Genomic DNA, 140,904 nt, shown 5'->3' with positions numbered 1-140,904 from the left:
CAGAATGTTGGCCACGAGCTGATTATGTTTAGAAGTGTCCCTAAGACCATGTGGGTTTCTGGGAGTCTCTCACAAGAACAGTGAGCATTATGTGCTCGTTAAAGCTTAGGCACCAGACAAGTGACTTCAGCCAGACTGTAACTAGGAAGGGGAAGAGAATTACTTAGCCAGTAGGGAAAAGGACAATGATAAAGGGCTGAGAAGAGGGCGGAGCTAGATATGCACGTTAACAAGGATGGGGCCATGTTAGCTTTTTTGATCCAGAGGTTTGGTTTAACCCATTCTGAAGATAGAGACCACATGCAAGCCAGTCCAACTTCGGATTGCAAACGCCTGCAAGGTATGGGGGAGTGCAGAGCCAGGGCTTGTCATCTGGGTTTATTAGCATGAACATTTTATTACTATGCAAATCATTATGCAGCACACTGTATTACTATGCACGTCAGTATGCAAATTTTTATTACTATGGAAATTGTGTGGCAAATTTTATTATGGTGAAAATTAACATGCACATTTTTATTAGTATGCAAATTGGAATATGAAAGGATAAAACGAGGCCAAATCTTTTGGTCCTCCAATAGTTTTAGTCGGTCCTTATTTCTCTGAATTCTTCTTTTGAGGAAACCCTGAGTCAGAGCCAGACTCGGCCAATTTTTTACTAGGAAGCTTTTGAAAGATGCAAATAACTGTTGAAGTGTAAATTGTTACTCACCTGAGGAAACGTACCTCGCACTGCCTCCTTCCCCCGAGTCCTGGCAAGTCCGGGCACATGGCTCTTCACCTTGTTCTATCAGCCAGATAAGGGCAGGTTTGGTAGCTGCAGGACCTGGCACTGGAGAAGAATGAACATCAGAAAAAACTCATTTCAAATATAAAGAATTTAGTATTTTGTAGGGGACTAAATAAACAAATAAACTCTTCCCCTGAACCCTTCCTGGGTTTTTGACTAAACACTTTTTTGTGGTGAGAAGTGTCTGCTTTCTGCACAAACTGTTGTTTAGGTGAAAAACTGAATGTCCAAAACCAAATATTTCCATTCTGAAGTGCTGCCGCAGTACCCATGCTCCCATCCTCCTCCATGGACTGGGCTCCCTAGCTGGACTTTTGTCTCCCACTACACAGCACGGCAACGTGACCACTCTGGTGCACCACCGCCCCTCAACAAGACAGGAGACCACTGTGCATCATGGGAGATGTAGTCCAATCAGGGACCCCAGCCTATAGAATAAAATGGAGCATGAGGCACTTGAACTACAACTCCCAAGGCACTGGAGCATCATTTTCTGAATAGAAATATTTTGGGGGGTTGATTTTCTGTGGGGAAAACCCCATGAAATATTTTGACAAAAACTATTCTTCATTTTCATCTAAATGTTCTGCAGGAAAAAAAGACGAGAACACTTTCCAATCAGCTAATTTGGACATTTTAAGGGAATTTGCTGGCAGCAGAAATTATTTTTGTAACCATGAGACTGATGCCCTCAGATTGCTCCCAAAGTGGATAGCTTATAGGCAGGACGTGCTTTCCCCCTCTCTGTCCTGGAGAAAGAGCAGTTTGGTTTTCCTACCAGTTTAGTCCTTGGACTTTTTCTTATGGGGCTACTTACAACTTGTGGAATTAAGCTCTGGTCCAGTAAAGCTCTCCAAGATCATGTTTCATTGTAAGCACATGAGTGATCCCACTGAAGTCAGTGGGATTAGTCCTATCATATCCTCACAGCACTTTGCTGGATCAGGGCCTTACTGCCTGCTGTGACGGAGTTTCTGATCTAGACCCAAAGCCACTGGGAACAGGACTAGGGCACACCAATAATTCGTTTCACACGAAATGGTAACTGATGTGAAATCAACACCATTTCTTCACCGAAGGTGACATGGATAGCTGATCAATACTGAATGCTAATGAGGACCCCAACAGACAGGAGACATATAGAGCACAGTGTGTACATAGGGGCTGGAATTATGGGTGCCGGGGGTGTTCCTGCACCCCCTGGTGTGCAGGCGTGGCTCTAGGGATTTTGCCGCCCCAAGCACGGCAGGCATGCTGCCTTCGGCAGCTTGCCTGTGGAGGGTCCTCTGGTCCCATGGCTTCACGCCTGCGGGAGGCCCTCCGAAGCCGCGGGACCAGCGAACCCTCCGCAGGCATGCCTGCAGGAGGTCCACCAAAGCCGCAGGACCAGCGGACCCTCTGCAGGCAAGCCGCCAAAGGCAACCTGCCTGACGCCCTTCCTGTTTCCCGTGAGACAGAAATTCCAGTCATTCACCTGGTGCCAGTCATCATTCAGAGATGGTTTGTTGAGCAAGTGTCTAAGAATTACTGCTTCAAAAGGAAGCTACCCGTTTTCTGAGCTGACGGGTCTCACTTTCCTAAAGCTCGATGGACAGAGATCTCTTATCTATTAGAAAGTGTATTTTAGCAGCAACCTGGTTTCAGTGTTTAAGACTTTAATCAATCAACACATAATAACAATGCTTATAAACGCAAGAAGAAGCAAGGGGCAGTGAATGAGGGTTAATCTTGGGGCTGGTATATAATATTTTGCTTCTCCTGATTACCTGTGTGGGATTTTAAATATTCCTGTATTATAAAACATGTGCAGTTAGTTGCCCTTAACAATGGAACTTGTAATCTCTCAAACTATTACTCCATGTTATACCCTGTAATGAAGCAGATTTTAAGTCAATATTAGTGTATAAATTAGCTTTTCTTATATGCTTAGTTAAATGTGAAGAAATACATAATAGTTATTTGCAACTGGAGGATACTGTCAATAGAGATATTGCAGCTATTGCTATATTGTGGGAGCACATGAGGAATCTGTGGACTTGTCTACACACAGTTTTTGTACTGGTTTGAAACTGGTTTAGTTACAGTGGTGCAACCCTCCACTCCACTGTGGACCACCACAAATCAATGGAACGTGGAAATAACCATGAACTGAATCTGAGTGAGAGTTGGCAAAGAAAAATTATCCTTACCCAGGGAGATCAAAGTCTCATAGTTGTCCCTCATCACGTCTCTGTAGAGCTCCTTCTGCCATTCCACTAGCTCCTCCCACTCCTCCTTGCAGAAATAGATGGCAACATCGTCAAACGTGATCAGGGCCTGAAATGACAAATAAACCGTGATCAGCAAGGTTTGCTTCAGTCACAGCCTGACAGCGGCAGCCCTGGGTCCCGGCAGGGTAGGGGAACCTTTTCCTGTGTGTAACTCACACTGATAACACAAACTCCAGCTGGTGCATCCCAGGGGAATCCCACACTTGCAGCTCTCCCTTGTCCCCACAGGGCTCTGACGGAAGGAAATCAGTCTCCAAAGGGATGCTGGGAGGGTGAGTAGCAGCTTTGCCATTCTCAAAGTGGAGACTCCCCAACGAGGCAGCACTAGCTGCCACCACCCCTCTCGAAATGAGGGACACGTGCCTGTCAGGATGAGGGACAACGCCCTGTGAAATGAGGGACGTCCATTTTTTTACTGTGCACTCCCAGGAGTGCACATTTCCTGCTTCTCCACAGCCCCATGGCCAATGAGCCTTTAAAAGCCTTCCTGCCCTGCCAGCTCCACCTCCCTCTCCCCACCAAACACACCTGCTCTCTCCCATAAGCCACATCCTCCTTCCCTCTCCAACACTCCTCCACGCCTGTTCCCCCCAATGACCCCTCTGAATCAGTGTCTACCCCACCCGAGCAGCTCCCCTCCAACTGTAGATCCTCCTGAGCCTGCGGGCCTTCTCCCCTGCCCCACATGCCTGCTAGGACTGAGGACTTACAACTTACAGCTGTGCTCTGGGCAGCGAATGAGCACAGCGGAGCCACAGCAGGGTGGCCTGATAGGCTTTCTGACTTCTTTGGCCAGCTCTTAGGCCCAAGAGCAGATCTCTAGCTGCTCGATGAGGCACATGCCTGCAGCTGTGGTCTTGCCGCTGCCTGCCCTGCTCCCAGCCTTGAGCCCAGCCTGGCTCTTGCCTTGTTCCTGTCCTACCCAGTTCATTCCACCCCTGCTCCTCTGCTCAGTTCCTGGCTCTGACTTCTGCACTATTCCTGGCCACTGACTCCAGTCCTGACCACAAGGCCTGACTGCCCAGGCCCCGGTCCATGACAATGCCTCAACCACCTTCATGTGGATGCTAGAGGGACTGGAGGCTCGCGCTCTCCTCTGAAGTAGGATCAGCCCCCACCCTGCACGGCAAGGCCCCGTGGCTCTGCATTCAGAGCCCATGGCTGGGTGGGCAGTGAGAGCTGTGGCTCCACAAAACCTGCCTACAAGCGGGGTGATAAGAGGGCCTCTTCCCTCCCCCGCTTCCCACCCCCCCCCCCCAAAGTCCCTAGTTGATCAGCAATGAGGGACTGCATGCTGGCAATGTTACAAATCAGGCCGGATGCGGGTGTCTAGTATGAGGCTCACTACAGGCATAACTGGATGAAATGCTCTGGCTGTGTCATACAGGCAGTCAGAGTAGCTGGCTTAATAGTCCCTTCTGGCGTCGGTGTCTATGAACCAACAACACGCAGGTATAAGAAAGGGCTCAGAGAACAAGCCCTTGTTTGTGCTAAGCGCCGCAGACTGGAATTCCAGCGTTTCCCTGCATGCACTGCAGATGCCTTTGCTGGGTTAAGTGCAGCTGCACTGAAGGGTGGAGGGATTACGTGGAGCAGCTTGGCAGAGCTGTCCCTGTGACATGAGGGGATGTGCCCATGTGCCTTGAGCGATCCAGGCCTCATTTCAGTGCTGAATTTGGAAAGTTGTGTCCATAAACATGCACCAGGGCGTCGTCTTGCCATAGGGACTGCCAGCAGTCCGCTAGTGGGCTGCTGGGGCTGAGTGAGACCAATGCCTCAGGGGGGTGAAAGGGGTGGCAGGTCTGGGGTAGGCTCAGTGTTTGAATGTACGGCAGGTGCAGATAGTTCCTGTTTGCTACACCTGACTAAACCCAAGTTTTACGTGAGCAAAGAGGTGTTAGATTCTGTCCTGCAGTGCTCATGTGTGTGCTCTGGTCCCAGGGGTTCTGTAGCATCTATGTGGGTAGCGTGCTAGTATGTGTTACTGGCATGTTGGGGCATTGCTCAGAGGGCAGGGTTAAAGTTGCACTGTGGGAGTGGCATGTAATTTATCCCTTCGTGCTCTGTCTTTCAGAAGTTTACGTTTAGCCACTCTTCGCGTTCAGGGCATAAGGCACCAATGACCAACCTTAATTCTGCATTAACCAAGTTTTGGGGCATTTGATTTCCTTCTTTTTTTTAAAATAATTTCTCAGCACCCATGTGTTCCTCAGACCAACTTTCATCCTCCATGGCTCTAGCTCCTTGGCAAGAATTACCTCGAGCTGCATGTTCATCCCTTCACATCTCTTGTATCAGCTCTCCCGTCTGCCTGGCCATCTCAGCCTGGTTCTCCCTCCTCCACTTCGAGAGGCAGATGTCAGCATGGACTCTGCAGGCTGAGGATCTGGGGAGAGTCAGTGGTGATCTTTTTGAAGGGGAGAGGGGGGCAGACCTGGGGAGCGTGTACCAGCTGGAGGCAGGGAATGGCAGGAGAATGGAGATGTAGAGTCCCTACCGCAAATCTGGGCCTAGTGTGTGGAGAAGAGGCTGTACTCCAGGAGGCTCGGAGGTGTGAAGTGGCCCATTCATCTCAATGTGATGCTCTCAGCTGAATGAGAACACCCATGGATGTGAATACAGCCTGAAACAATAACTCTGAGAAGAGTGAACCGCTCCATTCATCTCAGGCCTTGTCTACACTGGCAAGTTTCTGCGCAGTAACTCCCGAGGTTACACACTGCCAAGCCACTAGTGCACAGAAACTGCGCAGCTGTAGTGCTCTAAAAATCCCACCCCGACGAGAGGCATACAGCTTTCTGCGCCGGGGCTACAGCATCGGTGCCAGTGTAGACACCCTGGTCAATTACAGTGCTGTGAGTGGCCCCCAGGAGGTGTCCCACAATGCCTGTTCTCACCTCTCCAGTCATCGGTTTGAACTCTTCTGCCCTGCCCTCAGGTGACCAACCATCAAGCCCTACCCCATACATTCCTTTGCAGATTTGCAAGTCCCCTTCCTATTTGCTCGGTGACATGTGCAGTGGTCTCAGCACATCTTCCCAGGTGGCCATGCCTGCTTCATGCACCAGGCGATCCCCTGGAGCAATGCTGAGCATCCGGGGAAAGGAGGCTGTCCAGTCCCAGCTGTGCTCCAGCCATAGGAATTATGATACCTACCGACAGATTTCACAATGCATGACAGAAAGGGGCTATGACCGGGATACGTTGTGCCCCACCCACCCCGCCAACACACTCTTATCAACCTCCTGGCTTCAGTCTATATCTGCGGCATTCCACTCCTCCCTCCTCACAGTCCAGCACTGCGGATTCCCACTACCCACTGCACTCAACACGCATCCCTCTGCAGCTTGGCCCTGCTAAAGTACAGCACCCGCTGCATTTTACTTCAAATGAGAAGGTTGGGTATGATCCCTGGACATACATACATCTGTAGCTGTCCTGGGACCCCTCCTCCTCCTCTTGAGACCTTCCATCCCCCATCCCCCTCCCTGCTGATGAATTTTTTCACGTGACTCTCCCCTCCAGTTGTTGTCTTTTATTAAAAGAATTGTGTTGGTTTGAAAGCAATCTTTAGTCTAGTCAGTGAAAGCAAAAAGAGCACTGCAAAGCAGCATACAATTATGTTAAGCCCCCTTCTTGCGTTATGTGCACCAATCAGCTCCTAGCATTACAAGCACTGCAATCCCGAGCATAGTAATAAATATTAATGGCTTTCAGCTTCAAATTCCTGCCTCAAGCCATCCCTGATCCTTATGGCCCTGCGCCGTGCCCCTCTAATAGCCCTGGTATAAGCATAGGACTATTGTCATCGGCCAGGTCCAGCTTCCCATATAGGCATCTCCAGCGGGCTTTTAAACAGCCAAACGCACACTCAACAGTCTTTCTGCACTTGCTCAGCCTGTTGTTGAACCACTCCTTGCTGCTGTCAAGCTGCCCCGCATATGGCTTCATAAGCTTCATAAGCCACAGTATTAAGGGGTAGGTGGAGTCTCCCAGGATCACAAAGGGCATTTTGATTCCCCTTCGGTGATCTTCTGGTTCAGGGTCCCTGCTTGCAACTTCTTGAACAGTCAGTGTTCTGAGAGATGCGCGTGTCATGCACCTTTCCAAATCAGCCTGCGTTAATGTCCATGAAACACCCATAGTGATCCACAAGCACCTGGAGAACCATTGAGAAATGCCCCGTGCGATTAATGTACTCAGTGGCTAGGTTGTCTAGTGCCAGAATTGGAATGTGTGTGCCAGCTATTGCCCTTCCAGTCAGGGAAGCCCATTTGTGCAAAGCCATCCATAAGATACAAATGTTGCCCAGAGTCCTGGTCTTTCGGAGCAGGATGCAATTAATGGCCCTGCACACTTCCATCAACTCGACTTTCCCACTCTGAACTCATTAGTGACCAATCAGTAGCAGTCTGGAGTAGCCAGCTTCCACAGTGCAATCGCCACGTGCTTCAACAACAGGGCAGCGCTCATTCTCGTGTCCTTGCGCCGCAGGGCTGGGGCGAGCTCCTCACACAGTCCCATGAACGTGGCTTTCCTCATCCGAAAGTTCTGCAGCCACTGCTCGTCATCCCAGACGTGCATCACAATGTGATCCCGTCACTCGGTGTTTGTTTCCCAATTCCAAAAGCCGTGTTCCACTTTGGTCAGCATCTCGTGAATGCCACGAGCAATCTAGTGTCATAGCTATTCCATGTGGAGAGATCAATGTCGCACTCCTCTTGCCTTTGTAGTTTAAGGAAAAATTCCACTGCCACTCGTGACATGTTGGTCAGAGCAAGCAGCACACTGGTCAGCAGTTCGGGATCCAGTCCTGCAGCCTGAAAGGGGCAGGGCGCGCAGTACACAAACCATTGAAATATGGCCCCAAATGCAGATGGAAGCACAGGGATTGCTGGGATGTAAAGTGATGCATCACAGGGCATGGGGACAGGACCCAGGATGTCCCACGACCTCCACCTTCCCACAAGTCTTAGCGGCAGAAGAGGAAGAGGTGCTCTGTGGGATAGCTGCCCAGAGTGCACCGCTCCGAATACCACTGCAAGTGCCACAAGTGTGAACACGCTATTGTTCAGGCAGCTGTCAGTGTGAACACACAACAGCGGTTTCCCTTCAGCGCTCTCTGAGCGGTACTGTAACTGCCAGAGCTGTAACTTTGCCAGTGTAGACGTGCCCTCAGTGGCTGTCCCCTCCCCCTTTCCTTAGGCATTTACTGTCTGCTTACACATGAAGTGGGAGGGGGGGTAAGGAGAGGCCTACTGCCCCCGTTTGTTCCCCCCACACACACCCTCCGAGTAGCAGGACCTCCCTAGACCTTGGCTCTCACACAGGGAGGGCAGTGGGGAGTTCACGGTTATCATGACCCCCCTTCCTTTCCCAATTCTGTGAGGACCAGCCCCCTATGAACCGGGACAATGGACACTGCCTTAAGAGATGGGGCTGTGACTGGGAGGCATAAACCAGAACTTTTGATCTCTGAGCAAAATTTCTAAAAGGAGCCCCTCCAGAATGCAGGCAGAGAGCAAGACTCACGCACAGGACACAGGGCTTGTCTACACTTAGACGCTACAGCAGCGCCACTGTACACGTCGGTGGAGATGCTACCCATGCCGACACGAGGGCTGAGAGGTGGTAGCTAGAATTCTGTCTGCATGGGGACTTAGGTCGGCTTAGCTACAGCAAGCAGGGGTGTGGATTACTCACACCCCCGAGTGCCAGGCCACAGTCTCTGAAAATGGCCAAGGGAAGGGCGCGAATTCCCAGCATGCGGGTGCAGCTCAGATTGAGCAAACACACCGTGTCATCCCGAGCCACCAAGTTACCGTGACAACAGACTGCCTGGAAATCCTCTTGCATCCTGTCTGCATGTGTGAGTGACTCTGTCTTTTCAGTCGGATACACGGCAACCCGGAGTTAAAAACTTTACCTCTGGTAATGTTTTCAGCAGTGCTTCCTGGCAGAGGCAGCGGGGCTGTGCACTAGAGGAGGAACTGAGCAAGGGGGGTCAGTGGGGAGAGGATCAAAGCCATAGTCTGAGCCCCAGACATGTGCACAGAAAAGGAGTTAGAACGAGAAATCTGTAAAATGCTCATTGTAAGGGGGCTCTATCCCCTTGCTCAGATAGCCTCAAATGCAGCATTAATGCTGCCCCGCAGCCCCACGGGGCACAGCGCATTTAGACGATCCAAGGCAATATCTGGAGTCTGGAACCTGAAGCGTGGCTCGACCTTGCCTGGAACAGAACTGGCATTCAGCTGTACTGGTAGCTGTGTTAGAAAGGCAGGCCTGTTTGTACAGCACCTAGCACAGAGGGCTCCTGGTCCATGACAGAGGCTCCCAGGCACTCCCACAATATAGATAATAAATAACATGGAAGAAATGTAAGCTCAGTACTAAGCCCACTCAGATAGGACAACGTGAACCAAATGTCAGAGTTTGTAGAAAAAGGGTTCTCAGGGGAGAGGACTTTGTTGAATTCTGGTTCCAGGTTTAGAATTCACTCCTTAATAGAATTGCTTTAGTGAAGGAGTAAAGATGTGGATTTGTGTCTAGCACTGCTAAGCGACTGAAATCACTTTACAGCTATGGAAGAAGGATTTCTTGAATGTCTTCTATGTTCCCATCGCCTTCTGAACCAGGAAAGGGAATATAGGCAGTGGGTGAATCGCCAGATTGGGGAGGCAGCCCCCAGCCCCACCCCTTCTGCCCCAGAGGCCCCCTACACCTCCTGTCCTCCCTCCCCTGCCGAACCCAGAGATCCTGCACCATTGCCACTGGTACCCAAGCCCCCTGGAGCACCAGCCAGGCAGTGTGGCCCCAGCCTAGGCTACGGGGGAAGAGCTGAAAGCAGGGGGGAGACTGGGTCGGGGCATGGGGAGGGGTCACACCTGGCCGTTTGGGGAGGCTCAGCCTCCCCTAGACTGTGATACTCACCACCTGTGAAAGGGAAGATGAATAAAAGAGCCCTGGCCAATCAGAGCAATTAGATTGTTTTAGAGCTAGAGCAGAAGGGTAGCCTCATGGTCAAGGACTCAAGAGACTGTTCCACTGCCTGTCTGCTACAGACTGTGTGACATTGGGCAAGTCGCGTAAGGCTGGTCCACACTGAAAACCTGTATCTGCCTAGCTATGGTGCTCAGGGGTGTGAAAAATCTGTAGCGCTTCAGTGTAGACACTCCCTACTTTGACAGGAGGGTTTCTCCCATTGGTGAAGGTCATTCACCTTCCCGAGAGGCGACAGCTAGGTGGATGGATGAATTCTTCCATCAGCCTAGTGCTGTCTACACTGGGGGTTAGTTGGCTGAATTATGTGGCTCAGGGGGTGGCTTTTTCACACCCCTGAGCGATGTAGCTGGGTCAGCCTAACTTTTTAGTGTACAGCAGGCCAAACTGCAGGTGTGCACAGTGCTAGGTCGACAGAGGAATTATTCCATCAACCTAGCTACCGCCTCTCAGGGGATGGATCAATCCCCACAACAGGAGAACCCTCCCTTGCTACAGTGAGTGTCTACACTTTAGCTGTACAGCGGTGCAGCTGCAGCTGTGCCACTGTAGCATTTTATGTGTAGACATAGTCTTAGGCTGTGTCTACACTTAGAGTTTTTGCACTGCAGGTTTCACTGGTGATAGGGACCTGGTGAAAGTAAGGGGCTGGTTTGTGTACTCACTCAATTCCTCAGCCGTCTCAGTGTTTACACTACCAGCACTTCCATCGCGGATGAGAGCAGCGCTGTAGGGCGGCTATCCCACAGTGCAGCTCTCTCGATAGGTCTTGTGGGAAGGAGGGTGGGGGGTGAGCAGAAGGCATTCTGGGTCCCTGCTCAGTTCCCCGTGCTGCTCTGCTTCATGTCTCAGGAGCCCCATTACTTCCATTACTTCCTTGTTTCTTCCGTGGAATTTTTTTAAAAATCTCCTGCTGTCTGGCTGCTTTCCCAGCCACATCTACAAACAAAGGGAAAGAGACCTTCAAACTTCCCGGGGCTTACAGGGGTCGGGGTGGACGTCCATGCATCAGAGCAGTGGAGACGCTGGCCAGAGTGGTCGCTTTTGGAACCGTGGGACATCCTCCAGAAGCCAAAAGGTGTTTACACTGCTAGAACGTGCCTTCACTTTCACAGCAGCGCAAAAAGAACAGTGGTAAGAGCTGTATGCTTCCCGTGAAGGTGGTTTTCTTTTTGTGGTGAAACTTCTGAGTTTCACCACAAAAAGTCATTAACAAGTGTAGACGCACCCGTGGTTTTAGTGAAAAAATAAAGGAGGGGGGGACTTTTTGCATTTTAAAGTGTAGACATAGCCTCAGTCTTTCTCTGCCTTTGTTCCCGTGCCCCCTTCATATAACAGCACTTCCCTTACAACATCTTTATGTGATAGGATGGACTTATTAAAGATTCTGAGGTGCTCAGATACCATGATAATGGCAGCCATGTAAGATAAGATAGACTCCATTAGTGATGAACCTTCCATTTTGAAAGTTTGGGGATATTCTGCATGTCTTTATCTTTCTGCATTTCTGGGATACTAGAGATTCATTTCTCCCCCTCAACCTGGAAATAGTAACGTAAATTATTCTTTCCATCGTTTCCAGTGTCGGCTACTTGCCTCGTATTATTTTTACCCAGAAAAGGTCTGTTCCTTTGAATACCACTGCTGGTTCCAGGTCTTTGTTTCCAATTATTTCTACATAGTGCAAACCAGTGTTTTTATTCTGACTCTGATCAGACACAATACAAAGACTTTAGCACGAAAAGTGTTTCATTAAATATGTTGATTGAAGTCAAAACTCATCAAGCCCCCACTTAGGCTCCTCTGTGTCCCTCCTTAAAGCCTAATTTTGTCATGATACCAACAGATCACTATAGTCTGGCTGTGGATAGGCATGTGGCAGGCTGTGAGATTTGCATTTCTGCTAAATTCTGTTAGCTTTAGTTTTCTCTCATCCTCCCAGTTTGTCTGTTTTGTCTACCTGTTGTGGCCTATCTGACAGTCGAATTGTGGGCTCTCTGTGGAATGTTCTCTGTCTGTACAACACCCAGCACAGCAGGTCCAAGATCTGTGACTGGGTTCCGAGGCGCTCCTGTGCTACAGTTAATAATCTTTACCATTATCACTGGTTTTGATCACGTTACAACATTTGAGAACCACGAGCTATGCTAGAATTTTCACTGTATCTTCTACCCACAAGCATAGAGCCCATGAGATGCAGTGATGGAGTCCTACCTGAACAGAGCCATCTGCAGCCTTTTCCCTTCCTGATTCTCCTCTGCCAAAGGGCTTGTTTCTCAGCTGTAGCTCGCCAGCCGGTGCGGAATCCAGGTCTCTTCCTGCCTGTGACAAGTGCCCCCCACCTGTTGAGCTGGGACTGCCTGCCCCTCGCTCAGCTTGCAGGAAAACACAAACAGAAGTTAAATGACTAGGTGAGAAGCATTTCTGTGCAGCACTGGAACAAACCATTAAACTCGTTTGCCTACGTCCGTTCCTTGACTGTAAACTATCTTAATTTACAGAAAAGGAACAGGAATTTCACAGGTACAAAATGTAAGAGAATAAGATGGGCTGCTCAAAGACCCTGTGCTAGTGGATATGGCAGCAGCTTTAACCAATATAAAGAGCAAACAGCCAAGTGCCATGTGCAGCAATGGGAGATCCTGAAGGGAACTGCAGGGGGGAGATCTAAGGGAAGAGGGGAATCCTGAGTGGGTGGGGGAGGGGGCAGCTAGGGATTCTGAACGGATGGGAAGCAATGGGAGAAGGCCTGGAGGAGGGGAGACATGCTGAGGCCCTGCATCCAGCAGTGCCCAAGCCACAAAGGGGATTGCAGGGGGTAGCTTCACCTGTGCACAGACAAGCCCCTCAAGTGATACTGCGGTGGGCTCCTCCGAATCTGCAAGCAGCAAGAGCCAACAGGTGGGAGCAGGGCCCAGCCCCATGGGATCGGAGCCACAGCTGCGCAGTGAATGCAGGTGGGCTGGGTTCCCTCCCCCTGAACAATTTCACCAGCCACTTATGCCCCTAACTAATCAGCTACATATGGTCGAAGTATGATGCAAACATTAACTGACTTATCGCTGCAAGACAATTATCCATCAGGTATTATTCTCCCCTTTGGGGACAGATGGGGAAACTGAGGCAGGCAAAGAGTGGCTTGTCCAGGCCACACAGGGAGCTGGTATTGCATCTCCAGGCTCCCTGGGCCCATCCCTCCCTGCTGTCTCAACAGGGACCTGTTCGCTGACGTTGGGGCAGGTACATCCCCTCCTGCAGGGGATCTGGGCTAGCCTCGCATGCCTGCATTTTCAGCAACAGAGCTGCTATTAGGGCCCAATGAGCACCTGGACTGCCTGGTGGGCCTGGCTCCAGTCCAGGGGACTTCCAATCCCATCCCATCCCATCCCCTGACAACTTCCGTTCCTTCCCTCCCTCCCTCCCTCCCAATCCCATCCCCTGACAACTTCCTTTCCTTCCCTCCCTCCCTCACCATCCCATCCCATCCCATCCCCTGACCTGCTGACTCCGGGGGACTTCCCTCTCTCCCATCCACTAACGTCCTGGCTCCGGGGGACTTCCCTCTCTCCCATCCACTAACGTCCTGGCTCCGGGGGACTTCCCTCCCATCCCCTCCCCGGGCCAGGAGGGGCACCCCCACCCCCACTGCTAAGCAACCCTAACCAAACGTTGTACACAAATCCCCCAGGCAGGTATCGAACCTGCCGCAGGGGCTCCGGGAGCTCGGGGCGGGGCGCGGGGCTGGCCGGCTCGCTGCCTGCCCATTGTGCACAGGCTGAGGGCGCAGGGCGCAGCCTGCCGCGAAGGTGCTAGTCAGCCTGGCTGCAGCAGGCTCTGGGCAGCGGAGCACAGCCACAGCCTGCAAACAGGAGACCTCTCTGCAGACCCGGGCTTACCTCCCGCTGCCTCCATCCCTCCAGGGCAGCTCGGAGACACGGTGGACAGGCCACAATTTTGCAAAGCTCAACAAAATGTCTGCTGGATGAGCCGGCGGTAACCCTTTGGCTGCCAGCACGGGCTGCAGCGAGCAGACACAGCTGCAGAGCCCTATCGGCACCTTGTGGCGCTTTGGAAAAGTGTTGGGAAGCTATTCAGCCAAGCCACAGCTCTGGCCCTTGGCTTTGTCTTTTCATTTACCTGGGACATTGGCCAGCAGCACCTGGGATGTTATTACTTAAGGCCAAGGCTGACCCATGTGCTTAACTTAACACGGATGAGTGGGCCCCCAGTTTGAAGTTGAGCGGCTGTGCCGGAGTTTTCAGCAGGAGGGTTTAAAGCTGGACGCTGGAGAGGTGATCGCTGAGGGTTTTATAAGCAAACACCATTTGTAGTTTCGTTTTTACAGCCCAGAGGGGTGCTCAGTTCACCTGCATGCACTAAAATGACTAGTGGAGCTTGTATTTGTTCATTTGGATTCAATCATATAAAAGAGGGCTAGAAACCAGCCCTGGGCCCCCTGACAATTAAATACACGTCCCTATCAGACAGCACCCTGCTGCACCAACCACAGCATGTGGAATCATCCCCGCCAATCAGTGTAGCAGCAAAATCATCCCTCATTTCACTGTGCCCTGACCTCACTCCTTCAGCTCTCCTCAGAAATTACATCCCATGCGGAGGAGAAAGGGAGTTTGTAAACTATGGTCCTGACTTTTGCACCAGGCTGGTCGTGGTTTAGGGCTGGCCAGACTGATCAAGCAATGGGGAGAGGGCAGGACTATCAAAATGTTATAATTTGTTTTTAAGGTGACGGGACCATCATGATCACCTAGTCGGACCTTCTATATAACAAAGGCCAGAGAATTTAACTCTGTGATTTCTGCATCGAAAGGCCATAACGTCTGGTTGAGATTGACTATCTTTCTCAGAATATATGGTCTATCTCTAAATAAAGACTTCGTGTGATGAGAACCCACACGTCCCAAGGTAAATGGTTCCAATGGTGAATTACTTGCCTTGTTAAAAATCTGCAGTTTGAACTTGCTTAGGTTCAACTTCTAACTATTGGACCCTGTTACGGATTTGTCTGCTAAATTAAAGAACCTTCTGACAGAAATCTTCTCCTTAGGTACTGCAAGCATTGCAATGCGATGCCATGTTCAGATGGTTTCCACTAAATACTTTTCCAAGTCCCTCATTTCTAAGATATCGTTTCTCATGCTGTAAATATGACCTACGTTCTTTGTCTTTAGATGTATGACTTTCCATTTGGGTGTGTTAACTTGCATGTGGTTTGACTGAACCCTGTTGAATCAGTGTGCAGTGAATGCACAGCTTGTTCTGAGTGAGATTTGCGCTTTCTACACTGGGGTAGAGACTTTACGTGAAGCTTTAAGTGTGGTAACTGAGAACAGTCAAAGACAAGGTTATGAGTTTGTTATTTTCTGTTTGCTTATTTTGGGAAAGGGAAGCAGGAAGAGAAAAAGCAGAAAGATGAGCGAGAGTGACATAGTTGCCAAGTTAGCGCTGTACAGACTACAGCGGCAGAAAAGAGAAACTGTGAACATCTGTTGAGAATGAAAGAACTAGAAATCATAGAATCATAGAATATCAGGGTTGGAAGGGACCTCAGGAGGTATCTAGTCCAACCCCCTGCTCAAAGTAGGACCAATTCCCAACTAAATCATCACAGCCAGGGCTTTGTCAAGCCTGACATTAAAAATCTCTAAGGAAGGAGATTCCACCACTTCCCTAGGTAACCCATTTCATTGCTTCCCCACTCTCTGAGTGAAAAAGTTTTTCCTAATATCCAACCTAAACCTCCCCCACTGCAACTTGATACTGTTACTCCTTGTTCTGTCATCTGCTACCACTGAGAACAGTCTAGATCCATCCTCTTTGGAACCCCCTTTCAGGTAGTTGAAAGCAGCTATCAAATCCCGCCTCATTCTTCTCTTTTGTAGACTAAACAACCCCAGTTCCCTCAGCCTCTCCTCATAAGTCATGTGCTCCAGCCCCCTAATTATTTTTGTTTCCCTCCGCTGGACTCTTCCCAATTTTTCCACATCCTTCTTGTAATGTGGGGCCCAAAACTGGACACAGTACTCCAGATGAGGCCTCACCAATGTCGAATAGAGGGGAATGATCACATCCCTTGATCTGCTGGCAATGCCCCTACTTATACAGCCCAAAATATCATTAGCCTTCTTGGCAACAAGGGCACGCTGATGACTCATACCCAGCTTCTCGTCCACTGTAGCCACTGGGTCTTTTTCTGCAGAACTGCTTCCTAGCCATTCAGTCCCTAGTCTGTAACAGTGAATGGGATTCTTCTGTCCTAAGTGCAGGACTCTGCACTTGTCCTTGTTGAACCTCATCAGGTTTCTTTTGGCCCAGTCCTCTAATTTGTCTAGGTCCCTCTGTATCCTATCCCTACCCCCCAGCGTATCTACCGCTCCTCCAAGTTTAGTATCAGAGGCCCAGAAGCAAGCTGAGGAGTTAGCACAGCAGCAGGTCCTAGAGCTGCAAGCCACAGAAGCTGAGGAAAAGGAAAAAGAGCAGAGACACCAATTGGACTTGCTAGAAAAGCAGAACCAGAACCCTCCCACCCCACTGATTTCCACCTCTCCAAAAACCCACAGATGGGGACAACTGTGTCCTGCATAGAAAGAGACAGACGATATCACAGAATATAGAATAGAGTCCCCACCCTGATTGCAAAGTTAACTGTAAAGCTCTGAATATAGCCAAAGAAATGCTAATTCAGGATGCTATAGATTACTGTACATTTAAAAAAACCAACATTTTGAAACAATTTCAGATTACCCCTGAAACATAGAGGGTGAAATGTAGAAATCTTTAAAGGGATGCTGGTATGAGTAATGGGAAATATGTAAACAGGATGAAAGATCTAATGGGAAAATGGGTGAGCAGAAAAGGTGTTTACAGTTTTGAATAAATGTTTGACCTTGTTGCTCAGGAGCATTTTCTAAGCATATGTAAAGATGATGTGAAATCGTGACTATGGGATAAATATGTGAGAACTATGGATGAGATGGCATCTCTAGGTGATGCCTTTGAGCACACCCAGGTATCTATTGAGTGTAAACCACAGAAAGAGGGGTTTAATCCTGGTGGGAAGCAGGGTTCCCATTTTACCCCTGGGGAAAAATGAGAGTGGCTGGGAGTCTGGGCACTCACCTCCCCAAAACCATTCCTCTAATCTCCATTCCAAACCTTCTGTAAAAACAGAAGAGCTTCAAAAGGTGCTATCACTGTAATTCCACTGATCACCTGAGGAATAAATGCCCTGTGCTGGGAGGAAGCAAATAGCCCATGTTAATACTGCTGTTCTCGGCACAGAAGCCTCTCAGGTGCCTGACACTTATACTGGTTTTGTGGGATTAGCAGCTGCAGAACCAGATACGGCGCACATAAAGTTTAAGATGAATGGCAGGGAATACTTAGCATGGGGAGATAGAGGTGCAGAGTGTAATTCAAGAAGGTGACATACCACCAGGACAAAGGGCAGAGCTTTTATTAGTAGGAAATTTCAGGATTTTTGTGCCTTTGGACAAAATGCACATAGAAACTGATGGTTTAGAAAGTGAAGTAAAAGTGGGAGTGGTGGACAACTCCCCATTAACGTGCTTATTGGAAATGATTTTTTCCATGTAGCTCAGGCTATTAAAGTATTCTCTGCAGCAAGGAGGAGTGTTGTGCTGGGATCCCAGACGTGCTGGCAGGGGCAAGAAGGGGTAAGATGGTGGTGCACTCATAGAGGAGTTGGCATGATGTGTAAGGAAGGTGGGTACTGCCTCACTCCACTCACTGGTCACGGTGGTGAAGGATGAGGAGAGGCATGTCTCATTGCCCGTGCAGCTTGCTTGGTAAAATGTTATTAATGCAATATATTAAACTTTGAGCATGGGCCAGATGTGCCACTTCAGCTGAGCTCTATTCGGCACTAGACCAAGAATGGGCGTGCAGCAAAACTGGCTTCATACTCCTGCAGAGTGAATGAAAGAAGCAAGCAGAGCTGGTTGAGAAATGCAGACCAGCTCTGTAAACAAATCCCCTTCAGCTCCAGTGGCCAATGGTCTGACCAGCTGGGAAACTACCTCAGCTGTGACCTCTTTAAGGCATATGGCTTGAGAGGAACTGCCCAGAGATCAAACCGCTCAGAAAGGGGTTGTGTATCCGGGCAGCTTCCCTGTCTCATCTCCCTCTTTAGCTGCTAGTAATTTCGTAACAAAGAGCCTTTATACTGTGTCTAGGTGCATCTCTCTGTACTAGGGACGGGAAAGTAGATTTTTGGAGAGAGAGGAAATGTCCCCACCAGCTGTTGAAATCAGGAACAAACATCCGCCTTGTTCAGAGAAGCACTCTAGAGGTGATCTCGGCAATTACAGACCGGTAAGTCTAACGTCAGTACCGGGCAAATTGGTTGAAACAATAGTTAAGAATAAAATTGTCAGACACATAGGAGAACATAAATTGTTGGGCAAAATCAACATGGTTTCCGTAAAGGGAAATCATGTCTCACTAATCTATTAGAGTTCTTTGAAGGGGTCAACAAACATGTGGACAAGGGGGATCCAGTGGACGGAGTGGACTTAGATTTCCAGAAAGCCTTTGACAAGGTCCCTCACCAAAGGCTCTTACATAAATTAAGCTGTCATGAGATAAAAGGGGAGATCCCTTCATGGATTGAGAACTGGTTAAAAGACAGGGAACAAAGGATAGGAATTAATGGTAAATTCTCAGAATGGAGAGGGGTAACTAGTGGTGTTCCCCAAGGGTCAGTCCTAGGACCAATCCTATTCAACTTATTCAAAAATGATCTGGAGAAAGGGGTTAACAGTGAGGTGGCAAAGTTTGCAGATGAGAGAATATTTAAATAAAGATGATACAAAGAGTTAAAAGCGTCAGTTGTTGGTCATTGGGGGCAACATACAGAGTATAGGGGGATGCTGGTATTTGGGAATTGGTTAGCACATAACATATACAGTCTGTAAGGTCCCCCAATGTGGGGTGTATGGTGGGTGGGATCAGGAAGCAGTAGGGAAGCAGTGAAGGTACATCGCTCATATAGTGGGTTATAGGCAGTCATGGGTATAAGTAAGCGGGCTGGGTAATGGGGACAGGATGACCCTCACATGGTGCAATCTAGTTCGGTGGCTTTAGGGCTTAGGGGATATGGTTCGGTAGGGGGGGTTTATAGGCCTCCTCCCCCCCGTGGGTGCACAGAGCCACGCCGGCTCACTCTTGGTATTGGCGGTGGCCGGTGATGTGCTCTGTGTAAATGTCTCTAGACCACCGGATAGTGTCCGAGACCATCAAACGTCTCATGAGCCGTGCATAGCGACGGCCCACCCCAGAGGCCCTAAGAACTCGTTCATTACAGGGGTCCCAGGCACCCAGCGCCCCGACGATCAGGGCGTCGGTGTAAGCCCGCAGGATCTCAGCCAAGGGGGCATATTTTTCAAGTTTGCGGGCTCGGGCTTCGCGGAGGGCCAGGGTCCTGTTCTCAAACGGGATCGTCACATCGACAAGGATGATCTTTTTCCGTTCCTCGTCTGTGACGACGATGTCTGGGCGCAGCAGGCTGTCGGTGTCGGGGATGGTGCGGTTGACTGCAATATCACCCAGGTGTGGGGCAATGGCCTTCACCAGCCGGTCCTGGACAGCATTGTGGCGCAGCTGCCAGGCTCTGGCGTGGGGTTTGCAGCTGCACAGCACGTGGGGCAAGGTCTCCAGGGCGTATCCGCACTTCCTGCAGCGCTTGTCTCGGTTCCCGTGGTGGACGGCTCCGTTGAGCGGGACGCAGTTCAGGCGGGCGCGGTGTATGAACCGCCAGTCGGCGAAACGGGTGAAGCTGCCCGCAGGGAGGAAGTGATTGCTGGAGTCCCATTTGCTGGTCACCTCAAAGGCCTTGCCCTGGTCAGGTTTTTTCCTCAGGGTGTCCACGTAGAGCGCGTGGACAGCGGCCTTCAGTGATTTCTCCAGCACGCCCCTGGCTCCAGGGCTGATGATGGTGTTGCCCTCCGTCTCGATTCGCGGCACCAGGACTCCCAGCTCCTGCCGTTCCTCGCTCCATACCCAGCGGCAGCCCAGTCGTTTTCCCAGCCGGCGCATGGCGTTTCGGGCACAGGACCACAGCGAGGCGATGTCGCCCCCATCCCGGGCGAATTCGCCATCCAGGGAGCCGCTCAGGAAAGTGGCTACATCCGGGCCGGATGGAGGCCTGCCAATTCGCTTCTCGATGATGGTGCGTAGGGCGGCCGCTGCGACGTTCTTTACCGTGGCGTCCGGGCACGTCAGGAGGCGGAAGGCGTGCGTGACGACCGCAATGTCGCAGAGGTCACCCATGCGGGGGACGTTGGCACCGCCGTGCCTGTGAGCAATGTATATGAGCTCATTGCTGGCTCTCTGGGGCAGGAACAGCCACTGCTTAACCAGCTGCCGGATGGTGTTGTCTGCCCTGTTGAGGGGCACCTTTGCCACGGCGGAGCCTCTCAGGACGAAGGCGATGCGGGGGATCAGGAAAGTGTTGAGGGCGTTGATCTTCTGCCACGGCGCCAGCAGGGATGCGTCGATCTTGGCAGCGTCCTGTAGGATCTCCCGGATGGTGTCCTCAGGGGTCTGCCGGACACGGACACCAGTCGGCGTGCCGAGGTGTTGGTACGCCTGCCCTTCTGCCAGGGGAACGACGGACTCGCCCTGGATCTGGAACTCCGTCGTCTGCACCGAGTCTCTCTTGCTCCCGTCGACGTGGAGGGATGCACACTTCTTGGCGTTAAAGCGGAGATCTGTCCAGTCAGCGGCTCTCCCAATGGTATTGAGCATGTTCTGGAGCCTCTCGGGGTCATCCACGATCAGGACCAGGTCATCCGCATAGGCCAAGATGCTCACCCTTTCGCCGTGCAGGTCGAAGCCATCAGCGTGGTCTGAGATCGCCCGCAGGAGAGGCTCCATGGCCAGGTTGAAGATGATCGGGCTGAGGGGGCAGCCCTGTTTCACGCCGCTGTGGATCGGGATCTCGGCGGTTTCTCCTTCTACCGAGCGGATGGTGGTGCTGCAGTCCTCGTAGAGTTCCCGGATCAGGCGTAGAAAGGTCTCCGGCATCCCGAACTCCCGTAGCGTGCTGAAGATGTGGTGGTGGGGGATGGACCCGAAGGCGTTGGATAAGTCAAGCCACACTATCGCGCACTGCTTCCGTGCCCTCTTGGTCATCTGGAGAATGGTCTGGAGCAGGAAGTTGTGCTCGTAGCACCCCTCCGACGGCATGAAGCCCTTCTGGGCTGGACTGATGGCTCCCCCGGCCGTTGCCCACTCCGTGATCCTGGCTGCCAGGCAGCTGGCGTACAGTTTGTACATCGTGGAACAGAGGGAGATGGGTCTCCAGTTGCTGGGGTCGTCTCGTTCGCCCTTTTTGTGAATTAGGACAGTCATAGCCTTCTTCCAGGAGGTGGGAGACCTGCCGAAGTGCCGGCACAAGTTAAAAATGCCGGTGAGCACGAGGCAGCCAGGGTCTCGTTTCCTGAGCAGGCTGTAGGGGATGCCGTCCTTTCCGGGCGCGGTGTTCTTTGTTCTGGAAAGCCTGGCTGTCACTTCTTTGGGCGTGAAGTCGGCCTCTAGGTCGCCTGTATTGGTGATGTGGGGCAGGGGGCGGAGGCACTCCGGGCGCTGCGCGTTGTTTCTGGGTTTGCCCCCAAACACTCCAAGGAAGTAGCTGTAGAGGTGCTCGGGCGGGATCGTGCAGTAAGACGGGGGGCCATCGAGGACCTCTCTTACAGCCTTGAGGCGGTTCATTCTGTATAGCCTCTGGATTTTGGAGGCTGCTGCTGGGTCGTAACGACGGTTGGTGTTCCTTCTTCTAGTTCCTCTGGAGGTGGTGGCCTGGTTCGTGATGATACTAAACTGCTCACGATAGTTAAGACCAAAGCAGACTGTGAAGAACTTCAAAAAGATCTCACATAACAAAGTGATTGGGCAACAAAATGGCAAATGAAATTTAATGTGGATAAACGCAAAGTAATGCACATTGGAAAAAATAACCACAACTATACATACAATATGATGAGGGCTAATTTAGCTACAACTAATCAAGAAAGAGATCTTGGACTCATCGTGGATAGTCAGGGCCGTTCTTACCCATATACAAAGTACGCAGCTGTGTAGGTGCCCTGCGCAGCTGCGTGCTGCTCCAACCTCTACTCCAGCTCTTCCCTAGGGCCCCCACCCCGCCACTTCCTTGCCCCAGCCCTGCCTCTTCCCGCCCCTGCCCTGCCCAGCCCCATCCCCACTCCCCTGAGGACTCTGCAGCAGGGCCGGAGCTGCACTCACTGGCAGCGGGAGTGCAACAACCCAGCCCCAGCCGCGCTGCTGGTGAGTGCGGGGGGGTGGTTCCCCCCATCCCCCAAGCCAGCTCAGCACCCGCCCACACAGAGGCCTGGAGTCCGCTCCCCCCCTGCAGAGGCCTGGGTCCCCTTCCCCCACAGGGGGGCTGTGTAGGGCCCCAGCTAGGGACGGCCCTGTGGATAGTTCTCTGAAGACGTCTACGCAGTGTGCAGCGGCAGTGAAAAAAGCCAACAGGATGTTGGGATCATTAAAAAAGGGATATAAAATCATAGAATCTTAGATTTTAAGGTTAGAAGGGACCATTATGATTGTCTAGTCTGACTGCCTGCACAGTGCAGGGCACAGAATCTCACCCACCCACTCCTGTATCAAACCCCTGACCTATGTCTGAGTTATTGAAGTATCAGAGGGGTAGCCGTGTTAGTCTGGTTCTGTAAAAGCAGCAAAGAATCCTGTGGCACCTTATAGACTAACAGACATTTTGGAGAATGAGCTTTCGTGGGTGAATACCCACTTTGTCAGATGCATGAGTTATTGAAGTCCTCAAATCATGGTTTAAAGACTTCAAGGTGCAGAGAATCCTCCAGCAAGTGACCCGTGCCCCATGCTGCAGAGGAAGAAATAAGAGAAAATATCTTATTGCCCTTATAGAAACCCATAGTACACCCACATCCTAAATACTGTGTACAGATGTGGTCTCCTCATCTCAAAAGAGATATACTGGCATTAGAAAAGGTTCAGTGAAGGGCAACTAAAATGATTAGGGGGTTGGAATGGGTCCCATATGAGGAGAGATTAAAGAGACTAGGACTTTTCAGCTTGGAAAAGAGGAGACTAAGGGGGGATATGATAGAGGTATATAAAATCATGAGTGGTGGGGAGAAAGTGAACAAGGAAAAGTTATTTACTTGTTCCCATAATATAAGAACTAGGGAACACCACATGAAATTAATGGGCAGCAGGTTTAAATAAAAGGAAGTTCGTGTTCACACAACGCATAATCAACTTGTGGAACTCCTTGCCTGAGGAGGTCGTGAAGGCTAGGACTGTAACAGGGTTTAAGAGAGAACTGGATAAATTCATGGAGATTAAGTCCATTAATGGCTATAAGACAGGATGGATAAGGAATGGTGTCCCTAGCCTCTGTTTGTCAGAGGATGGAGATGGATGGCAGGAGAGAGATCACTTGATCATTGCCTGTTAGGTTCACTCCCTCTGGGGCACCTGGCATTGGCCACTGGCGGCAGACAGGATACAGGGCTAGATGGACCTTTGGTCTGACCCATTCTGGCCATGCTCATGTTCTTATGAGGGGAAAGGCTGGTACGGGCTCTGCTCAGGTAGGACTTTGTCACAGAATTTGGCTTTTTCCTTTGAACTATTAGGACTGTAGGGGGTTCAGGACACCTGGTTTTGTGGCTCTTGCCCCAGAGTTTCACCTGGCATTGCAGGCTCAGGGAAAGCCCCACACTTCCCAGCACACTGTTAGCGCCACCTCTGGACCTGGAGCCACTACTAGGTGCTGCAATGGAGGAGCTAGAGTCTTTTCTCCCCCATCACAGGAGTTGGGAGGAGGAGGTGTAAGGTAGACGAGTCCCTGGTGCTTGCTTGCCGTAGCTTAAGAGCACCGGCCCGTGGGAGTAGTAGAATCCACTCAAGAAGAGAAACCGCCCAGAAATTCACCAGCCCACCCTAGCGAGGGACCTGAGACCCCAACCCCTACTACCCTGCCTCCCAGAACTCTGCCAGTGCACCCCAACCCCCCGGCTTTCCCACCCTGCCAGTGCTCCCCTGCACCCACAGCTCAGATAATGCAGCCCAGCCCAGTCCAGGCACAAAGCCTGCACACAGGAGCTCTCTTGGGCAGGGGCTGTCTCTGCTATGCCATGCCAGCTGCAGTCAAGGTTGCATCACAACTTCTGTCTGAAGATCTACATTTTTAAGTCCTCTAAAACTGACATGCTTAGTCAGATTGCTTTGAAATTTGCTGTGCTTCGGGATGGTGCAGGGTAGGGTTAATGAGCCAAATTTGAGGTCATTTGAGGTAGGGGTTGTGGAGATATAAGCTTGAAATAACTAACCATTTTTCAAAAAGCTTCCTGGCTGTGGGATTTTCTTTTTTTATTTTTGCATGGAGCTCCAACTACTGCTGCGATGCAAGTGAGAAGGGGTTCAATCCAAGGTAGTGCAGAGCACCCGTTAAATGCTTGCAGATCCACACTGAGACTGGTATTCGAGCATGTGATCACTTCTTCGCTTGCGTAGCTGTGCAGTCTGGGAGGATCACAGTACACATGCGCTAATAAAGGGCAAAGAATGAGGGTTTCTAGGCCAGTGGTTCTCAAATGGGGTCCTTAGAGACTGCACAGGAGGTGTGCAAAATATTACAAGTAGAGACAACACATGGGGGGGGCCCTGAGGTCATGTGGACCCCAAATTTCTGCCTTTCATTGATGGAGGAACGTTCAGGGGCCAAGCAGCCACTCTCAACCCCTGACTTCACTTCAGCGGGCCACCCAGCCTGTCTGGCTTGGAGGTGCAACCAAAAATTGCAGTCACTGCAGACGAGAGCTCTCCCCTGCCATCAGAAGGGGTTGCTTGACCGCCAATGACTCCATGACCCAGCAGCAGCTAGCCAAGGAGACACACCACTGCTCTGCCTATCAGCTCTTCAGGGAGCAGAGCCAGGTGGAAGGTAGAAATCTGTGGGGAGGGGCCAGTGACCCCATATACCCCCCCCCATGCATCACCTCTGGATAGACTCTGCAGTAAGAAGCAGGCACACTCATTTCACTGATATCTGCGAATACTTTTAACGCATTACTAACAGGATGTTTCTATGAATTACACGGATATTTTTGTCAGTCAGTTTCTTAGTTGAAGGGTCCATGATTGACAGTGTGTTTGAAAAGGAGTCCGTCAACAAAGCAGTTCGAGAACTTCTATTCTAGGTCCCCATGTGATGCTTGCCTGGATACTCAGAGGGAATGTTCTGAGGCCAGTGCCCCTGTGACTAGCCTGCCACTGATGTTTTCTAGTCTGAACCTTTTTACACTTGTGTAATAGAGATTTAATAAGTCCTGTTGCTTGCTACAAGTTTTCTGTTTGTTTTTTATCTTATTGAGAGGTTTGCTGTGGACACAGCAGACTAGTCGGCAGCTGATCCAACTTAAATTGTTATGTCAGGTGAGGAGAAGCTGTGGCCAGAAGACTGGGGGGACTGAGTTGCGGGGGACAGAGAGAGGATTGCACCTGCAGAGGGGCTGGGAAATGAGGATTGGTAGTAGTAAACCCTGGATTTACTGTTTGAGAAATTCTGTATTTTACCAGCCCCTGAGGGAGAGGAGGGGCTAGTTCCTGATCTTGGGGCAGATTAATGTGGTGTTTCCAAAGATTCGGTGTGAAGGCTTGGACCTGACAGCACAGGTACCTTGACATGACCATTGAGGGAAGAGAAATATGGGTACTGCCAGGGTTGCTACAGCATGTGACTTCTGGGCAAATCTTGGATCACATGGTAGCAGAAGTTTACAGGAGAGCAAGATGTTCACCATGGCATGGGGACTACTGACCCCAGGCTGCTTTGGGTGGTGAGAGATGGTCTGCATTGGCATTGTGTCTTGCCTACCCTGCAGCATCTCACCGCTGACCTAAAAGGAAACTGTGGTGAGTCACTCAGGTGGACATAACTTGAGTGTTATTCCTGTGGTACGCCTCATACAATACAATGTATGAGAGCAGTTTGGTCCCCCTTAGAGATGTGTGTCCAGGAGCTCTTACCAACAACAGCTCTTTTCCTGTTTAGAAAATAAAGCAAGAAAACAAAATTTCAGTGGCAAAGAACTATGTTAACATAGAATTAAGTTTGCTCGGCAGTAGGTTGTTCCCTTGCAGAATGCTGAGTTAAGCAAAACTCAGACTTCTGAGAACCAGGAAATGCACAGTTAAGGTTGCCCATGAAACCTTAACAGCAATGCTCCAATACAGCTCATTAACACACACACACACACACACACACACACACACACACCTTCCCTCTGCTAACCGCACAGTTGCTGAAACGTACAGGCTGTTCAGCTCCTTTTACAGCACATTCACTCTCACGCCACAGGATTCCATCAAATGTTACTAATGGACAAAAAGAAGAGGGGAATAAACGTTGCCAACACTACATCTTGTTCCCCTGGAGCTTGCAGTAGCCAATGAGAATTATTTGCATGCACTCCAGGTGCAGTTAGTGTGTTAGGTGTACCTGTGCTAATGGTGCAGGCAGTAGTTGGGCCTGTCTGATAAAGGTGTGTTTGTAATCTGAGGACGTGTGTGGATTACTCTGAGGTGTGTGACAGAGCTGTGATTATCAGGTGAGGGGATCTATATGTTGTACCCTCTAATGTGTCAGAGCAAAGGGAAGAGGTGTATGTGTGCCTTCAGGCTCCAGTATGCACCATGGCAGTGCAGAATTGTGTACATTATATAATATGACCAGGGCACAGGAGTTATTATCAAAGGTATTGGCAATGTGACCTGGATTATAAAACCAGTCAAATCATTTATTATCTGCCTGCAGTCCAGCTAAAGCGAGGGTAGTTGGTATCAGGTATAACTACCAAATGGTGGAGGTAGTGGTTAGATCTGCTACTCCTGGGGGAATTTTGTGCTATGACACCTGTACAGAATGCATGTCTCCCACAGATATCTTTACTTCCCCACAGAAAAATGAGTTTCTAACAGGGAAGCTGTGAGAACAGTCATGCACCACTCCCTAACTATGCAGATACATTGTTTCAGGCACCTAGAGCAGCTGGTGGAGAGGTAAATCACTTCAGGGCTAGGGACACTCCAGGCAGTAGTTCCTACCCTGAATTAGGATCAGCCGCTAGTCCCAGCTGGGCTAGAGGCAGGAGAGAACATGACTTCCTCATCCCCTACAAGGAGTTGCTGGGGCTGTCAGACCCAGCCCTAGAAACCTCCCCTGCTTCCTGCCCCCATTGCTCCTCAGCAGGGGGCCGGGGGAGAAGGGAAGGCTTCAGGGTGATCTCCCACCTTTGTGAAGCCAGTGGCCTCTGCTCCAGTACCAGAGGACTCAGACCCATGCCTCTGGAGGGCTGTGGCAGCCATTAGTTGTGGGCTGTCTGGAGCACCCTCAGGAAGATTAAGTTCTTTCAGTCCATGGTCCTGGCAGCATGTCTCTCTCCTGACCCAGGTCACTCCTTATCACAGAGATTTCTGCAGCCGTATTTCTCCATGCAGGAAACTTTTTACCATTTACTCTGACAATGGTTGGCTTACTGCCTGGCTGTGCCATGACAACCTTTACAAGTCCTGTATGATAGTGGCAACTTCTGAGGTGCCTCTGCTTGGGGTAGCAGCATTTCCATGAGTTGCCTGCTCCCACTCAGCACAGGGCATTTATTCCTCAGGGGTTCAATGTAATTACAGTGATAGCACCTCCTGGCCTTTTCTACTTTTACAGGAGATTTGAGATGAGGACTGAACTTAGGGAGGTGAATGTCCAGCCTCCCATCCACCCTCCTCCTTCCCAGGGGAAGGACAGGGATCTTGCTTCCCACCAAATTTTAACCCTTCTGCCTGTGATTTATTCTTGCTAGGTACTTGGGATTGCTCAAAAATTTATCTGCAAGAGTAGCAAGTTCTTAGACTGTCTACCTTTTTAAGCCCATAAACACTGTTTCACAGCACTGGACATATTCAGGAACTGTTCCTGGGTGACCAAATCAAACATTCCTTCAAAGCTTATACTAACTTTTCCCCAACCCACTAATCCAGTAGCTCTCTCATTTGGTTCACATAAGCCACATTAAGAGAGGGGCTGGGTTAAGTAAAGCTTAAAATTTTACTCAGTAAATTTCAGGTGTAATCTGAAACTGTTTCAAAACCAAGTCCTTAAAATTTACCATAATTGGAAGTATCACCAATTAGCATCTTACTGAAGATGATGTCCAGAGCTCTCCCACTCAACTTTGCAACCAGAGTAGCCGTCTTTTGATCGTCAGGAATTGCATCGAGCATACACAGTCTTTCAACAGTGATGAAATATGGCCCTAGATTTGCTATATGCTGGACACAACCACTCCCACTTGTAGATTTTTTGAGTGGTGGAGCCCCCTGGTAGGAGGTTGTCTCCTCCACTCCATTATGGCCAATTCATGCTTCATTTCTTTGTCTTTTAGTTCCAGGGCTCTCTCATGGTCAGCTTTCTGCCTGGCTGCTTCTTCATCAATTTCCATCTGTTTTAATTCCATTTGTCTCTTATGCAGTCATTTTCTTCTGCTTGAACCTGTGGAGCTTCAATGTTTTGGTAACTTCACTTTCACTCATTTTGCTGTTTTTCCTGTCCCTGCTTCTCTTGCCTGGAGTCAGCAAACAGGAAAATAAACCAGTAAGTAACCACTTTGTTCTCTAGCCAACACCCTTGTTGGTGTCACTAGGCATAAATCTAGGTAGCTCAGGAGGGTGGATGATCACGAGTGTCGATGAAGCCCTCCTGCTCAGGCCTCAATGAACCAATGTTCCTCCACGTTAAACACTTTGTGTAACCTAGTGTACTAATAGCTGCAAAAATGTAGTGTTAGCAGTTTTCAGTTGTAACAGCCAGTTCTCTGCTGTATACATTGAAGCTAGGCTAAAGCACGCTCAAGGCCGTTTCAAGATACAGTATACATGTCTCAGCAGCGGAGAGGGGGGAGACAAAAGATTGAGTGAGAAAAGATACTGCAGCTGGATGGGAAAGGATAGGGGAGTGAGAGATCAGCTAGTCAGCAAGAAAAAAAATTCTCAGAAAGCAACTGGGATATAAAAGGAGGAAGCCGCTTGTGTAGGGGTGCTGGATCTGAGGCATGCTAAGTCTCCCAGAACCGCTTTGAGATCTCAAACCAACTTTGCTTGCTACTCCACCCTGGTGTGTTCATTAGCGCTAAGCACTCCGGGCACGAACCACTGTTGCTTGCCTCGGGCACCCTCTGTGCCTGCAACACCCTTAGAATTCACTTAATCACGGCCAGTGTCTAAGGGCAATAAGCTGTGTACGTTATCCTGCTTGACTATGTCGCTAGCTGACAGAATACAAACTTAAACAACTATCACACAGACCTCTATCATTCCCAGAGCTTTCGGCTCATCTCTGCAGCTGCCCAGCCCAGTCATACTCCCTACTTCCATCTGGCTTCTCACTCAGGAGGACAGAGCCAATGCACACAAGATGAGAGTTTGTTGATGAATCTGATATACTCCAGTACTGTAATTCCAGCAGCAGTCTACCAGACAGGTTAAACTAATCAGGCCTTTGGAGAATTTACAAAGGGGAATCCAGAAAGTTTATAAATTGGGATTCTTCAGAAAAAAGTACAGGGGACTGAGAGCCAGGATTTCCACTGACTTGCTGTGTAACCTTGGGCAAGGTCACATCTTTCCCCTCCTCTGGTCCAGGGGCAGCAAAGTGTGACTGAGGTGGGGAAGGGGGGTACCTGTGTCACAATTTGCTATGAGTGTGATAGAGCATAACCCCCAGAGCATAGGATTAGCAAATTCAGAGGGTGCAAATCTTTTGGATGATTAAATGTGCTGTCACAATTTGTTGCCACTGTGAAGTCTCCACTGTAAAAAAAAAAAAAAAAAAAAAAAAAAAAAAAAAAAAGGAAAACTACAGAGAGGTATTTTTCAAAACAAAACCTTTCATATTGTAACAAGATACATAAAGAATGTTTTAGTTCTCATTTCAACTGTTTTTTTAAAAACAAGCATCTAGACATATAGATATGTCTATGAACGCTTTTACTGAAGTGTACAGAAACATTACACTTCACTATTTATATTTCGGTTGTGTTATTTGAACCAAGATACTCCTCTTAACAAAACTATACAATGTACATTTTAGTTAAATATCCGATCTATGCACACCAGTTGCAGCTGTACTTGCTTCTCAGTCAGGTTCTCTTCATTGGTTCCCTCTGGAAGGTAGGGTACATACCCGACTCTTACAAGAGTCACCCTGGACCTTTAATAAAGTAATAGATGAGAAAATGAAATCTTAAAACAATGGTACAGATCATTTCAATTAACTGGTAAAAAAATTTACAATATGTTCAAGGAATATTTTTTTTACTCAAGATATGACTATTAGCAGTGGTGGAAATACCTGCTATTGTGGAATTAGCAGCAAAATCTTGATCGTTAGGCAGGTTATGATGTTGGGTCAATATACAACTGGCTACAAGTTTTGTTCTTATTCTGCAAATCTTCTCCTTATTTATCTGCTCCAACATATGGTGTTTTCGATACCGTTGTGTGTTTCTTACCATCATTATTTTATTTTGCAAGTCACATAATTGCAGTATAAGCTGTAGCCCTCCACACTCTTTGAGGGGAAAGGTAGACAAATGCTGGTTACATTGTGATCAAAAAACTGTAAATAGAAATCTTGATTTATTCACATCAGTTAGTCCAATTAACTGGTTTGCAAATACTTATTGGTGGTCATATTTTAAATTATTTAAATTATTTGGAGCCTCAGTCTATGTATCTCCAATTTTTGGTTTACTGCTGGTGGATGTAATACTATTCAAATTGATTTCACAGCTTTATCAATAGCAACCATTCACTCCTGCCACATTTAACGCTACTTAAAATGACTTTATTCCACTCTTATACTATGGGCTCACCAAGTATATGTAACAGTTATTACCTGATTCTTCCATTTCAGAAAATTGCTATTTTTCTTGTAAATGTAGTTCCAGCCTTGTGTGGTTTCTACAGTACTGATGTCTTTATGCTGTAAATATGTTTCTGCAAACTAACCACTTCTAATTAGAAAAAATCATAATCATGCATCATTAACAATCAATATTGAATATCTGGCATTGAATACCTTTAGGATTACTTGTCCACAGTTGTGCCCACCACTTTGTCTCTTCTGTTCCACTATTTTGGTTTTCCAGTTCCTTGGTAGAGGACAGACCTGAAATTTGAAAGGACTGTACCATAGCTGACTGTATAAGAGGGTTTTGCTTTTTCTGACGATTTCTGTACGTTTTGTAACCTTTTTGTTTTCTACTCGCAAAACTCAATGCATTCACTTGCTTTCATATAATTGTATCAGTCTTCAAACTAGCGTTTTATTTCTTAAGCGGCAGTTCTCGGAAGTGCAAGACTTACATTAATACATGACAATGGAATTAAAATTATTAAAAGACTCAATAAATATCACTGGTACACAGGTGTATTTGAATCATATATAATACATTAAGTACAGCCAATCCCAAAGTATAACAATGGAAAACATCGTACCATAATAACCCAAGGATTTGGTGCATTGAAAGAAAGTAATAATAAATCACTTTGCAGAGTGGAACTCTGCAATCATTAAAAAAAGAATTAAAAATGCAGTTAGTTATATTTGCCTGTGAAGCAAAGCTGTCAGTGTGGCTTACTTTGTATTTCCCAATTTCAGGGAATGTTTACTACTGCTCATTCCTCGACATAAGAAACAGTAAAAACAATGCTAAGCCTGTGCTTAACTGCCTTTCTGAAAGCGGGATGTGCCCATGTTGGGCATGAAAGCTTGTTAACATTTACCTTCTCTAGTTTCATTCGTCTTGCTCTGCCTGACAGAATGCTAGTGGCAACTACTGATAAGATGGCTTCTACCTGTTGACACTCAAGCAAGTTGTTAATTTGGCACACAGAACACAATGTAATGTGTAACAAAAAAAGGCATGGAAGGGATCCTTACTGTTACAAAAAACCTAAGTAAGTCCATTTACAAACCTTGTGCTTTTAAGACCTCACAAGTTCTGTTGTACTTTAAAAACTGACTAAGCAGTGCATGTACTGATGTTGATGTCATGGCCCCACTGAACTGTATATCAGAACTAATGTGGCCCTATACATGTCATGGATTGTATCTAGTCAGGTATACACACCTCAAATTACTTCTAAGTACAGGTTTGGCAGCAGTAATTACAGTGAGATGCAGTAATTAGAGGTTTGTATTCACGATTCCAAGCTATGTGGAGTTAAACATGTCTTAGCACATTCATCTGATGGTTTGATTATCAATAATCGGTATTTCCATGTAGCATCACATTAAGTGGCCTACCTTTCCACTTGTTTTCTTGAACACACATCAATAGCCTACAACAGGTGTCGAAAGAATAGTTAACATTTCAAAAACCATCCAAGGAATCAATCCAGTCACCTTCCATGTTTACAGCTATTTCAATTTACCTCAGCACCCAGCCAACTTCCTAGCATCAGGTCACAAAATACAGTCTCATACAAGCCATTTTTTCTTAGTTTGGCCTCCAGTCTCTGTGTAACCTTGTGGGTCAGTACAAATCTTACTAGAAAAAAAATGCATATTACATGCATGGTAACAATTTCTTTTTCCTCTGTTTGACTATCATGAATGCTGCCATTCATAAATGGAAGTAGGTTAACAAATGGTTTGAAAATAAATGTGTGGTAAGCAATACCTTTGAGAAACTATTCTTTGCCTTCACCATCCTCCATAAGCATGTCATCAACATTCCTTGGATCACAGCTTGCAACTTCTGCCACTAGACACTTTTCCTCTGTGTCTGTGACCTCCACCTTGATCACTTGGCTGTTGTGAGGCACATCACCTCCCATTTCTCCAATCTTCTGAGGAAACATCTCACTGTTACCCACAGCAGTTTCCATTTCCATGTTTTCCTGTGATCTCTTTTCAGGGCCTAACATTGGGGGCACTTTAAGTAGTTTTAGGTGGGAGATGCTGTACATAGATCCTAAAAGTTTCCCTGAGATGGTTTCCAGTTTAACTCTTGCCCTCAACCGTGGTAACTTTGTATGGTCCATGGTCAGTAGGTTGCAGCAGCTCCCCCTTTCTTGTTTTCCTTCTCGCATTCAGTAACATGACACTGTCCCCAACCTCCAAGGGGAGTTTTCCATGTCTACATGTCTTAGTTTTGGCAAACCGTGTTTGTGGTTATTCCCTAAGAGTCAGTTCTATGTCAGCATCATTCAGGAGTGAAAGTAACTTACAGGATTACTGGTATTGCCGGAGTCCTGAGGGGGGCGTGGCCTCATCCAGAAGAGGCGTGGCCTCTCAAGATTTAAAGGCCCCAGGGGAACCAGCTGTGGCTGGGAGACCCAGAACCTTTAAATCAACCAGGGACTCAGCTGCAGAGGTGGCTGGAAACCCCCCAGGGCCGAGGCTCTGGCCACTAGGGGAAACCCTGAGCTTTGCGGGGCTGAGGCAGGGATTTAAAGGGCCCAGAGCTCCTGCCACTGAGGGAGGTCTGGAGCCCTTTAAATCCTGGCCCCAGCCCGGCCACCAGAGCCATGGCTGGGATTTAAAGGGCTCTGGGCTGCCCGCAGCAGTAGGGAACTCTGAGCCCTTTCAATCCCTGCCGTGGAAGTCAATGCGGTCCAGTACGGCATACTGGCTCTTGCTGGTACACCATACTGGACTGTACCGGCTTATTCACCTCTGGCATCATTTCTACATTTCAGATGTGTGCTGCACTCCTTGTAGTATTCTTCACTGAGCTCGTCAAAATCTGTTGGCTTGGAAAACAAATGGAGAAGGAGTTTTGTTTGTAAAATGAACAGTCACAGAACAACATGTGCACCCAAAAGCTGATGGTTCTTAAAGACACTGACTGTGAAATTGTCTGAAACTTGGTCTGTGAATGTTGCTTCAAAGCCACACAGTAGTCGAAGGGTGACATTCTCGTTGTCATGTTTGGTTTTGATTGCAAAGAAAATAAAATGTCACCAAGAAATTCATCCCAATTACTCCCAGTGTCAACCAGCTTCTGCAATGCTCTGCAACAAATGGTAATGGATTTGTGGGGGGAGGGGAAAGGACTGTTACTAATGCCTGGCCTACACTACACGTTTATACTGATTTTAGCAGCATTAAACCAATTTAATGCTGCACCCGTCCACACGAGGCCCTTTATATCGATATAAAGGGCTCTTTAAACTGGTTTCTGTACTCCTCCCCGACAAGAGGAGTAGCGCTGAAATTGGTATTACCATATCGGATGAGGGTTAGTGTGGCTGCAAATCGACGGTATTGGCCTCCGGGTGGTATCCCACAGTGCACCATTGTGACCGCTCTGGACAGCAATCTGAACTCTGATGCACTGGCCAGGTAAACAGGAAAAGCCCCACGAACTTTTGAATTTCATTTCCTGTTTGCCCAGCGTAGAGCTCTGATCAGCACGGGTGGCCATGCAGTCCCAAATCCAAAAAGAGCTCCAGCATGGACCGTGCGGGAGATACTGGATCTGATTGCTGTATAGGGAGGCAAATCTGTTCTATCAGAGCTCTGTTCCAGAAGAGGAAATGCCAAAGCGTTTGAAAAAAAAAAAAAAAATCTCCAGACAGAGGCCACAGCAGGAACTTAGCACAGTGCTGCGTGACAAGCATAATGGAAAGCCAAAGAATCAAATGGACACTCATGGAGGGAGGGAGTGGGTACTGAGGACTCCAGCTATCCCACAGTCTCCAAAAAGCATTTGCATTATTGACTGAGCTCCTAATGCCTGTAGGGTCAAACACATTGTCCAGGGTGGTTCAGGGTATGCTCGTCAATTTACCCCCCTCCCCCCCGTGAAAGAAAAGGAAAAAAATTGTTTGACTTTTAATATGTTACCCTATGTCTACTGCATGCTGCTGGTAGACGTGATGCTGCAGCACTGAACAGCAGCACCCTCTCCCCTCCCTGGTGGCAGATGATACAATATGACTGCTATCCATAATCATCATCAGCCTGTGAGTGCGCCTGGCTGGCCTCAGGTGAGGTTGGCCGGGGGTGCCTGGGTAAAAATAGGAATGACTCCCGGTCATTCCCAGTAGATGGTACAGAACGTCTTCATCATAGCAATTGGGGGCTGAGCTCCATCAGCCCACTCCTTTCATGTCTAAAGAAGAGATTCTGTACTGCCTGGACTATCATACCAGTGGGATGCTGGGCTCCTCTCCCCCCTACCATTTAATGTCCTGCCTGGACTATCATAGCAGCTGGAGGCTGCCTCCCCCTCATTTTCATCTCACTAAAAAGTCAGTGCTTCTTATTCCTGCATTCTTTATTACTTCATCACACAAATGTGGGGACACTGCAACAGTAGCCCAGGAGGGTTGGGGGAGCAGGGAAGCAACGGGTGGGGTTGTTGCAGGGGCAACCCCTAGAATGGCATGCAGCTCATCATTTCTGTGGGATCTGACATAGAGCAGCTGTGCTTTCTAGTACACTGGTTCTCTAGCACACTTGCCCCATATTCTAGACAGGACTGACTATTTTTAGATAGAGCATAAAGGAGGGAATGACCCCCTGGGTCATTCCCATTTTTGTCTTTGCGCCCCTGGCCAACCTCAGCCAGGAGCACCCATGAGAGCAGCAGACAGTACAGAACAACTGATAACTGTCTCTGCTACCTTGCAAAGGCAAATGAATGCTGCTGTGTAGTGCTGCAGTCAGGGCTGGCTCCAGGCCCCAGCACACCAAGTGCGTGCTTGGGGCAGCATGCCACAGGGGGCGCTCTGCTGGTTGCCAGGAGGGCGGCAGGCGGCTCCGCTGGACCTCCCGCAGGCATGCCTGCGGAGGGTCCGCTAGTCTCGCAGCTCCGGTGGAGCATCTGCAGGCATGCCTGCGGGAGGTCCACCGAAGCTGCGGGACCAGCGAGCGGCAGAGTGCTCCCTGCAGCGTGCTGCCGTGCTTGGGGCAGCGAAATGGCTAGAGCCGGCCCTGGCTGCAGTACCGCCTCTGTCAGCAGCATCCAGTACACATACAGTGACAAAAGGCAAAACAGGCTCCATGGTTGCCATGCTATGGCGTCTGCCAGACCAATCCAGGGAAAAAGGGCACAAAATGATTGAAAGCAACGGCAGACAAGGAGGAAGGAATGAGTGACGACATTTACTCAGAATCACCCGCGACTCTTTTTGCATCATGCATTGGGATCTCAACCCAGAATTCCAATGGGCAGGGGAGCCTATGAGATAGCTACCCACAGTGCAATTGTCATAGTATAATTCCCCACTCTGAACCTTAGCGTCCAAAAGATGTGGTACCAGCATGAATTCCTCTAAGCTCAATTACCAGCCTAGTACTTGTAGCGCTGCCACCAACCAGGAATTCCAGTGCCTGGTACACTCTGGTCCCCCCAAAACCTTGCCCGGGGACCCCCAAGACCCAGTCCCTCTGGATCTTAACACAAGGAAAGTAAACCCTTTCCCTCACTGTTGCCTCTCCCAGGCTTCCCCTCCCTGGGTTACCCTGGAAGATCCCTGTGATTCAGACTCCTTGAATCTTAAAACAGAGAGGAAAATTTACCTTCCCCTCTTCCCAGACTCTCCCTGAGAGAGAAAGTAATCCTAACAGAGAAATTTACCTCTCTCCCCCTTCCCTCCTTTCTCCCCACCAATTCCCTGGTGAATCCAGACCCAGTCCCCTGGGGTCTCACCAGAATAAAAAAACAATCAGGTTCTCAAACAAGAAAAGCTTTTAATTAAAGAAAAACAGTAAAAATTATCTTTGTAAATTTAAGATGGAATGTGTTACAGGGTCTTTCAGCTATAGACACTGGGAATACCCTCCCAGCCTAAGTATACAAGTACAAATTAAAATCCTTTCAGCAAAATACAAATTTGAACTCCTTCCAGCCAAATACACATGTGCAAATAAAGAAAACATACATAAACCTAACTCGCCTTGTCTGCCTAGTACTCACTATTCTGGACATATAAGAGACTGTATCAGAGAGATTGGAGAGAAACCTGGTTGCACGTCTGGCCCCTCTGAGCCCCCAGAGTGAACCACCATCAAAAACTAACAGCACACACAAAAACTTCCCTCCCTCAAGATCTGAAAGTATGCTGTCCCCTGATTGGTCCTCTGGTCAGGTGACAGCCAGGCTCACTGGACTTGTTAACCCTTTACAGTCAAAAGAGACATGAAGTACTCCTGTTCTATTAACCCTTAACTATCTGTTTATGATAGCAATGCTCTGGAAATCGATGCTAGCCTTGGTACATGGACACACCGCCGAATTAATGTGCTTAGTGTGGCCACATGCACTCAAGTTTATACAGTCTGTTTTACAAAACCGGTTTATGTAAAATCGGAATAATCCTGTAGCATAGATATACCCTAAGAAATTCTACAGAATCCAAAAGATGTAAGGAGGCGGCCATCCTTGTGCACTGGTATGATTCCTTTTTCTTGAAATGCAAGAAAAGTGGATTTGCAATATACTAAAATAACTTTGAAGATTTTGAAGTAATTTGCAGCTTCTGTTATAGTACATTCTCCTTGCTATTAATACTGCAGTTTTCCCAGCCTTAAAATTATCTTTTGATGGATTTGTTTGTGTTTTCAGTCAATCCATTGGTTGTGGGTGGTATGGGCTGATGCTTTGTTGTATTCTCAATTTTTTGAGAAGCTCCAGGTTACATTGAAAGAAAATAAAAGTTTTACCCACCACACCGGTTCAAAGGAAAGACCAAAGAATAAAATGTTATAGCAACCCTGATGGGTGACCAGCAGTAATCTTTGCCAGAGTTGAGTGGAAGTTCATAGAACCTGGTCAGCAAAAAGGCCCATAAAGAAAAACTCACAAGGGTAATGAAGCCCATGTTCACTGTCTGCTATCTGCGATTGTCTTCACCCACACATTCAGAGTCAAAAAAACAACCTCAGAAATAAGTATTTACCTCATTAGTGAATTCTGACCCACAATGTCAGTATACGATGTGGACATCCAAATTGTATTATAATTCTGTACGTTGTGTGTGCCACCACAGATGCCAACTTATTTATATCGTGGGGTTATAGATGTGTGTTCATTATAGTTTTGGCCTTCAAAACATAATGGTACAAGAATTAGATCAGTTCCTCAGGATAGGTGCATCAGCTATTGCCGATATAATGAGGGATGCATCCCCATGCTCTGGGTGTCCCTAAACCTCTGACTATCAGATTTGGGAGTGGCCAATGGGGTGGTTCACTCAGTGATTGCTTTTCTGTTCATTCCTTCCAAAACACCTGGCACTGGCCACTCTCAGAAGGACAGACTAGTGGTCTGTCAAACATACAGCTAAGGATAGAGGTAAAGGAGTGATTTTATGCTAAGGGGTTAGGAAGCTCAGATGACCTGGTTGGCACCTGACCAGAAGGACCAATAAGGAAAGAAGATACTTTCAAATTGGGGAGGGGGGTGTTGTTTGTGTTCTTTGTTTTTGCTTCCTCTGGATAGAGACACAGACCAAGCAGGTAACCCAGCTCCCACTGAAATGATAAATCTAAGATTACAGAAATTGTAAGGAATGTGTTAGATTATCTTTTGTTTTAGCTTGTGAATTTTCACTGTGTTAAGAGGGAGGTTTATTCCTGTTTTTGCAACTAAAGTGGAGCCTAGAGGGGAATCTTCTGTGTTTTAAATCTTATTACCCTGTAAAATTACCTTCCATCCTGATTTTACAGAGGTGCTTCTTTTACTTTTTTCTTTATTATAAAGTTCTTTTAAGAAGCTGATTGGTTTTTAGTGTCTTAAAACCCCCTCAAGAGTCTGGTCTATGCTCACTTTGTTAGCCTATTGGTTGGTAGATTATTCAAGCCTCCTCAGGAAAGGAGGTGAAGGGATTTGGGGGGGATACTTTGGGGAAATAGGCACTGCATTTGAGTGTGGTTATAGGGGAGGGGGTAGTAATGACAATTGAAAAGTTTGTCTATCAGGCAGTGAGGACTTCAGGGAGATGCATTCTCTGCTTGCTGTGTGGAGGCCTAGGTACAGGGGAGGGGGAGGGAGAGGGAGGGAGCTGGGTTGTGGGGGTGGGGAACACACTGAATGTGTCATGTGGGGAGGTGAAGTGCACCTGTTTTGGATGAGGGCATAGCTGGTTCAGTCTGTAAATTGCAGAACATGGTATGTACAACTGCCTAAATCAGTGGTCCCCAAATTTTACCTTGGGCTCTTCTTTACTACTCTGTGCCCCCCTCCAGAGCTGGGAGCAGGAAACACTGATGGGGTAAAAGGGAGCCAAGGCTGGGGACCAGGTTGGGAGCAGAGCCTTGGCCAGGGTCAGAGGCTGGCAGCTCAGGGGTTGGGCCAGGGCTAGGAGCAAAGCTGGATGATGCTTCCTTCCTTCCTGCCTGCTGTCAAGGCTGGCCCGGGCTCCAGATGCACTTCCCCTGAACATTCCTCTGTGCCCCCTAGGGGGATGCACCCCACAGTTTAGGGACCTCTGGCCTAAATATTAAGAAACCTGGGAAATTCAGTGGCAACCAATGTTAATGCCAAGTGAAGGTTGCTTGTGGTATGGTGTCCCTTTGCAGAATGCAGAGCAAAACTCAAACTTCTGAAAGCCAAGAAATGCAGAGTTAAGGTGGCCTGTGCAGCCTTAAACTTTGCCTGCTTTCAGCTATGCCCCATTAATACACACACTTTACACTCAGCCCCACAGTTGCTGAAATGTGCAAGCTGTTAACCTCCTTTTACAACCAGAGTGGCTCACACTGCAGAAAGATAGGGCCCTGCACATGAAGAATGCCTATCCAATAGGCATGCTAAGAGGCTGCTTGCTGGATTGAGTCCACTGTGGTGGTGGTGTCCATACCCACCTTACAATTTATCCTAGGGTGAGAGCACTTTAGTTTCCTGGGATATGGGAAAGCAGGTTCAGTTCCTCCCAACCCTCTCTGCCACAGGGGGTCTCCCACTTTGCAGGAGAATGCTCTGACCATTGGGCTATGGGATATTCTGATGTAGGGGGATCCCTCAATCTCTCCTGAGGAAGCTACTCCACTGTGGATAAATAATGAGTGATTCATAGAACTGGAAGGGACCTCAGGAGGTTGTCTAGTCCCATCCCCTACATTCATGGCAGAACTAAGTATTATCTAGGCCAGGGGTAGGCAACCTATGGCACGGGTGCCGAAGGTGGCACGAACTGACTTTCAGTGGCACTCACGCTGCCCAGGTCCTGGCCACCAGTTCAGGGGCTCTGCATTTTAATTTAATTTTAAATGAAGCTTCTTAAACATTTTAAAAAGCCTTTTTTACTTTACATACAATAATTTAGTTATATATTCTAGACTTATAGAAAGACCTTCTAAAAACGTTAGAATGTATTTCTGGCACACCAAACCTTAAACTAGAGTGAATAAATGAAGATTCGGTGCACTACTTCCAAAAGGTTGCTGACCCCTGATCTAGGCCATTCCTGACAGGTATTTGTCTAACCTGCTCTTAAAGTCTCCAGTGGTGGAGATTCCACAGCCTCTCTAGGCAATTTATTCCAGTGCATAAGAAAAGCTTCCTAACTGTCAGGGTGATTAATGTCCAACCTAAACTGCCCTTACTGCAGTCTTAAGTCTATTGCTTCTTGTCCTATCCTCAGAAGTTAGGAAGAACAATTTTTCCTCCCTCCTCTTTGTAATGGCCTTTTATGTCCTTGAAAAGGTATATCCCCTCTCACTCTTCTTCTCCAGAAGAAACAAACCCAAGTTTTTCAATCTTCCCTTAGATCGTGTTTTCTAGACCTTTAAAAATTTGTTGCTCTTTTCTGGACTTTCTCCAAAGTGTGGTGCCCAGAACTGGACACATCACTCCAGCTGAGATCTAATAAGCACAGAGTAGAGCAAAAGAATTACTTCTCATGTATTTAGGGTGACCAGATGTCCCAATTCTATAGGGACAGTCCTGATTTGAGTAGTTGAAGTCCCCCATCACCACCAAGTCCTGTGCTTTGGTGGATTTTGTTAGTTTTTAAAAAAGCCTCATCCACCTTTTCTCTTAGGTGGTCTGTAGTAGATCCCTACCCTTTTTTTAACCCCCTTTTATCCTTACCCAAAGACTTCAAAGAAGTCTGTCTCCTATTTCCATCTCAGCCCCAGTCCAAGTTTGTACGTTAATATACAAGGCAACACTGCCTCCTTTTTTCCCCTGTCTGTCCTTCCTGAGGAAGTTGTACCCTTCTATACCAGTATTCTAGTCATGCATATTATCCCACCAAGTCTGTGATGCAAAGTATGTGTTTATTTACTACCATTTCAAGTTCTTCCTGCTCATTCACCTCAGGGCCACCCAGAGGATTCAGGGGGCCTGGGGCAAAGCAATTTCAGGGTCCCCTTCCATAAAAGGGTTGCAATATTATAGAAGGCCATTCTCATGGGGGCCCCTGTAGGCCCCAGGGTCTGGGGCAAATTGCCCCACTTGCCTCCTCCCCCACCAGCAGCCCTGTATTCCCCATACTTCTCACATAAAATACAGACATCTAAGATATGATTTGATTCCCCTCCCCATCTTGTCTCCCCTTTATCCCTGCTGTAACAGCCCATGCACCCCCCAAATTCTGACCCTTCTCCCAGTTCTCCATGTTTTTGACTTACCTGTAGGTTTGATCATCTGCCCCTTCAAACCTAGTTTAGCTAGTCTGTATCCAAATATGCTCTTCCTCTTCCTCAATTGGTGGGCTCCATCTCTGCTTAGCAGTCCTTCTTCCTGGAACAGCATCCCATGGTCAAGGAAGCCAAAGCCCTCCTAGCAACACCATCCTCACAACCAGTCATTCACCTCCAGGATGTATCTGTCTCTGCTTGGGCCCCTACCCTTGAACAGAAGGATCAAAGAGACCACCACCTGCACTCCCAACTCTTTCACCCTTACTCCCATAAACTTGTGTTTGTAATGGGGTCAGGACTCACCACCACTGGCACCTCCTGCTGGTTGCTCCAGGAATTAGCTCATTAGCCATGGAGCACCCTCTGCACATTGTGTCTTGCCCATTGTCTGTTCTGCTAGTATACCTGCATTGTTCCCTACTCAGCAGCATCCACCTCAGAGCACTGCCCGCCAGCAGCACCCACTACTCCTTTCTCACCCCCCTTCTGGGGTGTGTGATGGTTTAACAGCAGTCCTTCAGCTTGCACCTGCCTCAGTGGCCAACCCCAAAGTCTAGCCTTTCACCTCAGGGGCAAGTTGCAGTCAGTCTCAGCCACACTCCTCCATGGCCAGATGCAGTGCAAGGGAAGAATGGGGGGAGAGATCCAGGCCCACCCACTACTCTGGGTCCTGACCCAGGCACCCTCTAGCAGTAGGATCTCTGTCCTCCTCTCCCCTCTTGTCCATATGTCTTCCCTGAGCCACTTCCCCTTTGGCCCCTTTCACCTTCTAATCAGGGACCACAGCCTGGCAAGTAACAGGACAGAGTTCTCCTCTGCTCCCCCAAGCCTGCCCAGCACTGCTCTGTCCAAGGAACCACCACCTTGCCTCAGGCACCCATCCTTTTCCCTTACTGGTCAGGGAGACACTCACTTGCCTAGTTTAGCCTAAGCAGCTTTTATAGAGGGTCCAGTCTGGCACCTGATTGGCTGCCTCTTTCTTGGCCCTGATTGGCTCTCCACGGGCCTTTGCTGATTGGCTGCTGGTCTGCACAGTCTTTCTGGCCTGTTCCAGCCCTTTTTCTCATGGAGTGGGGCAGCCACCCCATTACAGTGCTATAAAATAAAAATGTAGAAATAAAAATGCCAGATTAGAAGTCATAGGAAATGCTATACTAGAAACACAGATGGCATTGCTAAAGCTACTAGCAACTATTTACTTAGAAATATTTTCAGTGATTATTTGCTATTAAAATGTTAATTAAATAGCACAATGAGATCCATCTGCACTATGTTAACAAAGGTCAATGATGAAATGCTAAAAGTAATGAGTAATCATTTTTTTAAATTAAACAAGAAGGAGCAAAGAGTATATTTCAAATGGATTACAAGGAAGGGAGTGCAGTTGAAGGAATGGCAGCAGCAGATACGCAAGGCAAATATCTGAGCTGCTAGGAGACTTTCTGCAGACATATACACTGATATGGGATTCTTCTACATACTCAGAATGTGTGACATGGTTTTTGGAGATGTATGTAGAATATTTCATTGAATCAAGCCTCCTGCAGCCCCTCAGTAGATTACGTCAGAGAGGAGCTGCCTGGCTAGGCATTGGGATGCCTGTGAGAACACAGCCTTGGGAAGCTGAGTTGTCCTGTTCTGTGAGAGGGGAAATAAAAAAGCCTCTGACTCTGCCCCCACCCTATTTTTGCATACACTGCAGGTGGCTCACCCCTCCCTGGGCTGGGGCTTTGCTCTCTGGCTGCGCCTCCTCAACGCAGTTCTTTATCCTGGCTCCTACCCCTTGTTCCTGATTTTGCATCTCAGCCCCTATTCCTTCCCCTGCCACCAGCTGTTTGATCCCCCTGCACAGTCAGTTTCTGCCCCCTGCACATGACCTCTCCGATTTGCCCCCTTTGACTCTCTTTTAGCCCCTGTGAACAGCAGGCAGCAGATTTTAATCCCAGGTGAGGGCAGAGCGAGGGCACTGGCTTCAGCAGCTGTTACTGGGCATGCTCAGTCCTCCCAGTACAGCGAATGCAGTTAGGTAGCATCCACACAGGTGGGTGATGCTTCTTTAACGGGATAATGGTGGAACCAAAGTAGAAACAATTTCTATGCCCTGATGTTGCCAAATAACGGTCACCATGGACCCATCCATCCCAGAAGTGGCTACATCGCAGCATTGGATGAAGTAACCTCTCATGGAGACCGTTTGTCGTGGGGGTTGGGATACTCCCGGTGAAATCGGTGGTGGGGACGTGTGGGGTTAATACAGTAGTTATGGTGATGCCGGGACAGCAGACAGTAAGGACCCAGTCCCACGCTGAGCAGCCCCCTCCTGCATCCCTTTCAGGCCCTGTTGGTGGCAGGGAATGGACACCCCATGCCCACCGAAGAGGCCGCTTCCCACCCTACGAGGTGGGCGAGGTCATTTCTTTCAGTGGCCCAACCTCTGCTGGCGAAAGAGACACGCTGGTCCAATAAAACTATCCCCTCCCCACCTTGTCTCGCTAGTATCCTGGGACCCACACGGCTACAGCGCCCAGGGGCCATTTCCCATCCGACCAAGGGCAACTTCCCGCAGCTAAAGTGGGTGGGAAAATATCCCAGACGTGAGGCTAATTGAAAACTGACCGTCAGCGAGGAAATGGGGGGCTGGGTGAGGGGCCCCCCAGAGGGCCCCCGAGATGGGAGAAAGGGGGACTCTACAGGGCGCTGATAAAGGATCGTACGGGCCCGCCGGGGACATTAGCCCTGGCCCAGGGCTGGGCCCCGTTAGCCGGGCAGGGCAGCGCCCCGGCTCCCTGGCACGGCGGGGAGCTGGAGGTTTCTCGGCCACAGCAGCTCCAGTCCCCGCGAGTCACAGCCCCCTGCGAGGGGCCCGCCGGGGGCAGGGCCAGGCCGGGAGGCACCGCCCCTTCCTGTCCCCTTTGTGTTTGCGCTTCGCAGCGGGGCCATGGCCGGGGCCGGCAGCGCAGCGCGGGGCCTGCTGCAGCCCTGCAGCCCGCGGGGCAGCGCGGTGGGGCCGGGGGCAGCGCGGGGCGGGCGGGGACACGCGTGGGGCGGACACGCTCCTGCCGGGCCCGGCTGCCGGGTTCGCCCCCTGCCCGGGGGGGTCCCCGAGCTCCCGGGGCCGGAACGGAGCTGCGGGGGGCGAGTGTCCCGGGCGTGGCGGAGCGGCCCCTGCTGCGGGGCCGGGAGGTGCAGGGGGGGCCCGGAGCCTGGCTCCGCCGCGGAGCTCGGAGCCCGGCTGGGCCCCGGGAGCGAGGGGGTGGGGGTGTCTGGGGGTCAGAGCCGGGGCTCTGGGGTGGGAGAGATGGCGGGGGCCGGGGCTGTTTGGATCATGTCAGTGTGGGGGGGCTCAGAGCTGGGGATTGGGAGATATTTGGTTGGGGCCTAGGGAGGGGGGTGTCCATGTTTAGATCCAGCACATGGGCAGGGTTGGGGGAGGCAGCTGGGGAAGTGGGGGGGCGGGAATGTCTGAAGTTAATTGTTAGGGATGTGGGTGTGGCCGTGCGGATGTTCACCAAGGGGTCCTGCGTTTTCTCTATCAAACCTGCCCCCTTTTTCACCAGCCCCTCTTGGATGTTGCTTGCTGTGGTTGAACTAGCCCTGGAGAAAAAAAAGGTCTAAGTGCATCCCAGGGCATCCTCAGGGCAGGCTGGGCTTTGAAGTGCAGTTGTGAGGCCATTTGTAGCAGGCTGTAACCCTCTCCCCTGCTTCTCCTAGGAGGCACCAGAAGAGTCTCTGGCCCCTCTGCGGAAAGAGAGAGAAGTAGACAAAGCCGAGGAGGAGCAGCAAAGTGAGGAGCTGCTGGTAGGTGCCCCCTGCCCCTCAGGTTTGCCTGGGATCAGAGTGCCCTGAGCGATGAGGTGAATGCAGGGCCCAGCCTGCCAGGAAACCATCCCCACTGGAGTCCAAGGAGCATGCAGGGTCAGACAGGTGGGTAATGTGATGTCCTTAGGATGCAAGAGGCTGCTGTGCAGGAGAGGGTCAGACTGCGTGTTAACCTAGTAACCCTGCCCACGGGCTGTCTGGATATTACAGTGACCGGGGTTCCTTTATAGCGGTATGGGGAGATGGGGAGGAAGGAGATGAAATGTGGGCTGCAGAGATGGAGAGTGTAGCCCAGGGCAATTTGATGAAGTTTTGGGGAGAAAAGCCTCTTCTGTTAGCGATGTACAGCTCACCTCTGCCCTGATTCCTCCACCCTTCCTGGCCTAAATGAACTTCCCATCACCCACTGCAGGAGATCCTGTGTTCTGGTAAACAATTCCTCCATCTGCAGGAGGCACGTTTATGGTTCTCCCTTGTCGCTGATCTGCCCTTTCCCTGTGATTGCAGAAACAGACGGAAGTCGAGAGGCAGAAGATCATCTGGGAGTGGAAGGAGCTGCAGGAGTTTCTGGAGGAGCAGGAGCAGCGGTTGCTGTCCCAGCTGGAAGAGCTAGAGAGAGCCATTGTCCAGAGAAGGGATGAGGGCCTCTGCAAACTTTCTGGGGAGATTTCAGTGCTCCGTGAGAGAAGAGGAGAGAAAGGACAGCAGCCACTGAGCCAATATTTGCAGGTCAGGCCGTGTTATTGCAATGAAAATATACAGTGTTTCTGTAGGAGTGTCTTAGCCCTAGACCCCAGAGCACTTTGCAAAGGGAGGGGTCAGGGCAAGGTCCCTATTTTACAATGGGGAAAGTGGGGCACGGGGAGAAGGTTAAGGTCTGACCAAGGTCACACAGTAAATGCCTTGTACATATCTAACTGCATTTGGGCTTGAGTGTGACATCTCCTCCCCACCATGCCGAGGTCCTCCTGAGCCTAAAGCCCCACATCACCCCAGGTGAATGGGTTTAAGGGGTAGGGTGCTTGTGGGACTCTCAGCACTAGTGGGAATTTCACTTTCCAGGCAGATGCATATATTCTTGCTTGTAAAGTGCATGGGCAGAAACTTTCCCCAATGACGACGTCCCAGCAGGGATCCCTGTGAGGGTGGCAGCTGCTCTCTGGACATGATTTTGAGTGTCTGAAATTCTCCAAACACCCAAGACTCCAATGGTGCCTGCCCTGCAGAGCGGGGGTTCTCCCCAGCCTGGGACACCCCACCTGACTGCATCTCCTTTCTCTCCCTCTCAGGGTGCTGGAAGCACTGAGAGCAGGTAAGTCCCTGGCTCCTTTCACTCCTCCTTCTGCTCAGCTGTGCTTGAGAACTGCACTAAAGATGGAGCTTTCCCCTGCAGTGTTAGTGCCTGTGATCACATCTCCCCTAGTGGCTGCCTCACCAAGGGATAGAGTCTGTGACTATCTGACAGCTAATGAGGTCACCCCACGCTGTCAGACATATGGGCCAGACTCTGCCTGTCTGATGTATTTATGTGGCCACATCACATACTCACGCTGTGTTGAAACTCAGCTTTCAATTTTATAGTGAATTTCTAATCTTCATGGTTGCAAAGAAACCCTCCCATATGCAAACAGAGACGCTGTTGTCTGTCTGATTTAGCAATGGCCTGAAGCTGGGACTGAGATGGCTGTGAACTCCCCCCGTCCTCCGTTAATCTCATTGGCGTGTCAGCTGAAATGATGCCACTTTAATGTCAACATTAAATATTCCACGGCCGATCGCTCTAGCAAGTGGAATGGGGAGGGGGTGGGAGTGAAACCCTTGAGGGGTGGGAAGAAGGAGTTTCTGTAGGAAGGACAGAACAGAGGGGAGATACGAGGACAAATGGAGAAATAGAGAAAGGAAGGGAAATAGAGTAGAAATGCATGAGCCCTAGCCGGGGTGGGAGGGGGCTGTGTTCCCACGGAGTGATACTTACTGTGACAATAAAGGACTTAACAAATAGTAGTAACTCAAAAGTGTATTTCCTATAGAAAGGGCAGACTCTCGCCTTGACCTTGGTACGTGGGTGTCCCACTGAGAGCAGTAGGTGTCCTGCCATGAATGGAGCAGTGTACATAGTCCTAAATTGATACCCTGGCCCGCTGGCCGCAACAGGAAGTGGAATACGGCCATCGTCACCATTTAAGTTGGACACCCCAGGGTTACTGCTTCTGTTGAAGGGCTTAGGGCTCTTGGCATTAAAGGGCCCAGGCTCACTCCCTGCTGAAGATCGGGCCTCTGGGGCCTCAGTGAGCATGAAAGACGCCCACTGTTTAGTCCATGTCTCCTCCCTTTCCCCATAATCCCAGTGCCCATCGTTACCGGAATAACCCGCTGTGGGAGGTGCCTCAGCTCCCCAGACGAGGAAGGTGTCCCAGAGAAAGCTCCACCCTGTATCCATTCCTCCTCATGTCCTGTCTCTCTGGGCCCATGGAGAGCACAGGGCTGAGGGCAGGTGACTCACCAAAACTGTGATCATCTTAGGCTACAAAGCTCAGATCCAGGTTTCTGGAGTTTGGGGGCTTCTGGGGCTGGGGCCCATTTCTCACCCCTCCTGCTTTCCTTAGCAGGGAGGACGGGAAGTTTCAGAAGCCAGAGCTGGGGTTTATGGTGCTGGAGAAGAGACTCTGCAATTTCTCTCTGAAAAGTGCCGTCCTGCAAGAGGTGCTGCTGGGATTCAAAGGTGAATTGGAGTCTGGGGTGGCGTCTCCTCTAGTTAGATTGGCTCGCCCTGGAGAGAAGTCGGGGATCTAGTGATGTTACTGACCCTGAGCTCCATTTCACAGCCCAGCTCAGCGAGTCGCCCTTCCCCATGGGAGCACCCCTGTGGGGCTGGCTCTGTCTGCAGCTGTCTGTGTCACCATCTCAGAGTTAACAGCAGTTACCTTAATACCCACTAGGAACAACCCCACGAATGCCAGGGCCTGAATTCTCACCTCTTCCGTCCTCTCCTTCCTCTAGAGACGCTGCGACTGGAGCTGGGGAGCGACACAGGTACGTTTCTGTCTCTGGTGGGCTAAGCAGAGATTTCAGACCAATCACTATGTTATTGCACCAGGAAACTGTTGAATAGTGTGAGCCCTGTGACTGCCCCATTTACTCCTCCTGTGGCTTCTGATGGGGATTCAAAGTAAATCCTGATCTCGGGTGTGTTTCCTCCTGGGGAGAGGAACAATACCCTGAATGATGTGAAATAGGGTGAGACAAGGATGAAATATCCAGACACTGAAGAGTCTGACAGCTTCAATGGGTGACTGAGCATGGCCACAGGGGGGTAGCCGAGTCTCAGGTGTCAGGAAGGGGTGGAGCCCAGCTGTGTCCTGAATAGAAACTGACTGTGCGTGAGAAATGGGGCTGGTACCCTATGCACAGACTGGGTGTGAAGGGGAAGAGAGCCCTAGATTGCATATGGGATCATTTTGAATGAGAAGGGAGCTGCTATTGTGCATCTCAGTGTTTCTCTCATTTTCCCCATTTGGTCCAATCTCTTGCGTTCACTGTGAAAGTAAGAATAAAACGTGTATCAAGGCTGAGCTTATATAACTTGGGTGTGTGTGTCACGAGGCTGACAGAGAATAGTTGACCTTGAAGTTGAAAAGTGACAGGAAGTGGGAGAATGAGACTTTCTTTGCTTTAGATCATAACAAAATGGATAATACACCTCTACCTCTGTATAACGCTGTCCTTGGGAGCCAAAAAATCTTACCGCGTTATAAGTGAAACCATGTTATATTGAACTTGCTTTGATCCACCGGAGTGTGCAACCCCGCCTCCCGGATCACTGCTTTACCGCGTTATATCCAAATTCGTGTTATATCGGGTAGCGTTATATCGAGGTAACGGTGTATCTCAAAGGTCCATCTTATTGCCTGTCGCGAGCCACTTGGGGTTGTGAACCAGTGCTTGAGAAACAATAGGCTAGATCATTCATTATCTTATATCCCTATTGACTGTGAATCAGAAGAGGGTATTACTGCGTATGTGGGCGTACTGTGAATGAGCAGTTGGCTGCTATACAAAATATGGACTGAGTCAAAGGGCAATGAATTCCCATAAAACCGCCATTTCAAAAATCTTTTCCTTATTTTAGAATCCCAGCTGTGAAATCAGGAGACTTGCACCTGTGCCCAGTGGCCCTTTCTCTGCTGTGTCTGTGTCACAGCCAGAGAGACTGAAACCCAGCCAGGGGTTAGCAGAGATGAGGATGAAGCACAAAGATTGGATCCAAAATTTCACACTTGTAGGATAGTGAAGGCCTCCATGAATAGACAGTAACCAGGTCGCCCCGCCAGAGGGAGGGGAGAGAGAAACTCAGGAGAAGTAAGTGGAGAGAGAGGCCACAAGTGCCCAGACCTACTCATACCCAGTTCCTGTCTCCGCACTGGACAGATTTTGTCCAGTCGCTGCCTCTGCCTAGATCCCACCCTGCCGGGGAAATGTGCTGCCCTCGGGAACCAAGTCAGGTGTTAAAGGGTCTCAGTGAGTTTAGCCGTGGTGGGAAGGGATGCAATAAACTGACTGAGTGTTTTCCCCTTAGGAGAGCCTAGAACATTTATCTGCAGGGAAAGAGCCTGGGGGATGTGCTGTGAAATTATCTAAACCCTGTTCTGAAATCTCTCCTATCCCCCTTCTCACCCTGGCAGGCTGCAGAACAACATCCACGTTTCACTCCAGATGGGCCCAGCCTCCCAGGGGACGAGGAAGGGAAATGGATGCTGTGGAGCTGGCTCAGGTAGGGATTATGAGAGAGTTGCTCATAAGTTCCCTCTGGACTGTGAGGGGCAGTAAACACATAGGAGATGGGAACAACAAGGAACAACTTCTTCAGATGCGAGGTTTTTTACCCACAAAAGCTTATGCCCAAATAAATCTGTTAGTGTTTAAGGTGCCACCGGACGCAGTGTTTTTGTGGATACGGACTAACACAGCTACCTCCTGATACAGGAGATGGGAGCTTCTAGGGAGTTTAGTTTGGAGGTGGGAGGGGGCAGGAAATCCACAGGGTGGAGAAAAGGAGGAGGACAGGCTGTGACAAACCTGCTGGGACTTGTTTAACCTGAGGCTCAGGTTCTAGGAACAGACTCATGGGGGTTGAGGGAGGAAATTGGCCTATTTACGGAACAGAAAACACCCACCTGGATGGGGCTGGGGAAGTTACCAGACTGCCAGTGCTGAAGCTGGAACCTACTAACCCAGTGGCTCCTATGAGATATGAAGGGGGCACCCACCAGTGGGGCATAGGGCATATGCCCCCTCCCCTCACATCCAGCTGCTGGCAGTGAGGAGGGTATTTGGATTCCTGCCAGAGGGCTCTATCTCCTGTATCAGCCTCTGTCTAGCAGGGGTGAGAGACGTGAGAATATCCTGCCCCCCCCCCCCCCCCCCATTTCCTGTGAGGGATGAGGGACTCTTTCTCCTCTCACCCTGATGCCTCCTGAGCAGGGTGCAGGTGGGACTCTGCTTGCTGCTTCCCAGAGCTTCCATTTGATTGGTCCTGCTTCCCCATGACTAGTGGGTTGCGACTCGGGTAGCAGGTGCTGAGTGGGGGATTCTTGTTTTTTTAGGGGCTGTTGACCTTTGAGGAGGTGGCTGTGTATTTCACCAGGGAAGAGTGGGCTCTGCTGGACCCTGCTCAGAGAGACCTCTACTGGGATGTCATGCAGGAGAACTATGAGAAGGTGACCACTCTGGGTAAGGATTTCTGTCCCTTGGTTATTAGAAGGGGAGATGAAGAGTAAAGTTCAGGTCATCTCCATAATGCAACCTTGACTCTGCCCTGTTTCAGCAACACTTGACATGCCAGTGACACACACGTTAGGTCTCTACCTTGCTGCTAGAGAACACTTTGGGAGCAGAGCTCAGGAGCTGTAAAGCACAAAGTCTAACATCTTCTGTTTGATAAGGCAAAACTCGGGTGTAGGTTTGGCATAAAGAACAGAAGCTGCCTACACCTCGGGCCGACATTCAAACCCTGAGCCCGCTCCACTCAAACCATCTCCAACTTGCAAAACGTTCCTCCCTCTTTCCTCCCCCCCGCTCCTGATGATTCCTTCTGAGACATTGCCTTCACGTACCCCTGACTGAGCCCTGGAGACAACTGACTTGTACGTCACCAGAGTTCTGACAGTCCTCATGGCAAGAAAACACCCTTGTGCACGTTTGCTGACACAGCCTGCAACACAGCACTGAAATGAGGCAAACGGTCCTTCAAGGTTCACTTGCACCTCTCTTCATATCACAGTCACAGCTCTGCAAAGCTGCTTCAACTAATTCCTCCACCATCCAATTACAGCTACAGCTGACTCAGTGCACGCGGTTGCAGTGCATGCAGATGAGTGCTGGTATTCCAGTCTGTGGAACACAACACAAACAATGGCGTGTTCTTTTAGTCCTTCCTCGTAGCTATTATAGATTCATAAATTAAAAGGCCAGAAGTTAGGTCATGTGCTTAGACCTCCTGTGCAACAGTTACTGCTGTATTGGCCACAGCATGTCCCCTAGAGACAGCTAAATACTGTGACAGCTGGAAAACATAATCCCAACTATACATACAAAATGGTAGAGTCTAAATTAGCTGTTACCACTCAAAAAAGATCTTGGAGTCACTGTGGATATTCTCTGAAAACATCCACTCAGTGTGCAGCGGCAGTTAAAAAAGCAAACAGTTTTGGGAATCATTAAGAAAGGGATAGATAAGAAGACAGAAAATGTCATATTGCCTCTATATAAATCCATGGTATGCCCACATCTTGAATACTGCGTGCAGATGTGGTCGCCCCATCTCAAAAAAGATGTATTGGAATTGGAAAAGGTTCAGAAAAGGGCAACAAAAATGATTAGGGGTATGGAACAGCTTCCATATGAGGAGATATTAGTAAGACTAGGACTTGTCAGCTTGGAAAAGAGATGACTAAGGGGAGATATGATTGAGGTCTATAAAACCATGATTGATGTGGAGAAAGTAAATGGGGAAGTGTTGTTTACTCCTTCTCATTACACAAGAACTAGGGGCCACCAAATGAAATTAATAAATAGTAGGTTTAAAACAAACAAAAGGAAGTATGTTTTCATACAATGCACAGTCAACGTGTGGAACTCTTTGTCAGAGGATGTTGTGAAGACCAAGACTACAACAAGGTTCAAAAAAGAACTAGATAGCCATTGAGGGACCTATCCTCCATGAACTATTAGCCAGGATGGGCAGGGATGGTGTCCCTAGCTTCTGTTTGCCAAAAGCTGGGAATGGATGACAGGGGGTGATCCCCTGATGATTACCTGCTCTGTTCATTACCTCTGAGGCACCTGGCATTAGCCACTGTCAGAAGACGGGATACTGGACTAGATGGATCTTTGGTCTGACCCAATATGGCCGTTCTTATGACAAGAAGTTCTCTGTGGTTAAGAGTCTGAGTCTTCCTACGAATGTGCTTTTCAGTCTCTTCGATTCATCAGTTTGGCTCATATTGATCTGACATTCCAAATTCTACAGTTAACATTTTCAATACTGCTTCCCCAGAGAGGCAGTGGAGGCCATGTACTAGCTGAGATAAATGCCAAGTGACTGAGATCAGTCGGGGGACAAATAGAAGGACAGTTTCAGCCGAGGTGTGTGCATAATGTTGTAAGAATACGGGGATTTTGTAAAAAGGTTCTTTTTTGGGATTGGGTGGGAGGTGGAGGGACTGGAAGGGAATCTCAGGAACTCCATGCTCAAATAACACCAAATTTAAACCACTATCCATGCCCTGCATACCCATAGCAAATGTCAAAACAGTCCGAGCATGCACCTGGATCTCAGGGCATTTAAATTAGTCAACTTTTAAACAGTTTTTAATGTGGGAGTCAGCTGGGCCATTCCACTGATAGAAGACAGTGTGAGGTTCCTATTCTTAGGAGAAGGGAGAGCAGGGAGCAGCGGAGGGGATAAATTGATAGGGTTCTGGTGACACTGCAGTACCACACAGCAGGGAGGGCTGAGGGCAGTGGGAGGAAGGGGAGTGGGTGTCCTACTGAGTGACAGAGATAGCTATACCTCTGTCCCCTTCCCAGGATCTCTAAGTGGCCCCCCACAGCAAGTTGTCAGCCTCATGCCTTTCCATCTCATGGAATGGATTTCTGCAGTTCTCTTTCTCCTTGACTGGGCCCTGGGCTACCATACCTGGCACACCAGCTGTGCTTATCCCACAGATCAGGCTGAGTGCAGACATCTTTGGGAGCCTGAGATCAGTGGTGTACAGTGACAAATGCTCCTTTGGTATGCCCAAGGCTGTTTTATTTTGCAGTAGGAACTAGCTGAGGTAACCTCAGCACCATTAGTAATTATCGTTGAGAACTCATGGAAAACAGATTGAGGTCCCAGAGAACGGGTGAAGGGCAAACATTGTTCCCCTTGTTAAAGATACCGAAAGAGGCTGTCTCTACACTGCACTTTTGGCAGTAATACATTTGTTGATCAGGTGTTTGAAAAAAACACCCCCAACCGACCAAAGAATTACTGACGAAAAGCACCAGGGCGGACAGCACTTTGTCTGTGAGAGACGCTCTCCTGCTGACAGCTGCTGCCACTTGTTGAGGTTGGTTTTATTTTCCAGCAGGAGAACTCTCTCCTGCTGGCAAAAAGCCTGCTACACAGGAGACCTTACAGCAGCACAGCCGGTTGAAAGATCATACTCCATCTTAATCTGCAGCAAGGGCTATTTAGGTTTGCCACTAGGGCAAAACTGGTAACTACAAGGGTAGTTAAGCTCTGAAACAAGATTCCAAGGGAGATTGCGGAATCCCCATCATTGGAAATTTTTCAGGACAGCTTAGACTAGTGGTTCTCAACCTATTTACTATTGTGGGCTGCATGTTATATGGGCTGCATCCACACGATATGTATACTACCTCTACGGCCCTGCGGATGTCACATGGGCTGCAGCTGTGTGCTGATGGGGCCACAAATGGCCCGGGAACTGCAGGTTGAGAACCGCTGGCTTAAACAAATACCTATCAGGGATGGTCTAGGTGTACTTGGTCCTGCCTCAGTGCACGGGCTGGATTCAGTGACTCTTGAAGTCCCTTTCTGCCCTGCGTTTCTGTGGTTCTGTCACTTTATAACCTTCACTATACACTGGGGGATTTTCATACTCCTTTCCATTACGCCTGACTCACTATAGTCCCTAATTCCTCAGCAAGTGCTTTCCTGATATCCAACACCCTGACATACTGCCCTCAGTGATGTCCCCTTAACTGCTCTGAGCTCCACCAGCCCCCGTTTCCCTGTTACTGTCTCATTATCCTTGGGTCTCTCTGTTGGTAGGAAGCAGTTCCAAGCTAATTTCCCTTTGGCTTTCCATGATGTGGAGTTACTTTCCCTGGGTTTTAGGAGCCCCTTTGAACAGGAGTGTCTGGCCATGTGTCAGCAGAGCGGTGGAGAATTAATCCCCTTATAGGCAGAGTGTCTGGCACCTTACCTGGAGAGCTAGCTCCAGAATTTCAGTGCTTTAAAATGAGCAGAGGTTTAAAAAAAGGCCATGCTCTTTGTGAGACATGTCCCATGAATTCATCTGATCTCACTTGTTTTCCTTCATCTGAGCAGGGTTACCAGTTTCCCAACCTGAGGTGATGTCCCAGCTGGAACGAGGGGAAGAGCTGTGGGTCTCAGATCTCCAGAGCTCTGAGGAAGGAGAGATCCTGAGAAGAACCTTCCCAGGTGAGGAATCATTAGTCCAACAACTCAAATACTGTCTGTGCCTGAAGAAAACATCTGGGATTCCCTACCAAGCCCTTGAGAGCTCACTGAGCCCAGATTGTCCCCCAGCAGGTGTTATATCCTCAGGGCAGATGTCACTGATGGCTTCCTTCCCATCCTGAGCAACACGTAGCAATAGCTCCCTTCATTACCTCTCTTCATCCTGAGCTTTGGGATGGGATGTGGAGATAGAATTGATCCCTTCCTCTTTACCCTCTGGAGAAGAATTTGGAGAAATTCATTTCCTGATATATCCCTCTTTTCTCCAGCACTTCCCCTTGGTTTCCTCTTCCCATTTTCGTTCCTGCTTCTGAGGTTTCTCTCTGTGTCGCAGGAGATGGTGGGATGGTGAGTGAGAACAGGGAGCACAATCCACAGCAGGAGGATGCTGAGCATGTGGAACCACACTGGGAAGTACCACAAAGAACGAAGGGGGACATGTCCAGGAGTCATAAGGAGAGGCAGCAGAGAATCCAGCCAGTGCAGAAAATGATTAAATCCATCAATTGTGAGGAAAATCACAAGGACCTCCGGGAAACCACAGTGCAGCAGAGAATCCTCATGGGAGAGAGGAAACACACTTGCCCTGAGTGTGGGAGAAACTTCAGTAGACGCTCACACCTTATTCACCATGAGCGAATCCACACAGGAGAGAGACCCTATGAATGCTGTGAGTGTGGGAAAAACTTCACTCGGCGCTCAGACCTTATTAGACACCAGAAAACCCACACAGACGAGAGCCCCTATGAATGTTGTGAGTGCGGGAAAGCCTTCATTTACTGCTCAGACCTGAGGAGACATCAGAGGATCCACAGGAGGCAGAGACCATATGAATGCTGTGAGTGTGGGAAAAGCTTCCATCAGGGGTCACACCTTATTTATCCTCAGAGAATCCACCAGGGAGATAAACACCATAAAATCCTTGTCTAGGGCTTGCAAAACATACAATTGTTTCTTTAATATTTTTGATACTTCCCAGACGTGCCCTTAAAGGCTGTTAGTGCCATTTACATGATTGTGGTCTCAGCTTCCCCATGTGAGTTGTCCGGTTCTGCTTTTTGCAGCTAGCCCTTCTTTGGGGGGATCCCCAAAGCCCCGTTCTGCCAGCTGCTTTACTCTGAGTCACAGGAGTGTGAGTCCCTCTGACTAGGGATATGCGTCAGGCCCAGGTGAGGGGACACGAATATCCTCAGTTAGCTGCATTGTGGTAAAATCTACCTGGGCCTTGTCTCCATTGGCATTTTTTGCAGTTAGCCAGCTCGAGTGAACTATCCAGATGGAAAATCACAACTCTGTTTTCTGCGCTGATATGACCCAAGTACAATAGTCTGGGCAGGTAGCACTTTTCCCTCGACCTGACCTAGCCTCCACTTTTCCTAGCCTAGACAAACCATTATCATGATACTAAAACTTTTGTAAATAACACAACTCAATAATAATGAGACAGCACTGAGTGTGAAGCAGGTTTCAGTGGATCAGAGGAGAATGCAACAGGAAAATGTGTGGTTCTCATTCTGAGTCATCAGATGTAACCTGCTCTAGAATCTCGTTCTACCTGAAATGGAAAATGTCTTATACCGCCATAAGATGTAGATTTTTCTCTCTCCTGAAGGCTGTTTGGTCACACAACTGGCAAAATGTAGTTAGGATTTATTGTGGACTTTGAGTCAAATTACTATTTGCTTCAATAGTCATTTCTTCCTTTACTTTTGCTTCTCCCTCACCCCTCCGAGATTTCATGGGGAAAGTTCAGTGCAGCTCAGTCAGCTGGAGAGAATACTCCCAGTTCTGGGATAAGCTACCAAGGAAACAGGAGTGGTTTTAAATCACCAGTTGAGATGGTGGACATCTGCACATTCCGCACTCTGCAACTAACTGGACATAATCACAGCGTTGTTCAGTTATTTAGGTCAGTATTATCTCAGATAACCCAGGGAGAGAGTTCCACATTAAGTGACTTTGAACTACGCAAAATGCCCATGTATTTGGTTCCCAAAACAGTTGTAATCAAGGCAATACTGGAGGTTACCAGATACTAGCTGAGACAACTGCCAAGTGACTAAGGTCAGTCGGGGGATAATAAGCAGCATAGTTTCAGCCTAGATGTGTTTAAAAGGTTGTAAAACGAGGGTTTTATAAAAAGATCCTTTTGAGGGGGGAGACCTAGGGGAAAATCTAGGGAACTCCTTACTCAAATAACCCCAAATTAGAACCACTAACTATGCCCTGCATGCCCATAGAGAGTAGCAAATGTCAAGACAATCTGAGCACGCATGTGGATTTCAGAGCAGTTAGATCAGTCAGTGTCTAAACAGAAAGTCGTGCTGACCCATAAGAGGATCAGAGCTGGTGCTCTGCTGTAATCTCTTCCCAAACGCATGGAGCATGTGGGAGTCAGCTGGGCCCATCCAGTGATAAAAGACAGTGTGAGGATCCTATCGGGTCACAAAAGTTGGGAGGTATTGCCAACGCAGAGGAGAACCGGAATATCATACAAGAAGATCTGGATCACCTTGTACACTGGAATAATAGAATTGGGATGATATTTAATATGGCAAAGTGCAAGATCATGTATTTAGGGACTAACAACAAGAATTTTTACTATAAGCTGGGGACTTATCAGTTGCAAGTGACAGTGGAGGAGAAAGAGCTGGGTGTATTGTTTATTCACAGGATGACTGTGAGCCGTCAATTTGATGCAGCTGTGAAAAAAGCTAATGCAGTCCTAGGATCTGTCAGGCAAGGTATTTCCAGTAGAGACAGGGAAGTGTTAGTACCATTATACAAGGCAGTGTTAAGACCTCATCTGCAGTACTGTGTGCAATTCTGATCTCTCATTTAAGAAAGATGAAATCAAACTGAAATAGGTGCAGAGAAGGGCTACTAGGATGATCTGAGAAATGGAAAACTGACCTTATGAGAGGAGACTCAAAGAGTTTGGCTTGTTTAGTCTAATCAATAGAAGACTGAGAGGAGATATGATTACTCTGTATAAATACATCGGAGAGGGATGAATACCAGGGAAGGAGAGGAGTTAAGTTAAGTGCCAATGTGGACCCCAGAACAAATGGATATAAACTGTCCACCAGGAAGTTTAGGCTTGATATTAAGTGAACGTTTCTAACCATCAGAGAAGTGAAGTTCTGGAGCAGCCGCCAAAGAGGAGCAGTGGGGTCAAAAACTCAAACTGGCTTCAAGACTGACCTTGATAAGTTTATGGAGGGGATGGTATGACAGGGCTGCCTAGAAGGCATGTGGCCCATCAGTGACTGCCAGTAGCAAAAATCCCCAATGGCTGGAGACAGGCTCTGAGTTACTACAGAGAATTCTCTCCCAGGTATCTTCCTGGTGGATCTTGCGCACATGCTCAGGGTCTAACTGATCACCATATTTGTGGTAGGGAAGGAATTTTGTCCTGGGTCAGATTGGCAGAGACTTTGTGGGGAGTTTCACTTCCTTCGCGGCATGGGTCACGTGCAGGTTTAAACTAGTGTAAATGATGAATTATTTGTAACATTCCATCTTTAAACCACGTTGTGAGGACTTCAGTGGCTCAGCCAGAGCTCAGGGGTCTAGTACAGGAGTGGGTAGTGGAGGTTCTGTGGCCTGCGATGCGCAGGGGGTCAGGGTAGATGATCACGATGGTCCCTTCTGACTTCAGTAAGCGTATCTGAGTAAGACTAGACATTACAATTTTAAACCCAACCAGTGATCCATAAGTGACTTGTCACAAGATGTCAGAACATATTAGTATTAGAGCTGAGTGAGTTGAATATTTATTTAATTTTCTTTCTTGATATAGGAATTAGAAATATCTGACAGGAGCACTGTAAGTTAGGCAACTGAAAACTCTGGTGTGTTTGCAGATAAGTAGCCTCTGGAATCATGGTTAAAGTTCTTCCCCCCAGCCCTCCCAAATGTGAAATGGTGCCCCTGTGGGAAGGCACAGATTTTTGTTGTGTCTTCTTCTCCCCCGCCCCCACCCCACGTGGTCCTGTTGGCCTGAATAGAGCCACCTCGCAAATATAGAAGTTGAACTACGCTTATTGTTTCCGCAGTTCTCTCTCTCCTCGGCTGGGCCTTGGGCTACCATACCCTGCGTACCAGCTGTGGTTACCCCGCAGGCCAGGCTGGGTGGCGACACCACTGGGAGCCTGGGATCAGTGCTGTACAGACACAAACACTCCTTTGATGTGCAGAAGGCTTTTATTTTTCCAAAGGGGAAAAAGGATTTTAAAATAGCAAACAGTCTTCACGCCTCTGTGTCCCCCGGTGGTCAGCGAGGTAGGTCTGAGGCCTTCAGACATCCCAGCGGGGTCGTTTTCTCTTGTCTCTTCCCCCAAACAGTCACCAGAACAACCGTGCCCCTCACAAGAGAGAGTCCCTTTTTTAACTGCTCCAGTCCATTTGATTTTCTGGTCCTGTTCGTCTAAGCCATGTCTGTACAATCGCTGGAGCTGGGAAGTAGAATACCCAAAGCTAATTGTTCAGACATTGTCTCTTAACAGTCCTTAAGGGTTTGCCAAGGTGTGGCTCCTGTTGAGCCAGTCTTCTTCCCTTTCTGCTTCTTTTCCTGCCAGCCCCCTATTGAAGTAAACCAAAGTGTTCATGCCGTAAATATCCCAGTATCCAGGAAAACACATAACACACCGTTATTACAGATATCAGAGGGGTAGCCGTGTTAGTCTGGACCTGTAAAAGCGGCAAAGAATCCTGTGGCACCTTATAGACTAACAGACGTTTTGGAGCATGAGCTTTCGTGGGTGAATATCATTCACTGTGAATGGCTTGCCAACTACAGAACCAGTTTCTCCTCCCTTGGTTTTCACACCTCAACTGCTGGAACAGGGCCTCATCCTCCCTGATTGAACTAACCTCATTATCTCTAGCTTGCTTGCATATATATACCTGCCCCTGGAAATTTCCACTACATGCATCTGACGAAGTGGGTATTCACCCACGAAAGCTCATGCTCCAAAACGTCTGTTAGTCTAGAAGGTGCCACAGGATTCTTTCCTCTGTTATTACAGAGCCACTCCAGCTCCACCCCAAGGGGCTGGGGGAACTAGGACTAAGGGCTTGTCTACTGTGAATGTTACAGTAGCAGAGGCACAATGCTGCAGCTGCGCCGTAGTAGCACTTCAGCATAGACATGAACCCGAGGGACAGGAGAGATTCTCCCCTCGCCATAGTCAATCCACCTCCCCAAGTGGTGCTAGCTGGGGGTTGCTGGAAGAGTTCTCCCATTGGCCTAGCACGGTCTGCACTGGGGGTTAGGTCAGCTTAATTGTGTCACTCCGTTGCATGGATTTTTTCACCCCTAAAGAGTGATGGGTGAGCTGAACTTATGAGTGGCCTAAAGGTCTCCAGGTAAGTGGGGAGGGTGGGGTTAGTGAGCAGGAGGGAGAGGTGGTTTGTGGATCCTAGAGCCTGTTGTGAGAGAATCTCTGCCCAGTCCCCATTGGTGGAGAGCCTGCACTCCATTCTGATCACAGTCCTCTTTCAGTTCACATATTTCCAAATATTACAATTCTCATTCTTCTCTCTCCGCTGTTCAGGGCCTCCCTCCCTTTCATCCTCTTCCCTTCAAACTCTGACCCCAGCCTCTGTTCCTGAGTCCTCACAACGTGACTCCTTCCCTGGCATTAATGTGCATTTGCTTGGTGACATCGTTGGTTGGTAATGAAACTTCTGGGGGAGAGTCCTGCTCCCCTGTCCCTATCTGCAGCAGCCACAGTCTCTCTTCTCTGCAGGCTCCTTGGATCTCTGAGTCGGTCCCTGCTGAGATCCCATGGTCTTATTCTTACTTTCCCAGAGGAATTAGTTTGTTGCTACTAGTTTTAATCCTATCTAATTCCCCACCCTCATCCTAGGTACTTAAGGAACTAGCTGAGGCAATCTCAGCATCATTAGCAGGTATCGTTGAGAACTCGCGGAGGACAAGTGAGGTCCCAGAGGACTGCTGAAGGGCAAACGTTGTTCCCCTTGTTCAAGATCGGTACTAAGGAGACCTGGGGAGTTATAGACCAGTCAGCCCAACTTGTCTACCTGGGACATGTTATTACACAATCAGTTTGTAAGCACCTGGGGGTTGATTGCGTTATAAGGAATAGTCAGTATGGATTTGTCCAGAACAAATCATACCAAACCAACCTGATTTCCTACTTTGGCAGAGAGATTGGCCTAGGGTATTACAGAGAAGCAGCAGATTTGGTGTATCATCATTTTAGTACATCCTTTGACACAGTCCCACATGCCATTCTCATAAGGAAACTATGGAAATGGGGTCTAGCTGAAATTATTATAAAGTGAGCGCACAAAACTGGTTGAAAGATCATACTCAATCTTAATCTGCAGCAGGGGCAATTTAGGTTAGATATTAGGGAAAACCTTGTAAGTGCAAGGATAGTTAAGCTCCAGAATACACTTCCAAAGGAGGTTGCGGAATCCCCATCATTGGAAGTTTTAAAGAACAGCTTAAACAAATACCTCTCAGGGATTGTCTAAGTGTACTTGCTTGTGTGCATGGGCTGGATTAAATGATCTTCCAGTCCTACATTTCTGTGGTTCTATCATTCTGTAATTTTCTCCACATACTGGGGGATTTTCAGACTTATTCCATTATACCTGACTCACTATATTCCCTAACTCAGCGTGTGCGCTCCTGATATCCAACATTCCTGACATACCACATACGGTCATATCCCCTCTCCTTCCTATTCCTTACTGTGCTGAGCCCCACCAGCCCCAGTTTCCCTGTTACTGTCTCATTATCCTTGGGTCTCTTTTGGTAGGAATCAGTTCCAAGGTGATTTCCCCCTGGCTTTCTGTGATGTGGAGTTACTTTCCCTGGGTTTTAGGAGCCCCTTTGTGCAGGAGTGTCTGGCCATGTGCCAGCAGAGTGGTGGAGAATTAATACCCTTATAGGCAGAGTGTCTGGCACTTTGCCCGGAGAATCTAGCTCCAGAATTTCAGTGCTTTAAAATGAGCAGGGGTTTAAAAAAAGGCCATATTCTTCGTGACTCATGTCCCATGAATTCATCTGGTCTCACTTGTTTTCTTTCATCTGAGCAGGGTTACCAGTTTCTAAGCCTGAGGTGATGTCCCAGCTGCAACGAGGGGAAGAGCTGTGGGTCTCAGAGCTCCAGGGCTCTGAGGAAGGAGAGATCCTGAGAGGAACCTTCCCAGGTGAGGAGTCATTAGTCCAACAACTCAAATACTGTCTGTGCCTGAAGAAAACAGCTGGGATTCCCTACCAAGCCCCTGAGAGCGGTTTGAGTTCTGGATTGTCCCTCAGCAGGTTTCAGCTCCTCGGGGCAGATATCACTTATGGCTTCCTTCCAATCCTGAGCAATACATTTCAATAGCTCCCTTCCTTAACCTCTCTTTATCCTGAGCTTTGGGATGGGATGTGGAGACAGAGTTGATCCCCTCCTCTCTCTCTTATGGAGAAGAATTTGGGGAAATGCATTTCCTGATATTTTCTCCCATCTCTCCAGCACTTCCCCTTGGCTTCCTCTTCCCATTTTCGTTCCTGCTTCTGAGGTTTCTCTCTGTGTCGCAGGAGATGGTGGGATGGTGAGTAAGAACAGGGAACTCAGTCCACAGCAGGAAGAGGCTGAGCATGTGGAACCGCACTGGGAAGTATCACAGAAAACGAAAGGGGATGTGTCCAGGAGTCATGAGGAGAGGCAGCAGGGAAACCAGCCAGCGGAGGAAATGGGAAAATCTATCAAGTGTGAGGAAGATCACAAGGACCTCCAGGAAACCACAGCGCAGCAGAGAAACTTCATGGGAGAGAGGAAACACACTTGCCCTGAGTGTGGGAGAAACTTCAGTAGACGCTCACACCTTATTCACCATGAGCGAATCCACACAGGAGAGAGACCCTATGAATGCTGTGAGTGCGGGAAAAACTTCACTCGGCGCTCAGACCTTATTAGACACCAGAAAACCCACACAGACGAGAGCCCCTATGAATGTTGTGAGTGCGGGAAAGCCTTCATTTACTGCTCAGACCTGAGGAGACATCAGAGGATCCACAGGAGACAGAGACCATATGAATGCTGTGAGTGTGGGAAAAGCTTCCATCGGGGTCGCACCTTATTTACCATCGGAGAATCCACCAGGGAGAGAAACACCATAAAATCCTTGTCTAGGGCTAGCAAAACATACATTTTGTTTTTTTAATATTTTTGGTACTTCCCACATGTGGCCTTTAAGGCTGTTAGTGCCATTTACATGATTGTGGTCTCAGCTCCCCCATGTGAGTTGTCCGGTTCTGCTTTTTGCAGCTAGCCCTTCTTTGGGGGGACCCCAAAGCCCCGTTGTGCCAGTGCTTTGCTTTGAGTCGCGAGAGTGTGAGTCCCTCTTACTAGGGATATGCGTCAGACCCAGGTGAGGGGACACGAATGTCCTCAGTTAGCTGCATTGTGGTAAAATCTACCTGGGCCTTGTCTCCATTGGCATTTTTTGCAGTTAGCCAGCTCGAGTGAACTATCCAGATGGAAAATCACAACTCTGTTTTCTGCGCTGACATGACCCAAGTACAATAGTTCGTGGATATCAGAGCAGTTAGATTAGTCACCTTTTACACGGAAAGTCGTGCTGAACCGTAATAGTGTCAGAACTGGTGGTCAGCTGTAATCACTTCCCAAACACATGGAGCGTGTGGGAGTCAACCTGGCCCATCCGGTGATAGAAGACAGTGTGAGGTTGCTATTCTTAGGGTACCTCTATGCTAATCGATCTATTGGAGATCAATTTATTGCGTCTAGTAGACGCAATGAAGTCGATCCCCGATCGCTCTGCTGTAGACTCTGGAACTCCACTGCCATGAGAGGCGGAAGCAGAGTCGACAGCAGAGTGGCAGTGGTTGACTTGCCACTGTCCTCACGGCCAGGTAAATCAACCTAAGATATGCCGACTTCAGGTACACTATTCACGAAGTTGCGTATCTTAGGTCGACACCCCACCCCCTGCCCCCCAGTGTAAAGCAGGCTTTAGAAGAAGGGGGAGCAGTGGGTGGCTAAATTGATGGGGTGCTGGTGACCCGGCAGTACCATACAGCAGGGAGGGCTGAGGGCAGTGGGAGGAAGGGGAGTGAGTGTCTCAGTGAGTGACAGGACTAGCTGTATCTCATGGTATGTCTACACTACGGGATTATTCTGATTTTACAGAAACCAGCATTTGGAAACAGCTTATATAAAGTTGAGGGCACGCGGCCACACTAAGTACATTAATTCGGTGGTGTGCGTCCATGTACCGAGGCTAGCATCGATTTCTGGAGCGTTGCACTGTGGGTAGCTATCCCATAGCTATCCCATAGTTCCCGCAGTCTCCCCCGTCCATTGGAATTCTGGGTTGAGATCCCAATGCATGATGGGGCAAAAACAGCGTTGCTGGTGATTCTGGGTAAATGTCGTCACTCATTTCTTCCTCTGTGCAAGCAACGGCAGACAATCATTTTGCGCCCTTTTTGCCTGGATTGCCCTGGCAGACGCCATAGCATGGCAACCATGGAGCCTGTTTTGCCTTTTGTCACTGTCACCGTATGTGTACTGGATGCTACTGACAGATGCTACACAGCAGCATTCATTTGCCTTTGCAAGGTAGCAGAGACTGTTACCAGTCCTATTGTACCATCTGCTGCTGTCATGGGTGCTCCTGGCCAGCCTCGCTGAGGTCGGCCGGAGGCACATGGACAAAAATGGGAATGACTCCCCAGGTCATTCTCTTCTTTACATTTTGTCTAAAAGTAGAGTCAATCCTGCCTAGAATATGGGGCAAGTCTACTAAAGAACCAGAGAGCACAGCCGCTCCGGGTCAGAGTCCCAGACATCCCGCAGAAATGATGAGCTGCATGCCATTCTGGGGAGGGGGGAGGGGAGTGCCCTTGCAACAACCCCACCCCTTGCTTCCCTCCTCCCCCACCCCTCTTGGGCTACCGTGGCAGTGCCCACCCATTTGTGTGATGAAGTAATAAAGAATGCAGGAATAAGAAACACTGACTTTTTTTAGTGAGATAAAATGAGTGGGAGGCGGCCTCCAGCTGCTATGATAGTCCAGGCAGGACTGAATCTCCAGGAGACAAAGCTTAAAGAAGGGAATGACCGAGAGTCATTCCCATTTTTGCCCAGGCGCCCCCGGCCGACCTCACTGAGGCCAGCCAGGAGCACTCACAGGAGGATGATGATGACAGTTATCAGTCCTATTGTACTGTCTGCCATCAGGGAGGGGCTGCTGCTGTTTAGCGCTGCAGCAGCATCCAGTAGACATACGGTGACATTGAAAAGACGAGAAATGATTTTTTTCCCTTTTCTTTCACGTGGGGAAGGTGGGTAAATTGACGACATATACCCTGAAACACTTGCGACAATGTTTTGAACTCTTCAGGCATTGGGAGCTCAGCCAAGAATGCAAATGCTTTTCCGAGACTGCAGGAACTGTGGGATAGCTCGAGTCCTCAGTCCCCGCTCCCTCCTTCCATCAGCGTCCGTTTGATTCTTTGGCTTTCCATTACGCTTGTCACACAGCACTGTGCTGAGTCCCTGCTGTGGCCTCTGTCTATCATAGCCTGGAGGTTTTTTTCAAATGCTTTGGCATTTTGTCTTCTGGAACGGAGCTCTGATAGAACAGATTTGTCTGTCCATACAGTGATCAGATCCAGTATCTCCCATACGGTTCATGCTGGAGCTCTTTTTGGATTTGGCACTGCATGGTCACCTGTGCTGATCGGTGCTCCACACTGGGCAAACAGGAAATGAAATTCAAAAGTTTGTGGGGCTTTTCCTGTCTACCTGGCCAGTGCATCCGAGTTCAGATTGCTATCCAGAGCGGTCACAATGTTGCACTGTGGGATAGTGCCCAGAGGCCAATACTGTCGAATTGCAGCCGCGCTAACCCTAATCCGACATGGCAGTTTCGATTTCAGTGCTACTCCCCTCGTCGGGGAGGAGTACAGATATCGGTATTAAGAGCCCTTTATATCGATATAAAGGGCTTCGTTGTGTGGATGGGTGCAGGGTTAATTCGGTTTAATGCTGCTACATTCGGTATAAACGCATAGTGTAGACCAGGCCTCTGTCCCCTTCCCAGTATGTCTGAGCCTCCTGCCCCGCCCCTCCCCCCACACACACCAGGTGTCAGCCTCATGCCTTTCCATCTCTTGGAGTGGATCTCTGCTATTCTCCCTCTCCTTGACCAGGCCCTGGGCTACCATACCCTGTGTACCAGCCGTGGTTACCCCGCAGGCCAGGCTGGGTGGCGACACCACTGGGAGCCTGGGATCAGTGCTGTATAGACACAAACACTCCTTTGATGTGCAGAAGACTGTTTTATTTTTCCAAAGGGGAAAAAGGATTTTAAAATAGGAAACAGTCTTCACGCCTCTGTGTCCCCCGGTGGTCAGCGAGGTAGGTCTGAGGCCTTCAGATATCCAGCGGGGTCGTTTTCTCTTGTCTCTTCCCCCAAACAGTCACCAGAACAACCGTGCCCCTCACAAGAGAGAGTCCCTTTTTTAACTGCTCCAGTCCATTTGATTTTCTGGTCCTGTTCGTCTAAGCCATGTCTGTACAATCGCTGGAGCTGGGAAGTAGAATACCCAAAGCTAATCATTCAGACATTGTCTCTTAACAGTCCTTAAGGGTTTGCCAAGGTGTGGCTCCTGTTGAGCCAGTCTTCTTCCCTTTCTGCTTCTTTTCCTGCCAGCCCCCTATTGAAGTAAACCAAAGTGTTCATGCAGTAAATATCCCAGTATCCAGGACAACACATAACACACCATTATTACAGAGCCACTCCAGCTCCACCCCAGGGGGCTTGGGGAACTAGGACTAAGGGCTTGTCTACTGTGAATGCTACAGTAGCAGAGGCACAGTGCTGCAGCTGTGCCGTAGTAGCACTTCAGTGTAGATATGAACCAGAGGGACAGGAGAGATTCTCCCCTCGCCATAGTCAATCCACCTCCCCAAGTGGTGCTAGCTAGGGGTTGCTGGAAGAATTTTCCCATTGGCCTAGCATGGTCTGCACTGGGGGTTAGGTCAGCTTAATTGTGTCACTCCGTTGCATGGATTTTTTCACCCCTAAAGAGTGATGGGTGAGCTGAACTTATGAGTGGCCTAAAGGTCTCCAGGTAAGTGGGGAGGGTGGGGTTAGTGAGCAGGAGGAAGGGGTGGTTTGGGGATCCTAGAGCCTGTTGTGAGAGAATCCCTGCCCAGTCCCCATTGGTGGAGAGCCTGCACTCCATTCTGATCACAGTCCTCTTTCAGTTCACATATTTCCAAATATTACAATTCTCATTCTTCTCTCTCCGCTGTTCAGGGCCTCCCTCCCTTCCACCCTCTTCCCTTCAAACTCTGACCCCAGCCTCTGTTCCTGAGTCCTCCCTCACAAGGTGACTCCTTCCCTGGCATTAATGTGCATTTGCTTGGTGACATCGTTGGTTGGTAATGAAACTTCTGGGGAAGAGTCCTGCTCCCCTGTCCCTATCTGCAGCAGCCACAGTCTCTCTTCTCTGCAGGCTCCTTGGATCTCTGAGTCGGTCCCTGCTGAGATCCCATGGTCTTATTCTTACTTTCCCAGAGGAATTAGTTTGTTGCTACTAGTTATAATCCTATCTAATTCCCCACCCTCATCCTAGGTACTTAAGGAACTAGCTGAGGAAATCTCAGCATCATTAGCAAGTATCGTTGAGAACTTGTGGAGGACAAGTGAGGTCCCAGAGGACTGCTGAAGGGCAAACGTTGTTCCCCTTGTTCAAGATCGGTACTAAGGAGACCTGGGGAGTTATAGACCAGTCAGCCCAACTTGTCTACCTGGGACATGTTATTACACAATCAGTTTGTAAGCACCTGGGGGGTGATTGCATTATAAGGAATAGTCAGTATGGATTTGTCCAGAACAAATCATACCAAATCAACCTGATTTCCTACTTTGACAGGGAGATTGGCCTGTGGCAGGGCTAGTCCATAGGTGGACCACAGGCCAAATCCAGACTCTTTTTAATGGAGCCTGAAATCTTTTTATTTTCTTATAACAAGGGACTGTCTAGAGATTTAATTTTTTTATCATATGATTAATCATGATTAATTTTTGTAATCGCGATTAATCGCACTGTAAAACAATAATAGAATACCATTTATGTACATGTTTTTGGATGATTTCTATATTTTCAAATATATTTCAGTTATAACAATACAAAGTGTACAGTGCTTACTTTATATTTTTTATTACAAATATTTGCACTGTAAAAAAGAATTGTTGTGCAATCTCTTTAGAATGAAAGTTAAACGTACAAATTTAGAATTATGTACAAAAAAAAACCTGCACTCCAAAATAAAACAATATAAAACTTTTAGAGCCTACAAGTCCATGCAGCCCTCCCACTTGCTCAGCCAATCGCGAAGGGAAACAAGTTTGTTCACATTTACAGGAGATAATGCTGACCACTTCTTATTTACAATGTCACCTGCAAGTGAGAACAGACATTTGCATGGCACTGTTGTAGCCGGTGTCACGAGGCATTTATGTGCCAGATGCGCTAAATATTCCATATGTCCCTTCATGCTTCGACCACCATTCCAGAGGACATGTGTCCATGCTGATGATGGATTTTGCTCGAAAGAAGTAGGACTGAATGGATGTGTAAGCTCTAAAATTTTTTATTGTTTTGTTTTTTAATACAATTATGTGACAAAAAAAACCTGCATTTGTAAGTTGCACTCTTATGATAAAGAGATTGCACTACAGTACTTGCATGAGGTGAATTGAAAAATACTCTTTATTTTACTTACATTTTTACAGTGCAAATATTTATAATATAAATAATATAAAGAGAGCCGTGTACACTTTGTATTCTGTGTTCTAATTGAAATCAATATATTTGAAAATTAGAAAAATACTGAAAATTATTTAATACATTTCAGTTGATAGTCTATTGTTTCAGTGTGATTAAAACTGCAGTTATTCACGAAATTTTTTTAATTGTGATTAATTTTTTTTTTAGTTAGTCATGTGAGTTAACTGCAATTAATCGACAGCCCTACTTATTATCATTGGGTTGTTTTTTTTTAACTGTTTTCTTTCAAGTCTGGATCTTGACTATCCCTTGACCAAGATATTTGGACCTTAACAAAAATTAACTAACTACACTGGCTTAAGGTATTACAGAGAACCTGCAGCTTTGCAATATCTTCATGTTAGTATATCCCAGGGGTCATCAACCTATGGCACGTGTGACAAAGATGGCACGCGAGCCAATTTTTAATGGCACGCGGCTGCCTGCTGGGACTCCACGTGTCATTAAAAATCCTGTCAATGTGGCAAGCTGCAGGGTCCGCGGTCCTGGGCCGGAACGCCGGCCTGAGTGCAGCAAGCCACCGGCCCCTCCCCCGCCTTCCCCCCCTTCCCCTAGAGCCCTGCTGCCACATGCGCAGCGCTCTGGGGGCTGGGACTGTGTGCTCCCGCAGGGCAGCATTTGGCTCCACGGGAAGGGAAAGACGCTCCCCACTCATCCGGAGCCCTGCTGCCACACGCACAGCACTCTGAGGGGAGGGTCCGGGCGGGGGTGCACACACACATGGCGGCACGGCTCCGGATGAGTGGAGAGCCTCATGGTAAGGGAGTTGAGGCTGGGGCCGGGGGGGTGTTAGGTAAGGGGTGGGGGCAGTCAAGTGACAGGGAGCAGAGTGGTTTGGATGGGGGTGTGGGATCCCTGGGGGTGGTTAGGGGTCGGGGTCTCTGGAGGGTGCGGTCAGGGAGCACGGGGGGTTGATGGGGCATGGGAGTACTGGGGTCTGTTTGGGGGGTGGATGGGGGTCAGGGCAGTCAGGGGACAGGGAGTAAGGAGGGTCCTGGGGGAGCAGTTAGGGTGGGGGGGCTCTCTGGAGGGGGTGGTCAGGAGACAAGGAGCTGGGGAGGTTGGATGAGTCAGGAGTTCTGGGGGGGGGCTGTCAGGAGGCAGGGGTGTGGAAAGGGGTTGGGGCAGGCAGGGAGCCAGGGGCGGGGGCTATATGAGACCAGAGTTCTGGGGGTCCTGTCAGGGGGTGGGGAGCGGTTAGATAGGGAGTCCAGGGGGTTCTGTCTGGTTGCGGGGGTGTGGATAAGGGTTTGGGCAGTCAGGGGACAGGTAGGGGGTAGGGTCCTAGAGGGGCAGTCAGGGGAAAAGGGGCAGGGAGGCTTAGATAGGGGGTGAGGTCCCAGGACGGAGTAGTCGGGACAAGGAGCAGGGGGGTTGGGGGTTCAGGGGGGGCAGTCACCCAGCCCTCTGCCCTGAGCTCTGCCCCCCCAACACTCTCCAGGCCCCTACCCTTAGCCCTGTACCACCCGGCCCTCTGTTCACTCCTTCACCCCTGCCCCCATGACCCCAGCCCTGACTCTGGCACCCCCACACATACCCAGCCCCCCTACCCTGACACCTGCACCCCTCACATGCCCCCTGCCCTGACTCTTGCACCCCCCACATCCCATGCACCCCGCGCATCCCCACCCCACCCTGAGCACCAAATGAGAGCCCCTGCACCCCTACTCACATTCCCACCTGCACCCCTCACACCAAATGGGAGCTGCCCAGGTAAGTGCCCCACACCCAAACCTGCCCCAACCCTGAACCCTCTCCTTCATTCTAGCTCCTGGCCAGACCCTTCACCCCTAGCCCTGTGCTTGGTCCACTCTCACCCTCAGTTCAGTGCAGAGAGAGGAAGAGAATGGACCAGAACCAGGGAGAAGGTAGGTACCCACTATGTGGGCAGGGATGGACCCCAGACCGGCAGCAGGCTGAGCGGGTCCTTCAGCCAGGATCCCGGCTGGAGGATGGAACCCCTGAGCGGCAGTGGGCTGAGCCACTCAGCCCACTGCTGGTCTGGGTTCCCAGCCACCAGCCCCACACAGCCTGCTGCCAGTCTGGGGTTCTGGCTGCCAGACCCTTCCCAGCTGGGGTGCTGGCCGCAGGCCCCGCTCAGCCCACTGCCGGCCTAAGTGAACGGAACCCCAGACCAGCAGCAGGCTGCGCGGGCCGGTGGTATAAGATCAGCATTTTAATTTAATTTTAAATGAAGCTTCTTAAATATTTTGAAAACCTTGTTTATTTTACAATAGAACGCTAGTTTAGTTATATAATATATAGACTTATAGAGAGAGACCTTCTAAAAAACGTTACAATGTATTACTGGCACACGAGACCTTAATAGAGTGAATAAATGAAGACTTGGCACAGCACTTCTGAAAGGTTGCTGACCCCTGGTATATCCTTTGACATGGTCCCACGTGCCATTCTGATAGGGAAACTAGCGAAATGAGGTCTAGATGAAATTATTATAAAATGAGCATACAGAACTGGTTGAAGGATCATAATCTGCAGCAAAGGTGATTTAGGTTAGATATTAGGAAAAAACTCAAGGGTAGTTACACTCTGGAATAGGATTCCAAGGCAGGCTGTGGAATCCCCATCATTGGAAGTTTTTAAGAACAGCTTAGACAAATACCTATCAGGGACGGGTTCTAGATGTACTTGGTCTTACCTCATTGCATGGGCTGGATTAAATGACCTCTTGAAGTCCCTCCTATCCCCACATTTCTGCGGCTCTGTCACTCTATAACCATCTCCATACACTGGGGGATTTTCATACTCCTTTCCATTACACCTGACTCGCTATATTCCCTAACTCAGCATGTGCTCTCCTGATATCCAACACACTGACATACCACATGCGGTGATATCCCCTCTCCTTCCTATTCCTTACTGTGCTGAGACCCATCAGCCTGTTTCCCTGACTGTCTCATTATCCTTGGGTCTCTCTGTTGGTTGGAAGCAGTTCCAAGATGACTTCCCCTTGGCTTTCTGTGATGTGGAGTTACTTTCCCTGGGTTTTAGGAACCCCTTTGAGCAGGAGTGTCTGGTCGTGTGTGTGCCAGCAGAGCGGTTATTCCTCTTATAGGCAGAGTGTCTGGCATCTTAGAGCACCTGGAGAGCTAGCCACAGAATTTTGGTGTTTTAAAATGAGCAGTGGTTTAAAAAAAAGGGCCATGTTCTCTGTGGTAAGTGTCCCATGAATTCACCTGATCTCTTTTGATTCTTTCCTCTGAGCAGGGTTACCAGTTTCCAAGCCTGAGGTGATGTCCCAGCTGGAACGAGGGGAAGAGCTGTGGGTCTCAGATCTCCAGGGCTCTGAGGAAAAAGAGATCCTGAGAGGAACCTGTCCCGGTGAGGAGTCATCAGAGGAACCCAGATACTGTCTGTGCCTGAAGAAAACAGCTGGGATTCCCTACCAAGCCCTTGAGAGCAGTTTGAGTTCTGGATTGTCCCCCAGCAGGTGTCTGCTCCTCGGGGCAGATATCACTCATGGCTTCCTTCCCATCCTAAGCGACTCCAGGCCAAAGCTCCCTTCCTAACCTCCCTTCATCCTGAGCGATGGGATGGGATGTGGAGACAGAGTTGATCCCGTCCTCTCTCCCTTATGGGGAAGAGCTTGGGGGAATTAATTTCCTTATATTTCCTTCAACTCTCCAGCACTTACTCTGGTTTCCTCTCCTCTTTTAGTTCAGGTTCTCTTCCTACACGCTCTAGAGTATCCCCTTTACCCTTCCATGGGCTCAGGGCATAACCTGGTTAATTTAAATCGTCTTCCCCTCCCCCCCCCAGCATAATCTTCCTCAGGTTTGCGGGGTCTTTTACCAGTGAAAGAGCCCTACACAGTAATACCCTTAACTTCTGTTTATTAACAGTTACCTAAGCAGAACACGCACACTAAGCATTCAATTCTCACCACTCCCCATAATCAGACAAACTTTTCTTGGTGGCCAACCAGGATCAGGTTGTCTGCGGGTCCACCAGCTTCTGCATGATGGAGTTGGCTGGATGTTGAGGTCTGGCAGCTCTGATCTTGGGCGGTACCCTGGAGTCAGTGTCCAAGAAATTCCTTTTGGACTCCAGTTATTATAGTGAAACTTGAGTCCTGCTTAGCTGTACTGTCACCAGCCATTGTAAATGAAAGTCCTACAAAGCAGTATTTTTCACCCATCCCAGCCCATAACGAAACCACTCTTTACCCAATCAAACCCCACCACTTGAGCTTATTTAAATCTTGCAAAGTTAGTGATGCATCAGGCAAAAATGATCAAAGAACCAGACCGAGACCAGGCAGATAAACAATAGAGAAGCAGGGACCATGAAGGCAAAACAATAAAGAAGTATAGATTTCACAACCACATCTGTTAGGTGATTCCTTGTCAGACAGAATGCTGTCAAAGTTTTCTTTATCTGGTGATGGTGCTATTATGACAGGAACCTCCTAAAATAGCCAGATATTGCACTGTTCTGATATAATTTAGAGGGAATGTGAGGATGTGACATCCTGCTTTTTACCTTATGGCTGCTGCTGTCCTAATATGGCTGCAGAAAAAGGCCTCAGACCTTACAGTTTCTCTCTGTGTCTCAGGAGATGGTGGGATGGTGAGTGAGAACGGGGAGCACAGTCCACAGCAGGAAGATGCTGAGCATGTGGAACCACCCTGGGAAGTATCACAAAGAACGAAGGGGGACATGTCCAGGAGTCATGAGAGGCAGCAGGGAAACCAGCCAGCGGAGAAAATGGGCAAATCCATCAATTGTGAGGAAGATCACAAGGACCTCCAGGAAACCACAGCGCAGCAGAGAATCCTCATGGGAGAGAGGAAACACATATGCCCTGAGTGCGGGAGAAACTTCAGTAAACGCTCACACCTTATTCATCATGAGCGAATCCACACAGGAGAGAGACCCTATGAATGCTGTGAGTGTGGGAAAAACTTCACTCGGCGCTCAGACCTTATTAGACACCAGAAAACCCACACAGACGAGAGCCCCTATGAATGTTGTGAGTGCGGGAAAGCCTTCATTTACTGCTCAGACCTGAGGAGACACCAGAGGATCCATACAGGACAGAGACCCTATGAATGCTGTGAGTGTGGGAAAAGCTTCCATCGGGGTCACACCTTATTTATCATCAGAGAATCCACCAGGGTGATAAACACCATAAAATCCTTGTCTAGGGCTTGCAAAACATATAATTTTCTTTAATATTAATGGTAATTCCCACATGTGGCCTGTAAGGCTGTTAGTGCCATTTACTTCATTGTGATCTCAGCTCCCCCAGGTGAGTTGTGCAGTTTTGTTTTTTGCAGCTAGTACCTCTTCTTTGATACCTGGAAGGAGACTGGAACATACTGTTAAACATTCTCTTTGTAAGCACCTGGAGGATAAAAGCTGTATAAGAATAGTCAGTATGGATTTGTCCAGAACAAATCATGCCAAACCAATCTTATTTCTGACTTTGACAGGGAGATTGGCCTAGGGTATTACAGAGAAGCAGCAGTTTTTCTGTATCTTCATTTTAGTACATCCTTTGACACAGTCCCACATGCCCTTCTCATAGGGAAATGGGGTCTAGCTGAAATTATTATAAAGTGAGCGCACAAAACTGGTTGAAAGATCATACTCAATCTTAATCTGCAGCAGGGGCAATTTAGGTTAGATATTAGGGGAAACCTTGTAAGTGGAAGGGTAGTTAAGCTCCAGAATACACTTCCAAAGGAGGTTGTGGAATCCCCATCATTGGAAGATTTTAAGAACAGTTTAGACAAATACCTCTTGGTGATTTCCCAGGTGGTTCTGTGCATGGTTCTGTGCATGGGCTTGGATTCTGTGCATGGGCTGCATAAATGATCTTCCAGTCCTACATTGCTGTGGTTCTATCATTCTGTAATTTTCTCCATACACTGGGGGATTTTCATACTTTTTTCCATTACACCTGACTCACTATATTCCCTAACTCCTCAGCATGTGCTCTCCTGATGTCCAACACCCCTGACATACCACATGCGGTCATATCCCGTCTCCTTCCTAGTCCTTACTGTGCTGAGCCCCACCAACCCATTTTCCTAACTGTCTCATTATCCTTGGGTCTCTTTTGGTAGGAATCAGTTCCAAGGTGATTTCCCCTTGGCTTTCTGTGATGTGGAGTTACTTTCCCTGGGTTTTAGGAATCCCTTTGAACAGTGGTTTCTGGTCGTGTTTGTGCCAGCGGAGCTGTTATTCCCCTTATAGGCATAGTGTCTGGCACCTTAGAGTACCTGGAGAGCTAGCGACAGAATTTTGGTGCTTTAAAATGAGCAGTGGTTAAAAAAGGGCCATGTTCTTTGTGACAAATGTCCCATGAATTCACCTGATCTCCTTTGATTCTTTCCTCTGAGCAGGGTTACCAGTTTCCAAGCCTGAGGTGATGTCCCAGCTGGAACGAGGAGAAGAGCTGTGGATCTCAGATCTCCAGGGTTCTGAGGAAAGAGAGATCCTGAGAGGAACCTTCCCAGGTGAGGAGTCATTAGTCCAACAACTCAAATACTGTCTGTGCCTGAAGAAAACAGCTGGAATTTCCTACCAAGCCCTTGAGCAGTTTTTGTGTTCTGGATTGTCCCCCAGCAGGTGTCCGCTCCTCGGAGCAGATATCGCTCATGGCTTCCTTCCCATCCTAAGCGACTCCAGGCCAAAGCTCCCTTCAGCTTTGGGATGGGATGTGGAGACAGAGTTGATCCCCTCCTCTCTCCCTTACGGGGAAGAATTTGAGAAAATTCATTTCCTGATATTTTCTCCCATCTCTTCAGCACTTACCCTTGGTTTCCTCTTCCCATATTCGTTCCTGCTTCTGAAGTTTCTCTCTGTGTCGCAGGAGATGGTGGGGTGCTGAGTGAGAACAGGGAGCGCAATCCACAGCAGGAAGATGCTGAGCATGTGGAACCGCACTGGGAAGTATCACGAAGAACGAAGGGGGACGTGTCCAGGAGTCATGAGGAGAGGCAGCAGGGAAACCAGCCAGCGGAGAAAATGGGCAAATCCATCAATTGTGAGGAAAAACACAAGGACCTCCAAGAAACCACAGTGCAGCAGAGAATCCTCATGGGAGAGAGGAAACACATATGCCCTGAGTGTGGGAAAAACTTCAGAAGTCGCTCACACCTTATTAACCATGAGCGAATCCACACAGGAGAGAGACCCTATGAATGCTGTGAGTGTGGGAAAAACTTTATTCGACGCTCACACCTTATTAGACACCAGAGGATCCACACCGGTGAGCGACCCTATGAATGTTGTGAGTGTGGGAAAACCTTCCTTTACCGCTCAGACCTTGGGAGACATCAGAGGATCCACACAGGACAGAGACCTTATGAATGCTGTGAGTGCGGGAAAAGCTTCCATCAGGGGTCACACCTTATTTATCATCGAAGAATCCACCAGGGAGATAAACACCATAAAATCCTTGTCTAGGGCTGGCAAAACATACATTTGTTTCTTTAATATTTTTGCTAATTCCCACACGTGGCTTTTAAGGCTGTGAGTGCCATTTACATGATTCTGGTCTCAACTCCCCCATGTGAGTTGTCCGGTTCTGCTTTTTGCAGCTAGCCCTTCTTTGGGGGGATCCCCAAAGCCCTGTTCTGCCATCTGCTTTTCTCTATGAGTCATGGGAGTGTGAGTCCCTTTTACTAGGAATATGCGTCAGCCCCAGATGGGGAGACACGAATGTCCTCAGTTAGTTGCATTGTGGTAAAATCTACCTGGGCTTTCTCTCATTGGCATTTTTTGCAGTTAGCTAGCTCGAGTGAACTATCCAGATGGAAAATCACAACTCTGTTTTCTGCGCTGACATGACCCAAGTACAATAGTCTGGGCAGGTAGCACTTTTCCCTCGACCTGTCCTATCTTCCTCCACTTTTCCTAGTCTAGACAAACCATTATCATGATGCTAAAAACGTTTTTAAATAACATAACTCAATAATAATGAGACAGCACTGAGTGTGAAGCAGGTTTCAGTGGATCAGAGGAGAATGCAACGGGAAGATCTGTGGTTCTCATTCCGAGTTATCAGATGTAACCTGCTCTAGAATCTCATTCCATCTGAAACTGAAAATATCTTACACCTCTGTGAGCAGGGTTAGATTTCCAACTAGGCAGTCGGAAGGTTGCCAAGTATGCGATTTTCTAACCCTGTGGGCTATTTGCAGCTGTCAATTGCCAAGGTTTTTTAGCAGTTGGAAGTTGCAGGATTTTGAGTTCTTTTGCTACCCTGCTTCCACTGGCCCACTGCTCAGGAGAGAGGGAGCCTCCTGATGTGTCCCGTCCCTTGCCAAGATGCCCCACACACCACTTGTCTCAGTTCATGGTCCCTCCCCTTAGGTTACATTTGCAGCATGTGTAGAATTCTTATCCGAGGGAGGCAGAATTTTTTTTCTGCAAAAATATGCTGCAGTTCTGTCTTTTGTCCACCAGAGGCCACTGTGGTGCCAGAACAGCTTGAGCTTGCTGAGGCTGACTGCTCCAGCGGGCAGCGGCAAACAGCTGGCAGGCCAGTGGCAGGGGCATTTCTTCCTCAAGTGAAAAGTTGCAGCAGCCTTCTTGGAGGCAGAGCAGGCCACATAGGGCTGCTCGGCTGGGGAGTTCACAGGGTCACATGGGGAGGCAGGGGGGCCACTGATGATGCTGTGTCTAGGAGTACAAGGTGTAAATCCAGCCCTGATTTTCCTCTCTTTCCTGAAGGCTGTTTGGTTACACAACTGGACATTAATATTCTGTGGCAGAATGTAGTTCAGATTTATTGGGGACTTTGAGTCAAATAACCAGTTGCTTCAATAGTCGTTTCTTCCTTTATTTTTCCTTTTCCTCCACCCCTCCATGATGACATGGGGAAAGTTCAAATGCAGCTCAGTCAGCTGGAGAGAATACTCCCAGTTCTGGGATACGCTACCAAGGAAACAGGAGTGGTTTTAAATCTCCAGTGGTTAACAACAGCACACCCCAAACTCTGCAACTATCTGAAGTAACGAGGTATAATCACAGTGTTGATCAATTATTTAAATCATTATTATCTCTGATAACACAGGGAGAGAGTGCCACAGTAAGTGATTTGGAACGAGGCAAAATGCCCATGTATTTGGTTCCCAACACAGTTGTGACCCAGCTCCTACAGGAAGTTACTCCTGAAGATATCTCTGAGCTAATCCTAATATTTGGGAAATACTGCTTTTAGCTATGCAGATGTGGGGGAAATAGAACTGGTGTTTTTTGTTGAATTCACCCTTTGTAATACTGCAAATGTGTATAAAATAAATTCAATGTTCAGTGTGAGACAGCTGAAGGAAAAATATCTCTTTTTGAACAGAACCCAACCTCTTGTACCATCCAATGAGTCTCATCAGGCCTATATCTGATTGCTGATTTAGACCTGTTCCATCAGATTAAAGAAGTAACCTGGGCATGTTTGAGGAAGTCATTACTCGCTAGCACAGCTGACATTCTGGGTGAGCTGGTAAAGGATTCTTCTCCAAAGAAACGTAAATTTGTCCTCCTCAAGATGAAGGATTTGGCAAGAACTCAGAAACCACAGGCACCTAACTGCTGGTTTTCAGCACAGAGATGAAAACTATGGTGAGCTACGGTCTAAGCAGAAATGTGTTTCGAACACAACTCCTTAGTTCTGTGACATTGATTAGAGTCCCAACAGGTGCCAGTTTGATTGAGAACAATTGCCCTTTACCATTTGAATCCAGAGTTTCATGAGGCAAAGAAAAAGAGTTGATTCCTTCAGAGGACATTCCTTCCTCAGAAGGATCCCAATCTGGCTGCCTTGTTGGACAATAAGCACTTTCCTTCTGTGCAAGTGATGGTAATCCATGAGGAAATGAGTGGGTCAAGCTCCAAGTTCAGACTGCAGGATTTATGAATGTTGAATCCTGATTCTGTGCTTTGATCTCTTGGTTTTGGTCTTGTGTTTTGTGCCTTTGCATCGCGTCTCCATCTCCTGTTACTTTGAAAGATTAAAATGTGTGAAAATAGAATAGAAGGTTTTTCTCATGTTGCAAACCTTGCCACATAGTGTGAGGCCCCTTCCACCAATGCTTATGGCAGAAGAGCCATAGGTAAACTAACTTCCAGAAATGGAAGGCACCTATATAAAAATACTGCTCAGGCATGCAGGAGTGAAATCAGGAAGGCCAAATCACACTTGGAGTTGCAGCTAGCAAGAGATGTTAAGAGTAACAAGAAGAAAGTCAAGGAAAGTGGGGGCCCCTTACTGAGTGAGGGAGGCAGCCTAGTGACAGAGGATGTGGAAAAAGCTAATGTACTCAGTGCTTTTTTGGCCTCTGTCTTCTCGAACAAGGTCAGCTCCCAGACTGCTGCACTGGGCAGCACAGCATGGGGAGGAGGTGACCAGCCCTCTGTACAGAAGGAAGTGGTTCGAGACTATTTAGAAAAGCTGAAAGAGCACAAATCCATGGGGCTGGATGCGCTGCATCCGAGGGTGCTAAAGAAGTTGGTGGATGTGATTGCAGAGCTGTTGGCCATTATCTTTGAAAACTCATGGTGATCAGGGAAGGTCCTGGATGACTGGAAAAAGGTTAATGTAGTGCCCATCTTTAAAAAAAGAGAAGAATGAGGATCCAGGGAACTACAGGCCAGTCAACCTCACCTGTGTCCCTGGAAAAATCATGGAGCAGGTTCTCAAGGAATCAATTGTGAAGCACTTGGAGGAGAGGAAAGTGATCAGAAACAGTCAGCATGGATTCACCAAGGGCAAGTCATGCCTGACTAACCTAATTGCCTTCTATGAGGAGATAACCGGCTCTGTGGATGAGGGAAAGCAGTGGATGTGTTATTCCTTGACTTTAGCAAAGCTTTTCATATGGTCTCCCACAGTATTCTTGCCAGCAAGTTAAAGAAGTATGGGCTGGATGAATGACTATAAGGTGGACAGAAAGCTGGCTAGATCGTCGGGCTCACCAGGTAGTGATCAATGGCTCCATGTCTAGTTGGCAGCCAGTATCAAGCGGAGTGCCCCAAGGATCAGTTCTGAGGCTGGTTTTGTTCGATATTGTTAATGATCTGGAGGATGGCATGGACTGCACTCTCAGCAAGTTTGCAGATAACACTAAACTGGGAGGAGTGGTAGATACGCTGGAGGGTAAGGACAGGATACAGAGGGACCTAGACAAATTGCAAGATTTGGCCAAAAGAAATCTGATGAGGTTCAACAAGGACAAGTGTAGAGTCCTGCGCTTGGGACGGAAGAATTCCATGCACTGCTACAGACTAGGGAGTGAGGGGCTACGCAGCAGTTCTGCAGAAAAAGACCTAGGGGTTACAGTGGACAAGAAGCTGGATATGAGTCAACAGTGTGCCCTTGTTGCCAAGAAGGCTAGCGGCATTTTGGGCTGTATAAGTTCAGACAAATTACAGCAGATCGAGGGACATGATCATCCCCCTCTGTTCGACATTGGTGAGGCCGCATCTGGAGTACTGTCTCCAGTTTTGGGCCCTACACTACAAGAAGGATGTGGAAAAAGTGGAAAGAGTCCAGCGGAGGGCAACAAAAATTATTAGGGGGCAGGAGCACATGACTTATGAGGAGAGGCTGAGGGAACTGGGCTTGTTTAGTCTGTAGAAGAGAAGAATGAGGGGAGATTTGATAGCTGCTTTCGACTACCTGAAAGGGGGTCAAAGGAGGATGGATCTAGACTGTTCTCAGTGGTAGCAGATGACAGAACACGGAATAATGGTCTCAAGTTGTAGTGGGGGAGGTTTAGGTTGGATATTAGGAAAAACTTTTTCACTAGGAGGGTGGTGAAGCACTGCAGTGGGTTCCCTAGGGAGGTGGTGGAATCTCCTTCCTTAGAGGTTTTTAAGGTCAGGCCTGACAAAGCCCTGGCTGGGATGATTTAGTTCGGGATTGGTCCTGCTTTGAGCAGGGGGTTGGACTAGATACCTCCTGAGGTCCCTTCCAATCCTGATATTCTATGATTCTATGTGGGTGTAAACCACAACTTTACAGAAGGGTTCATTTGGTGGAAATGAGTGTTAAATTGAATTAAAGGAAAGTAACAAAAAAGATTTTTATTACCTGTGAGAATGAAATTAAACATGAGGTTAATTATTAATGAACAAGACTAATTATGTGATGACTTTCAGCTTTCCAGTATAATTCTGATTTATGTTTTCTTTTTATTGGTAATATAGGAAATGGTGGCTAATCCTTAAAGGCTTGTTTGATGTATTTTACTCCCTTCTGACTAAGGAATTCTGAAATAAAACTTTACTCCAAATGTTGCGGTGATGGAATATGTGAGAGAAATGAGGTATCTGAGAATACGGGTCAGTATGGACATGAATTATTTCCAAATGGAATTTATTCTGTTAAGAGGAAAACTAGTCAAGAAGACGAGTTGTGTATCCTTTTACTGGTTAGACTGTAAAGGTCACTTAGTTCCTCACTTCCCTTGTTAGCAAAGGAAAGACAAGACTTGTGATGAGATGTCCATATTTATTGATAAGAAAGATGATGGATGCATTTTTTTGCTAAAAACTTCTGCAACCAATTTTTTTTATGGGAATCCCAGACCCCTTTTCGAAGGCCACCCATTAAAGCCTGGCCATTGTCTCCTTAGGCCAGGCTATGGAGACCTCCTCAACACTGGCCTTGCTTTTCTTTCATTTTTATCTTTGGGATCCATGCATCCACACTGAATGAGGTTTTCAAGAACAGCTATTTTAAGAAAATTGCTGGATTAAGGGAGAATTATCCAAAACGATGTTAGCTCAAAGTGTGCCTCATTCCAAGTGGATTGGGTCATGATGTCGGTATCCAAGGCATACTTCACCCCGAGATCTCACCATAAAATGGAGTAAGCTGGAATATTCAGCCATAAAGACCAAGTTAAGGCTGAAGTCTTTCACCTTTCAGGTCAACAAGTTGTCTAAGAAAGATTGATCTCCTCTGGGGAAGGAAGTCATGTCATCAGTGACAGGCTCTGTCAGCCTTTTCCGTCTCCCTATGTCTGAGAAAACCTGCTGGTGTGGAGTGCTGGGCCAGCTGCCCAATCACCTTGTTTCTCAACTGCAGTTACTGCCTCAACTATATGTGAGTCCAAACACTGAGAGAGCTGGAGAGTTCCAACCCCTTGTCATTTTAGTGTTCCTTTTTCTGCTTTTTATCCTTTTATCCTTCATTTTTATTAACAGGGAGATGTCCTGGCTTTTCTGTTACATTAGGGCAGTGGTTCTCAACCAGGGGTGTTCACACCCTGGGGTACGCAGAGATCTCCAGGGGGTACATCAACTCATCTAGAGATTTGCCTAGTTCTACCTCAGGCTACAGAAAAAGCACCAGCGAAGTCAGTACAAACTAAAATTTCAGACAGAGGCAACTTGTTTATACTGCTCTACATGCTATACACTGAAATGTAAATACAATATTTATATTCCAATTGGTTTAGTTTATAATTCTATGGTAAAAATGAGAAAGCAGGTTATTTTTCAGCAATAGTGTGCTAGGACGTTGGTATTTTTGTCTGATTTTGTAAGCCAGTAGTTTTTAAGTGAGGTGAATCTCAGGGGTACACAAGACAAATCAGACTCCTGAGAGGAGTACAGTGGTCTGGGAAGGTTGAGAGCCCCTGGATTAGGATGTGGCTCAATGTGTAATCCACACAGGGAAGGCACGAGACAGAATAGTTCTCCAAATCCAAATAGCCCTTCAACTGTGCCCTCTGAAATGGTTGAACGTGCACTCCTCATTCTGCAAAAGTCTGAGGAAACTAAACGCAGCTGTAAACTATTCAGTCAGAGCTGTTAAACCTCTGCTTATTGAAGTCTCAATAGAGTCTGGCTCTCAGTTGGAGGGGGGGCAGAAGGGTTTAGCCAATAGGGAAATGGAAGGAGGAGGCTTTAATTGGCCATGAGGTTGTAGCTTAAACACGAGCGATCATGTGGTTTCAGTATTCAGTTGCCTCAGTGTGAAGTTCTCTGATTGGGGCTTACAATTAAATGAACAGCTGCCTCTCTGAATTATTAGGATTTATAAGGGTTGATTTTCTGTTGTTTTAATATGATGACTTGATTCCAGTCTAATATCATTGCTAACTCATTGACTCACTGATGTGATCTTATTTGTCTATTGGTTGAATACACAGTTGAGAAGGTAGGTGAGGAAATATGTGTTATTGGACTAACTTCTGTTGGTGCAAAACACACACTTTTGAGCTACTCACAGACTCATACACTTTGAGGCCAGAAGAGACCATCTTGATTATCTCGTCTGACCTGCACATTGCAGGCCACAGCACCTCTCCCACCGACTCCTGCAGTAAGCCCATAACCTCTGGCTGAGTTATTGAAGTCCTCAAGTCCTGATTTAAAGACTCCAAGTTAGAGAGAATCCATCATTTGCAAACTGGCAAGTGACCCATACCTCATGCTGCAGAGGAAGATGAAAACTCCCAGGGTCTCTGCCAATGTGACCTGGGGAAAAATTCCTTCCTGACCCCAAATATGACTATCAGTTCAACCCTGAGCCTTTGGGCGAAACCCACCGGCAAAACACTTGAGAAAGAACTCATTGTGGTAACTCAGAGCCATGGGAAGGCTGTGCCTGGCCCCACCCACACTCTTCCCTTTGCGTGCCCTTCCCCCTTGGTCCCGGCCCAGGCAGGCTGCTCCTCTTCAGGGAAGCAGCATGCTAGGGCAGGGGCTAGGGAGGCCGGGACTTGGGGTGGTTCACCCGCTACCCCTGCTCAGAGCCCTCCCCATCTAATGTCCTATTTCTTACCATTTAGATATTTGCTACTAGGAGTTGCAGTTGGGCTGCATGCCATTTCCTCTAGAAATTTATCAAGGTAATTCTTGAAACCAGTTAGAGTTTAGCCCCCGTGGCTCCTCTTGGGAGGCTGTTCCAGAACTTCACTCCGCTGATGGCTAGAAACCTTCATCTAATTTCAAGCCTAAACTTGTTGATAGCCAGTTTACATCCATTTGTTCTTGTGCCAACATTGGCCCTTAGCTTAAATAACTCCTTTCCCTCCTGAGTGCTTATCCCTCTGATGTATTTAGAGAGAGTAATCATATCTCTCCTTAGCCTTCATTTGGTTAGGCTAAAGAAGCCAAACTCCTTAAGTCTTGTAGGGTAGGTTTTCCATTCCTTTGATCATCCTAGCAGCCCTTCTCTGTACCTGTGCTCGTTTGAATTCATCTTTCTTAAACATGGGAGACCAGAATTGCACACAGTATTCCAGATGAGGTCTCACCAGTGCCTTGTATAATGGTAATGACACTTCCCTGTCTCTACTGGAAATACCTCGCCTGATGCATCCTCTAGGATTGCATTAGACTTTTTTATGGCTGCATCACATTGGTTTGTCACAGGATGACTATGAGCTGCCAATCTACCTAGGTCTTTTGCATGCTCTATTTCTTCCAACTGATAAATCCCAAGCTTCCATCAAAAATTCTTGGTGTTAGTCCCTTGCAAATTTGCAATTTACAAGGCTGGAAGCTCCACACAACATGAGTAATTGAATTGTGCCAATCACGATTGCTATTGCCACATGGACAGGGCATCCTAGAGAAATAGTTTATATTAACGTTATGGGTACTATTGAGAATGGACCACATAAGCAACACTATCCTAGTGTCGAGTTAGCAACGAAGGACATGGTTAACAACAGTATGAGTGTGCTGGGATACCATCACTTTTTGATTGGGACAATGCCATAGCATGTGTACCTGGATAGATGTTGTATAAACCTGACCTCTCTGTCTCAACTGGAACCCTTGCCCTATAGCCAGGTGTATGGATTGAGGACAGCATGATGGAGAAAGTGATGGGAAACACTAAATAATAATCATTAGTGACTAACCTCTTTGTACCCATCCTCCCTTATCCATTAACCCAACTGTTTTCATAAAGAGAGACAGAGAGCAATAGGTACCCATTACCCAAGTGATAGCCCATCACCAGCAATTTGTGGCTAACACCGTACGCCCATGAACTTGCATCCTTGGAGTGTACGGTAAGTTTAGTCTTAATGGAAATTCAAATCATTCAAATTATTGTGCTCCTGGGATTGTGGTGCTGGCCAATAAAACTAAAAAACTGTTCACCAAGAAACAACTACTAACATAAAAAGACAGAAGCCCTGGGTTGTAGGCATAGAACTTGCACAGAGCTTGATTTGAGTGCAAGGTTAAACTGTAAAACAGGCTTTGTCCTGGAGCTGGTGTTTTTGGACTGTGTGAGACTACTCTGAACTCACAAGCTTGCAGTGCAGATAAGGGGCAGTTGCTTATGTCCTCCCCTTATGTGGCCTGCAAAGCGCATGGTCCATGTATGATCTGTACAGTGTCCAAACCCATTATATTCCAGAGGTGTAGATGTTAGTAGTTAGGAACAATGTATACAAACTGTGTAGTGTGTGACATGACTGGGAACTGTGATATCACGCTGTACCTGAAACCACTGCATCTGGGCCTGACAAGGGTGGCCGCAGAGCAAGAACGTGCCTAATGTAGTAATGAATAATGATGTAGCATCAAACAGAGATTTTGGATCACAGAGGCCTAGATGAGGGGATCTCCCAGAATGGGACAATGGATTCTGGATAAGCCAAGTAGAAAAGGTCTCGAAGGGAATTCCAACATATGGCTGCATACATCTCTACGCCTACAGCCCTGCTGCAGGACTCTGTGCAAATCCATTCCTCCTGCTGCCCCCGAAGGCTCCAAGCATTTCCAGCCATCTGCAGCAAATTGCCCCTTGAGTGCTCAAGTGTCAGAAGCTAATGGGCAACACAGGTGCCCCATCCTACAGAGAGCAAGCCAAACCCTAGGGCCTCGTTATTTCAATGCAGTATTGATATCAGTAGCAATGCGAGATATCACAAGGTGTCTGCATGGCTTGAGCTCAGATCAGACTTTGAATCCCTGGTCTCATCTTGGTATTCTGGTGCTTCAGGGCAGGGGAAAGCAAATCAAAGTTCCATGAAAATGCCCTTACGCTTGCGAAAGTTTTGCGGCCCCTGGGAATCGTCCCAGACTTGCAATACTGGTGCCACCAGTCTGTGCTTGTTTCCAGGGCCCAGAATCGGCGTTCCACAGCATGAACTTGCCCCATTAACACCATGATGTGCACTTTGCCGGGGCCCGTACTTTGTGAGAAGTCTATGTCCATGTCTGTGTCCTCACCACTCTCGTCACTGTGTTGCCATTGCCTCCTCACCTGGTTTAACTTTGGCAGGTTCTGGTTCTGCATCTACTGCAGGATAATGCGCGTGGTGTTTACAGTGCTCATAATTGAGGTGATCTGAGCGGGCTCCATGATCCCATTGTTATGGCATCTGGGCTGAAAAAAGGCGCGAAACGATTGCTCTGAGGGAGGGAGGGAGGGGCGACTGATAATATGGCTTACAGGGAATTACAGTCCACAAAGGGAGTGGCTTTGCATCAAGGAGAAACACAACTGTCACAGAATGGTCCCCTCAAGGATCGAACTCAAAACCCTGAGTTTAGCCGTTGATTTCACAGAGGGAGAGAGGGAGGAAGCAAATGAATACAAAACAAATCAGGTCTATTTCTTGTTTTGATCCATTCCATCTATCTTTTACATCTTTAGGGTGGCAGCAGACGGTGCAGTTCGACTGCTAGCCATCATCCTCTCCTGGGTGCTCAGCAGAATATAGGAATGACCAGGCTGAGTCACTCCCATATCTGCCCAGGTGCCCCTGACTGACCTCACCGAGGTCAGTTAATAGAGCACCTAGGAATACGACAACAATGGCTACCAGTTGTAACACACCATCTGCTGCCAAAAGGCAATGAGATGCTGCTGCGTAGCAATGCAGTCCCACATCTGCCAGCACCTACGAGATTTACGGTGACAGCTCTGCAGGCTTCATGCTTGCCGTAGTATGGCGTCTGCACAGGTAACCTAGGAAAAAAGGTGTGAAACAATAGTCTGCCATTGCTTTCACGGTCACAGTTGGCTGTTGGTTCCAGGGATGGTAGAGTTTACAGCAAACTTCCTCACGGGTGATGGGATGGCTCTGGCCGGGTGATCTTGGATGGCATTGTGCTGTAGCTGCCAAGCTCTCGCATGGGGCTTGCAGCTACACAGGATATGAGGTAGTGTCTCATTGGCATAGCCACACTTCCTGCATTGCTTGTCCCGATTCCTGTGGTGGACAGCTCTGTTCAATGGGACACTGTTGACCCGGATCCTGTGGATGAACATCCAGTCAGTAAATCAGGTGAAGGTGCCCCCAGGGAGGAAGTGGTTGCTGGTGTCCCATTTGCACATCACCTTGAATGCCTTTCACGTGTTGGCAACAGATGATATCCTTCAGGGTGCTCTCCAGCATGGTTCTAGCTCTCGGAGTGATTATAGTGTGATCTATACATATCTTTGTTTAAGGGACAAAAACATAAGCTAGACACTTGGAGAATTGGATTTGAGTTCAACTGATGGACAGATGTGCTGGATTTTTATATCTTTATAAAGGAAAATTATGAGTGTTAAAATTCTTTTCAAGCTCCTCCATTCAGTGGAACTTCTGAACATGATGAAACATGGATATGAAAATGTATTTTCATTAGAAAAATCTTCCAAGGGGCCATGTGGATTTCAACGTGATGTGCACTCACCTGCTTTCCCACTGAACTTTTCCCCTGCGTTCCCTCCTGTGATAATGATGTTTTGGAGTCAGTCATCTTAAGGACCTTGAAGGACAGACCCTGTTTCAAAGAGCTCCTTTGCCATTTCCAGACCGTGGGTGGTTTTACAAATGGGGATTGATTAAACTTCATAGACTATCATTTAAATCAGCTTCAGTACCAGATGACTGGAGGATAGCTAATGTGACACCAATTTTTTAAAAGGGCTCCAGAGGTGATCCCGGCAATTACTGGCCGGTAAGCTGACTTCAGCACCGGCCAAACTGGTTGAAACTATAGTAAAGAACAAAATTGTCAGACACAGAGATGAACATAATTTGTTGGGGAAGAGTCAACATGGCTTTTGTAAAGGGAAATCGTGCCTCACCGATCTACTAGAATTCTTTGAGGGAATCAGTAAGCACATGGACAAAGGGGATCCAGTTGATATGTACTTAGATTTTCAGAAAGCCTTTGACAAGACCACTCACCAAAGGCTCTTAAGCAAAATAAGTTGTCATGAGATAAGAGGGAAGGTCTCATGGATTGGTAACGGGTTAAAAGATAGGAAACAAAGGGTAGGTATAAATGGTCAGTTTTCAGAATGGAGAGAGGTAAATAGTGATGCCCCCAGGGGTCTGTACTGGGCCCAGTCCTATTCAATATATTCATAAATGATCTGGAAAAAAGGAGTAAACAGTGAGGTGGCTAAATTTGCAGATTATACACAGTTGCTCAAGATAGTTAAGTCCCAGGCAGACTGCGAAGAGCTACAAAAGGTTCTCTCAAAACTGGGTGACTGGGCAACAAAATGGCAGATGAAATTCCATGTTGATAAATGCAAAGTAATGCACATTGGGAAACATAATCCCAACTATACATATAAAATGATGGGGTCTAAATGGGCTGTTACCACTCAAGGAAGATCTTGGAGTCATTGTGGATAGTTCTCTGAAAACATCCACTCAGTGTGCAGCGGCAGTCAAAAAAATGAATAGAATGTTGGAATCATTAAGAAGGGGATAGGTAATTAGACAGAAAATATCATGTTGCCTCTATATAAATCCATGGTACACCCACATCTTGAATACTGCATGCAGACAGAGTTGCCCCTTCTCAAAAGAGATATATTGGAATTGGAAAAGGTTCCGAAAAGGGCAACAAGAATGATTAGGGGTATGGAACAGCTGCCATATGAGGAGAGATTAATAAAACTGGGACTTTTCAGCTTAGAAAAGAAATGACTGTGGGGGATATGACTGAGGTCTATAAAATCATGACTGGTGTGGAGAAAGTAAATAAGAAAGCATTATTTACTCCTCATAACACAAGAACTAGGAGTCACCAAATGAAATGAACAGGCAGCAGGTTTAAAACAAAAGGAAGTATTTTTTCACACAACGCACAGTCAACCTGTGGAAATCCTTGCCAGAGGATGTTGTGAAGGCCAAGAGTATAACAAGCATCAAAAAAAGAACTAGATAAGTTCATGGAGGATAGGTCTATCAATGGCTATTAGCCAGGATGGGCAGGGATGGTGTCCCTGGCCTCTGTTTGCCAGAAGCTGGGAATGGGCAACGGGATGGATCACTTGATGATTACCTGTTCTGTTTGTTCCCTGTTGGGCACCTGGCATTGGCCACTGTCAGAAGATAGGATACTGGGCTAGATGGATGTTTGGTCTGACCCAGTATGGTCATTCTTATTTTCTTATGCATGTAAAACCACAACTTGCAATTCCTCACTCCTGCTCAGTCTCACCAGAGTACAACAACTTTTCTGGGACCACACCCTGCTCCTCTCCTCTGTGCCCTTTAGCCTCTCCAGCATTGCTTCAACCCTTAAAGGGTGCATGTAAATAGAACCCAATAATCTCTGTATCTTTAATTAATTCCATTCTGCGCAGAACCATGGTGCTCCCCCAAGTGGCAGCCCTACCCCTGTGAGCTGCAGCAGAGGCGGGCAGTAGCAGCAAGCAGGGGCCTAATGCAGCAGTCACTTAGTTATATTTTGAACACATGCAGTTCAGTGGGCAAATTTCTGGCTCCCATACAGCAGACCTGCCTATGTGTAGTTTGACTCTTACCTTTGGGGAATCTGGGGACGCAGGACTGAGGCTTTAGGGGAGAGCCCTTTTCTGAGACATCAGAGTGTAATAAATTATGCGGTCACCCCCTAAATCAGGGGCCTGTTCCAGCCCTGATCTGAGCTGCTGGGATCCCTCCCACAGAGCAGGCTGCCTCAGATTACAGCCTGAAAATTGGCGTATAAAACTAACTCCTGTTTGCCCTGCTTCAGAGCTGGGGGTCAAATCATCCCTCTATTGCCATAGGGAGTGTGGGCATTGTGCCGTAGCACTGGGCAGCCATTCACAGTATCAGCATGTCTATCAGCAGCACTGGGTCAGGCCCAAACCTCCAAAGGGGCAACGCTGAGCTATTTACATCATTCATTGAAAATGTACAGCATGGCCAGCTGCAGCAGGAAAAGCAGCCTTGGTGACCACGCAGCTCAGGGGCTGTTCCATTCTGTGTCCACCCCAGGCCCTGGCGCTGTTTATACCAACAAAAACTGCATTTGTGGACAAATAAAATCAGTGCCAAAGGCCCGTTCATCAGCCCTAGACATTCATCTGAACTCATGTTTGGCTCTTAGAGAAATAAACAAATTTGTCTGTGAACAGAGGAGGGGGAGTTCAGCCATTTTCATAATCAAGGTGCCCACCAGGAGCCTGTTGCTTTTCATTCCTGATATGGTGGTGCCATCATGTGGCATTTGATTATTACTACTGTTAAAAATGGTGTTTTTCACTGAAACGTTTTCCTTGTGGAGATCCAGGAGCTGATTCATCTACAAAAGGAAGGTGATTCTGAGCCGTTCTGGAGAGAGAAGGGAACATTTTCAGCATTACTGAATGAATGTGTTGTGCCTCACATGCAGAGAGAGAAAATAATTTTTTGAGCTACCCAACACGTGACAGAATGAAATAAACATGCATGTGTCATTTAATCAACTCCCATTTTTAAAGCCAATGGCAGACTGGGACTGGCAAATGAGCTCTTTGAAGCAGCATCTGTCCTTCAAGTTCTTTCAGGTCAGTGATTCCAGCGACATGCTGCTACAGGGGCATAGCTCCGTGGTAGAGATTTGATTGCACATCAAGTGGTCCTTGGTTCAAATCCAGGTGCCCCTCTTGAAGCCTTTTTTTTTTTAATTAAAACATATTTTCATATCCATTTCCATTATGTTCAGGAGTTCCACTGAATGGGGATGCTTGAAATGAATTGAAACACTCAACATTTTCCTGTGCAAATGCATAAAAGCCTAGTAAACCTGTCCATCAGCTGAAATTAATTCCAATCCTCTAAGTGTCTGGTTTATATTTTCACTGATTAAACAAAGATATCGTATGAATGCACATTTGCAGGTCCCTGTTATTCATGGGCTGTGCTGTGCAGAGCTACAAGAATCACATCCTGTTGGGGCTCAGGAGCCTGATGAGCAAAGGCACCTCAGCCCAGGCTAAGGTCACCAGAACCTTGGTCCCTTCACATTCAGCTAGCAGTACCCGGCCGGGCCCCCAGGACAAGGCATGAGACAAAGCCAGTGACTCCGAGCAGGCAACTAGCAACCAAGAAGCTGGCTAGAGCTGCCAGGATCCCCAGAAAAGCCACCATCCCCATTTCTAGGAATGGCCATAACAAACTGGCAGCTGCAGCAGGGACAAAAAAGGCAGAGAAAAGCCCCCAAAAGGTCAAAGCTGCCAAGCCCCAGAAGGTCAAGATCCCACTTGAAATCAAGTGAGGAGAGAACAAGACTAAAGCCAAAGCCCCACAAGCCAGGGCTAAGAAGGTGGCCCTGAGAAAGACATGAAGAGATTTCCCTGGGGATGACTCCAGCCCCCCCAATGGCTCTTTTAAGAATTACCTTTGACATTCGCTTGCTCCCCTGGAGAGCTCACGGTCCCTCAGGACAGATACCTCCTGGAGAGCATAAGGAGGGAGGGGGGCAGGAGTGTTTCTCTTCCAGAGGGGAAGGGCTGTGTTTTGTGAAACACATCCTAGGTGAGTGATGCACTGACAGGGCAGCTGCCCATAGCTCCTACATGAGCTGGTTTTCTTCCACCTGCTTCTGCTGTTATTTTAGACCCAGCACTAGAGGAAATGCATCCCTGTGATTTCATCAGCTGCTGAATAGGTGGCATTTGCATTTCAGCTTCAATTAAGCCCAGTTTTTAATTTATTCCAATTGTGACGCCATTTGGCCTTTATCATCCTGAGCCTGCGAGAAGCCCTGACCAGACCGGGCTGGAGAGAAGGACCCAGGTGACATCAACACCTCCATCAATTGTGGCTGAATCCCAATCACCACCAGGGACTTAAGACTTTGTCTTCTCCCTCTCCTACCCTCACCCCTGTGTGTCCTTCCCTTATTTCTTCTCTTTCCTAGCCCTCTCCTTTCTCCTTCCATCTGATACAGGCTTGGCCAGCTAAGCCAGACTTATTTTGCAACATAGCTGTCAGCCTGTGACCAGAAATAGGAAGCTAAAAACAATGTCCTAACTAAATAACCAGACACTAGTACATTTCTTTCAAAATTGTGAAATGACCACAATATCACTCACAAACGGTTCATTGGAAAAAGCAGGATCGGGCCCAGACAAGCAGGCAAGCGACAGATAAAGAAACTGAAAATCAGGTTGGAAGCCCTAAGGGCATAGTGTCAGGAGTAAGAAAAGCAGTAAGTGCAGGCATGAACCCCTGGAACAATACTTAAAATAGTTAAATTTGAGTTCATAAAGGTGTCATTTTGGGAAATAAACAAGTGATTTAAGGAAAGAGAGTAAAAAGTTAACTCTACAGAGGCTGGACAAAATTAAGCAGTTAAACTTTGTAAAAATGTTAAAAAAGAACCATGTTAAAAAGAAAAAATTCTTGGTTTCTTTGCAGCCATTCTGAAGGGAAAATGGGCTCTTTTCCAAAAGAGTGCTTGTAAATAATCCAAATAAAGAGACTATCTGATTGAAATTATTTGACTATGTACAATTTAGTCAAATTCACTAAAAAAACCATGAGGGGGTTCTACTGGAACTTAACTGCCCCAAATGTATAAAAGGAATGTAATCAACCCAAATGTATAAAGAAAATATAATCTATGTACAGCTATGTAAAAACAGAGCAGTGTAAAAGGAATGTTAAGGAAAAGAAAAAGTGTATGTATCTATTTGTCTGGGGAAATATGTACGGTTCTAAGAATTTAAACCAGCACACCTGGTTTGTAAAACTCCTGTTTTGTAGGTTTAAGATAAATTGGTTTTGTTTTTGTTTTTAATGGCACTAAAAATTCTTTTAATTCTTTAATTCAAAGTTGCAAAACTGACAAGACCTTTTGCCAGAGACAGGTAATCAGTGTTGTTTGGCTTTGGGATTTGGCATTTAACCCTTAAGGGGTAACTTGATTCTTTTACAAAATTTAAAATGTTTTTAAATAAAGACCAAGTCATGGCCGCAGCAGGGCAGTCAAAATCAGAAGAATAGGAAAAGATTCTGAATTCTTTTTGTTTGTTTGTTTGTTTTTGTAACAAAATAGCAGATAAAAGCTACCATTCATATTATACACGCAAATGGGGACATGTTAAGAATTGCCACTGCAGAAAAACTTAACAGCTTACCATTGGTATAACATTTTCTGGATGGTCTCCCACAACTACTGGCATACTAATGTTACTACCCCTAATTGTTTTTGGTTTTAAATTGTATGTGTTTAATTGCAATGTTTGGAATGTGCTGTTGAATAAAACGAATGTAAGCAAGGCCCAAATCACCTCCCAGTATTTTCTATTACGCGGACTAAAAAAGAAGTGACATTGGCGATTAATAATCTTGGTGTCAAAAGGGGGATATGTAGGAGCAGGATTTTATAACGTACCATAAGAATTAATGTAGGATTTTATTTCATCCTGCTAGCCACCCTTTTTTTAATAGCAGAAAGAAATAACCCTCTGGGACTATAAGATTCTGTTTTCCCATATGCATTACAAATTGGGCCCTCTCTTAACTCTATATTTTAAGTTTTAGTTAGTAAAAGACAGGATTCTCTATTGTGTCTATGTTAAGTAAATTAAAGAAACATTGAAGGCCTGGGTCTCAAGGTAAATTGTCTTGGTTATTGATTGTAAAACTTAGCAAGGTTTAATTTGCAATGCCATTTTGCTCAATATAAAATACTACTGTTTACATTCTCAATCTGTTTGTGTGAATGAGGAATGTCTGCATCAGGAAAAGATAAGGTAGGAAGGCCATTGTTATAGCCAGAGTCAAGGAAGAAGTAGTAAAGAGACTTAAAGGACATCAAAGAATCATCAGGCACTGCTTTCTACCCAGACGGCTGTTAAACTGTCTGGCATCGCAGCGTGGATACATGCTTCGCAGTGTAAGACTGCACCACCCCCAGCAAACCAATCATCACCTCAGGACCACGCGGAGTCAATTTTGACTCCAGAAGAAGACATAGAGGAACAGCCTGCAATACCTTACAATCTACGTTCTCGTAAGGGTTGCCAGGAGCAGACGACGACCTTAAACAAGGCCCAAGAAGAAGCAGTAGCGAGCCTAGCGCCTGCTGCCTGGTGGACATAAAACCGTGACTGCGGTTTCCTCAGTTGAGGTTGTCAGAACCAGGAGGGCCGTGCCTCCAACATGCGCCTCTGGTGGCACCTGATCCTCAGCTGCTGGTATCTTAAGGTCTGGGGAGTCCACAATGACAATTCTTTTATCCAGCAGCAAGTGTGGATAGCCCAGACCCTTAATATTTTTAAATGCTGGGTCTGCAGTCACATCCCAGCCCACTCTCAAGCTGGTGTTCCTGTCCTGGCTATCCCATTCAATTCCCCAGACCTCACTGAAAGACCTGGTCCGTTTAACGCAATATGGAACAGTAATGACACTTGGGGGAGTAATACACCAGGCAAAAAGGCTCCTGAGGTTACAAGCAATAGTTAAAATAATGGCAAATAAAACTGGAGAAAGTTTAAGAGCCCTGGTCAAAGAAACGGGTGTTCTGACAGGTGGCCCTCCAAAACCGTCAGGCATTGGATATAGTTCTGGCGGCCAAAGGAGGGACCTGTGCTTTCATTAGAGAAGAATGTTGTGTGTTTATACCTGACGATACCAATGAGGTAATAGATTGTACTAGCCACTTATAACAAATTGCGTATCTTCCACATGAAGAGCCGAGTTCTCTATGGAAGTGGCAAAGTAACTTGTTCAATTTCTCTGGCATAGGAAACTGGTTGTTTCAGGGAGCCCTGACTATGCCATTTGGAATCCTAACGATTTTTGTATGTTTTCAGTTAATCTCCTGTTGTATCCAGAATTGTGTAAGGAATGCCACCCTGGTGACTGCCCCAAAACAGAGTGCTAATATGATGATGTTAAATATCACTAATGAACGAAGAGATAAAGAACGATTAATATGTGGAACCCAGTAATTGTTGGTCTTTGCGTAAGCTTCACCAAAGGAGGAATTGTGAAAATGAAATGAATTATATTAAAGAAATAGAATGAATTAAAGAATGCTTTATGTGCCTTTAAGTAGAAATGAAAAGAATGCTGTGATCCAGGTGTCAGGAAAGCAGACATTAAGGTAGAACAATCGCTCCACTTAAGGGCGATTGGTGAAGTATTAGCCTTAGATTGATAAGAGTTAGTAAGGAAGTAGGAGATTCATGCTGTGCCCCAGGTAAATTTTACAGTTTTGCTCTCTTTGTCCCTTTGTTTAGTTCGTGCCCTTTTACCTGTATAAATAAGACTGTTTGGGTCTTGCATGGGGGCTCACATTATCTGGATGTTATTAGCAGAGCGCTGTGCTAATAAAACAAGAGTGGTCTGACAAACTGTGAGTCCTGAGTCTGACTTTGACAAGACTCTCTATGAAGCCTAAACAGCTCTCTCTAAACAGGAGAGAGGGACAGGTCAAATAGTGCCTGTGACTCTTAGGCAGAGCCCACGCCACCAAGCAAAACACCTGTGCCCGACCCGCTCTCTCTTCACTAGAATCTGGCATCCAAACCTCCTGCTTCAGGAGCGCAGTTCAGTCGAGGATGTCCAGTGCTTAATTTGTAATGAAAGAGGTCCTGGGGCTCAAGCAAGTTTGTGTCTTTCATAACTGATGTGACAAGCGCAGAGGCCCCAGGTCTATGAACTGCTGAGCCTAGAGGTGCTGGGGCTCAGCCCTGGCAAGCCCTAGCACAAATTAAGCACTGAGGGAATAAGGAGAACAACATGTCATGACCCCCACATTTAATACTTAAGTGATTTGTAACCCAATACCAGCCAAACTTGTTCACTCGTGCAGCACAGCTCTGTCTGCTGGATACCTCGGCAGAGCAGATGAGTTCATGTAAATAGAGTCTGGTCCTGAAGCCTTTCCACCCACCACTGGCTCAGCACTAGTTGTCAGGGAAGAGCTCATTCAGACCTTGCTTATAAATAATAACTTGAAATGATTAGGTAGGCTAATATAGCAGAAACAAATGTGCCGACATTGTCATAAATAACAGCTGTATGAGGAAGCTAGTCTTTGTTTATACTTTTCAAACCCATTATGCTTTCTCAGGTACAAGTACTTTCTCATATACAAAAAAAGGACAGGAGTACTTGTGGCACCTTAGAGACTAACAAATTTATTTGAGCATAAGCTTTCGTGGGCTACAGCCCAATTCATTGGATGCATGGAGTGGTGAATACAGTAAGAATATATATATATATATGTACCCAGAGAACATGAAACAATGGGTGTTACCATGAGTGATCAGTTAAGGTGAGCTATTACCAGCAGGAGAGAAAAAAACTTTTTGTAGTGGTAATCAAAATGGTCCATTTGCAGCAGTTGACAAGAAGTTGTGAGGAACAGTTGGGGGGGAAATTAACTTGGGGAAATAGTTTTACTTTGTGTAATGACCCATCCACTCCCAGTCTTTATTCAAGCCTAATTTAATGGTGCCCATTTTGCAAATTAATTCCAATTCAGCAGTCTCTCGTTGGAGTCTGTTTTTGAAGTTTTTTTGTTGCAATATTGCGACTTTTAGGTCCGTAATCGAGTGACCAGGGAGATTGAAGTGTTCTCCTACTGGTGTTTGAATGTTATAATTCTTGACGTCTGATTTGTGTCCATTTATTCTTTTGTGTAAAGACTGTCTGGTTTGGCCAATGTACTTGACAGAGGGACATTGCTGGCACATATCACATTGGCAGATGTGCAGGTGAACGAGCCTCTGATAGTGTGGCTGATGTAATTTGGTCCTATGATGGTGTCCCCTGAATAGATAAGTGAACGGAGTTGGCAACAGGCTTTGTTGCAAGGATAGGTTTCTGGGTTAATGTTTTTGTTCTGTGGTCTCAGAGGTTCTCAAACTGGGGGTCAGGACCCCACAGGGGGTTGTGAGGTTATTACATGGGAGGTTCCCAGCTGCCAACCTCCACCCCAAACCCTGCTTCACCTCCAGCATTACTAATGGTGTTAAATATATTAAAAAGTATTTTTAACTTAAGGGGAGCGGTCACAGAGGCTTGCTGTGTGAAAGGGGTCTGCTCTCTGCTTGTATGTACTTTTAAAGTGTATATTAATGTTTCGATTTCAAGTGAAATGTCCAACCAAGGGCTAAATTTGAGGAGGGTGCTGGGGAAATTTGTGGGGGGGGTCGTAGGGAAATCCCTGCCCCCCCCCCCCACCGGGTGAAAGTGAGTGAGGAGGCGGGAGAGCGAGCGATGGGAGGGGTGGCCCGAGCAGTGGGCGGGGCCTGGAGAAGGGTCGGGGCAGGGTGCTGGCACCCTAGGGTGGAGTCACGGATGATGTAAATGGACACGGCCCGTCCCGCCCCCAGCTCTGTGAGTTCGGATCCGGGGCCCGGCAGGGGAACGTTCAGCCCCTTGGCTGCCCCCAGCCCAGGCCGGCCCGGCGGTGCAGGGAGCGGGCTGCGGCCGGGAGGGGCGGGGCTGCCGCTGCCCGGGCCCGGCGCGCGATGGCGGCGGCGCGAGGTGAGCCCGGCCGGGGCCGGGGCCGGGACGAGCCGCGCCCGGGGCGCCGCTGGGGGGGAGCGGGGCGGGCTGGGGCAGGCGGGAGGCCTGGGCCGGGTCCCCGGGAAGCGCGGGGAGGGGGCGGCCCGGCCCGGTGCAGGGTTCCCGCCGGAGGGGCCCGGCCCGGCCCGCACCGGGGTCCGGACTCGCCTTCCCAAGGGCGCCAAGGGGCGGAGAGCCCGAGCCCGCCCTCCGCGGGGCTGTTCGCTTGTCCCGGGGGCGGGGTCCCTGCTGCTGCTGCCGGGACTCGGGCAGGGCCGCGGCCTCGCCTGGGGGTGGGAGTTCAGGAGCGGCTGGGCAGAGCGGTGCCCGGGGCGGGGTGGCTGGAGGCTGCTGGGATTCGAGAGCAGGGGGAGGAGGTTGGGGGTGTGCGGGGGGAGCACCAGCGGGTTCAGTTGGGAGGCTGGGGGAGCCCTGGGCATGAAGTGGTAACTCTGAGGGCTCCTCTCCTGCTGCCTGGGGTCGATCTAAGATTCACAACTTCAGCTGCGTGAATAGCGGAGCCGGGTCCAGGTACTTAGATCTACTCACCGCAGTCTCTTCCCAGCAGTAAATTGGCAGCTGACGCTCTCCTGTCGACTCCACTTGTGCTTCTCGTTCCGGTGGAGTACCAGAGTCGGGGGAGCGCTCAGCGCTTGATTTATCGCCTCTGGGACCGATTGCTCCCTGCCGATCCGCACGCAGTGTAGACAAGCCCTGAGAAATGCTCCAGTTTCCCCAGGTGGAGCAATAGGTGTGAGGAAGGGGGCGGGAGCCAGGAAAGGTCAAGGTGTCTGCAACGCACCTTGTCTGTGAGGATGGACTGAGTAGCTATGATTGGTAGGGAAGGTGGGGGAGCAAAATGGAAAGATACAAAGAGTGGAGTATGGAGGAGGGAATTGGGGGGATGCGTGGGGGAAGGGAACTGGGTCTCCAACAGGGGCCTGAAGCAGAAGGATTGGATTTAGGAATGACGTGGAGAGGGGAATTGGAAGATGTTGTGGGCTGGGAATTAGGCTGGAGCCTGGGGGTCTGAGATGCAGGAAATGCTGTTCCTTTCAGGAGTATAAAGAAGAGTGCAGTGTCTGCTCCCAGAGCCATACAGCAGCACTGGGGCACTCTCCCAGCAACTCCCAGGGTGTGTGGAGGGGCAAATTGCCATTGACAGTGCAGATCTGAGCGAATGAATGAATTGGTTTGCAGAACTGCCTAATGACCCTCTCAGGGAGAAGCAAGAATTTTGTTTGAAGTTCCTAGTCTTTTGCCGAGATCAAAAGTAACTAAGCAAGTCTGTAGTTAAGCCAATATTGTTTTCAGTTGGCAGTGTCCCTGTGTGAAACCTGCCCCAGATGACCCACTGGCTTCCGAACTACAGCTGCGAAACATACGCGGCCTGATTCAAAGGGGAATGGCCAGAGACACCTCTGCCCAAGTAGAGCGTTGACAGTGAAGTGCTTGGATGGTTTTGCTTGTGGACAGAGGATAAAGTGATGGATTCTAGTGTAACCTGTGTCTCTCCTGAACTGTGTAATGTGTTTCAAACCAGCTGTATTTAAAACATTGCTTAATGGCAGTGTTACTGTCTAACTCTCCCTGCTGCACCTGGGAGAAGCTTTTCCTGGGGATTTCCTTGTCTCATCTGAGTGACAACGAAGAGCTCTGATTTGTATCTTGCAGATGCTGTTGATAACTAAGTATTAGAGCTGGTCAAAACTCATGTTCTGTGGAAAAAAATTAAAACAAAGTGTGTGTGTGCAATGCAAAAATGTGTGTTTCAGTGAAAAAAAATTGTCATTTTGGTGGGGGAAATCCTTCACTTTCTTTTTAAACTCCCCTTCTCCGCAATTTTTTTCCAAGTAGGGGAAACAGGTAAGAAATTACACATAAGAGAAAGTGAGGGAAAAACACTTTTTCTCATTGGAAAAAAAAAAGTTTTGTAGAGTTTACATCTGGAAAGGACCATCAGATCTTTGAGTCTGACCTCCCACTACATCTCACTAACTGTATTAAGCCCAGGGACTTTAGTTGGGCAAAGTATTTTGACTGTGAGAAAAAGAGAACAGGAGGTGAGGCCAAGGTCCCTGTGATATCAGGGAATGATTAGATGAGCTGTGCACAGGAAATCCCAGCAGGTGAACTGTGCCTCATGCTACAGAGGAAGACAGAAAAGACCCTAGGGGCTCTCACCATTCTGAGCTGGAGGAAAATTCCTTCTCAACTCCAAATCTGGTGATCAGTGTGACCTTGAACATGTGAGCAAGAGGCACTATCCAGGCTTGCTTTTCAAAGGAAAAAGGTTACTTTTGAATGTAAATGTTTTTTTCCCCTCACACTTCTCTAATGAGAAAAATGGAGGAGGGAGGTGATGGGAGGAAAAAATGAAGAGGACATTTCCCCACCACTTTTAAACAAATAATTGTAGACATAACTGAAAAATAATCTCTCCATGAACTTATTTGTTTTGAAAGTGTTTCTGAAAACTAAATCTTCACATCCTCCAAAGACATGTTTGATGGGTGGGAGAAAGAGTGCAGTTTTTTTGACAACCCCATTTTTTTACCAAAAAAAAATGTTTTCAATGAAAAACTTTGACCAGGTCTATCAAGTATGTGCCAAGTAAGTAGCTGACAGTGCTTGCTGTTGGAAGGATTTTTTATGATTAATGTATGTTGCACATTTACTACTTTGGAGAATGACTCATTTGTGAACTGCTCCTGATGTTTGCTGCGTCTTTTGGGCAACAGATTTTCATCCATGGGGTTGTTCTCATCAATGGATCACTGTTTGTTATTTGCATGGTGGCTGGTTGCCCAAGTTACATGGGTTTGCTTTTGATCCTCGAGTGGACCACAGACATTTTAAACAGGAAGAGAACTGGGAATAACCCTGGTTCACTACCAAAAATAGTCGCACCTTCCTGTCAGTTGCTGGGAATGGGCCACATCCACTGTGATTGAATTGGCCTCGTTAGCACTGACCCCCCACTTGGTAAGGCAACTCCCATCTTTTCATGTACCTGCTTACTGTATTTTCTGCTCCATGGATCTGATGAAGTGGGTTATATCCCATGAAAGCTTATGCCCAAATAAATTTGTTAGTCTCTAAGGTGCCACAGGGACTCCTTGTTGTTTCCACTTTTTTATGATGGATTTTCAAATGAAGATCAGTAGTGCTTAAATACATATGGTGATTTTTGGGATTTGGAGAGAACTTGATGAATCCCCAGAAAATGCCCGAATCCTTTAGAATAATAAATAACAAGAGGCCGCAAATCAAAATGAATGGAATTTGGTCCTTGTATTTGTAAAAATATTCATAAATATTGTCTTTTAAACTTCAATCCGTTCTACTAGCTGATCAGTTGGCGGCTGATCAGCACCTCAGACTGTTCATCTCTCATAGCACTAACAAGAACTAAGATTGTTGTAGGCCTCAGATACTGGCTGCCCTTCCTTCTTAGCTACAGGAAGAACATGGAACTCAGTATGTAATAACAAGCTTTCTGTGCATTCGCAAGCTGGAATCACATCCTCATTTCACAGCTCTCTGTGCCAAGGGTTGCATGTGTCTCTCCCCCATCGGCCTGAAGGTTGCAGCCAGGAGTCTGGATCCAGAGCGTTTCATTTCTCATTTCAGGCTATGTTTGACATTGCTGTCTAGTTCTCCTGAGGAGGAGTGGGAGGAGCTAGCAGGATGGCAGAAGTTGCTGTAGAAGGACGTGATGAGGGACAACGACAAGACTTTGATCTCACTGGGTAAAAATTATTACGTAACTCCTCATGTAAAGTCGTCCCGGTTAACGTTGTTTCATTGTTACATTGCTGATCAATTAGAGAACATGCTCATTTAAAGTTGTGCAGTGCTCCCTTATAACGTTATTTGGCAGCCACCTGCTTTGTCCACTGCTTGCAGAAAGAGCAGTCTGTTGGAGCTAGCTGGTGGAGGCTTAGAACTAGGGTGGACTGGCAACTCCCCTAAATTCCCTCTGTGGAAGCCGCCCAGCAGGCTATCAATTGCCGGGCAGTTCAGCTGTCCCTCCCCCCACTGCCATATGCTGCTCCCAGGAGCCTCCTGGTTGCTGTGCAGAGCGGAGGGTGGGAAGAGAGGTGCTAATGTCAGGGTGTCCCCTTGCTCCTGCCCCACCTCCCCTGCTTCTGAACCTTATCTCCACAGAGCAAGTGAGGGGGAGAGAGACGACAGGGCTCAGGATGGAGGGATCTTGCTAGCAGCAGCTGCTGTCTCAACTTGCTAATCTTCTTAAAAAGGCAGTGTACTTAGAGCGGGGTCAGCATACTTAAAGGGGCAATGCGCATCTCTCTCACACAGTGTGTGTGTGTGTGTGTGTCTGTCATGCTGTCTGCCCTCCCTACATTCGTGCTGCCTTGTAGAGTGTGAGGCTACATTAACAACAATGTGTTAACCCTTGAGGGCTCAGATGAGTGCTAGTTCATCATTTAGCAGTAAGGCATTCCCTGGGAAATATCCCACCCTCTGACTCCACCACCTCAACCAAGCTTCACAATCATCAGTGCTGTGTACAGTGTTAAATTTTGTTTAAAACTTCTAGAGTGTGTGTGTGTGTGTGTGTATACATACACACAATGTCTTTGGTGAAAAAATTTTCTCTGGAATTTAAACACCGCCCCCCCCTTTACATTAATTCCTATGGGAAAATTGGATCTGCTTAACATCGTTTTGCTTAAAGTAGCATTTTTCAGGAACAGAACTACAACATTAAGCGAGGAGTTACTGTGTTCACTAGTTTGCAGAAGTGGCATGAGCTGTAAGGGGCCTGAGTGATCTTCAGAACAGGGTTTTTCTCACGTTTGCACCTGCATTCTTTTGGGGGCGGGAGGAATCTGCTCCAGTCAATGGAGATTCAAAATACAGAAGGTAGCTCTAATCCCTCTCTTTACAATATTTTCTGGTTTAGGATAGTGGCTGTACTTCTCCATCTCTGTCTAGCTCAGAAGCAGAAGTGAGTTGCTGGGTCGTTGTACGTGATGCATTGGTGCAAATAAGGGATGTTCCATGTGGAAAGAGAGTCAATATTTTAATAGAAGCAATTTCAATTTTCTGCAATTCAACATCCACACAATCAGCCAGGAAATTGCCTGTCTCTCATCTAAATTGTTCGTGGCCAAAGAGTTCTGTACAGTTATGTGGTGTTTGTCTTTTATGACTCTCCTGTAGAAATACATTGAATCTCAATCCCAGTTCCTTGTAACCTCTTAGGAAAGAGATCAAGGTGTCATTGTGGACACATCAGTGAAGAAGTTTGCTCAGTATGTAGTGGTTACTGAGTAAGAAATTAAGATATTAGGCTGTACTGTGACAGACAGAAAACATTACAAAGTTATCTGTGGTACAGCTTCACCTTAAATAATGCTGTATTCATTTTTGGGGCCTTTATCTCCTAGACTATAGCCTGTGGTATGCAGGAGGTCAGATTAGATTATCACAGTTGTGTCTTCTGGCCTTTGAATCTGGGAATCATATGACGGAAGAGACCCATTAAAGAGACTGATATTGGTATTTTAGTAAAGCATTTGCTAGAGTATTGCAAAACCTTACTCCCAAAATTAGGTGGGATAGGAGAACAATTTCTTGGATATAAAACAGTCCAAAGATCACAAACTAGAATTAACAACAAATAGCCATGTTCCGGGTTGGGAGAAGGTTACGGCAGCATTTGGTCCAGCATTTAAAATGGTGGTCATTGCACTGGATGGGGAGGTAAGTAGCATACCAATGGATTTAGGTGGTGAGGCTAAACTGGGAAGAATTGCAAACGCCAATGAGGACAGGAAAACAATAGGGAATGTTGCAAAATAACAAAACTACAAACAATATGGCAGCTAATATATTTGGGGACAGGTTGAAATGCTCCATTGGAAGGACCATCCTGGGAAGCAGTAATGCTGAATGAGACTGTTACAAAATACCAAATACTCTGTGCTTGCCAAGTTACAGAAAACATCGTGTGATTCTTTTTTTTGGTGACAGGCATCCTGTCAGCAAATCAGACATTGTGTCCCTGATTGAACATGAGGAAGAGCCATGTGTCCGAGCTCACCAGGATTCGAGGGAAAGAGGCTTTTCTAGAGGGGTCTCCTCTGGTGAGTAATAACTAATGAACTCTTCAGAAACTTTGAGTGAGGTAATGAGCTGAGAAAGAAGCCTGCATTTCATGAGCTTCTATTGAAACAGCTTTTGTCCCCTCCAGTCAGCTTAGTAGCCAGCTATTATTACATCTTTTTGGCAGGTGTCTGTCATGGATTCCTACCTATCTTGACTGGCTTTGGATTGTAGCCCCCCCCCCCCCTTTGGACTTCTGTGTGATCAGGTGGGATGGCAGGACATAGTGGATATCATTGTCTTGTCCCTTTGTAGAGCTTTGAAACATTAGCTAAGCCAGGAGGTGGAGAGGGAGCTTCTGAATCATAGAAATGTAGAGCTGGAAGGGACCTTCAGAGGCTAATTTAGTTCATCTGCCTGCACTGAGGCAGGACCCAGTCCTAGGAAACCTAAACCAACCCTGACAAATGTTTGACCTGTTCTGAAAAACCTGCAATGAGACAGATTCCACAACCTCCTTAGTTAATAGAATTATAGAAGATTAAGGTTGGAAGAGGCCTCAGGAGGTCATCTAGTCCAACCCTCTGCCCAAGGCAGGACTAACACCAACTAAATCATGTCAGTCAGGGCTTTGTCAGTTAACCTGTTCCAGTACTTAACTATCCTTAGAGTTAGAAAGTTTTTCCTAATATCTAACCTAAATCTCCCTTGCTTTAGATTAAGCTTCTTGTCCTTCCTTCTGTGGATATAGAGAACAATTGATCACCATCATCTCTATAACAGCCCTTATCGTGCTTAATGACTGTTATGAGGTCCCCCTTCAGTCGTCTTTTCTCCAGACTAAACACGCCCAGTTGTTTTTAACTTTTCTGCATAAATTAGGTTTTCTAAGCCTGTTATCATTTTTGTTGCTCTCCTCTGGACAGTCTCCAATTTGTCCACATCTTTCTTCAAGTGTGGCACCCAAAACTGGACACAGTACTCCCACTGTACTCAGCACTGTGGCCTCAGGTGAACGGTTACCTCCTGTACATACAACACTCCTGAAGGGAGATGGAAGGAATATGTTCAGCTTTTCTAATAGAGCCTGTAGTCAGAACGCCAACATGATATGCTGTATGTTTATATGCTTTACATTCACGAGTCCAGTGTCCTTTGTGTGTTGAAGTAACATCTGGATTCTCCATTTATTCCAGCAGATATTGGAATCAAGTGGAAGACTGAAGAGAATCATCAGCAGGGAAATTCTGAGGGTTTGGCAGAGCACAGGAATTTATCACAAAGAGAGAAAGCAAATAGCTCTGATGAGGGAAATACGTGTGAGGGTGAACACAGACCAGCCGGCCAACACAGGAACATAGAGGATGAGAGCCTGGAGAAATCCAATCCAAATGAAAGACCCTTCGGCAAATGCCAAAACATTCCTATCTGCACAGGAGAGAGACCCCATAAATGTACTGAGTGTGACAAAAGCTTCACTCGCCGCTCACATCTTCTTCAGCACCAGAGAATCCACACGGGGGAGAGGCCCTATAAGTGTACCGAGTGTGAGAAAAGCTTCAGACAGAGATCAGAGCTGATTGATCATCAGCGAATGCATACTCAAGAGAAACCCTACAAATGTGACAAGTGTGGGAAAAGGTTCATTCGGAGCACACGGCTTATTCAGCATCAAAATGTTCACAATGGCGTGAAACCCCACAAGTGCCCCCAGTGTGAGAAAAGTTTTAGCTGGATCTCATCGGTTATTAAACACCAGAGAGTCCATACAGGTGAGAAACCCTATAAATGCCCCGACTGTGAGAAAACCTTCAGCTGGAGCTCAACCCTTATAAAGCATCGGAGACTCCACACAGGAGAGAGACCCTATAAATGCCCTACCTGTGCAAAGTGTTTTGTACAGAGTGCAAATCTTATTAAACATCAGAGAATCCACACAGAACAGAAACCCTATGCATGTGGGGAATGTGAGGAAACCTTTCTGATCAGGTCTCATTTCATTCTGCATCAGAGAATGCACGCAGGAGAGGAACTCTACAAGTGCGATGGCTGTGAGGAGTGGTTTGGTCTTGTCTCGGACCTTCATAAACATCAGAAGAGCCACACAGGAAAGAAGCCCTATAAATGCTCCGAATGCAACAAAAGCTTCAACAAGAGTTCAAATCTTATTAAGCATCAGAGAATCCACACGGGAGAGAGACCCTATAAGTGTCCCGACTGTGACAAAAGCTTCATTCAGAGCTCTCACCTGATGCTCCATCAGAGAGCGCACAGGGGAGAAAAACCCTACAAATGCCTGGACTGTGAGAAAAGTTTCCACCAGAGCTCCCATCTCATTCAGCACCAGAGAGTCCACACGCAAGAAAAACCCTTTAAATGTCCTGAGTGCGAGAAAAGTTTCAGCCGAAGCTCAGTGCTAAATAAACACAAACTAATCCACGTGGAAGACCAGAGCTATAAATGCAGCCAGTGTGAGGAAACCTTCAACAGCAACTCCCGCCTTCTTCAGCACAAGAGAACCCACCATGTGGAAAGACCTTACACATGCCCTAGCTGTGAGAAGAGTTTCAGTCGCAGTTCGCAGCTTATGCTCCATCAGAAAAACCACACAGCAGAGAAACCTTACAAGTGTGTTGACTGTGACAAAGGCTTCATTTACAGCTCACATCTAATTCAACATCAGAGAACTCACACTAGAGAGCGACCTTATAAATGTCCAGTGTGTGAGAAAAGCTTCATTCAGAGCTCACATCTCCTTCAGCATCAGAAAATCCACACGGGAGAGAGACCTTTTAGATGCAGTGATTGTGAGAAAACCTTCAATCGGAGCTCCAACCTTATTAAACACCAGAGAACTCACGCCAGGGAGAACCTGTAAGATATGCTGCCATATGAACTCCACGCTCTTGACTATAAGAGTATTCACACAGAAGGAAAATCCTATAAATAGGTGAGAGAACCTTCAGTCAGAAACGTCATGTTGTTCTTCAACTTCACTATACTGAAGTGAATTAAGGTCTCTAGGAAACTTGCCTTGACCTTCTTATACTGGCAACAGTTTTGCTGGTATAAATTATACCAGTTTCCCCAACAATATACTATCCTGGCAAATGGACTCATTTGCCAATATAACTATGCCTACACTACAGAGTTTGCCAGCACAGTTATGTCTATTAAGGGTGTGATGAGGTGTGATTTGTGAGTGAACAATGTGCTGGTAAAAGCCCCTAATGTGGACACAGTTACATTGTCAAAATTTGCACTTTTACCAGTAGAATATATTTTGTTTGTGTGGGGATGAGGACGGACACTGTAATAAACTATACCAGCAAAATGCTATTTTGCCAGTATCACCTGAGTCCAAGTTAGCAGCAGTTTGAGGGTATTGTATATTGGTATAATACAGTGGTATAGCGATATTGGCAAAGTTTTAAAAGTGTAGGACTCCAACACAGTATATAACAAAGCATTGATTACCTGAAGTGAATAGTTAAGCTCCCCTAAAAATGGGAAAGAGACCGCAACTTGATACCTGTCCGTGTGCAGAGAGAGAATAGATTCCCCCCCCCCCCTCCTCCTGGTTACAAGAATGGATCAGAGGTGATTATTTAGGTTCTGCTTTCAGGTCATGTATTCAATCATCTGTCATTGGGACTGTTCCACCTGGAAGAGGGATTAACTTACATGGTCATTAAATATTCAGATAGTATAAAACTGGTGCAAGCTGCAAATGTTATTGAGGAAAGAGAAATAAGTCAAATGAGCCTGGGGGGAATTAGGCACCCCATATGTGTAGAAATCAACAGGTGAAAACTGCTGCATGTGGGCAAAAGTGAATTGAAATACAAGTCGTCACTGGTAAAGAAAGCTAGCGTGAGTGGTGCTGAAGATAAGACAACAGTATAGAGATGTTTGCTTTCGGGTGTGTCACTGTACAGTCATCTTGCCTGAGTCTAGCTCAGAATATCACTAATGAATTAGAAGTTGTGACTGAGAGTCCAGCACTGAGTTCTGTTCCCAGCTGTCCCATGGACTCTTGCTTTGTGCCTCTGTAGAAGAGAAAAACAAATGTAATTTTGGGTTGTAACTGCAGAGGCATGAGATACCAGAACAGCTGTGGAACAGTCTCCAGTGAGAAGTGATGAGATTCATGTGGCTTTGGCCTTTTAACACTAGGCTGGGCACATCCCTGGAAAATATTCTGTGTTGGTTGTCTGATTTGGGGGGGAGGGGGTAATATCTGATCTGACAGTACACCAGCAGGCTGTTGTATTTTTTTGTTCTTAAGGATAAAAAAAATTAATAAATCTTTGGAATTAAAATGGTATTTTATCAAACTTGCTAATTGTCTGGAGGAATTAATCATTTAGCTGAGAAAGAAAACAATGAACATTTTTTGTAAGTGAAATGAGCCAACGTGGTGCTTCATTCCAAGGGCTGGGCTAGTTTTTAACCATCAGTATTTTCATGTGACTTGAGCAGAGGAAGGCTCCAGCGGCAGGAGTTCCAGTGGCTCCTTTGCGTGGTGGATGTTCAACATGGCATAGTCAGCTGAAGCATGCTGGGCTGGAACCAGCATTGAAATTTGAGCCACTGGCGCTTTTAATTGGCCAGAGGTGTGATGTCATCAGCAAACAGCTCAATGGCCCCACCTCTGTGCAGCTGTTTGTACAAATAAAAAAAGATTAAACCGAAAACCCCAGTGTGGTATAGACTGGTGAGGGAGAAATCCGCTCCTGGAGTTGGGAACGGATGCTCCCAGTGTGCAGTGTCCTCAAATGGCTACGTTGGGTTGCCTGTGAATTTAGTGCCACTATGTTCTCTAGCAGGGCTGTCTGCCTTTGTATCACCCTCACTATCTTGTCAATGCGCTCTGTCCACAGCTCACTGTCCTCATCTTGGTGTCATGGTAAAGGAAACTTTCCCTCCACTCTTCAGTCGTCTTCTGCCTTTACAGATGCCGACACAAATATGCCTTCTCACGTGCATGTGCTCTCTCTCCCCCCTCTTCCTGAAGATTTGCCTGGCGTTCAGCCATGGATAATGCTTCTGTCCATGTGGGCAGCGATGTGTCAGGACCGTGGGGGGGGAGGAGGGGTAGAAACAGCACAAGTAACTGTCGTCTCAGTTCTAGTCTCCATGCCAATAATAATAAAGTGTTGCTTTTCCTTTGTTTTGGAATTCCATTCACATGGGACCACCAAAGCTTGGAGATGGTAAGATATTTTTCCACCTTGCTTCTCTCCTTGTATAGGGCCTCTGTAGAAGTGCCAGGTTGGTGGTGGACTGGGAATTGGGGAAGGTGAGGGGGGTGGGAGCTGCAGGCAGGTTAAGCTCATGTGCACAGCTGTAGGCTGTCTATACTTGGGGAATATGATGCTGAGGGCATCTCTCCAAAGGCAGAGCAAGATCTTGTTCAACAAGGCCATGGGCAAACTGGGAAGATGTTCTCTATCGCTCTTTGCCAGGCTGATGCTGGAGTGGAAGGGAACCACAAGCTGTAAGAGTAGAGCCAAGTTAGCTGCATTGCCTTGCAATGTGCATGGAAAAAATAGTCATGTCTTTGCCTTAAGTTCTCTTTTGTGATACCTGCAGAACAGCACAACATGCACTGCAAAATCAATGGAATTTTGCAGGAATGGCTCCAAGTCCAAGGGATCAGATAGCCATGATTGCCTTAATATTACTACACATTTAACATCTCTGTAGCCTTCTTTAGGCAATGTACCTCCTCAAATCTCAAGGCAGCTAAAAGTTGAGGTAAGCCCAAGTACTTTCTGTCTCTGGCGCTACACTAAGCATGCCTGCTGTGCAGCCGATGTGTTTGACTTATATTTTTTTAGACTAGTGTGGTGCCCCTGTCTTGGGTGGGTGGGAAGGAGCAGGAAGCAGCATAGGAAGGGGGGTGAGTAACATGTCTCACAGATGGTTGTAGGATTTGATATTTTAGAGAAATTGCTTTGGAGCATTCCTCTAATGTACAACCACCCAACACGGCGGTGCCGTGAGGGTGCCTGGAATAAAGCTGTTTAAAGGTTGTATTTTGATATAGCCCCTAATAGTTATGGGGAAAGGTCCCCTTCCCAGCAGTGTCAGGATGGGTCTCTGGCTGGCAATCTGGCATCTCCTGGGTCTGCAGCACTACATGTGTGAACTGGTGATATCCTGACTGGCTGGGCAATCTCCTCCTCCTCGGGGTTCTGATTGGCATGAGTGGGGGGTACCTTGCTGCAGTCCAGAACAGGCTGGGGTTCAGTGAGGGACTGAAAATCCACTCCAGCTACTCTCAAGAGATGCAGGGCTTGCCGAGTCTTGTTATTGTCCCTGGAATTTTTGTAACCTCTGTACTGCTGCACGGCATCCCCCTGACCATGACACCCAGGTGGCCCACCTCTAAGGCTGGCTCTGGGCTGGCATGTTGTGAGGTTAGAATCGGATGCTGTGAGTAGAGGAGGGTAGAGAGGTGCCTGCTGCAGGTAGAACTTGAACTGGCTTGTGGGAACAAAATGGACAGATACAAAGAGTAAAGTCTGGGAGGTGATGGATGCATGGGGGAGGGGAATTGGGTCTTTAACAGGGGCCCAAAGCAGTGAGATTGGATGTAGGAATTGCCTGGATGGAAGAATTGGGAGACGCGGTGGGGGTGGGAATCAAGCTGGAGCCCAGGAGTTTGAGGAACAGGAATGTCTTGAATGCTGTTCCTTACAGAGTAAAAGAAGGCTGCAGTGTCGCTTCCAGAGCCATAAAGAACTGGGCTGTGAAAGCAGTAACTCCAGGAAGTGCAGCGGGACAGATTGCTGCTGACAGCACAGGTCTGAGCGATGGAATGAATTGGCTTGTAGAGCTGCAGAATGACCCTTTCATGGTGGCAGATTAGTAGGGTGACCATATTTACCAGGACACCTGGTAAAATTACTCGTATTCAAGCGAGTTCAATGGCAATCAGTCAGAACTGTGCAGTGCACTCGTCTGTATTTTTGTACAGCCAGCACTTGATTTCTCCAGGATTAACCTTAACAATCTTGATTTGTACAAATGGCTGCACCTGGGCAGGTAGCATTTTGCCCGGTATGTCTAACTTCCGCAGGTCCCTTTGAATTATTTCTCTTTCTTCGCGGCTCCTACCAATTTCATACCATCTCCATATTTAATACCCCTCTTAGTCATTTTTTCTTCCAGACTAAACCACTAAACTCAGGACAGAGGAGTGAAGATGACCTGAAAAGCATAAGTTAAATAATCACCTCAACTCATCTCGTGTGATCAGGGAGTCTAGTGTTTCTCTGCACAGGGACAGGTATCAAGTTTCAGAGTCTCTCCCATTTTTAGGGGATCTTGACTCTTCACTTCAGGCAGACAAGGTTTGGTACTTATTGATTGTGTGGGGGTAAATTTATACTCAGGCCAGGTCTACACTTGGAAGACTTTGGCAGTAAAGCTTTGCCAATATACTATCCCGGCAAAGAACTGCGAGTGTGGACACAGATGAGCAAAATGGCACTTGTGCCAGTTCAGTCTATTCCAGCCCCTCCCCTAAGCAAAATAAACTAGACTGGTAAGAGTGCAGTTTTCCCTGTATAATCACACCTGCACTCATGGCTTTTGCCAGCAGATTGGGAACAAATCCTACTTTATCTCCCGCTAACAGACACAGCTGTGCTGGCAAAAACACAGGCATAGACATTTATACTGCAAAAGACTCCATTTGCCGGTGTAGCTTATTTTCTTTGGGGAGCTGGTCTAATCTTTCATTTTTAACCCTTCAAAGGTAATTTTGTACTATTCATTCATGTTCTAGGTTGCCTTTACTGCTGGTTGTTACCATCTGGTAAGCTTTGCTGGGCTGAAGACAGGAACAACTAGCTTCTCTGTTCCGTTGGATTGGCTGGAATATATTGATGTAATTCTTCAGTGCCTAGTACATTAGCAACAACTTTGCCACATTTGGTTACTGGACAGTGAGCTTATACGCATCTGCTTTAATCTCTGACCTGACTTTGGTTCATAGACTCTAGTTCAGCCCTTAGCTCTTGTTCCAGGCCCAGTGCTCCAGGCTTCTCTCCCTACTACAAGGGGTATCGACCACATGGCCTCTTAGGGCCTTTCCTTCTCTGTTCTATCAATCCCTCATTTCATTGTAATTACTTAAACCTCTAATCAACAGTTCATACTTTATACCAGGGGTCCCCAACACGGCACCCACGGGCACCATGGCACCTTCGGGTGCATCTAAGGGCACTCACGTGCTGGCTGGCGGATGAGCATCCACTGAAATGCCGCCAACATCCAGAGGTGGCATTTCGGCAGCGATTCCTCTAGATGACGCTGTTTGTTGGTGGCATTTCGGCAGCAACACCTATTGACGTTGCCACTTGGCGGCGGTATTTCAGCGGATGCTTGTCTGCTGCCACAGTCCTCCATGGCTCGTCATCTGGCACCCACCAGACGAAAAAGGTTGGGGACTGCTGCTTTATACTGTTGCATTTAAAGTTTCATTCAGTGCTGATAAGGATTGTCATTTATTTTGAGGCTATTTTGTACTGACTTTCTGCTATAAGTTTCTGTTTCTAGCAGTAGGTTGTGGAAGAAAGTTATAGTAGTTCACTAGAATCAGGAAGCAGAGTGTCTCATTAGAGCACATGAGGGTTTTGGTTTTTTGTAGGTATTGATGAAATAGCCTTTTTTCGTGTCATGGAGGCTTTGTTCATCTGTAATTGGTGGTGCTGGAACTGATCATTTGTCCCTGGAGATCTCAACTACTGTAACTATGCAGTCCCAGGGAATCTACAACACTGAGAAATCGGTCTGAGGAAAGCTTCCTTTGGTGTTCGTTCAGCACGAAAGTTGAAGAACCCACAAAATAGGCGCACCTGGGGTAAGCTGATCAAACAATGCAGGAGAAAGGTCCATGTGAAGTCAGCCAGGTGGTCCTCTCTAGGATCAGTCTGGAGTTCATCTCTTGTATGACCCTTGGGTGTGGAGCCCAGCCTTCTCAAATGCATTTTGCCCCCTTTCCGTCTCCCAAGAAGCCAGTCTTACAGCCCCTCCTTTCAACACCTGGGCAGCAGAAAGGGGAAGCTGAGGAGAAGTTAACCATTATTTACTTGGGAGCAGTAAGGCCCCTGCACCTTGTCACACCCTGTAAGTAGGCTCAGTGCTGAGTTGAACCAGAAATCCCAAATCAGTGGGGGCTGGAGAACTTTTTCCTTAGTCTATAAGGGTCTGTTTTCATTGCAAAGTTAGCCCAGGTGCTTACTCAGATGTTGCCCCAACTCCCCACTCATCCACACCAAACCCTTTCAACTTAGTTTGGTGGCACTCTAAACACAGGGTATTTGGCACTGCCGGGTTGTGGGCTAGAGCCAGGATGATGCTTTACACTCAATCTGGAGGTCATCTACTTTGCAGTGTGGACACAGGCTAACCCACTCAAGTGCTGATGCCTAAGGCTGTGATTTTGGCATGGAAATTTTTAGTAGATTTCACAGCAGAGGTGCAGGAAAAACATCCCAAGTCCCAGAAAGATCACCAAACAATGTAGTTTTTGCTGCATCAATGTACACAAGAGCTTTTAAGTAGTAAAAGTGTCTGATATTAACACACTGATCAGTGATGATAGATGTACAATTAAAATCAATAATTTACTCCTGGCGGAATTCTGCAACAAACAATTAAAAATTCTACACACAATATTTAAAAATTCTGCATATTTTATTTGTCAAAATATCACACTATAATCACAACTGTTTCAATTATTCTTGGTCATTTATTTCAAAATACCTGTCAGCAATATGTCTATAACAAACAGATTCAGGAACTGTATTTTGACAAATAGCTTCCTTACTAGGCATATTAATACAGCACTGAGTAATAATTCCTTTAAAGCTTGGCTTACAGCTGTTAGGAGAATGTGAAGTAAATAGGGTAAAAACTAAACAATAATAATCTTGCTTCTGGCTTTTTAATTTAAACAGGCTAAATAAGCAAGCAAGAGAATGTAAGTGAAAGCATGAGGCCACACACACTCACACGAGCTGCTAGCCTTGCCTTTCAGTAACAAGAGAAGATAAGGGGACCTAATCAAGCAAGGGGTTGCTATGGTAATGACACAGCTGGAGTGGAGGGGAAGGTGTAAGGAAGAGACATGGAGTCAGCAAGAAAGTGACTATGGCCAAAAGTAACCCATCTCCCTACACCTCTCAGGTAGAAAAGAGGTGGTCTTCCTGACCCAAGACCCCCTAGAATGGAACATGACCATATATTGGAAGGGGTGGCATCAGGGAAGGGGCACTACATTCAGCCTCTGCTCCAGTCTCTCCTCCCCTACTAGCCCTTATGAGCCCCTGTCTGACCCTCCCCACCTCCACACCATATGCTGTGTTTCCCCATAGCCCCTGTTTCCTGACCTGGTCTGGCAGGTGCTATGAAGAAAGCAGGCTCTTTCTCTTCCCTAGCTGGCCAGAAGCTGCTGCTTTGTTCTGTGGCCTCAGCACCCTCTGGTGGTCAAAAGGCAGAACTGCACCAACATTTCAGCAGAAGCTTTTTTCTGTGCTAAAAACGTGCATGGCTCATGAATTATGTGCATGCACTGTAGCAAAGAATTCCCCCAGGAGTATATAATATAAAGACTACTGCCAAGATTAACTGTTACTTTAGAGTACATCATGGTGGTTTACTTAGTTTTCCACAACTGTGAAATAGAATGTTGTACACTGTGAGATTGGCATCCTTGATTCCACATTTGCCATCTTGCAAGACAAGAAGAGAACAAAAGTAAAGGGCTCTATAGCTTTCACCACTATGTACATTTCGACTGGTTTCCAGGTGCCATTCCAGCTCTCATTTTTGAACGTGTAAGCTTTGGGCATCGTGGCCATTTATTTATTTTTTTTCATTGGGCACATTACGGCTGCTTGGTTTTTTTTCACATTTAGAGCCATTTAAAAAAATTAGGGTTAGAAATAACATTTTTCAGAAGAAAGTAGGCTTTTTAAACATTTAGGGCCTTTTAAATAAAGTTTAATAAACAGAGAAATAAAATGTTAAGACATAAATACATTAACAGACCTTTTTAAATGAAAAAATACATTTTATGCATTTTTTTAAATAAAGACATTAAATATTAGTAACAGAACACATGCTTTTAGAGAAAAATAAAGAAGGGAGTGGTTGTTTCTCTGTTCCACAGCTTTGAGTGTGAGAACACAGAAGAGGTTTCTAAGAGAATATGCTGCTCTGAGATTCTCCCCTATGGACCTGTGCCATCCACAGGAGCTGGCAGGAATGCCGAGGACAAAGCCAGCAGCGAGCCAGCTATGCTAGCCAGGTGGATTCTTGCTGTCCGCATCTCCTGGATGATGATGCCCAATTCTTTCTCCAGCCTGTTTGCAGAGGCAGGTTTCTGCTCAGTTACAGGATGCTCAGTTCTCTGTGCTCTGAACATAGGTGTGTTATTCTCAGATCCTCGATTTGTGTGAGAAGCAGATTCAAATGTCTGGACTTGCCCAGGTACATAGATCTGCTCAGAATGTGGATGTAGGCCAGGCAAGGCTGGAGGTGAGCAAAACACCCTGTCCAGTGCTTTCTCCTCACTCTCTACTTGGTCATGGACTGCCCCACTGAATGCACATGGAGACGTACTGCTGGGCCTCTCTAGGCATTCGGCACTGCCCATGCTGTTCTCTCCCTGGTCTGTATGCCCTAGGTGTGCCTCCCAAATCCACAGGCTGGTCGAATGCATAGGGGATGGAGAGAGGTCCACTTTGTGATCAGACAGTGGGGGAGCAGGAGAAAGCCCGGGTGGTGAGGATGTGAAGGCTGTATTCAGAGCTGTGTCAGCAGATGATGCATCTGTGTAGGCACAAAACTGTGTTAAACTTAGCAGTTTAAATAGTAACTCCAAGTGCACATCTGAAAATCTAGCTGCTGAGGCCAGAATTTCCAAAGAAATTAGGTTCCATTCCAGCACCTCACGAGGGTCAGAGATTCCAAAGTACTAAGCACCCAGCAGTAGATCAAGGCCACAGTCTGAAACATCAGTGTGTCTGGGGAAGAGCAGGAGGAACTCAGAAACCCTGCCCCTTAGGGCGATTAATTCAGAATAAGTCTTGATCTTCTTGGGGAAGTGGAAATTGCTGTACTCTGAGACCTTCACTTGGGACAGATGGATGAGTCGTAAAAAATATACCCCAGGAGCCGTTTCTACTTTCTAGCTCAGTCATTTGCAAACTGTGGTCTGTAGAATGTTGTAATCTGAGAACCAAAGAGGGGAGAGCTGCGGGATTGGGAGGTTAAATGGATCCCTGAAAGACACTCTTACAAAGTGGTCCATGCAGGATAGGAAAGTGGTGATTCACCCTTGTGAATCAAGCCACCTTCAGGGAGGTTCTCTCTCTTTGGGGCAAAGTATTTGTGAGCCCTCCAGAGAAGAGAGATGAAGATACCCATTCAATTGCAACATCCAAATGCTCACAGAATAGCTGGACAAAAAGCAGAGGGTCAGGGAGAGTGGAAAGAGATGACTGATGTCTGCCAAGAAAATGGGACATCTGCTAGATACCAACCTCCTGCATGGAGCTGTAGGTGCACGTTGGGGCGGGGTGGGGAGTCATTCTGGATACATTATACTATTGATTGATTGATTTGTATGAAGGAGCCCCAGTCATGGGCTATGGGGCAAGGAGCTGTACAAACACATAACAAAGATGGTCCCTTCCTATGATGGGGTGAAACCCCATCATGGGCTAGAATGGGTTAAAAGCAGTCAGTCGCAGTTACTGCACCTTTGTCATAATTAAATGGTTGCTTCTCAGCTAGAGGGGGTGGGATTAAGAGGTGTCAGGTGATAACTTAATGCACACCTGGGCACACCTGAGAGCGTTCAGTCAGGGTGGGGACAGAGGTGAGGGGGACCCAAAATGGACTCCTGTGAAGGGGCCTGAGCCAGAGACTGCTAGAGAACAGACACTTCAGGAAGGCTCAGTCCTGGAGCTAGGCAAAGACTCCGGATTGGCCCAGAAAGGGGACTGAAGACAGAGCCCAGAGGACAGGCTGATTTGCTGAGGCACCTGGGTTGTTAGATTGACTGTCTGTCCCAGGAAGGGCTCTGAATTAGATGTTCCTTTCCGGGAGGGCTGACTGCACAAAGGCAGCTGGCCCACAGAAGGTTTTAGCGGTGAAGACCCCTTTAATGAGGCCCTGCTACTAGGGGGCGCTATGCTGGTGAATATGACCACTGCCCCGGAGAGCTGCCGACTCACTTGCGGAGGTGCGTCTGTCCCTGGAGTCCTGGTGAGCACTGACACACGGCTCTTCCCCTCGCTCCAGCTGGGATATAATGTCCGGTTTGGCAGCAGCGCAGCCTGCGGGGGGAGAACGATGATTACACGCTGACTGTGATATCCAGGGAACACGTCCTGGAGTACTGATGTGCTAGATCTCCGTGTTCCCAACATGGGACGGAGCTTCCTTGTCAGCGCTGCCCTGCCAGTGCTCCATGAAATGCACCCCTGTGCTGGTACTGTGCTCCTGGCCAGGAGCATTGTGGGAAAATCTGATGCCCTGGCCTGTGTTACTATTGTTTTCAGTTCCGTAAGACATCTCTGTCTGGACATGTTGGGGGTCCAGACTTTCTCCCCAGGATCTCAAGAAGGAAAGTTTCTCAAATAACTTAGTGAAGGTAGGGATCAGAGCACATTCCCTGTAAAAACTGAGGGAGCTAAAGACTAAGTGTTACAGTATTATCATCTCCTATGTACCTGCTCAGTTCCACAGCTGACCGCCTGGCTACTACGCCGAGGAAAGGCAGAAGGTGGCTATAATTCTACTAGAATCTCTCTTAATGAAGTAGGTTTTGCATCAATGCCACTCCTCTACAGGAGTCTGCAGCATCTGAGGATCAGTGTGGATCATTTCTCGGCAACCACTCTACGGGGGGTGAGAACAAACCAGTGTGGTGTTTACCTTCAGTGGTTTTGCCCACAGAACTCATAGCTAGGATGATTAAAACTACCACAGTATTTTGTAATTCTTCTAAGCATTTTAAAGGGGATGTACCTAAGCGCATGAGAGCAAATCTGAGCCGAAGCTAACTCAGGCCCTTCAAAGTTCATGCAGCTTCTAGAAATAGGTGAATGATCATTGTTACCCAGCGAGATCACAGCCTCGTAGTTGTCCCTCATCACGTCCTTGTACAGCTCCTTCTGCCACTCTGCTAGCTCCTCCCACTCCTCTGCGGAGAAATAGACAGCGACGTCATCAAATGTGACTGGAGCCTGAAACAGCAAACAAACTGTGATCAGCAATGTCTGCTTCAGTCACACCCTGACAGCAACAGCCCTGGGTCTAGCAGGGCAGGGAGAGCGTTTCCTGAACAAGTAACTTGCATGAGTAACACACACAGCACAGGCGGTCCATCTGGAGGGTGATTTCCGCCCTGTCAGCTCACACCTGCCACTCCAGGGCTCTGATGGAAGGAAATCGGTTTCCAAGTGGATGCTGAGTAGTAGCCCAGCCATTGTCACAGTGGAGACTCCCTATTAAGGCGTCACCAGTCCCTTCCCCCCACCCCACCTATTTGCAGTGATATCTAACTAGGGTTTGTGTTGTCCAGTGAAACACACAGCTAGAGACGACACGAAGGCAAACCCTATACTGAGCACGCCTGCATTTCAGAGCCTGGAATGCACTGCCCTCCTCAGCTGTGTCCTTTGACTTGAGATGGATAAGGCATCCGTTCAAAATTGTCCCCTGAGGGAGCTCGTTTCTCCCTGGCTTCCGAGCCAGCTCCTCCCCTGCCCTGTGTTTTTCCCACTCCTGGGACCAGTTCTTCCCTTTTTTGTTTCCTGATAGAATGTTGTTAGGAGCTTTCTCTGGAGCATGGGGCTTTCCCTGAGCCAGGTGAAGCTCTGGGGGAGGAGCCATGAAACCAGATGTCCTGACCCCCCCGATACCCCCCAACTCTGGGTGAACTGGACTGGTTTGCACAGCTCCACTGCGGGGTGCAGCACTGGTTCTAAAATCACGTGGGCTGAGGAAACGGAACAGTCGTAGAATAGAATCATAGAATCTCAGGGTTGGCAGAGACCTCAGGAGGTATCTAGTCCAACCCCCTGCTCAAAGCAGGACCAATACCCAGACAGACTTTTGCCCCAGATCCCTAAATGGCCCCCTCAAGGATTGAGTTCACAGCTCTGGTTTAGCAGGCCAATGCTCAAACCACTGAGCTACCGCGCCCCCCATAAATGCAGGTCCTTCTCCAGAGTCCTTACAGTTCACAGGAAAAAGTCCAGTTCAGGGACAAAGTCCTACCTGAGCAGAGTCCCCACCAGCCATTCCCCATCCCACAGGATGCAGATGTTTGCTCCCAGGTTCAGCAGCTGGTGGGGAGTCCAGGCCACCTGCTGGGACTGCCACAGGCTTCATGCTGCTCTGGCCCTTCCTTCCCAGAGCAGCTGCTGCTCTAATGGAGACAGACGCAAAGGAGATGGGGCGTGAGTAGCACAGGCGTATCCCATGAGAGGCCAGAGGGAGGCTTAGCGTCAGGAGGAAGATTTGCACATTCAGACTGAAGAGCTAAATTCCATGCAGGGTTGTACATCAGTATTGGGCCAATCTGGATTTGGTAGTTAAACTGCTGGGAAAAATAACAGAGAGAATGGCTGGGGGGGCAGGGTAACAATCCTGTGTCCAGATCTCAGTAGTGTGGCCAGAGAGGCCTCTCCTCAACTACCGCAGCATCAAGAAATTAAACACAATTCCCCAGCCTAGATGGGAGGGCTTTGCTTTCTCCCCTCCCCATCTTTCTCGCTCCTTTTTCTGTTCCTGAGCTGGTCTGTTTCCCCCTTGTGAGTCCATCTCCTCCCGCTGCTGGCCTTTCTCTCAGTCTTTGCAAGGCAGCATTTCTTCTCATCCTTTGTCTCGCCCGTATCCCTCTCCCTGCTTTCTGGTCCATCCTGCCGCTTCTCTTCCCCAGTCATCCCTTCCCCTTAGCTCTCCCGCTGGGCTCTGGTCCCTCAAGCTCCTCCACCTTCCCTTGTTTGCGCCTTTCCTCACCTGCCTTTCTCAAGCCTCCTTTCTCTGCAGCGGTTAAAACAGACGGAAACAACCCATTGCCCCGGGTGGAGGGGGAGAAATCTCTGTGCTGACTGCACCAGCTGAGGGAAGCAGGGCACTGTCCATATATTTGGGGCTTTGTCTTAGGTGCCTATTACCCCCCGCCCCATGTCCTGATTGTTCATACTTGCTACCTGGCCACCCTAACTGCACAGGCCAAGGAGAGTGCCTGATGCTCACTGCGGCCTACGTGCACTGTGCTGCCCAAGAGCACAGAGACCGCTCCTCCCCTAAGCTTCCCCCCTTGTGGACAAAATCTACACTTGCAACTTCACAAATAAGCCAGCTGCAGCAGGACAGCAGCTAGCAGGGGGATCGGCTAAGTCGGGGCCCTCCCCCCGAGAAAGCCAGGCCTTGCAGATGGAGCCATTGCTGGCATAGATGGAGGAACCTGGGCGGCGTAGGATGTTTTTCTAAAACTAGGAATTACTTTGGGGCAGTTCTCTGGCTATACGGGGGTCAAACTTAGATGATCAAAATGGTCCCTTCTGGCCTTGGACTCAATGAACCTATACACCATGGTTAGTATCTTTAGGGGTTGCTTATAACTACAACGTGTGGCGGCTGCTGTGCTGATTGAACTCTTTAGCCCACCTGCAATTAGAACCTTGCTTGCTCTCTCTGCAGGGCCCAGCCTCATCAGGAACAAAGCAGCTACAGGGACTCTTCTTTTCCTCAACTCCGTTTGTCTCGCTTTCCATTTCACTGGCACTCCTCCCTGGAGATCAGAGGGGGAAGAGCAGGGGCAGGAGCCAACCTCCCCGTGGGGATCATGGACAGGAAAACGAGCTAAATATGAAAAGCTTCTCTGGGGGGGGAATAAAATGGAGGAGCCCTGCTCTGCGTAGCTGCACAATGCTGCATGCTAACGCTCTGCCCCTGGAGCAGGGCCTCTCAGCGCAACCAGATATTTCCTCCGTTTGCACAGCCCGGACGTAGAGGCCCCTACACCCCCCAGAACCAAATCTGTACAACTGCCAGACAAGCTGTTTGCCGCACCCCCCACCCGAGGCTAAGGCTGAAAGAGGAGAAAAACCCGCAGCCTCCTTACCTGCAGCCTGTCTCTGTTTCACTGATGGCAGTCCCCAGCCCAAACGCCATGGAAAGCAGTTTATAACCCTTTCATGCCCAAATAACCCTTTCATGCCCAATTCAAAGCTTGCCCCAATACGGACGTGCATGTGTGTTTCAGGATTTCTGTCACCCGCCAGACACTGCCCCTCCACCACAAAAGCAGCCGGTGGTGAGCAGACATTTTTAAATGGCCACAGTGGAGGGGTGGGGGGCAGCTTTGGAAAGGGGAAGAAAATTTCCAAGAAATCCCATAGTTCCTTGGAGCTAATTTCTGTGCATTATTGCTGGAGCTTGGGAGTTGTAACTTTCCTCCATCGTTACATTTTAAAGAATGTTTAAAACTTTTCATTTTATAGTCTATCATCCGGGTTGCCCCGGAAAGGGACATTGTGTGCAGGGGCTGGATGAGGTGACCTCTCAAGGGCCCCCAGTCCTGAGATTCTCTGATTCTACAAAATCTGCTGTCAGTGTTTCCAGGTTCATCCCAAGAGTGGCCACCTTTAGTTAGGGTCCAACCAAATTTGTGGTCCATTTTGGTCAGTTTCATGGTCATAGGAATTTAAAATAGTAAATTTCATGATTTCAGCTATTTAAATCTGAAATTTCACAGTGTTGTAATTTTAGGGGGCCTGGCCCATAAAGGAGTTGTGAGGGGGGGGTCATAAGGTTATTGTGGGGGGGTTGTGGTACCTCTACCCTTACTTCTGCGCTGCTGCTGGCGGCAGCGCTGCCTTCAGAACTGGGCAGCAGGAGAGTGGTGGCTGCTAGCTGGGAGCCCAGCTCTGAAGGCAGCGCCGCCACCAGCAGCAGCGCAGAAGTAAGGATGGCCTGGTATGGTCTTGTCACCTTATTTCAGCACTGCTGTTGGCAGGGCGCTGCATTCAGAGGTGGGCACCTGGCCAACAGCCACCACTCTCCAGATGCCCAGATACAAAGGCAGCGCAGAAGTAGGAATGGCAATACCATCCCCTCCCCCCCAAAAAATAACCTTGTCTTCCCCTGTAACTCCCTTTTGGGTCAGAATCCCCAATTTGAGAAACACTGGTTTCCCCTGTGAAATCTGTATAGTATAGGGTAAAAGCACACAAAAGACCAGATTTCATGGGGGGAGACAAGATTTCATGGTCCAATTTTCATGGCCGTGAATTTGGTAGAGCCCTACCTATAGTCTCCGCCCGACATTTAATTCTGCACAGTTGAGGTCAGTGTATCTCAGCAGCAACTGGCACTGAAGTCAGTTGTGTTACACTGACATAAAACTGGGGTGACCAGATGGCCCGATATTATACCACCCCCTGAAAAAAAAGTGTCCTGATTTTTCACACTTGCTGGCTGGTCACCAGCGCAAATCAGAGCGGACTCAGGCCCTTTCTCTGGGGGTTACACTAGATGACCCTGGTGGTCCCATCTAAACTCTGACAGCCCCTCTGAGGGAATTGCTTCTGACAGTGAAGAGATAACAGGTTATAATCTGATTGCACCATTTCACAAACCTATCTAGTGGTGGCGGCTACAGATCAGACTTGTGGGCGGGGGGCACTTTACACTGACTTACCAGTGTTATTTTATATTTATTCCACCTTAACTATGCAACCCACAACCAGGGCTTCTCTAACGTATTTATTCACACTGTGCCTTGTGCTGGTACAGCGTCCCGGATAGACACGACCTAAACTTGAAAATGTTTAGGTACCTGGTGTGCAGTGTCCTCTGGCTCTCAAGCTGCTCAGTATTGTCTCATTGGTTCCTTGTGCCCCATATCTGTCGTGTTGTATATCCTGGAAGCTGTGTGGGGCAGGGACTGTGGGTTTGTAGTGCCTGGCATAGTGAGGTCCTGGTCCATGACGGGGGCTCTGGGCACTACCGCAATACAAATAAACAATAACGTTTTGATTGATCATTCAGGGTCACCCAGAGGATTCAGGGGGCCTGGGGCAAAGCAATTTCAGAGGCCCCTTCCATTAAAAAAATTGCAATACTATATTCTCATGGGGGCCCCTGCAGGGCCCGGCGCAAATTTCCTCACTTGCTCCCCCCCTCCCCCACGGGTGGCCCTGGGAAAAATAAATCTTCAGCATCTCGGCATAAACCCAGTTTTGAGAAAACTTCTTTACAAGGTATCACTGGTTCTCAGCATCAGCTAGTGCTAAAAGGCACTAAAGCTCATTAAAAGGGTTGGACAAATATTTTCCATCAAAACTTTTTTTGGATCGAAAACTAGGGGGTTTTAAAAAGCAGAAAAAAATCACGGACAATGTCTGCTTTCCTTCAAAATTTGTGTTTTTTTTAATTGAAAAGCTGAAATTAGTCTGCCAAAACCTGAATATGGTTTGAGGTTTCAGCAGTGTGTGGCCAAATATTTGATGCTTGCTGTGTTTGATTGTTTAAAGAAACAATAAAATTCTGCTTAAAAAAAATCCAAAACTTTTGAACCACCTCAGCTTGTTACCAAATGCCTGAGCCCATCCAGTCAGAGATTTTTCCAGGTTTCTAATACTCTGCTGGCTTCCTTGACTCATATCTGTCTCCATAACTTTGGGTTCATTTAGGTTAGAATATAAGAACAGCCATACTGGGTCAAACCAGAGGTCCTTCCAGCCCAGTATCCTGTCTACCTACAATGGCCAATGCCAAGTGCCCCAGAGGGAGTGAACCTAACAGGTAATAATCACGTGATCTCTCCCCTGACATCTATCTCCACCCTCTGACAAACAGAGGCTAGGGACACCATTCCTTACCCATTCCGGCTAATAGCCATTAATAGACTTAACCTCCATGCATTTATCTGTTTCCTAGAGACTGGCTCCATGGGGTCCCTCACAAACTGGAGACGGTTACTGTGGGTTTGTCTTTAGTATAGCTTATGTACATACTCCACGAACTGAGCATTTGAGCTTGTTCCAGAATCTGGGATGAGCCTATGTCGTGAAAACTGAAATGCTCAAAATAGCACATGCATGTGAATGGACACAGGGTGCTAAAATTAAATTAACCCAGGGGTTCTCAAACTGGGGGTCGGCACCCCTCAGGGGGTCACGAGGTGTCACGGAGTGTGGGGGAGTCCGGCCCTGCACCCCTCTTCCTGGGACCCACAGTGACTCTCAGCCAGCCAGTAAAACAGAAGGTTTATTGGACAACAGGAACACAGGTTACAGCAGAGCTTGCAGGCACAGTCAGGACCCCTCCACCGAGTCCTTCTGGGCTTTCAGGGTGCTTGAATCCTAGCTAGGAAACCCTGAATTCCGCCCATCCAGCCCCAAGCCCAAACTCAAACTGCTTCCCTCCTGCCACTCCCTTCCTTTGTTCCCCTTCCCGGGCAAAGGTGTTGACCTTTCCTCTCCCTTACCTAGCTCAGGTTACAGGCCCTGGCATCATCCATCCCCTAAAGTCCTCCCCTGCTTTCCCACTCCCCACACAGACAGCCCCTACTGCATCACACAAGGTTATTACTGGGGGTCCCGAGCTGTCAGCCTCCACCTCAAACCCCACTTTGCCTCCAGCATTTATAGTAGTGTTAAATATATAAAAAAGTGTTTTCAATTTATAAGGGGGAGGGGTCGCACTCAGAGGTTTGCTATGTGAAAGGCGTCACCAGGACAAAAGTTTGAGAACCACTGAATTAACTCCTCTGAAAGCCTCAGGGAATGCAGGGGAGGGGGGTTCTCCCTTGGTAGGGTTGGGAAGGATATTGCTCTCCTCATGTGATCCCTCCTCCAGTGGCTAATTTTAAATGAAGCTACCCTCCCCTGACATGAATCTCCCTATAGCACTGAAATTAAATGTAGACTATAATTTGGCATTTGAGAAGTGAAAGGGATGGCAGCCCTAATGGAAAAGCTAACAGCTTGGCTCTTCTGCAAGCCTCAAGCTGCTGAATGAGCTTTAGGGTAGGGAAGGCTGTGCTTTCCAGACAGCCTGGCCCTGCCCGCTATCTGACCCCCACCCACTTCCTGGCCCCCGACTGCCCCCTCAGAATCCCTGACCCATCCTGTTCCTTGCCCCCTCACCGTCCCCCAGAGATCCCCACCACCACCACCACCCTGGGACCCCACCCCTGCTCCCTGTCCCCTGACTGCCTTGACGCCTATCCACCCCACCGCTGAGTCCTGACAGACCCCCAGAATGCCCACAATCCAACCCTGACGTTCTCTGTCGCCTGACCGGCCCCCCAACCTCTGCCCCCTCCCTGTCCCTGGGACTCTCTGCCCCTTATCCAACCCCACCTGGCCCCGGCCCCTTACCCCTGGTTCCCCCCTCACCAGCAGTCTCAGCGCATCCAGGACCACCCCTGGACAGCTGCAGTGTGGCTCCGGCAGGGCCCCTGAGCTCCTCCCCGCTCCGAGCTGCGTGGTCAGGAGGAGGGGCTGCAAGCTCCAGTCTGAGCGGTTCAGGGATGCTGCAGCGGTTTTCAGGGACGCTGCTGGATGTGCTGAGGCTCCGGGTGAGGGGCGGAGGCGGGGGTCTGACCGGGGCTGGAGTCTCAGCCATTCTCTTGAGGGCCCCTGCGGAGCCCAGGGCCTGGGGCAAATTGCCCCACTTGCCCCCTCCTCTGGGCGGCCCTGCCAGTCAGGAGGGCTAGGGTGCCTGTTTAATAAAACAGGTGGTCTCCAAAGGAAAGCCAAGGTGTGTCCTTTGGCTGCGTTTCAGGACTTTTATGGACTATATGCCTTGTGTGTGAGATAAATGATCTGTGTCTTGGGCCTTTTGAGCATTGTTTACACTGTCGGGATAATAAACCAGCCCTGGGTAGGGGTAATATCAAACCCAGGAGAAGGGGCCTGAGAGGGGAAACTGAGGTGGCAATCCTTGTGTTACTGCGCCCACCCACAAGGGGGTGCGTGGGTCGAGGGGAATAATGACCATCAACCTGCCACTTCAAAACAAAAAAGAAGTAAAGAAAAAACACCTCGGGTTATTTGCATGCTTCTTTCTCCATCAGGAAGTAGCAAAGCCCATTTTTTTACTAATCCAGTGTAGGGCGGGGAAGTGGAGCTGGCATTCTTTCCCAAAGGTTCTGGGAACTGTACATGCAAAACCATCAGAAAACAGAAAACATGAGAACAATCCTAAGCTAAAGCAAATGTGTGCTTCAGATTCCTGCAGCGCCTAATAAACGAGAAAACAATAGTCACAACCCAGCGAGAGCAAAGCCTCATGATTGTTCTTCTTCACGTCCTTGGACAGCCCCTTCTGCCATTCCACTAGCTCCTCCCACTCTCCGCGGAGAAATAGACAGCGATGTCATCAAATGTGACTGGAGCCTGAAACAGTGAATAAACCGTGATCAGCAACATCTGCTTCAGTCTTCCCCTGACAGCAGCAGCCCTGGGGCCCAGCAGGGCAGGCAGAGCCGGCTTTAGGCCTATTCCACCAATTCTCCGAATCGGGCCCCGCGCCTAAGAGGGCCCTGAGCCCAGTGAGAATCCCTTCCCTGGCTAGAGGTGCCTTTTTAATCTTTACTCACCTGGCGGCCCTTTGGGTCTTCAGCAGCACTTCGGTGGCGGGTCCTTTGCTCGCTCTGGGTCTTCGGCAGCACTTCGGCGGTGGGTCCTTCAGTGCTGCCGAAGACCTGGAGCGAGTGAAGGACCCACTGCCGAAGTGCCGCCAAAGACTCAGAGCACCGCCCGGTGAGTACAAGCCCCAAGTGTTTTTTTACATGTGTTTTTTTTTTTTAAGTCATCCCTACTGGGGCCCCATCGAAACTGTTCGAATTGGGCCCCGCACTTCCTAAAGCCGGCCCTGAGGGCAGGGAGAGCGTTTCCCCTGTGCGTGTAGCCCACGCTCAGAACACAGAGTCCAGCTGGTGCATCCGGGGTGGAAATCCCATCCTGACAGCTCACCCATCACCACCAGGAAAACATAATTTGGGATGTCCCTAGAGATTTCCCACCAAGATGAAACCAATCCCATCCCCAACCCTTTTACATGAACAACATCTAAATGGTATGACTATTGTCCACAGGTGAGGAGCCCCAGCCATTGAGCAGGACCTCACTGTGCACGGCGCTGGACAAACAGGGAACAAAGAGATGGGTCCCCATCCCTAGGATCTTACAGTCTAGGTCAGTTCCCATATGTAGACCCATTCGACCTGATCCAGGCCTTAACACAAGAGCGCGTTTACTACCTTTTTATTCCCACCATGACACAGCTCTGGGAGAGAACTGCTTTCTAGAGGTGTTCAAGCATCATCAGTAGAATTGTTAAGTAAGTTCCAAGTTCATTACCGAGAATCACGTACTGGGTATCATATAAAGACCCCAACCTAATGTTCAGCTCCCAGTGAGAGCCCAGCCTGACGCTCAGCTCCCAGGCAGTGTCTGCAGGCACGAACACAACATCTTTGTTCCATGTAAGTGGAGTGCGGAGCAGGGTGGGGAGTCATTATCGGCCAACACAGACGGACACCATGATGCACCGTTGCAGAGAGGAATGGACCTGGAACAGCATTTGTGTGAGAGAGGAAAGCTTTGCTTAGAGGCCCCAGAAAGGACCCATTCCTTCCCCCTTCTGCTCCTAATCAATAGGACCCCTGCCTCTCTCTCCACTCCTGATCCCCCCATCCACCTTGCTGCATCATGGGACCCCTCTCATCTCCAAGAGCCAGCTCCTCATCAGCCGGGTGGTCTGATAGTCCCTATCCTCCAGACCTGCCTCCTTCTGGTTGAAGTTGCTTGTTGGCTATGCCCAGGCTGGGCTCCTAGTGCAACTCACCTGCCCCTGCTGGTTCCCAGTCTGAAGGCAATACTGGGGGGGAAAGCAAGACTGGGGAGTGAGGCAGAAGGGACCACAGACCAGGGAAAGAGAGGAACATCCTGTGAGGGGAAAGGGCTGCATCATCCCAATTGGTCCCACCTCCAAATAGTGAGAAACTCTCCCCCTTGCCTATCACAGGGTGCTCCACCAGTGACCTAGGAGCACATTGTCCCCAGTGTGACGCTGCTGAGATCAGGGAATTGCAACAGGGTAGGTGTGTCCCCTGGGGATGAACTGGTTTCTTACAGGTTAATGAAGACAGGCTCTGGGCTGAGAATATGTTACACTCTCTGCAGAAATCTGGTGAAGTTAAACTGGTGTTTGTAACTCTGTTGCCAACCCCCAGGGGTCAGAAAACATGAGTCTGACCCCGCAAGATCCTGAGACTAGCTTACAGATCCTGAATTTTTAGAAAATCAATTTTAGTTCCCTTTTAGCATTTAATTAATTATTATAATGTCTAGGAGTCCCAGTTATTAACCCATACCCCATGGTGTCAGATGCTGTACAATTTTATTCATCTTCTTGTTTCTGAATCTTTAGAGGACACTGGGGTCATGTTTTCAGCCTTTTCTCTGCAACCACAAAGGCTGAAACTTAAAATGCTAGCGGAGAGTCTCACATGATCACCTGACTCCAGGAGTTGGGGCTTTGCAGAAAACACCAACTATCTTGAGGCTCATGATCAAATCACTAGCATTGGCAATATTGATTTGAGGAAAGGTGGGGTTTGTTCGTGTGAAGCATTATTGCTGTATAGCTCATGATAAACAGGGCCATGCTATTCAGTCTACCCATAGGCAAAAGCCTAAGAAATTCAGTGACAAAACTCTATGTGAGCAGACCCCGCTCCAGCATTGCTCTTCGTGATTGTCCTCAGCTTGTTCCTTAGCTGTAGCTCAATATCCCTGGAGGAATCCATGCCTCTTGCTGGGACTGTCACAGTAGAACATGTTTCACACTGGTGTATCCCCTTCTTCAAGAAGCCATTTCTCTTCTAATGGATAATGCTCTAATTGTCCTAAATCTCACACACCTACACACTACCATTTGCACCAGTAGATTCGCCCACATGGGAGAAGCAAATAACCCCCTCTGGTGCTAATGCCAGCTGAGCTAAAGCAGTGTTAGCGCTGGGGGCAAAGCGAGGGTAGCCAGCCCTTTTCTTACCTCTTAGTTGACTGGACTTGTTTACCGCAGGTTTCACTAATAAAGTGATAAAAATGAAGCCTCAGCTGAACCTACAATAGACCTCTTTGTAAATTCCTTAGTGTAGACAGGCCCTAAGTGAATATTCAAACTGGCACACAACATATGTTCAAAGTGTGTCTTACAAGAACGTGTCAGATCCTGGCAGAAATATGAATCCAGAAACTCAAATGACATTTAAAATAATGTTTGCCCAGTTTCTATCCCAAGCAGCATGCGTCTGTGTCTCAGTTTCCCCATCTAACAAAAGAGAATAATGGCACTGACTTCCTTTATAAAGCACTTGATGAACAGTGCTATGAAGGAAGTGGGTATTATTATTAGGTGTCTGACACCCACAAGCCAGGCTCCTGGTTCTCCAGGTGGCTTAGACCTGATTTGGATTGGAAGGATCATTTTATGATCCTCTAGTCAAGATGCTACAGCCAGTGACAAACTGATGTCTAGAAAGACAGTAGGTGTCTATGGTTCAGCTGACAAAATTCCCTACTCAGAGAGGAGAATTCCTGAGCCCAGCAGGACTTTATTCAGCATCTCACAGAAGCTTCCTCTCCCTTGATTGCTGGTTGGAGACTCTTACACTCTCTATATCTGAAATCGCAGTAGACAGTATGGAAAATGGCCTTTGTTTATCAGGCAGTCACTGAAATGATGGGAAGTCCTGCTAGCTCTTCCGCCACGAGGTTTAGTACTTTTGTCATTTGGGTGAGGCATCAAACCGAGGAAACAGCCACTGTGGTCATTATAAAATCCTATTGCACTTTTCACAAGAAGGAGAGTGTTAATCCTTGCGATCAATTCCAATTCTGCCCATCCTACAATAACTCCTCCCTCCCCCACAATTTCAGCTGGACATGGTATCTTCACTTCCTGTTGCCTACTGTATATAAGCCATTAATTAGCTATTGTATTTCATTCCAGTGGCTGGTGAAATTGATTCCTGTATAATTTGTAGTTTGTTAGTCAAATGAGTTTGATGTCCATTTGGATGAAAGGAGCTATCTATTGAAATGTATGATCATTACATAGTTACAGACCTACTGGCAGGGCCGGCTCCAGCGTTTTAGCCGCCCGCCCCCCCCACAAAAAAATAAAAAAAGCTGCGACTGACAGCACTTCGGTGGCAGGTCCTTCCCTCCAAGAGGGACTGAGGGACCCGCTGCTGAATTACCACCAAAGACCCAGACGTGCTGCCCCTTCCCGTTGGCCGCCCCAGGCAGCTGCTTGCTGCGCTAGTGCCTGGAGTTGGCCCTGCGTACTGGATCTTCCAGAGACAGGGCCTTACTCCTATGCATTCTCCTCCCTCCAGAAGATGGATCCTGCCACCAAGTGCAAGGGCTGTAATGAGGAAGAGAGGGACACAAAGAGCAGTGCCAGGATTTATGTAGCATGAAGAATCCCAGGCTCTTTCCTGCTCAAGTAGCATGACAGAAAAATGCTGCTTTAGAAAACACAGAGGCCCAGCCCCATTGAGAAGTGGGAACAGCAGAACGTTCTGCGTTAACTTGTTCTGCTTAATATCATCAGCATTCTCCTTCTCCTCCCTGGGCTCAAAGCTCAGCATTTACTTGAAATGGAGGCAAGTGTGGGGCAGACATCCACTAAGGACAATGGTGAGCGGAAGACAAGTTCCAGCCGGGCTCTATTGTGCGTCGCTTTGTGGCACAAAGGGCTAAGAAACAGATTTCCATTTTAAATGAGAATTCTGCAAAACCTGGTGGAAAAGATTCTACAGCTCTAGTCTGTGGTTGTTGGTGTTTGCCTTCTAATCTAGCAGCAGAATATACAGTACGGGAGTTGGTAACATTTAACTCTTATTGAACACGACAAAGTTATTCTCTGCCAGGTTTACTGATCAGTATAACTAGCAACAGTTTCACACGATAGATAGATAGATAGAGGGGGGTATGGAGACAGATAGATAGATAGATATTGGGTATATGTATATATACACCTTCCCATGTCTGTATAAATAATTCTGTGTGTGCTTGTAAAGATATATTAAAGACTATCAGTCAGCTGTACAATTTGTCTCTGGCAAACCAATGATTCATTTAACTCTCTGCTCTCACATACAACACCACATTTCTTGCTCATCATGCACTCAGAACAGTTTTCCTCCCAACAAAGCAGTGCCACTATTTTATTGCCCCTTTACAAGAGCAGATGCTACTTCACCCATGAATGCACTGCCCCTGTTCCACCCAGGATCCCTCCCATTCTGGCCTCCCCCACAGCCCCCAAACTCATTTGCTCCTTTTTGCCCACCCCCAGTGGCCCCAAGACCAGAACAGCTCTTCCCCCTCCCCCCCAGCCCTGGGACCTCAGCGGGGAGCAAGAGCCCCTCCTGTCCCAGGGCCGCAACAGGGGTCCAGGTGCTTGGGTTTCCCCTGCCACTCCCAGCACTTCTGCGGGGGACCAGGGTCAGGGAGCTATGGCTTACCCTGCCCCTCCTGCCCAGCACTTCTCCTGGAAAGTGGGGTCAGGCACGGGGGCTTCCCCTGCCTCCTCACAGCTTCTGGCAGGGATGGGGTCAGGGTGCTGGGGCCTCTCCCATTCTGTAGCTTTTACCGGGTATGGGGTTGGAGGTTGCTGGGGCTTCCCCTGTCCTGCCCTGCCCACTTGCTGCTGCTACCTGGGAGCAGGATTGGGGTGTGGGGGCTTCCCTTGCCCCACCCAACAGTGGATTTTTTCCAGAGGCTCCCAGCTGGCCGTGGCCCCTGGATTCCATCCACCACTGTGCACAGCACTGGAGATATCAGCCCATGGTTCCTGCCTCACTCTGGCTGCACTGAGATCCATGGGGCCCGGATTTCACCCTGTGCCTGACCGAGACCAGCTCAGAATGTCTTGTTTGGATGGTGGCCCAGGGCTGCCCTGCTGCATTAAACCCGGTTCCTCTCCCTCACCAGCATCACTAGGCCATGGGCTGCCCTCCCTGACCTGTGCTAGGCCAGCTGAGCGGCACTGCCAGGGCAATGCCCCCATCGCTCACTAGCCAGAGCACCGGGAAAGAGGGAGGCAGGGGCCTCAGGGGGCTCTGAGCTCAGGAGCAACTCCTGGGCGACAGAAGGGCAGGAAGATCCAGTGCTTACAGCGGTTTGAAGAAAGCGGGGGGGGGGGCTCTCACTCTGTGCGGGGGGACTTAGCTGGGCGGGTGCTGCCAGTTCTGCCCTCAGTGACCCAGATCAGAATTTGGGTGTTTGCTTGTTGCCAGGTCCGCTCGCCCTTCCCCCCGCCACCCTCTTTAAGCACCGAGAAGGCCCCGGGGCAGAGCTGTGCTAGGTGGAGCGAGCAGCCCCCCAGCAGCAGGTCCCCCGCCCAGCCCCCTGCCAGCTGGCGAGCTCCCCTAGACAGGTGCCCCCCCCCGGGCTCCGCAGCCGCCGGGCACCCCGTGAGCAAGGCCAGTCCCGCTCTGCGGCTCCCGCGCTGCCCGGGGCCCCTGGGCCGGCGGTGACTCGCCCCCAGGCCACATTCGCTCCCAACACACCCAGCGGCAGCTGGGCCCGCGGAGCCGGAGGGCGGCGCACCCCAGGGGGGAAGGTGGCTGCGGCTGGGCGCCGGGACGCGGCGTTTGCGGGGCTGGGCTCGGCTGCCGGCGGCTGGGGTCCCGGGAAGACGCGCGGCCCGCGGAGGGGCGGAACTGCTGCCTCGGGAGCCTCCGGCGCGGCGGCTGCAAACGCGCCTCGCTCGCCCGAGCCCGGAGCAGCTGCGGCCTTTGTGCGTCTGCAGCGGGCTCGGCTCGGCTCGGCTCGGCTGGGCTGGGCTGGGCTCGTCCCTCCTGCGCGGCGGCCGGGCCGGGCTCCGTGGCGTGGGGCCCGATAGCGGGGAGGCTGCAGCCGAGAGAGCGAAGCTGCCGCTGCCCGATGCCGGCCGGGGCATGGCTGGGGCGCGCTGCGCTCAGGTAGGGCTTTGCCATGGGACCTGCAGCGGGGCCGGGGCTGCGCGCCCCGCTCTGGCTCTGGGGACCATTTCCTGCCGTGCCACGGACTTTCCAGGTCCTGGGGCCGAGTCCCCGCCTCGCTGGGCCTCAGTTGTTATCTGTACAATGGGCTCATCCACCACGCCGCACCACCGGCGGGCTCAGGGGCGGGGCTGGCTGTCAGGATAATACACTAACCTAGGGATTCTCACAGGTCTGTACCTGTGACCCCTTTCACATACCGAGCCATTGAGTCTGACCCCCTTATACAGTAAAACACTTTTAACTACATTTAACACCTTTATAAATGCTGGATGCAAAGCGGGGTCTGGGGTGGCGGCTGACAGCTCATGATCCCCCCATGTAATAACCTCACGGCCCCCAGAGGGGTCCTGACCCCCAGTTTGAGAACCCCCGCACTAACAGTTGTGAAGCACTTGGAGATCTCCTTTTGAAAAGTGTTGTAGAGGAGGGAGGGTTATTAGTTATTATTAATATGTCATCTCCTTATGTTCCCCATGCAGCATAGGCTCCTCTGCCAACGTTCCTTCTGTAAGTGCCCTCTGAGCTCCACGCCAGTCTTCCCCATCCCACCCCAGCTCATTCAAGGCATTATTCAGTGCTGGCTAAAATGCTCGCCCGTTCCTCTCTCCCCCCCAAAAAATACTGGAGGATAGTTTGCACCTGAGTAGATGTTTGTACACCAATACAAGGAGCCTAGGTAACAAAATGGAGTCACTAGAACTACTGATGCAGGAAGTGAAACCAGATATTATAGGGATAACAGAAACATGGTGGAATAGTAGTCATGACTGGAGTACAGGTATTGAAGGTTATGTGCTGTTTAGGAAAGACAGAAATAAAGGCAAAGGTGGTGGAGTAGCATTGTATGTCAATGATGAGGTTAACTGTAAAGAAATAAGAAGTGATGGAATGGATAAGACAGAGTCTTAGGCAAAAATCACATTGGGGAAGAAAGCTACTAAGAGCCTCCCCTGAGATACTGCTTGGGGTGTGCTACAGACCACTGGGATTTGATTTGGATATGGATAGAGACCTCTTTAATGTTTTTAATGAAGTAAACACTAATGGGAATTGTGTGATCATGGGAGACTTTAACTTCCCAGATATAGACTAGAGGACAAGTGCTAGTAACAATAATAGGGCTCAGATTTTCCTGGATGCGATAGCTGATGGATTTCTTCACCAAGTAGTTGAAGAACTAACAAGAGGGGATGCCATTTTAGATTTGGTTTTGGTGAATAGTGAGGACCTCATAGAAGAAATGGTTGTAGGGGACAACCTTGGTTTGAGTGATCATGAGCTAATTCAGTTCAAACTAGGTGGAAGGATAAACTAAAATAGATCTGGGACTAGGGTTTTTGATTTCAAAAGGGCTAACTTTAAAGAATTAAGGAAATTAGTTAGGAAAGTGGATTGGACTGAAGAACTTGTGGATCTAGAGGCAGAGGAGGCCTGGAATTACTTCAAGTCAAAGTTGCCGAAACTATCAGAAGCCTGCATCCCAAGAAAGGGGGAAAAAATCATAGGCAGGAGTTGTAGACCAAGCTGGATGAGCAAGCATCTCAGAGAGGTGATTAAGAAAAAGCAGAAAGCCTACAAGGAGTGGAAGATGGACGGGATTAGCAAGAAAGGCTACCTTATTGAGATCAGAACATGTAGGGACAAAGTGAGAAAGGCCAAAAGCCATGTAGAGTTGGACCTTACAAAGGGAATTAAAACCAATAGTAAAAGGTTCTATAGCCATATAAATAAGAAGAAAACAAAGAAAGAAGAAGTGGGACCGCTAAACACTGAGGATGGAAAGGAGGTTAAGGATAACCTAGGCATGGCCCAATATCTAAACAAATACTTTGCCTCAGTCTTTAATGAGGCTAATGAGGAGCTTAGGGATAATGGTAGGATGACAAATAAGAATGAGGAGATGGAGGTGGATGTTACCACATCCGAGGTAGAAGCCAAACTCGAACAGCTTAATGGGACTCAATTGGGGGCCCAGATAATCTTCATCCAAGAATATTAAAGGAACTGGCACATGAAATTGCAAGCCCTTTAGCAAGATTTTTTAAGGAATCTGTAAACCCAGGGGTTGTACCGTATGACTGGAGAATTTCTAACATAATTCCTATTTTTAAGAAAGGAAAAAAAAAGTGATCCAGGTAACTACTGGCCTGTTAGTTTGACATCTGTAGTATGCAAGGTCGTGAAAAAAAATTTGAAGGAGAAAGTGTTTAAGGACATTGAGATCAATGGTAATTGGGACAAAATACAACATGGTTTTACAAAAAGTAGATCATGCCAAACCAACCTGATCTCCTTCTTTGAGAAAGTAAAAGAATTTTTAGACAAAGGAAATGCAGTGGCTCTCGATTTCAGTAAAGCATTTGATCTGGTTCCACATGGGGAATTATTAGTTAAGTTGGAAAAGATGGGGATCAATATGAAAACTGAAAGGTGGCTAAGGAACTGGTTAAAAGGGAGACTGCAACGGGTTGTACTGAAAGGTGAACTGTCAGGCTGGAAGGAGGTTACTAGTGGAGTTCCTCAGGGATCAGTTTTGGGACCAATCTTATTTAATCTTTTTATTACTGATCTTGGTACAAAAAGTGGGAATGTGCTAAGACTGTTTGTGGATGACACAAAGCTGGGAGGTATTGCTAACACAGAGAAGGACCGGGATATCCTACAGGAAATCTGGATGACCTTGTAAACTGGAGTAATAGTAAAAGGATGAAATTTAATAGTGAAAAGTGCAAGGTCATACATTTAGGGATTAATAACAAGAATTTTTGTTATAAATTGGGGACTCATCAGTTAGAAGTAAGGAGAGGAAGAGAAGGACCTTGGAGTATTGGTTGATCACAGGATGACTATGAGCCGCTAATGTGATATGGCCGTGGAAAAAGCTAATGCGGTCTTGGGATGCATCAGGCAAGGTATTTCCAGTAGAGAGAAGGAGGTGTTAGTACTGTTACACAAGGCACTGGTGAGACCTCATCTGGAATACTGTGTGCAGTTCTGGTCTCCCATGTTTAAGAAGGATGAATTCAAACTGGAACAGGTACAGAGAAGGGCTACTAGGATGATCTGAGGAATGGAAAACCTGTCTTATGAAAGGAGACTCAAAGAGTTTGGCCTGTTTAGCATAACCAAAAGAAGGCTGAGGGGAGATATGATTGCTCTCTACAAATGTATCAGAGGGATAAATACCAGGGAAGGAGAGGAATTATTTAAGCTCAGTACCAATGTGGACACAAGAACAAATGGATATAAACTGGCCATCAGGAAATTTAGACTTGAAATTAGATGAGGGTTTCTAACCATCAAAGAGTGAAGTTCTGGAACAGCCTTCCAAGGGGAGCAGTGGGGGCAAAAGACATATCTGGCTTCAAGACTAAGCTTGATAAGTTTATGGAGAGGATGGTATGATGATGAGCCTAATTTTGGCAATTAATTGATCTTTGACTACTAGCAGTAAAATGGGATCTGAGTTACTACAGAGAATTCTTTCCTGGGTGCTGGCTGGTGAGTCTTGCCCACATGCTCAGGGTTTAGCTGATCGCCATATTTGGGGTCGGGAAGGAATTTTCCTCCATGGCAGATTAGCAGAGGCCCTGGGGGGGGTTCGCCTTCCTCTGCAGCATGGGGCATGGGTCACTTGCTGGAAGATTTTCTGCACTTTGAAGTCTTTACACCACAATTTGAGGACTTCAATAGCTCAGACATAGGTTAGGAGTTTGATACAGGAGTGGGTGGGTGAGTGAGATTCTATGACGCATTGTGCAGGAGGTCATACGAGATGATCATATTGGTCCCTTCTGATCTTAAAGTCTATTTATCTATGACACGACAGAAAATGCACTGAAGACTGAATTATAATGCAGGCTACGTGTATCATGAATGCCCTACACCTGCGTTAATGAATCACAGCATCTTTCATGTGAACAGCTCCCTGGCTGCTGGCTGTGAGGAGCTGTTGATGGGTGTTTCCTAGCCAGACCTCATCCCATGAGTCACGGTGAAATGTTCCATCTTGGCCCTAACAAACAATGGGCCAGACCCAGCCGTATGCAACTTGCATTTGCCAGGCAAGTCTCTGGGACAAGCTCGGGAGTGATGTAAACGCTGGTGTGAGTTACAGGTTGGATTTGCTGGTCAGTGGGGCCTAACAAACAGCTGACATCTCTAATCCAAACACATGGCTACGGCAGCTAGGCGGGGAGGCACTGGGTGCTGCTTCAGCAGGAAATCACCACCGAGACAAAGGCCAGGCTGCTGCTCCCCGTTCCTGCATCCACTGCACACTGTTCCCATCAGAGCCCTGCGGTGACAGGTGTGACCTGTCCCAGGGGATTCACATCCTGCAGGCACCAGCAACAACGTGTGTTGTCAGCGTGTGTTACACACGCAGGAAACGCTCTCCCTGCCCTGCCAGACCCAGGGCTGCTGCTGTCAGGGTGTGACTGAAGCAGATGTTGCTGATCATGGTTTATTTGCTGTTTCAGGCTCCAGTCACATTTGACGACGTCGCTGTCTATTTCTCCGTGGAGGAGTGGGAGGAGCTAGTGGAGTGGCAGAAGGAGCTGTACAAGGACGTGATGAGGGACAACTACGAGGCTTTGATCTCCCTGGGTAATGATTAGTGGTCACTCATTCATTAGAACAGGGGTCCCCAACGCTGAGCCTGTGGGCGCCATGGCATCTTAATGCGCCCGCATCCTGGTCCCCGGGAGAGCACCTGCCGAAATGCTACCGAATTTCAGCAGCATTTCGGCAGGAATGCCTCTCGATGACGTCATCTGTCACCAACAAGTGATGTCATCTAGAGGCTTCGCCCCTGAAATTCGGGAGCGACACCTCTCGCTGACACCGCTTTCCGTTGACAGATGACATCATCGAGAGGCGTCCCTCCCGATTTTTGGCGTCGACGCCTCTTGATTATGTCACTTGTTGACGTTAAGCAGCATAATCGAGAGGTGTCGCCACCGAAATTTGGTGGCATTTCGGCGGGTGCTCCACCACTGCAGTGGTCCTTCCTCTGGCGCCTGTCAGAGGAAAAGGTTGGGGACCACTGCATTAGAAGCTGGAGCCCCAAATAAGAGAGCTTCAGGTCATGCTCTGTAGTGTGATTACATGAAACAAGGAGCCCTGCCTTAAGCACCAACCAGAGAACTCCCTGACTGGGAAGTCCTTCCATTTATTAAACTCCCCCTGCAACACATCCTGGTCCTCGCTGGCGATTGTGAAGGACCAGGGAGCCTATAACCACTGCACACGCTGTGCACACTCTGCCCAAGGCAGGGCTCCATAGACAGCGCTCCCTGCATGCTCCGTGGTACCATTGTGGGAGCAGAATGGAGACGTTTCCTGTGTTTAGGGAGAAGTTCGGATGTAAGTGGGCTGGTGGCTGAGGCCATGGGGCACATCATGTATCGTTCATGCCTCTACAGGAAGTGCAGGTACCTGAGTCTCGCAGGAGTTGTTCAGCTCATCTCAATCCATAAAGCTTTTTTGCCTCTGGAGCTTCACTCTCTTCCCGGGTAGTTCATACACTGAGCTGGGGTTAAATCAGGAGTGTCATTCTAAAATGCTGACAGGACAGTGAGTAATTGCTGAGCTACGCATTAGGTGGGATGGATGGTCCAGTGGTCAGAGCGCTCGTTAGAATGTGAGAGACTTGAGTTCAGTTCCCTGCTCCACCACAGATTGTCTGGGGGACCTTGGGCAAGTCACAGGGTTCTCTGGGCCTCAGTTCCCCACCTGTAAAATGGGGATAACTGCCTTGCCCGGCTGCACAGGGGCTTGTGAGGATAAACACATCAATGATTGTAAGGGGCCAGCTAAGTACCTAGGATCCATAGATCATTCTCTTCTCCCATTACCAGGACATGCTGCTGCTAAACCTGACATTATCTGGCTGATTGAACGTGGAGATGAGCCATGTGTCAAGGGTCACAAGGACTCGGGGAGTGGAAAAGCTTTTAACTTCGTCTGTGAGTAACAATTTCCAAAGCGTTTGGAAACAATGAGTGTGTGGGACCCAGCCGCCCCTTCCCGCGGCTGGCCATTGCCTCTTTACTGCGTTTGTTACTGGGAGCAACTGTTGTTACTGGCGCATCATTTTGGCCGGTGTCAGCCATGCATACCCACCGTTGTATTTCCAATGGGGGGGGTCTTCATTTTCCCTTGCTATGGGTGACTGGCTCTGGGGAGCAAAGTGGAGCAAAACAGAGGCTGCTAAGGTGGACTTTGAAGTGCAGTGGAGAGGGCATTCTCTTGCTGGGAGCAAAAGGTCACAGAGAACAGCCACGCCTTTCCCAAGCTGATCTAGAATTGACGGAATCGCCAGAGTGGTACAGTCTGAGAGCTCCTCCCCTTCCTAGCAGAGGACAGAGGCTCTCAATCAGTGCCCTGTCTGACTGTTATTTATTCGCTGCAAGCAAATGGAAACCCTTTAACAAACCTCTGTCTGTCTCCTTCCACGTTGTTACACTGTACTGACTTTCTGATTAGCTATGACATAATATCAGAGGAATCCAATTAGCAGGTCGGAAATGATATCTAGGATGAAATTCTGGCCTCACTGCAGTCAATAGCAAAATTCCTATTGACTTCCATAGGACCAAGACTTCACCCTTAAAGCTTAGTGAATGATTTCAGAAACATTTGTGAGCTGTATTGACCCAAGAAGGCCAAAGGCAGACCTTGTGTAAGCAGCTGGAGCTGCTTTAATGTTAATGAAGTTGACTCACATCCAGCAGATCTGATTTGGGCCCTCTGCATGCAGGTTGCTAAGTAGGATGTAGTTCTAGGGTAAGAGCGTGACCCCTCTGAAGTCAATGGCAAAATTCTCATTGACTTTAATGGAATCAGGATTTTGCTCATAATTTCTACATAAAACTGGACAGGAGTTTTCCAGCTGGTGCATGGCTGAAAGTCCAATCTCATGGGAATGCTATAGAAACAAAATGTTATGTCATTGAAATAAACTGGGGCTGTCAAGCGATTAAAAAAAATAATCATGATAAATTGCACAATTAAAAAAATCTTGATTAATCACGCTGTTAAACAACAATAAAATACCATTTATTTAAATATTTAGGATGTTTTTTACATTTTCAAATATATTGATTTCAGTTGTAACAGAGAATACAAAGTGTACAGTGCTCTTTATATTTATTTTTATTACAAATATTTGCACTGTAAAAACCAAGTATAGAAAATAGTATTTTTCAATTCACCTAATACAAAGTACTGTAGTGCAATCGCTTTATCATGAAAGTTAAACTTACAAATGTAGAATTATGTAAAAAAAACCCAAAACCCTGCATTCAACAATATAAAACTTTAGCACCTACAAGTCCACTCAGTCCTACTTCTTGTTCAGCTAGCTGCTCAGACAAACAAGTTCATTTACATTTGCAGGAGAAAATGCTCCCACTTCTTGTTCACAGTGTCACCTGAAGGTGAGAACAGGTGTTCACATGGCACTTTTGTAGCCAGTGCCACAAGATATTTACATGCCAGATGCGCTAAAGATTCATATGGCCCTTCATGCTTCAACCACCATTCCAGAGGACATGCTTCCATGCTGATGATGGTTTCTGCTCGATAACAATCCAAAGCAGTGTGGACCGACCCATGTTCATTTTCATCATCTGAGTCAGATGCCACCAGCAGAAGGTTGATTTTCGTTTTTGGTGGTTTGGGTTCTGTAGTTTCCGCATGAGAGTATTGCTCTTTTAAGATTTCTGAAAGCATGCACCACACCTCGTCCCTCTCAAGACTTTGGAAGGCACTTCAGATTCTTAAATC

General features: G+C 48.0%; 6 protein-coding genes across 25 annotated transcripts in view; 4 read left to right on the top strand and 2 right to left on the bottom strand.

Annotated features, from left to right (window-relative positions):
* The window catches only part of LOC115661224 (zinc finger protein 883-like), a 19,391-nt gene extending 5,356 nt beyond the window's left edge, over positions 1-14,035 (bottom strand). Inside the window, exons 1-4 of one of the 2 annotated variants that reach the window (XM_030583571.1) lie at positions 13,959-14,035; positions 12,277-12,437; positions 2,980-3,106; positions 713-832 (exon numbers count right to left, since the gene is read on the bottom strand). In XM_030583571.1, the coding sequence (XP_030439431.1) occupies positions 713-832; positions 2,980-3,106; positions 12,277-12,437; positions 13,959-13,974 (424 nt within the window). In that variant the 5' untranslated portion in view covers positions 13,975-14,035. Of the gene's footprint in view, positions 1-712; positions 833-2,979; positions 3,107-12,276; positions 12,438-13,763; positions 13,771-13,958 lie in introns of those variants that run through there. The other variant, XM_030583572.1, reaches the window with a different exon arrangement.
* Positions 14,036-44,702: 30,667 nt separating this feature from the next.
* Positions 44,703-51,236, top strand: LOC115661228 (zinc finger protein RFP-like). Of its 5 annotated transcripts, none has more exons than XM_030583589.1 (8): positions 44,703-44,774; positions 45,485-45,571; positions 46,100-46,321; positions 46,882-46,904; positions 48,199-48,314; positions 48,532-48,625; positions 50,275-50,363; positions 51,196-51,236. In XM_030583589.1, exons 1-8 carry the CDS (start codon positions 44,712-44,714, stop codon positions 51,210-51,212), a joined length of 711 nt encoding a protein of 236 aa, XP_030439449.1. In that variant the 5' UTR covers positions 44,703-44,711; the 3' UTR covers positions 51,213-51,236. The 5 variants fall into 5 exon arrangements, with proteins under 5 accessions (XP_030439449.1, XP_030439451.1, XP_030439448.1 ...); XM_030583588.1 differs by lacking the exon at positions 44,703-44,774 and adding an exon at positions 45,127-45,382 and having other exon boundaries at positions 48,202-48,314; XM_030583587.1 differs by lacking the exon at positions 44,703-44,774 and adding an exon at positions 45,132-45,382.
* A 51-nt stretch (positions 51,237-51,287) lies between these two features.
* Positions 51,288-79,221, top strand: LOC115661221 (zinc finger protein 850-like). Its single transcript, XM_030583568.1, has 9 exons — positions 51,288-51,322; positions 55,212-55,325; positions 55,699-56,202; positions 62,439-62,552; positions 62,929-63,432; positions 72,448-72,561; positions 73,796-74,296; positions 75,591-75,704; positions 76,061-79,221. Exons 1-9 carry the CDS (start codon positions 51,289-51,291, stop codon positions 76,654-76,656), a joined length of 2,595 nt encoding a protein of 864 aa, XP_030439428.1. The 5' UTR covers position 51,288; the 3' UTR covers positions 76,657-79,221.
* An 18,621-nt stretch (positions 79,222-97,842) lies between these two features.
* On the top strand, positions 97,843-115,201 carry LOC115661225 (zinc finger protein 883-like). Of its 8 annotated transcripts, none has more exons than XM_030583577.1 (4): positions 97,843-97,898; positions 101,553-101,671; positions 103,935-104,035; positions 105,191-108,334. In XM_030583577.1, the coding sequence occupies exons 2-4, from the start codon at positions 101,610-101,612 to the stop codon at positions 106,870-106,872; spliced, it is 1,845 nt and encodes a 614-aa protein (XP_030439437.1). In that variant the 5' UTR covers positions 97,843-97,898; positions 101,553-101,609; the 3' UTR covers positions 106,873-108,334. The 8 variants fall into 8 exon arrangements, 5 of the variants coding, with proteins under 5 accessions (XP_030439437.1, XP_030439435.1, XP_030439436.1 ...); XM_030583575.1 differs by having other exon boundaries at positions 103,923-104,035; XR_004003040.1 differs by lacking the exons at positions 97,843-97,898; positions 101,553-101,671 and adding exons at positions 102,773-102,894; positions 115,183-115,201 and having other exon boundaries at positions 103,923-104,035; positions 105,191-106,944.
* On the bottom strand, positions 115,184-132,657 carry LOC115661227 (zinc finger protein 746-like). Of its 8 annotated transcripts, XM_030583578.1 has the most exons (7): positions 132,637-132,657; positions 126,317-126,442; positions 122,875-123,041; positions 119,304-119,628; positions 118,141-118,267; positions 117,254-117,355; positions 115,184-115,844 (listed from the first exon to the last, which is right to left on the bottom strand). In XM_030583578.1, exons 4-7 carry the CDS (start codon positions 119,415-119,417, stop codon positions 115,243-115,245), a joined length of 945 nt encoding a protein of 314 aa, XP_030439438.1. In that variant the 5' UTR covers positions 119,418-119,628; positions 122,875-123,041; positions 126,317-126,442; positions 132,637-132,657; the 3' UTR covers positions 115,184-115,242. The 8 variants fall into 8 exon arrangements, with proteins under 8 accessions (XP_030439438.1, XP_030439439.1, XP_030439442.1 ...); XM_030583579.1 differs by lacking the exon at positions 132,637-132,657 and having other exon boundaries at positions 126,317-126,454; XM_030583582.1 differs by lacking the exons at positions 122,875-123,041; positions 126,317-126,442; positions 132,637-132,657 and adding exons at positions 120,702-120,825; positions 121,159-121,928 and having other exon boundaries at positions 119,304-119,625.
* A 4,883-nt stretch (positions 132,658-137,540) lies between these two features.
* LOC115661089 (zinc finger protein 135-like) overlaps positions 137,541-140,904 on the top strand; it is a 6,251-nt gene continuing 2,887 nt past the window's right edge. Inside the window, exons 1-2 of the mRNA XM_030583220.1 lie at positions 137,541-137,721; positions 138,975-139,082. Of these exons, the coding sequence (XP_030439080.1) occupies positions 137,562-137,721; positions 138,975-139,082 (268 nt within the window). The 5' untranslated portion in view covers positions 137,541-137,561. The remainder of the gene's footprint in view (positions 137,722-138,974; positions 139,083-140,904) is intronic.

This window comes from Gopherus evgoodei, chromosome 13 (genome assembly GCF_007399415.2).
Source record: "Gopherus evgoodei ecotype Sinaloan lineage chromosome 13, rGopEvg1_v1.p, whole genome shotgun sequence".
Lineage (NCBI taxonomy): Eukaryota > Metazoa > Chordata > Testudines > Testudinidae > Gopherus > Gopherus evgoodei.
The sequence above is the reverse complement of the archived record's forward strand: the minus strand, read 5'-3'. Positions and strand labels throughout refer to the sequence as shown.

Excerpts from the sequence above, each read along its gene's own strand:
- LOC115661228 (XM_030583587.1), top strand. The coding sequence starts at position 45,170 with ATGTTTAGATCCAGCACATGGGCAGGGTTGGGGGAGGCAGCTGGGGAA. Across the intron at positions 45,572-46,099 it reads AGCAAAGTGAGGAGCTGCTG|AAACAGACGGAAGTCGAGAG; the intron begins GTAGGTGCCCCC and ends CTGTGATTGCAG. Across the intron at positions 46,905-48,198 it reads GCTGGAAGCACTGAGAGCAG|CAGGGAGGACGGGAAGTTTC; the intron begins GTAAGTCCCTGG and ends TGCTTTCCTTAG.
- LOC115661221 (XM_030583568.1), top strand. The coding sequence starts at position 51,289 with ATGCAGGAGAACTATGAGAAGGTGACCACTCTGG. Across the intron at positions 51,323-55,211 it reads TGAGAAGGTGACCACTCTGG|GGTTACCAGTTTCCCAACCT; the intron begins GTAAGGATTTCT and ends TCATCTGAGCAG. Across the intron at positions 63,433-72,447 it reads ACAGAGACCATATGAATGCT|GGTTACCAGTTTCCAAGCCT; the intron begins GTGAGTGTGGGA and ends TCCTCTGAGCAG.
- LOC115661225 (XM_030583573.1), top strand. The coding sequence starts at position 102,788 with ATGGAGATTCAAAATACAGAAGGTAGCTCTAATCCCTCTCTTTACAAT. Across the intron at positions 102,895-103,922 it reads TGTCTAGCTCAGAAGCAGAA|GCATCCTGTCAGCAAATCAG; the intron begins GTGAGTTGCTGG and ends TTTTGGTGACAG. Across the intron at positions 104,036-105,190 it reads TTCTAGAGGGGTCTCCTCTG|CAGATATTGGAATCAAGTGG; the intron begins GTGAGTAATAAC and ends CATTTATTCCAG.
- LOC115661227 (XM_030583578.1), bottom strand. The coding sequence starts at position 119,417 with ATGAAGCCTGTGGCAGTCCCAGCAGGTGGCCTGGACTCCCCACCAGCT. Across the intron at positions 118,268-119,303 it reads CTGGTGGGGACTCTGCTCAG|GCTCCAGTCACATTTGATGA; the intron begins GTAGGACTTTGT and ends TTGCTGTTTCAG. Across the intron at positions 117,356-118,140 it reads CGAGGCTGTGATCTCGCTGG|GCTGCGCTGCTGCCAAACCG; the intron begins GTAACAATGATC and ends CTCCCCCCGCAG.